Source organism: Sceloporus occidentalis, unplaced genomic scaffold (assembly GCF_023333645.1).
Source record: "Sceloporus occidentalis isolate IW3139 unplaced genomic scaffold, rSceOcc1.0.p SCAF_50, whole genome shotgun sequence".
Taxonomy (NCBI): Eukaryota; Metazoa; Chordata; class Lepidosauria; order Squamata; family Phrynosomatidae; genus Sceloporus; species Sceloporus occidentalis.
In genome coordinates, this window is record NW_028317030.1 from 3,134,223 (window position 1) to 3,275,282 (window position 141,060).

The window sequence follows — 141,060 nt, forward strand, 5'->3', positions numbered from 1 at the left end:
TAATTATAAATATATATTTTTTACAAATAGATCCCGCTTTATGTACGGTATACACTGCACTTTGTTTTTATAATGCACTTGAGTGTAACTTGTTATTAGTAAAGTGCATCCGTTTTCAAATAATGAACCACTTCTTTATCATTATTGGTAAAAAATAATCACATATATATATATATATATATATAAAATTAATAATAACATTAACTCACTACTGTTAGTACTGCAGTCTAGCAGATAATTCTATGTATCACTCTATTTTAATACTGTCCAGCAGAACTATTTAGTGCTTCCATAAGACAATTTCGACAACAGCCCTTGAAAAGACACTTTGAGATCCTCAGAACCAGCAACTAGGTAGTTAAACCAAGCATGCGATTAACCCTTTGGCTGCCAGGGAAGCCTGCACAACTTCTCTGTTCGCACATCATCAAAAAAAAGTTTTTGAAACTAAGAAAAGAAAAAAAAAACTTCAGGAAGCGCTGTTCAGATTAACCCTAAAAATATCAGTATTTTAACTATCTAAGTATGGCTGACAATCCGTCATTGAAATAAATAACTTGTAGCCTGTGTATTAAAATATGGCGGGATTCATCTGCTACGCGCTCGACTTATTTAAATGTCAGTTAAAAGCGCTTTAGCCCCCTAGCTGCTCCTTGGAATTCATAGGAGGTTATGAATTAAAAGACGTTCTACAGGAAAGTGTGAAAAACGGTGTTTTCAGACCACATTCCAAACTTTGCACCAGGATCAGTTTCTAAACATAACCTTCCGCAGAGCCAAGAACGCCAATGGTTGCCATCTACGTCCAAAAAATAGGAAAGGGAAAGACCACATAATGTATGACGTCACAAATTGAAATACTTAAAAGTCAAGGCATAGCATGAAAGAAGTCCTATCACCATGTTTAGCCTGTGACTAGGCCATTCAAATGATGGTATTTGATCCAATATCACCGTTTTACCCAAAGAGAACGTTCCACGTGGTGATTAACCCCGCTACAAGGACATTTTTGCCCTAATATTTCATTTCAATTGCACACGTTAGACCCACAGAATGCCCGAACGTGTGAGTTATAATGTATATTTACACACATATCTCGAGGGTCTTCTTCCACAGAAGCTGGGTGGGGGGGCTATGGAGAAACGTAAATTATAGAACCCCCGGAGGGAGCGAGACGGGCCAACGCATTCCACCGCCAAGTGAAGGCCTCTAAACTTACGACAGCCTCATCCAGCATATGCTGTGAAAAAAATAAACTCTCGAGCCCCTCCTCAAATAAACCCACTTCAAATTTGGTTTGCATTGTTCTGTTTTTTTGTTTTTTTCAACCATTTTTAATTCACGCTTTCCTGATAAACCAAATACATTTATAAATGTAAAAAAACCCCAATATATACAAATTAAAATTCTGTAGAATCCATGCCTTTTTTTGTAAACAACATGATTATTATGAACAACTGGATTATTCCAATGGCAACTCTGGCTTTTTACTCAGTACAATAGTATGAATTTGGCAAGTTAGTGCACACCTTAAATACCAAAATATTTTTCCGTTATCAAACTTCTCCGCGTGACTTAATCTGTTATTTTTTTTGTCCCCTATTCATTTGTATAAAGGGACTGTGAATTTTGGGAATGAGAAAAAAAAAAAAAGTTAATTAATTATCATAAGAATCGCAGGTAGCTTCCATGCCTGTTGGTACTCCAGGATTCTACTAAACCGTACATTTTTTAAACAAATACTTGACAAAAAAAAAACAATAAAAGAAATAAGCAGGAAAAAAACCAAAACATTATTCCGCTTGCATTATGTTAAAAACATACCACGTAAACCCAAAACAGAAAAAGAAAGAAAATGATCATAGAGATCTTCTTAGTGTTGTAGTGCTGCCATTTTCTTGCCACAGGGGCCACTGGTTCATGAATGGGCTTCACCTTAATGCTCCCTGGATATTTTGGAGAATTTGTATAGGTTTAGATGCTGTAGTGAAGGCACAAATATGCATTTTTTGAAGGATAAACAATCAAGGTAGGATGTTGTACCCTGTGCTGCTAATATCCGTACAGATTTATCCTTACGTATGGATATACAGCTTGTCTATAAATGTCCCTCCATGGTGGCCGCCTAAAACTGTCTCACCAAGTATTGTATAATCCCAAACTCGGCACTAGTCCTACATTAATAATGTTCTTGGTGTTATTTATTTATATATATATATATTCAGACACTATCAATTCTTTTTCTCTAAGTAGTTTGAGGGTACCCATCCTTTAAACGGTTTGACCCCATCGAGGATATGGCAGTACCACCAGCCATTTGGGTTTTTTTCCAAAACTTCCATGGAAACCCCTTCTTCAAACCCTGCAGTTTCGTCATCTCCTTCGTAGTCTGCAATGGAGACATAAATATCTTTCAGGTTATTGTGAATAAATTGGGATTTCTCGATGGGTTTAGGTCGGACGGTAGACACGGGTATTCCATTCTTTTGCGGAGATCTAACTTGCGTCTCCGATTCGGAAGAGCCGGCTTCTGTTTTATCGAGAGACTTTGCCTTGGTTCCGTTGGTCTGGGAACAGGTAGTATTAAAAGACAAGTTTCGACGCACTGTTCTCAGGTGGTCGGTAGCAGATAAAGATTCATTTCTTCGCAAGTGGCAAGAAATGCTGTTATCCTTTGGTGGTGCGGAGACAAACACGGATTGTGGTCTGACCGCTAATTGTTTCACCCCATTTCTCAACTTTACAACATTGCTTGCTGGACCTGGAGGTTTGGAGAATCCTCCCGGAGGCCTTGAAGGAACTGGAGGTGTTGCTCTCTTGCTTTGGTTAATAGTATTTAAAGCTTGCACTCTTCTTTCTATCTTCTCCAGGCTGTTTGACTTGTTTTCAGTTTTTTTACATTTAACTGAATCCGACTCAGTAGTGGAGGTCTCACATTGCTTATTGTCCACCTGCTCTAGAAAATGTGAGGGGGCCCAGCCCTCCAAGTTCTTGTATTTTATATACCACCAACCACTGTCTTGTTTTTCAATGAGTTCTACGGTGGCTCCTGCCGGAAAGCTTATTTCCGAATCCTGAACCTTTTGGTAACTGCTGGTGGCTTTATAAACGATCCTCTGCTCCTCGTTGCTTTCCTCATTTTTGTTATTGGTGCAAATGATAGTGCGGGAGGAACCTGGAAAATCCACGGAGCTTCTTCTCGGAGTGCTCTCAGCACCATCGGAAGCTGTCCTTGGTGGATGTTCTGAGTCTTCACTTTTAGAACCTTTAAGTCCACTTCTGAGCTGTCCTGTTGGTCTGAGCTGGCGCCTCAAGCTGCTAATGTCCATCTTATCCTGTTTTTGGGAGTCCGCTTTATTTAAGAAGGGCTTTGGTCTAACCGACGGCTTTGCTTTGGTTGAAGATATCACTCCCACTTTTTGCTCCAGATCATTCTTTGAACAAGCCTTCTGCAATGCACTCGAACCAACATCTGAAGCTGACCTTGGCTTTTTCTCCTCAACAGTTGAGAATGAGACGCTTTTACCTGTTTCCGGTTGAATATTTTTTTCTGATTTATATTTCAAGAGAGGTGGTTTTGATGTGGCTGCAGTAGGAGAATTTCTCTGTATTACCGAAGACCCTTTTTGTGAGCCTGAATCTCCACGGAATTCTTTGTTCGAAACAGAATCTTCCCCATAAGGGCGGAAACCTTCATTTTCATAAATGGTCTCTTCTTCATTTGTGACGTCTTCAGTAGATTCGCCAACCTTGAATTTCGCTCTTTGGAGAGTAGAAACAGGCGAAGGCTTGGAGGGTTGGAACATACTTTCTACGATGACATCATCAATGTGACTTTGGGACGAACACTCGTTTAGCTCTGCTTCTAATTCAAACCCAAAAGCAGGAACATCATATTCTGGCTCTTCGTATTTTTGCTTTATAGGGGAATCTCTGGATTCTTCCGAGCAGCTGGTTCCATGAGCAGCTCTTTCCTCTGCATCTTTTGGTTTGATGGGTGGTGCGGGAGGAGGAACTTTGGGTCTTGTTAAGGTACTTGACCTTCTACTTAAATTTGGTTTCTTTCTTTTGTCGATGTAAGAAGAAGGTGCCCATCCCTCCTTTTCACCTATTTGAACGTACCACCAACCACCTGAATTCTTATCAATCACCTGAAAATGAAATACCGTATATTCAATGCTCACAATTTTACACAAAAAAAAAATGGTTCTTATGCTACAAAAAAGGTATTATGGCATCGCTTCTTAGAAGGACAATATCCTCATGTATTTTAGTTTGCTTTTTTACTTAGTTAAATGTTAAGTTTGCGAATTCATATAATTCTATATTTCAAAGTGATCTAGAATCTTTCTTTTTTTGTTTAAATTGGACAACGCACACAAAAGAATCTGTAGACGGCGAGTACTATAATAATAATAAAATGGATTTTGTATACTGAGTGGTTTTAGCAGCTTAGATAATTTTAATAATATATGCATCGCTGAGTGGTGGTGCAATGGTGATCCTGGGACTTAAATATTTTAATGTATTTGTTTAAGCTCCTGCATTGGGAAGTAAAAAAACCTCTCTTTCAGTAAAACTTAGTATTTTTGTCTGAGAGAAACTCATGTTTGCTTACGTCTGCTTTTTGACCTCCTCGGAAACTGATTCCATCCGATATACAGGATTGGAACTCGGCAATCGTGTAATATTCAACTTCGACTGATGGCGGCTCCGGGGGTTTTGGTAACTGGAATCCCTGCAACACAATATACCAGTATATGTAATACTCCAAGACCGACGTGTACAAAGAACAAACTGTAATCGGGATATTCTGTAATTATCAAACTTTGTACTTTGGCTTATATTTCATAAACTGTCAAAAAAAAAAATGTCAAAGTTAACTAATATGGCATTTTCAGAAAACACGATAGATTTGCATAGAAGTTATTTTTTTCGGAGGGGTTTAAACGTTATGCCGAATTTACAATTCATTTGGCCATTATTTTAACCCCTTAAGGACAATGGGCGGTCCATAAACCCATTGAAAACAATGCACTTGAGCCTGTACATGTACGGGCTTTGTCATTAAGGGGTTAAAGGTGTCCCAACCTTCTTTTGTAGATTATTTGTTTTTATAACTCTCTTCTCGTGAACTTTTAAACTTCCTATGTGTGCGTTTTCGTGCTAAATGTCCGTAACAGCCGCATTAACTATAATGAGTAAGGATTCTGTAAATTATACATATGGATGCCAATCCAATTTTACTAATTACTGAATTGTTCACATGCCTAACTAATTAAAGGAAACACAAGGAGGGGGGGGGTCCCAAAAGACCAGAAAAAATATAAAAAAAACTACAAACCAGACTGGACTCTCTTCGAGGTGGAGGTTTCGTTCTTAAATTCGGAGAACCTGGATGAAAAGGGAGGGAAAAAAAAGTCTGTAGAAAAGGGTATTTATGTAGAATGAACACCAGAAATTACGAGGAAATGTCAGGTTTTAGGTTTAAATCTCCAATAATTAATAGCCTTAAAATGTATATATGATGTAAGCGATGACCATCTTGAGAGCGATCAGTGATGCAATACAACAGCCGAGATCTCTACTGTAACGTGTCATCTAATGCAAGGTGATGGCAGGAGAAACGTTTGTTTCAGAAATAAGTGTTTAGATAGTGGGACACGGGGTCCCACCGGGACGGTTTGCTTTCCAGCCACCTGGTAGGTAGAATAAAACAAAGGCTGGTTTTACTTGTAGCACCTGTGATATGATTTCGGCAGCACCTGCCGCAGGTTATTCTTAAGAGATAGAGTATAGTGTGACATTTCTCAGGTTTTCATCAGCATTTTTTGAATCAGAATGTTATGAAAAGCAGCCTTCCGGAGTTAACAAGAAACAGCTGAGTGAGACCCTATGGGGTTTAAGCAGCTCCTTAACTCAACTACAAAAGGAATAAGATATTAACTGCGCAAGCAACCAAAGGCCTACTGGGGGCTGATGTTTTTGTCGCTGCTGTCTTAATTTAACATTTGTAGAGTTATAAGTGGTAAGTTGGGGGTTATATAGAAAGACGGTGGTTTATGAAGCATCGGTTTCCATGGTAGCTGCACCTATTAAGCTCCAGAAATGCGCCTTATGCTGCAATTACCCCCCAATGAGTCAGTTTCTACTACTCCAATATAAAAAAAATATATATAAACTCATCAAAATCCACTTGGGCCGGTTACAATGTATCGCGTTGCAATTGTAGCTTCTACAATATCATGACCTGGTCTCCTACAAACACACTACAAGCTCGCGGTAACGTACTTATTTCAGATCTTTGGGGAGCGATCCTGGCCACGGCCGGAGATCCCGGGGTCACTTTGCAGGGTTGCTTCTCAGACGTCATCATGGAATTTCCATTGGAGTCATTGCAAAGTATGGGCAAGCTGATTTCCTTTTTGGTAATTTGGGGTTCCTCGCCCTCGTTTCCTCCTTGACCCTCTTTTTCGTTCGACTGCTTTTTGTTCAGCAAGTTACTGATCTCCATAATGTTTCCTATGATTTCCACGGGGCCGGCCAAATTCTTCTTTCTGCACGGGAGGTCATCTTTGGCTTTTTTCAGGTAGGATGCGGGAGCCCAGCCCTCGTTACCTTGATACCTGCAATAACAATGTTGCAACATCTCAGCAAATGCATCATGGGGTTCCAAAGATTATTATAGGCTGGAGCTACTTAAAATGGTATACTCATGTTATGAGAACTCCGATTTCCGAGATCTTTAGCATTGTAAGAATCCAAACACCCGCTGGAAATGCCTCCATTACAACGCTTCCAGATCCTAATAAGCCATAACTTCTTAGCGCGCCATTAACGTCCTTGACATTAATATCATCCGACCACTTTCTCCCCTCCACACAACCCAATTGTCTACCTCCTTGGAGATCTCGAAACCTTGACTTGTTTTAGAAACTTATTCCATGCATTTGTAAATTCCTTCATCGTGATAACCTCCACTACTTCTGCTGGGAGGCTGGTCCACTTATCCACCACCCTCTCAATGAATAAATACTTTCTTACATCTAACCCTTTGGCCCTCTTATTTTAGAACAGGACTCCTTATCCTAGAAGATCAACGTCCTTAAAATATTCTTATATGCCCTGTACTTTGTTAAACTTCTTTATATATTTAAATGTTTTCATCATATCCTTTCTCTCTCTCTCTTCTCTTTAGTTGCGATCCTTTAGTATTTTCTGATAACTTTTACCCCGTAGACCATGCACCGTTTTAGCGGCCCTTCTTTGGAAGTCCTCCAGAATATCCATATACTCACAGTACAGATGGGGTTCTGCCGTACTGGACGGAGTAATCAATAATTACATCTAATTTTAATTACATATAATGATGGCTACACCACACGCTGCATTATTTAAGATGCTTTGGTGTATATGACGCAAAATGAAATTGTACTTAAAGTGAAGCAAACTCCAAGAATCAGTGTAAGTGTATCTTTGCAGCAGCTTCCAACATCTGCTTTCCAGCTTGGCTGCTTTGGGTATAATTCCAGAGGAAAGTAATGAGAAAAAAAGACAAGAAATGATGATCAACACATGTACAGGAATGTTATGATAATGCACGTTTAAGGTGGAGCCTGTCATAATATTTAAGGTGGATTATGGGCTTATAATAAGATCGCTAACTCCTCTTAAGTAGTTGGAACACCTTTTTATACGAAAGTTTTGGAAAAAAAAGAGTCTACGGACTGACAAAGTAAAAAAAAGGAAAGAAAAGTGAGAAATGTATGCTTTGCAAATATAGATTTATGTGCAATTATTTAGGTAATATACACGATTGGTAATATCCACTATTTTTGTGATAATATCCACTGATCATGGGTAAAAAAATGAAACATTAGTGGGTATTCACTAAAGTGAGCGAGCGTGGGAGGAATATGATTTTAACTTACATATCGTGCACATAGCTAAATACATTATCTCACTGGTTTAATTATACATTAAGCAGGGCATTCTTGAAGGATAAGCACACTGGGGTTGGTTCTTCGGAATGCAGGGGGACATGGGTAATGTATGACCCAACGGAAACACACAGAGTGCTTTGTTACTGACAAACTGGAGCATACTGGTGAAGGCACGGCTGGGATGGAGTGGCCTCGGGCATCAGCACCTAAATCTGGAAATGTTTTGTCTGATGGTTAAATGCCTTAGAGTTCTGCAATAACAAGGGATGTCACTAGAGGGCACCAAGGGGGCTGAAGCCCTGCGTGTTAGGGTGGGCAGCCCCGCATGGGGGCTATGTGGGTCAAGCAGATTTCCGACCTGAGTCTCCCAAACTAACTCAACCTCATCCAGAGCACAGCGGGTGTTTTGTAACCCATTTTAATAATATTTTGTGGGTATTGGTGAGTTGTGGAGGCCCCCCCCCCCTCACTCATAACTTTGCTTGAAGGGCTAGAAATGATAGAACGATCATTAATATTTTTGAGCTTCTTGATCTGCTTGCCTTTTGGAGTCAAAAAGGAAAACAAAAAAACAAAAAAATAGCTTGATTTAGGATCAAAAGCAGAAAGAATACGTAGAAAGGCTCAACTTTGAAGGGTCTTTTTTCAACATACATTATTATGTAAAGGTCGTAGTCTGGCACACAGCAGCTTAATATGGATCAGCATCAGACACTGGCCTCCTTAATAAGATAGGGTAAATATTTAGTGGCCCCTGCCCCTCACTTATTGAGAAAGTTTAAGCTTAAAACCCATTCATTATTTTCCTAGAGAAAATGTATAAACAGGCAATTTCATGTATATTGGAATCGAACGCTACGCTGAGCTCGGTTTACTACATTTCTTTTTGTCTCATTTAAAAATGTTTTCACTTGGCCAGGATTTTTGCATCGTTCTAATTTAGATTTAAAAAACGTATGATGAAAAAAGTAATAAAATCCACAAAAAAGCTACAGACTGAATAATAAAATGATGTTTCTGAACAGGTTTCCAGTTTAGAATGCATTTAATATTATTAAACAGAGTAAATTATTATATTAACTCTTTGAATTGTAATGTTATGTGAGAGGCAAACTGGTTTTAGCACCGAGGGAAGCCAATTACCATTGGGGTAACGATTCAGTTTGGAGCATATAATGAAAACCAGACAAGAAACATTCACGGAGGCCTACGTTTGGACTGACCTTTACCTATAAAGGGGACCCCAAAAAATCCCAGAAGGGTGAAATAAACAAAAAAAGGTTTTGAGAACAACTCAACTGAGGATGGACAACCGCCTTAAAGTCTGCTCTACGGTGCGTTCCTGCTCAGGAGCGTCTCAGGTTTTCGGTGTTATTGCACCTTTCAGGTGATTCCGGACGTGGACCTCCTTGCTACTTGTACCTAGAGAGATGCCAATCACAGGGACAAGGTCCATGAAGGCCAATAAGTACATCTGGGGTCATTGGTTCCCTTTATCGGGGGAAATCTGCCTTGTTTTTTTGGTTCTGGACCGCACTTGTGATCACGATCAGACTGATATGTCAATGGAGATTTTGCCTCCGTAACCAGACAAGCGAGCTAAAACTTGAGACACTCCTGAGTGGGGACGCACTGTAGGGTAGGCTGATAAGCGGGTGTCCATTCCCGGTAGGGTTGTTCTCCAGGCCATTTGTAGTTGCCTTTAAAGTCCACCTTTGGCTTACTGACAAAGAGAACACGACACGTCAATAATTAAATTCAGTTTACAAAGCTGTAATGTATTAAATATAATCAATTATCACTACATGTCAGAGATATGGGATACCAAGAGGAAGACTTTCATAGAGATTTTTTTGCCGGCGCATAACTCATTTCAGAAAATAACCAAAGAGACTTTTATAAGTCCATTAAAACCCTAAAAACAGATGTTATACGCCATTCTGAAAGGCAATGATTGCACCGTAAGTGACATGTAATCAAACAATTCAAATTGTGTATCAATGAGAAATGTGGAAAGCATTACCGAGGAAAGCCAATGGGCTTGCATATGTATAGACCAAGTAAAACTACAGCTTAACTATCCGTATGACATCATAAATAATTAACTGTTGCCATCAAATTGAAAACTAGACTCTCTCTTGATTTATCCACTCGCTTGCACCTTGACAAAAACACTGTGGACCATACATCTTACACGTATGGCTGATGATGATGATCAGCACTCATAGAGTTAAATCTTCCTTGTTATGACTGGAACGACGTGTAGGAATATAGAACGAAGGAATAAGGGAGAACAGTTACAGAATTCTAATATTACAACCCGACTTGCAGTTCTTGCAATTGCGGCCACGATTTTCCCCATTTATCAGCAGGAAAATTCCGAGATGCGGCAAACGTGTTCCAAAATATCATTTAGCATCATGGGAATATCTGGAAATCAGCATACTGCGCACCCCTATTCCCATCGGAAGCTCTGAGCTCTTCATGTTAACACACAGATAAAAACTCATGGTAAAGAGCTGGATTTAGAATTTAAGACTAATGGATTACTTGGGAATAAGTCTTACCTGATATACCACCATCCTTCTAAATTCTTCTGGATGACCTCCACGGTGACATCTTTCTCGAACCCGATTTCATCTTTTCCTTGGCTGGTGTACGGTTGGATGGTGACATATTTCTCTTCTGGTTGTAACAGAATAAACTATTAATGCAAGTTCCCGCGTTCTGTTTAATGAGTTACTCAACAATCTATACTCGCCACAATATCGGCACATCGATCTAACAATGAAAGAACCACACATAGAGACAATGTATCGAATGACAACTAACAGGCTGTTAAAGTGACACTTTTTGGGTTTGGTATCCCAATCCTGGTGCAAATTGATTCAAGTAATGCGGTCACCATGGCGGTCATGCTTCACTTTTACCATTTCGTCCCAGCAATCACCCTAACCTCTCATGGTGTTTTCCATGGGGTAGCTACCAGCTGAGTTTTTATGACGCACCAGTAAACTGTCGGGCATTCGCCCCGGGGTCCCCGACAACCAAGCGGGGCCTGGTGCCTAGCGGAAGCAGTAATGAAACTCAGAATATTATTGCTTGTAGGGTTAGAAGAAGCTGCTTTATGTTACATGCAGAAAGACACCAAATGAAGCACACTAGCATAAGTTAGAAAAAGTTATTCAGCTAAAATCCAGTTACTTACAGAGATCTAAAGATTTATCACCAGAATTTGGCCGTTTTACAAATACCTGAATTCTAGATTCCTCTGGAATTTTATTTGGCTCGACGGTTACAGGCAGCTCATAACAAATACGGCATCAATCTTAAAAAGGCCACATCGCACCCGATAAATCTTGGCAAATTTCAAATGACTTTGGTGAACAGCGCTGATTATTCCGTCCATGTTTTAGCTCAATACAAAAATAGTACAAAAGATGGGGAAATTACTTGCAAACCATAAATGATTCATCTAAGCAACGAGGAATCCAAAAAAAAAGCCAAAATCATCCCAAAAGCTCAAGTGGTTCCTTTTGGTTGCATTTGGGGATCCACACGTTTTAAAGTTACATTCAGGATCGTCTTTGGATTGGCGGCTCCTAAATATCTTCTTTTATGAACTGAACGATTTCCCCTTTAAACAGAATTCTGAAGTTTGAACGCATTTGTTCAATATCGCAGGGTTCTCACTTAATATTCTAGGCTTATTTTCACAACCCTTAATGTTGCAAAAAGGAGGAAAAGCTCAATTACACGTTAGATCCATCTGTTGTTGGCGATAAAACCAATAACAAAGGACTAATAATTATAGACGCAATCAACCCGCAAAGGCCAAATGGCTCTGCAGAGGGTTTTTCATGGAAATGCTCTGCAGGTCATGTGGCGACGGCAAGGGTCTTATAGGCGAAAGAATTGCTCTTTTCCTAAGAATGCAATGTAAACGGTTGTATCTGTTTATTTAACCCTGTCCCTGCTGGAACTGGACCATATATAACCCTGACCACGGCCATGATGGGATGTACCGAATTAGTTGTATCTTTGGCCCGATAACGTGCACACGTAAAGTGCAAGCGTAACAAGTCTTACCCATTCTGTTCTATAACACTTTACATTTTGCTCTCTGGATATTAACATAAAGACCAAGCATATTAATGGATAACACATGCCTCGCTATAGGTGGATTGTCTTGTTATTTACATACGGATATTTGCTGAATGAAATGTTATGGCACACAAAAAGCAAATATACCAGGACTTTCTAGGCTGGAATCCACCCAGCTGGTTCCTATTGAAAAGCAGAAGAGAAGCAACAAGTCACAGTGTGACAAACACGGCGTTCTAAAGAAACATTCTATAAGGCATGTAGAACAACGGGGCGGTAGAATTAGAGGCAGCCCAATAGAACTGGACGGTACGGGGATTTTATTCCATAAATTAACCCTTTTCTATAGCATGACCTGCTTATGAGCTGGCTGAGGGTCATGAGAGTAACAGGTCCTCCAACCCGGAAAACAAATGAGGATGCCAATGTCAGCTTTGAACACATCTGGTGCTACAAATTCACGGTTGGCATTGGAAAGACTTGGCGTAAACCTGATAAACAGTGGTATTCAATTTCATTTTTTTTATGGGGTGGAATGTAGATATTTTAAAGCATTAATGAGTGAATGGGTGGAACTCTTATAAAACGTGATATAATAAAGCGCATCAAGTTCTTGGCCGGGGCGGGGGACATAGCAGAAAAGGCCCTCGAGGGCTACATCTGGCCTGCGCACCTCCAGCTGGATAGTCCTCTCAGTGTCAAGGATTGCATGGATGAAGTTTTATTGGAGCACAGACAGAAATCCAGAGGCATGTAGTATGCCCAAGACCGAATACATCACTCCTTCACAAGATGCTATCTGTCCGTCCACAATAGATAGTGATTGTATGGGATCTGTTAAGCCATGTAGACGTAGTCTAGGTTTGTGGAGAACATCGCCAATAAGTCCCATCAGCCAGTAGATCCCCAGAGTGCTGAATATTCTATTTTATGTGTTATTTCTGATTGTCTCCCTGAACATTTTTATGAGGAAATAGAACGGTGGGATTAATGAAGTTGGAGGCTACTAATTTTACATATGAGCTTTGGCCAGCATGAATCCAAGAGTATCCGCGGGTTCTAGCCCATTTAACCACTTCTCCAGTTAGGGATTTTGGGCTGACCCATCTGTTTTTGTTCTGATAAAACTCCCCAGTTTGGAAAAAGCCATGAAGCCATTTAATAAACGTGGGTCACAGAATGCATGGACGGACGTGAAGGACTGCACAGTCCTCGTAGGTTTACCACGCAATTACTGGTATGGAACAGCATGGAGGGCAAACTTCAAAAGGTTTGACTTGTGGGACGTACATTATGTCTGGCGAAGGATTGTAGGGATTTTAGTGCAGTAACAGCTGAAAGTAAATTTTTTGCCCACACCTGTCATAAAGTTAGCATTTAATGTGATTTATGGAAGAGAACCATTGTTCGTTCCTGGTATATCAACCACACCATGTCATTATTGGTATGGAACAGGATCAAGGACATATTTGGAAAGTTCAACATGTGGCAAGTTCAAAAATAGCATATTTTAATAAGAAATAGGCAAATATGCCTGAATCTGCATTAAAATTCATTAAAATGAATGGAAGCCAAGCAGGGGAACATAGAAACCCATATCTTTATATATAAACACAATGTGGTCTTCGTCATGAAGCAGCACTTATGAAATTGGCTTCCATTCACATACTGTTGTTGTTTGAATGCTATTTTTATTGTGAAATTGGAATACAGTGTTAAGAGACGCCTAAATTATTATAATCATGGAAACTAAAGCGGCTCATCATATTTTCAGTGGTCATTTTTAAACCACACAAATCAAAATGTGTGTTTTTTTCAACAAAAAATAAAGCTAAAGGCAAAAGCAGCATTGGTGTGTATGGCAAACACCACGGAGAGGCAACTACAAAAACACATTCGGACATAAATATACTGTCTGTACATGCACATAATACTCAAATAATGATACTTTTAGGGGGTCATTAACTTAGATCAGGGGTAGGCAACCTTCGGCACACCTGATGTTGTGGACTTCATCTCCCATAATGCTCTTACAGTCATAATGCTGGCAAAGCATCAAGGGAAATGTAGTTCACAACATCCGGAGTGCCGAAGGTTGCCTACCCCTGACTTAGATAATAGAAGACATGATATCATGTGACTACAATTGTGTGGGGAGAGCCGTGCTTGGGGAGAAATCAGGGGCATAGAAGGAGAGCGGTGTCAGGGAGAGATCAGAGGCACAGAAGGAGGGCAGCATTTGGGAGAGATTGAGGCATAGAAGGAGAGCTGCTTTGGAAAGAATTTGGAGGCATAGAAGGAGAGCGGTGTCGGTGAGAGATCAGGGGCATAGAAGGAGAGCAGCTTTGGAAAGAATTTGGAGGCATAGAAGGAGAGCGGTGTCGGTGGGAGATTGTGGTCAGATAATAAAAGCAATGTCAGGGAGCGATCGGGGCATAGAAGGAGAGCACTGTAGGGGAGACATTGGGGTATAAGAGAGAGATTGGGGGCACAGAAGGAGAGCAGTGTTGGATAGAATTCAGAGGTGAAGAATGAGAGCAATGTTGGGAAATCATTGGGGATGTAGGAGGATAGGAGCGTGGAGGGAGAGATCTGAGGAGTCAGGGAGAGATTGGGAAGAGGAAGGAGAGCAGCGTCATGGAGAGATAAGGAGTGTAAGAGGAAAGCCGTGTGAGGAGAGATGTATGATGTGGGAGAAGAGCCCTGTGCAGGAGGAAAATCGGGGGGTTGGGAGGGTATTGGTGTTGGGGACAGATTGAGGGTGACAGAGAAGTCATTTTAAGGGCCAGTTCCATATAAAATCCAGGAAATTCCTGCTTTTAGAGTCGGCTTTTTCTATAAGATGCCGCATTTTCTCAAATATGAACGTAGATCTCTTAATGCACTCAGTAAAGCCCTTTTTTTCCCCAGATCGTAGGCAGTTTTTTTAAAAGTTTCCCTTTATGTCAGCGTTCTCCCTCGGTCTCTTTACTTTCTCGCTCTGTCTATCTCTCTTATTTTTTGGAAAATATTTCTACACTCCAGAGGGAAATCGATATGCACAGCGGCGTTGGAAAGTTGTGGTTTTTGGAGGTCTTTTGCTCCTCTAGAATTAAAAATGAACCTGAACAGAGATTTGATATACGAGGATACACTGCGTTTATTCTACGGGCAGGTATTTGGGTGCACAGGGACAAATGGAAAAAGCTAGGGAAAAAAGTTTTTTTTTTTAGTTTTCAAACTTGTTATCACTTACGAGGAACCAAACAACAATTTGAGGAGCTTTTTGTGGATAAAAGATGTATTTTAGTCTAATTTAGAAATATATAGAACCCAAATAATGCTAGAGGCACCCTCTTTCTCTTTTAGGGATGGCAAAATGATCTTCTACGGACACAAGGGGACTCCATGCTTCTTTATTAATTACAAAAATCCCTCGTCGAGGGTATAGAAACTTTAAGATTTCACAGGAGTTTGGAAATTGTTCTATAATATATCATTATATATATATATATATATATATTTTTTATTATTATTATTATTATTTTTTTTTTTTAATTTTTTTTTATGGGCCAGTTAATTGGTATTCTGCCACTGCCTGGTTTATGTGTTCAATTAGAGGTGCTTTCTTTTTAAATCCAATTGTAAGCTCCATCGGCAAGGAACTTCTTTTCCGAACGTACACAGGCACCCCGATCATATCGTGTCTGGATGACTACAGTGCCTGTTATTATGGAGCTTCCCTTTTATTATACAATTTTATAAATAAAAACATACATACAAAAATTCATGTTCCTATGGTAAAAAATAGGACTTTTAATCTATTTTAAAGCATAGATGCCTGCAAAGATATACATAGCGATAGGGTCAACAATGACGTAATAGCCTGAAAGGCGCCACCAGCCATGCAAGAAAAAGCATGCAAGAAATGATGAATGTGGTACTGGAGGGATGGACAAAAAAAGCTATTTTTTGGTTCTACGTGTTCAGAAATCAGAATTTCTATAAAGATGTTTAATGCTCCTGAAAATGCATTGGATGACCTAGAAACCCATGTGTTTTTTACAACTAGTTGACCCATTATATGGTTAAACCCACTCAGGTTTTTCAGCAGTGGAAGTGTACACAACACAACGTGTGACGGCCAGTATAAGAACCGTATATTTTATTATTTTATCAGCACATCTCTATTCACCTCGGCTCTGTTGCCTGTTGACTATGCCACCCAGCGTCCATCGCCGGTCCAATCGCCGTAGATGCGCCTTGCGTCTCTTAGTTACTAGTACCGGGAAAAGGGATGGAAACGAAGAGACAAAACGGAAAGAAAAACACGACAGGAGGATGTGAATAAAATTAAAATATGTACATGTAAAGTGAAGAAAAAATGACAATGTTAAATATGTAAAATATTAGACACTTTGATGGTCGATGGGGTCAGGTTAATCTGTCGGTATGGTCATGGCAAGAAAAAAAAGGTACGAGAACGACACCGAGACTGTGATGTATAGATAAGACATAATATTTTCTATATAATCTTGACATTATGTTAATCCTTTACAACATTCATATTCCGAACATTAAAGAGCTGTTTCTTGTTGATCGGGCCATACTTTTGGTTGCTATGGTGATAAGACCACTTTGCAAACTTGACAGCAGAATACCCCCCCCAATAAGTTCCCTGTGTTTGAGTGTTATTATTATTATTATATTATTCTTTATTATATGATATTATTATTTAAAATATTTCTTATTATTTGTTAAATATCCTCTATTTCGGTACTAGTATTATATTATCTGATATACTGCGTGATTAATATATAAATAAAAGAAGAAGAAAATAAATGATAAATATGAATGAAATGGCTGAATTTTACAATGGAAAAAAAATGATCTTTTCTTGACAAGACACCAGGAAACGTTATATTTCTTCACAGAAATTACTCATTTTTTTTTAATGAGAAAAAAAGCCAACCTTTAGGATTTACGAGATTTACAAAACTTGGCCTGTTCTCTAATATCATATCACAACTCAATATCGAACACAATGTCGGAGTCCTTTCACCCAGCCTGGATTTGTCCCATGTTTGGGTAAATCGATTTACAAAAAAAGTCTTAAATCCAACTTTTCAGCTCCGCTTCTAAATAACAAATTGGTTTAGTTTCCATAAAACCATTTCCTAAGTGGGAATAACCTGCACACTCAATGTTGTGTTATTTGAGTCTGCTTTTTTTTGTGTGCTTTTTTTATTTTTTTTTAGAAACACAACAAAATTTAACATCAGAATAATCTATAATTAACTAAAATCCAAAGTTCTAAAGCAACACGTTCAGAGTACACCCCGCTATATCTGAAAATACTCCCTTAGCCGAGTATTTGTTTGCGGATGTTAATCCGGTCCCTCCCTGTAACATCAAAAGAAATGTAAAACGACACGCGTTTAACAATTTTCCAGTTATGAAAATTAAGCGGAATTAAAATGAAAATACAGAGTTTTGGGGCTTTTTTTTTTTGTGCGTTCATCTGGCTCTCGACGGGGCACACATGGAATCAATCTAAAGTACGTCAACATGAAGCATAAACCCTGCAGGTCCCGAGAAATCACTTTGTATCTAAATGTAAACACTGGTTATGTTTTAACGATTAATGCCTTCAAAATGGATTTTCTTGAATTTCTCGTCTTCGAACATCAAACGTTTTCAGATGTTGTGCAGATTTGCGAGGTAAGAAATCCACAGGAAGCTCCTTTCATTATGCAGGAATGTAGCGTGGGGACAAAAGGTGCATGAGGGAAATCTAACCGGCGTTTGTAGGGGTCCGCTGGAGAATTCCGCTTTGCCGCGGAGTTAAAGGGACAATCATACTTGGTTTTTTTTCTTTCCACCGGTGAAGAATAAAGGGATTTAGTAACGTGACATAATCTATGAATATATTCCCAGCTGTTTATGTGCGTATTAAGGTACGATTTATTGGGAAAACTCATACGTACATTCAAAGCTACTAAAAGAAGACGGAACCTTCTTAGAAAAGGACTCAAAAAGGGCTACAGTTGGGAGATACGTTTTAAGTTTCAGCTTAAGGTTAAGTGTAAACTAATGTCTGGTTAAAAATAATGTCACGCAGAAAGAGGTTGGCTTGGACCACACAAGGGATGCAGCCAAACAAATTGCATTATATGAATGGTGCCCCCTGAGGACGTACGTGGAACTGCAGGTATGGGAAATAAAACACTAATAGGCTGCATATATATAGACAGTGGAGAGTAATAATAAAAACTCTTTTATAGTAAACTTACCATCCCCTATTTTGGAAGTATTAATTTCGGAATCGTCTTTGGTTCCACTATGAGAATCTAGGTAGGTAGCCGGTACCCAGCCTTGCTCCTCTGCTGTGCTGACAAACCACCAACCTGAGAAGGAAACAAAACGAGGCAAAGCTTTAATATTTACCGCATTAAAATATCATTTACTGCATATTAAATATTTACACCATAAATGGTGCTTTTGACTTTATCATTCGTTTTGTTACTATGGTAACCCCATCCTGTGTACGCAAATAGCAATTATTCTTAAAACAAGATCTAATAGCATTATTTGCAGGCTCAAGTCTGCAATTTTGTTAACCAGCAAGGTATCAAGAAATATAACTTGAAGGGACAATGGTTTCAGTGCCCCAAAAATGCCTCTGTCAGCAATTCAAACCGTGTGATCAATCAGGTCCACGACACAAAGGGTTAACCAGAAAATGTAAAGACCAATGGGTTTTATGGCTACATTGGTTACATTGTATCACTATCTCTGTTTGTTTGTAAAGATGCTTGTAGTAGGGGAGCCAAAGCTAACAGATTGAAGACAGATCTCCTCCATTGGCTGCTCTTTCGCACCCTTTCACTACCAGCAAGAAGCCGGAGGGACGGGAATTAGCATAATGTTTAACATCAATTCAGAGAAGAAACAAAATGTAGACACGGACTGATGTTCCGCTTGTTGCGGACTAGGAATAATTCACGCTTCTTGTGAATGGACGCAGTTCTTGAGCAGCGAGGCTTATTAAAAAAAAATTAAAAAGTAGATTTTTATAATTAAGAAAGAAGAAATTTGAATATTCGATTCTAAAACTCAGAGCCACTTTTACATCGCTAAATACTGTACATCCAAATACTAGAGGTATCCTACTTTACCACCAAAAAACCCCAAACCACTTAATACAGGGATATGCTTCTTAGAGTTATTGGGTGAAGAGCTTGCAATCTACAGCCCAGAGGTTTGCCAACCTGCTGGAAAGTTAATGAGTTGTACAGTAGCCAATATTTTACCAGCATTAATCCTACAAAATGCCCCATTTCCAAACATACCCCTGCGTGGCCATATCAACACCTACCCCAAAGACCGGGGTATAAGGGGCACTAACCGTACGCCCACAGCTGGGAAAAATGGAGAAGCCATGGAGCTTTCTGCGCACCTAACAGCAAAGAATTCCCGTCTGCTTATTTATTTGGAAGCCGGTATAGAGCAACATGTGTTTTTAATAAGGAGCTGTCTCCTGGTGCGTTTGGTACTCGAAAAGATGATAAATTATGCTAATTCTTACTTGGTGAAATAATTTTTACATAGATGGTTAAAAAACCCTCAAACTAGAACTAACCCCACCACGGTCATAATCAAACCTTAATCAGTCATTGGTCTTGTCTTAGATTCAGGATGGGTTTATGTCTATCCCATGCGTGTTTAAATTCCTAATTACCCTCTACCACTTCTGCTGGGAGGCTGTTCCAGAGCAAGGCCGTTTCCCGTGTTTTTTCTCACTGTCAGAATTCCGATGACTTAAGTCGTTTAAAATGTAATATTTTCTGCTGGATGGCTAGGAAAAAAATTGGCCAAGTGATGAAATCATATTGATCTGGCTTGGCTCAGTTTGGAAGGATGCTGAACATCCAGTACTGTACAGAACCGAGCGCTCCTTCAGCACTCCGGGAACCGGCAGAGGGCTTGACGCAAGGGCTAAAACATTTTATTTTGGACGGGAATACATCCAGTGAGTCCGCATAGAGAAAGCGCTCGATATCAATTCCATGTATAAAACAATGGGTAAGGAATTAAGGACCTTGTATCCGTGCGCACACCTATGCCAACCATCAACTTAACAACAGGGCCGGGACACCTAAACGGGGAGGAATAATCATCCCGATCCTGAGAACAGGAAGGTAAGATGCCATTCTCTATCACATTAGATGGATTTAATGGATATAGGATGCTTAATTTCATCATAGGATGATTTACTGAAATCTGTTTTAAAGGTTTTGTTCCATTTAGGACATTTATTGCTCTAAAGGCTAATTTAATTTCTTCTTCATTTAGCCGGCTATTTCCTACATAGAAGAGTTTAAGGTTTTTTTCCGTTTCTGTGGTGTCCTGTTAGTATCTGCTTTTGGTGTCACATGACAATTTATGTGATCCCGACAAAAATAGCGAATGAGCCCAAATTTTGGGGTAACCATTGGTCCTCCACGGTCCAAGCACTGTATATATACAGTATATATATATTATATCCTGATAATTTAAGAATGGTTTAGATATTTTTCTGCACACAAAAAAATAATAAATAAACAACCGTCAATAGTCTGTTATTGCCATCACCTGTGCTAGCCCACCTCGGGGACATGTAAAGATTGGGCAGGAAACAGGTATTTTTGTCTATATTTCCTTTAATGTTAAATTGGTTACATTACGCCTGTGAATGGAAACCTTTGGACAGAAAGCGTGGAAAAAAACATTCACGGACCTCAAAAAATAAAAATCAGCCGCTACAATTAATAAAATGATAATATAATAAATCTGCTCCCAGTAGAACATAACTTCCTAATACGAATCGATATACCAGTCTTTCTCACTCTCATTAATTATTTATCTATGATAAAAACTCCTAAATAGTGGCCTAAACTCCTGTTGGCCATCACCAGGTCTATTTACCGCTATATTCATTTTTCTATATTTTGAGTGGCGGATAGTTGAGTTTAATTGTTTTTCCGAACGACACAAACCATTAGCTGCCGTAATAAATCAAGTACTCCTCTGTAGAACATCTGCTTCCTTTGATCTGCGGATGGAATTATCGAATTAATGCTTATTGTACTGCTGCTAACGCGAAGTATTACTTTGTTATAATGTCTGCACAAGAGTCACGGGACAATAATAAGAAACCAAACTATGTAACTATTGCATCTTGAAAGCAAGAGGCAGGCAGATGTTACAACATCATTTCTTGGCTTTCCTGATATTATTTCCTTTTAACTTATGTTTAGGTGAGCCAGACCATCACAACCAAATTGGAAACGTCAACTTCTGACGTCTTAAGGACATTCTAAGGACCCACAGTATGTGAGTAATAACCGTGGCCAGAGGCATTGTGCATATGTCACAATCATATGTTACCCGCACACGCTGTCCACTTTTAATCCTTTTGATTGTGTTGTGTGCAGCCACGACAATGAAGGACATGGAAGCCTTAAACGAACGTAAACATCATGTACTTTAAGCAAACCACCTCTTCATTCAGATGTTGTACTGTTCTTCTCTATGAGAAGATATTGTTTGTGAAACCTTTTAGTTGGCCACCTCTTTTATGGGACGAGATGCAGAGGTCTCCTTGGGACCTCTGAGATTCTGAAAGCTGATGCATATTATTCACATCTTGTTCTATGAAGATGTATCTGCTTGGGAAACAGAGTATCCCTGTGACATCCTACTCTAAACGAAGGCTTTGAGATCAAACCCTTGGGTTTCACAGCTGAATGAGGAGTGGATTAGAACTTGGGTGTAGATCCTCCACACATACAAAGTTCTACCTACTACTTCCAATGTTCTTATCACAACTAAATCCCTGCCAAAGTACTCAACCTCCTAGTTATGTTCATTTAATCATCAAGGGGAGAAGGAGGATAAGAACAAGCTCAAGACCATTCTATCAACATTCACGGAGACAGATAAGACTGCAAGATGTTTTTCCTCCACCATTTTTTATTTTAGAGACACATCCCTACGGGGACTCTGGGGCCTTTAGTTATCGCCCAGAGCAGAGATGTACTGCATCACCTCTGGATTCTGGTTTATCCTTCTCTAGACACAATGTGTTAGAGAGCACAGGGCCACAAAGCTCTTGGACTGTCTTCAGCTGCACACCCTGATAACAGTAACGAGATAAACGAGTGTCATTTATGTCATCGTGAACGTTGGTGACTTGATCCAGATATTAGTGATGAATATGGGCTGGCACTTGTAGGCTTAAAAGATGGGTAAAAACTTTTATCCAACTGTTGTCGGAAAGAAAACTTAGGTTTATCATAACGTTTACATAGTGATACGGGTGACATTTCAGGAAGTGGTAATCATGCGTTGTGATGTCAGCATGCGGATAATTTGCAAAAGTTCCCACCACAACCGGTTTCTGTGCCGCGTTCGCAGCCACTGACATTCTGAAGGCTGGTGTGGCCAAAAAGTATTCATGAACGCTCCAGCAAGTAGTAAAATTGCCACTTTCTGTTCAACACTAGCAGGCTTGGCCACGGAAAATGACATAGGTGCTAGAAAGAAGGGGGAAAGTCTAAAATATTGGTCTCAAGATCTTTCCATTCTACCAAGTATCTTTCACTCAATTAATGTTGCTGTTTAAATGTATAAAACCCGTGACATTCTTCATTTTTTTGTTTGTTTATGAAAATGAACTTTTTACAAAAATATCTCACTATGGAAAATGTATGACATTTTACTTTTGATCATATTTTTACTTTGATTTAATATGAAGTCTGCTGACCTCTTCAAATAACCAGAGGAACAGATTAAACAGCCATAAATTACATCTATTTAACTAATGAAGGGAACCGAGTGTTAACCCTTTTGAGTACCAAAGAGCTGGATAAAGCACTGTAACGCAATGTGGTAGCCTCTCCCGTTGCACTTCAACAGTTAATGGCTAAAGGCATCAAGTTTAAACAGAGAAGGACCAGAGTCACCTAAAGTTTAGGCACAACGGGGCAAATGTCCTCTGAGAAGAGCTGCCTGAAGGAAAATGTCAGCCGACAGGTTTGATAAAATGCAGGCAAGGGTCCAGCAGACGTTCATACAAAATGGAAAGTCTATACCCAAACGTTCTATAGCGGTGATGAAAAAAGGCTAAACAATTAAGCGTGATAGCTGCAGCCCTCCAGCTGTTGTAGTAATAAAACTGTTTCGGCCGGACTCGTGGCCGGCCAGATTTGGCCCAAAACACTATTTGCTGGTAGATTAAATGCTAAAATCTGAAATGGGCTTTGAGGTGGCATCTGCCCTCACACCTCCAGGAACAGAGCCCCTTATATCATAAACCATGCACTCCATGCCAATCCACTTGCCCTATATCTGTGACTTGACTACGTCCCTAAAGTATTCCGTCCTCCAGGGTAGGAGACCTGAGGAGAAAAAAAAAAAAAAAAAAGCTCTACGGCAGGGGTTCCCAAATTTGTTGAGGATTTAGGAGCCAGACAGCTATATTTAGGGTCCAGACATATATATTTAGCAGCCAGGAAAAACAAGTATGTTTGCAGACATCTATATGAAGGAAAAGTAGAAGTAGAAGTAATGTTTTTTTGGCAGGATACAGGAGGAACGCTTAACGGAGATCCCGTTGTACTTCAGTCAGTGTGTTGAAAAACCATCTCATTGCGTAATGTAGGGTTAACTTGACCCTTCTTGTAGAGAAAAACATTTTCTTAAAGCTGGTCCTTTATCTCAACACAACTCCCTGTTTCGTGAATAAACTTCTCTACCTGCCAGCGTTCAAGGAGGCATAAAAAATGTTAAGCCCAATATGTCAACATACAACACCCCACCCGAGCACATACTTCAGAAAAGTTTCCGATTGTTTTAAATCAAAACAAGCCTGTATTATTTTAGGGTTGGACTGAAACACTGCAGGTCCTGGATGGACAATCCAAGCGTTGATGACCACACAAGGCGTTCTAGAAGATCTTCTGGATACAAGATGGAAACATTGACTTCTAGAATACAGACCGCAATCTTTTAACAAGAAGAAACTCTCAGTGTAGCTCATAAACCATCTGACAATATTTACCAATTAATGATATCTCACAACTAATTTTACTAACCCAAAAACTATCCACCCTAAAAGCCCTCACAATACCCTGCTCTCCAGCCAGCAGAAGACCATAAAATATATTCCTTTTGAACGTTAGAATGAGATTTACGATTTCATAACATATGACTTCAGTTAGCATGGACCTCTTACTCGAAACTTGGAGAGGAAAGTTTCATCCCTGCCAGTGTCTAGTAACAGCTCAGCAAAAGCCAGCTTTTACAATCTTCCGATCATGGAAGTATTACTATTAGCAGAAAGGCTTTAGTCTGCCGTTCTTATTTTACATATGGTATTAACTACGGGCATTCTCCGCCATTGCAAGCCGTGCATTCTGTAGAAATAAGGGTCTGCCCATAAACCCACTTTATTCATTAACCCTTTGAGAGCAGAGGAATTAAAAATGTAGGCTTTGCTAACGCATTCCGCTGTGATGAGTATATGTGACGTCATCGTAATTTTATTCTGTGAGGCTGACCAGAGTATGAGTGACTGCATCTAATCAGGAAAAAATTATAACTATGTGCGATGGCATTTAGATGGTGCATTCATGCCCCCCCCCATGCGGTCCTGAAAAGGGTATGCTAGGTATGGGGCTTAAGCTCCCTGCAGAGAGTTTCACAGAGTCTCTTTGGACAGATACATTTACGTAAATAGAATAACTGGCCAAAAGAACGTTTTCGATAAGATCATTCTTTTAATAGAATTTTAAAAGCTACTTCTGCAGTTTCCAGGAAAACAAATAGCAGCCTAGACTGCATCAAGTGACGGTAAATCAAACATTTAATGGTTTGACGAACCATTTAAAACAAGAATCACTTTCTTTCTACAAGCACAGAGCTATGGAGTAAGCGGGGCTCATAAATAGGACTAAGATAGTCATCTGTGCAATAAATCCCCTCGATTCTACAAATGGAGGCCCATCGCCATATACTGGTCTTCAGAGCATGAAGCCATGTGTTGAAATGGCCAGGCAACAGTCCGCGGGGGGGGGCAATCCGTACCACCTATCTAGTATTTAAGACAGTGTGCGCTGTGCGGTCCTGTCCAAAGCTCAATGACAGTTTTAAGGAGCACAGAAATGACCTAATTGGGGTGTAAATGCTTTCTAAAATCTTTGCCGCTCTAGACTACACCCCGGTGGTAATTAGTGTAATCACGAGTAAAAGACACACAAGAAAGCTTCATCTAATAGCCTAAACTGTTTAAATGAAATCTACCCCCCATGCCCCACCTGCCTGCTCTACCCTGGGCCAAATAGCTGCCCCAACTACAAAAATCAAACAGCACTCTCCTTTGTATGGTCAGACCGGTTACAATGTATCCAGAAGGACTCGCTCACTATGACACATCTGACATCATCGGACACCCAGCCAAAATCAGATATGTATTGTTTTGTTTGCCTTTCTTGGGTTTTCCTAGAGGACTAAGAGAACTTGTGAGGTTGGTTTACATTTTTTTTTCTAGACAGAATATTACTTTAATATTTTTTTTTTTTTTACTTGAAAAAAAAAAAGTAAAATGTAATAACATTGTTTGGAATTCTAAAAGAAACAGTTAATGTTTATTAAATCTGGCAAACTCTATTCCCGGCTCTGGCAGCAGAATTCTGGCTAGTAAGCAGCTGGTTTGTGGAACGTCAATCTTTCTATAACTTTTTGGCATTTAGCGGAATATGGCTCCGTCAGGAACTCAGCCTACATGAGGTCATCATCTTAATGAGTATTGCAGCATCGGGGCTGTTTGGATTTCAGTTCAACGCTGACACCAAAATCTTAGACCTTAAAGGGGAAGTCCCGGCATGGAAAACATTTTCTTCTTCAGCATAAACCCAGTAATTTCGGTCGGTGTCAAACCTGGTTTCAGCTCATTTTGTTCCAATCAACTCCCTTTATCTGCACACCTGAAGTCCGTCATTGTTGTCAGTTGAGTGATATTTTGGGTGACTTTCCCTGCTGATGCTTTATGGGAATGCTAATGTAGTCTGTTCCTCAACAGACTTTCCTATGTCAGATAGTCAGGCTGGGAAATTGAGACTGAGACATTCTATTATTGATCACAGGGAGTCAGGGTATATGTCTAGCAAACTGATGTACAGGACATGTTTGTTTTTTTTGGAGTTAGAAAAAAAGACGGCCTACCTTGTATGATCCCGTTAAAGCAGAAAGGGCAATAAAGTGCATTTACCATGCATGGACTACAGGGGATCCCCGCAAAACTCATGGGCAAATGGTCAAGAAGGGTTCTCCTAGTGGCTATCCCTTGCTAAAATTAATATCATTATGGTGATGGTCTTAATGAGACCGATATCTCAATGGTGGCAGATATATTATACAAAAAAGGTCTGTGTTTACTTCTGAAATTATGCCGGTCAGATCTATGATGATTATTTAGAGACGATATGGCCAACTTCAGTCAATATGTTCCAATCCTGGTCTTTTATAAGTGTTCAGTATGTCTTAAGATTGCTCTTCTAGCCTGCTGACATTTTTAAGTGAAGTATGTACATCTAAGAGAGATACGGTTACCAAATGAACGTCTGCAACAGGAAAATTGTCCCCAAGGATGAAACGCAAGAAGGAAAATTGACTGGGTTCTGTATGAGGTAACGACGGTCAGTAAGTGTTTAGGAAAACGCTTGTCATCGAGAAAGGTCCATGCAGACAGGTCAAAAACCTGATCGTCCATATACAGACGTTTTGGCTGAAAATAAGTTAAGAAAAGGAATCCTGGGCTAGAATTCACATTTTTTATGGCCGTAATTGGACGCTCCTGTGCTGAGAACTCGATCGGCCACGAGACATTACAAAAATAAGCAGGTGACTTCCTGGTGATGAATTACACAAACCACGTGTACAATGTCAAGAAAGACAGCCATTAATGGGCCATTCCAGCGCCATGTTTCTTCAGTGGGAAGAGTTAAATGAAGCAATCTAAATCTAATTTCTAATTAAAGTCTAATGTTCTATATTGCGTAACTATAGATTGTCGTAAAAAGCATCGTTTGTGCAAAATGAAGTCCAATATGATGAAGAAAAATATATGTTGGGGACTAGACTCTCCTGTATAAGCAAAATAAGAACTAAATATCTAAATACAATTAACCAAATTTTTTACCTTCGATGTTACATTCAAGCATTTTACAATAAAACTTGTTCTAGGATTGTTTTGGGAAGCAGGAGAAGACCTTCAAGCCGTGTAGATCCAAATCTAGACTCAAATGGGCCTTTGGGCACACAGAGTGTCCCATGAGCCGGTGGCCAAACAGCCTTCCCATCCACCATGATGGCCACTCAGGCCAGCGTTGCAATGCTGTTTGTGGCCGTTCGCTGGCTTATATTAAGGTTTTGTGCGGGAAGCACGTATCCAGCAGACAGCTGATCAGGGCCCCACTGCGACTTTAAAATGACGCAAAATGAAAAAAATCCGGCATTTTATTTGCTGTAACATTTCTGAAAATAAGCCAAAAATCACTGGAACTGCTTATTTTCTGAGCAGCTTGGGGAAAGCTCTTGTCTCGGCGTGCTATTAATACTGTCCTCGTTTGACACAACACACAGCATAGTTTCAACTTAAGTCCACCCTGCAATTTTACAGTGATTTTTCTTTTTCATTTACCAACAACTGGCTTGTAGATCAACTTGTGCCACGTCACAACAAGCTGTTCTTGGACTATGCCCTCCATCAGTCTTATCCAGCAGCTTTGGCTTGCAGTCCTATTAGAACCTACCATTTTTGGAGTTAGTCGTGGTCCATCATGTATTGCCCGATTTAAATCCCCACTATCCTGAACTGGTACTCCAATACACTCTAATCACAGTGATTATTTTTCGATAACAGACTATGATTGAAATAGTATAAGTGAACTTATCACAGCTTGATGCCAACTGGTAAAGATCAGCAAGGGTCAATTGACATGGACCACCGATGAACTCAGAAGCAGAAGCAGGACTTAACAAGGACTTCATACAGAAATTTTTTAAGAAGAAGTTCGGCAACTCAAGGCTCGGCCAACGCTATGCTTTCTCCTCTTTATATACTCAAAGATAACCAATAATCAAGATCAATCAAGGATTAAGTAATACCGTATTTGCTCGATTATAAGACGAGGTTTTTTTCAGAGCAAATGCTCTGAAAAATACCCCTCGTTTTATAATCGGGGTCGTCTTATAATCAGACCTCAAATAGGTCTGGCTATAAGACGACTAAGATCCAGATCCCCCGCAGCTGCAGGGGACCCGGATCCTCCTGTCTCCCCCCCCCCGCCCCACTTACCGGTACTTCTGGGTCCCTGGTGTGTAGCTGGGGCAGCGTGTAGATGTCTACGTGATTCGCGTAGACAACTTCCGCTGCAGCAGGAAGGAGGTGTGGTTAGCAGCGGGGGGTTGTCTGCATCCATCGCGCAGACCTTCCCCGACTGTCAGAGATCAGAGTTCCCCGCACCGGTGTGGGGAACTCTGATCTCTGACAGTCAGGGAAGGTCTGCGAGATGGACGCAGACAACCCCCGCTGCTAGCCACGCCTCCTTCCGGCTGCAGCGTAAGTGCGTGGGATCTACACGCTGCCCCGGCTACATGACAGGGAAGTCAGAAGCACCGGTAAGTTTGGGGGGGGGGGCAGGGGAGTGTTAAATGGGGGGGCACAAGGCATTTCTGGAGGCAGAGTGCTCTGTGAAATACCTTTTAACCCCCTTAATGCCACTCTGCCTCCAGAAATGCCTTTTTAACCCTCTATACGCCACTCTGCCTCCTGAATGCCTTAAACCTCCCTAGATGCCACTCTTCCCCATAATATGCCTTTTAACCCTCTAAATGCCAGAGTGGCATATAGGGGTATAAGGCATTTCTGGAGGCAGAGTGGCACATAGGGGGTCAAGAGGCATATCATGGGGCACAGTGGCATATAGGGTTAAAAGGCATTTCATGGGGCACAGTGGCATTTAGAGGTTTAAAAGGCATATCATGGGACACAGTGGCATATAGGGGGTATAAGGCATTTCTGGGGCAGATGTGCATAACTGGGGGGCAAGTTGGAAAATAGAAGGAAATAAAACCAAAATATTTTTCTCAATCATAGCTTTTATTAAAAAAAATAGTTTCGATGAATTAACATTTACTGGTAAAACTTTTTTCCTACAGGGTCGTCTTATATTCAGGCTTTTTCTTTTTTTCCTAAATTAATATTCAGATTTGGGGGGTCGTCTTAGTCTTAGCATTGCAAAACCCACCATGTGTTACATGGCAATGGGGTTCCATGATCCAGTCTAAACCCTCAGCTATCATACACCACCATCAGTATAATGGAATCTCAAATATGATGGATCTTCTTTGAGAAGAACGCTTCCTTCCTCTGTTTAATCAAATCTATTCCAGTCTAAGGCCTTTCATTCCCCTTAATTAAGCGCTCATACACGTTCAAAAGGGGACTGGCAAGGAACACAGCAATAGCCACCAGGGTACCGGACTGTATACATTCTGTGCTCCTTCCACTGGCTTTCTATGTATTCCCTTTCTGTAAGTATGTTTTAGGCCACACTAGATAATACAACTCGAGAGTTCTCTGCCTCATTACTGGGCCACTTGGCCGGACTTGCCCTCACATAATGCCACCAGCCCTGTAGACATAGCTTTCTAAAACAATGAACACAGAAAATCAGTGTCCTACCAGCAAAAGCTACATCTTCTATCACACTTAAAGACAAACTAATTAGAGGTCCTACAGAAAATGGATGGCTTGACCCTTGCTGTACATGTGCAACCAATGCAAGGGTTTTATAGAAAAACATTCTTATGAATACTTTCCCAAACGATCTATATACGGCCTGCGAATAGCCATTATGGTAGCGACTGAGTTGAGTATTTGCCTGAATCCCCACTGTTTAGGGCATCATGGAAAAATTCAATATATTCATCAATTGTCAGTATTATTAAAGGCCGAGTGATACCTACACACCCCACGCACCAAATGTTTATTTCTTTCCACGCTTTAAGGAAATTCCCAGATATAATTTGCACATAAGGACATCTGGCCTGAAAGTCCAGCTGCAGGTGAAGGACTGAACGTCTCACATTCCCACTTGGTGGGGATTTTTCGACGTCTGGTGGTAAATTAAAATTAAAACTCCTTTGCGGGGTTATCATTCCAGGGAAACCGTTGCTGGTACAAACACTGCCAAACACGCTCCACGGATAAAGCTACAATTGTTTCCATGCACTTCCTTTCAAAGTGTATTTGCAATAACCGTGATAATTATGTTTTACAAGATGTAATAACGGGCGAGTGGGAATTAGCGAGTTCTGCTAAACCTTCCAGTGACTGTCTTCTTTGTCTTAACATCTCTGTAAGGCACTTAGCCGAAGTGTTTCCATTGCCAACGTCTTTTAAAACTGGCAGTCCTAGAATAACCGTTATGATGCTATAACGAGACGCGGCAGATGCCGCCAAACCTGTCCCTTCGGGGAGAATGGGAAATATAGGGTGGGGTGGTGGCTATTCTAGTTGTAGGTGAAGCAGAGAGTGTGATATCCATGGAACCAAATGTGGATAAAGGAACCAGTCTCTAGCTAAGGAAAGAAATGCGTCAGAGGCACAATTCTAATATTCTGCAGAAAATAACCGAGGGACCCTAGGGGAGGCGCTACGTAAAGCCCTTGAAAAGTCACTCTGCAAATAACACTTACAGCAGGATTCTTAATCTTGGAACATCCACCAAGAACATTGCGCCAGCTCGGAGTCCTACTGGAACATTGTTCCCAAATGTAACACTTTGAGTTCTCCAACGGTGAGGTCACATGGAGTATGGAGGAGCTTGTGGACCGTGGAAGATGGCCACTGGAGAATGTCCCAATCAGTAAAGCTGACTTTATTTATCCCCCCATGTTGTAATGCGATCAATGATTGTGGATGATGGGAGTTGGGCAATTACCAATCCCAACAGCTTCTTAGGGAAGAAGGGCGCTTTGGGACTTTAAGTCATTTAGTACATGGTGTGTGGAGAACCATTGAACTCACCAGATCTCCTTGACTCGTGTGCCCTAGAATGACATGTTAAAGGTACACTAATCATTCACTAAACAGAGTCCCAAATAGTACTTCTCTGACAGCTTATGGGCTGAAAATCCATTAATGAGAACATTTAATTTATTTATTTAGGGTTTTTTTAAGTTCTTTTCAGTAAAAGAGGAAACATGTTCTTAATTTATACCCCTCTTGTTTGGATTAGGCAAAAAAAATGCAGTTAGGCACATGACTATTGCAAAACGCTGGAACACGGACACGGATGGAGTATGTCAACAGCGTTCTCCAAATAAAAATAGAATGATTCAATTGACTTATTCCAACAGTCTATGGCTTGCGATATTTTTTTGTTTCCCAATCAGTGAATTTGTTTTGAAGACGTTTGGATCGTGACCCCCGAGCGATATGATCAGCACTGAGTGGTATTTGGGGGGGGGGGGGGGCGGAAACTTGAATATTGATTTATTGCCATGAATCCAATATCCCTCTCTAGAATCCGGCATCTAACGTTCCACACAATGGGGAGGAATAATAATGTAATGTGGATCCTGAGAACAGGCTTCCCCCATAACGTATACATAAAGTGGGTTTATTATGTATACAGAACCGTAAGATGGGGATTTTTGGAAAGGGACGGATTTCTTGACATTAGTTCTTGAATGCTTGGCTTCATTGTGCTCATTATTAATAAAAATGTCTGTAATTTCCCCAACATTTTAGATTTATGCCCTTAAAAACGGATCTATAGCCACAGGTCAGTTCTTTATTATTATTTTTTTTAAGTCGGACATTCTGAACTTCCATTTTTTTTCTCTCTAAATGTAGTCATGTCTAGAATGTCAATACCCTGCTGGTTAAATACCAAGAAGTGGTTTCAGAATTTTCTATGCGTCGTTCCCAGATAATAAATCTTTCGGAGACGCGGCTCAGCCCGATCCTCACAATCGTTATTTGTTTCATTATATAGATAAAAAGCCATTTTCTTTTCATAAGCTGCGCAAGAACAAATTCCACGATTCTGCCGGCTCTCCCGCTTGTTTAGACTGATATGTCAAATGTGTCTGCAACCCTACGGAGTACTGAAATAAATGGAGTTGGGGGCTTTAACTGGGCTTTTCCCCCTGCCAACCCTTATAACGGCTGTTTCGACCAATCAACAACCATGGAATAAGAACAATAACTTAACAAAAGGGCAGAAGCAACTCAATGGGGAGGAATAAGCATCCACATTATATGGACAGGAAGATAGTTGCTCCCAGTGGTATATCCATAAAGTAATGCCGTTGGCATAGTGCATATGATTGCAGTCCTGATTATGGGTACTGTTTGCGAATGTGGAAACCCACTGCCTAAAACCGGGTACTATGTATATGTAACATGCACATACTATGGGGAGGAACATGCTGTGTATCGTGAGTGGACCTGTGAGCAACATTACCTAGCTACAACAGCCTCCCAGCAGAGGTGGTAGAGGTTTACACCTTGAGGGAATATAAACATGCATGGGATAGGAATCTAAGAGGAGACCAACGACTGATCAAGGTTTTTTAACTCTTTGAAGACTAGATGGCCCTGATGGGTCTGAACTGACATCAAATTCTATGTTTAACTTGAAGATGTTAATTTAACCCTTCGGTTATTTTAGGGTAATCCCCACAGGGCACTACTTGCTGAATAAAGACTGGATTTGCTTGTACGTAAAATACACAACAAATAAGGGCATTTATCCTCATTTTCTTTTTCGATATTCATATTTTGCTTTCCGGGGGTAAATACTTTAAGCCATGGCTGGACAGCCTTGCTTAGCGCAACTAGTAATTTCCCAACGCGTTCCTCCCATTCTAGCGTTTTGAAAGCCAGACCGTTCCGACGTTTGATGACAATTTGAATTCAGGCCCCCCCCCACCCACTGCTTCTACCCCCTAACCGCAAAAATGAAAATCCCCCCCGTAACAGTGTATCCAGGACAGCCTGCCACATTCACAGGGAATTCTGGAACGAAGTCTATAAAAAAATCTGTAACGCTAGCAGACGGCGCGGCTTTTCCAAACAAAGCAGGGCAGGGATGTACGGTGCGTGCTCAGATGGCGTACAGTACGGCCGTGGGGCAGTAAATCACGCGTTACTACTTTAAACACACGGACTTTCTATATCTAGAAGGAGGAGCCGGGCTTCTTCTTGTTTGCTTAAGAAGTTCATAGAGGAATACACAATGCCTCGCAAACTCCGTAGAACATTTACAAAGAGTTCCAGGCGCAGCCGAAGCCCAGAACAGGCTTTGTTCCTATCGTATGACAGAGTCTGAATATGATTTGGAGTCCTATGGTCCTGTATCTCAGATAAACACCCCGCCGGCCCCCAAAAAAGTTCCTTTCTTTAAGCAAACCGATCCCATTCAATGTACGTCGACGAAACGCTTTGCTTGTACAGTAAAAGCTTCTTACGAGTCATTCTCTGTCTGCTGTCGCTAATTTGTATCGCAAATAGAATGTTTGAGTTTTGTTTTTCGTTTTGACAACAAGTGTTACTTCTTCCGTTAAACAATGATGTCATTGTAATAATCTATACATAATACATAGGAAACATTCTTATGGTGCAAGGCAATATTTTTTGGCTCGGAGCCTTTAATAACTGGGGGGGGGCTTTAACCTCCGCAGCCAAGTTTAGGACCAGATGTAGCTGATGTGCAGACTTGGGAGGGGAGCATAGAACACAACACCGTACCAAGGACCAAATTCATAGAAAGACAAAAGAAGAGCGCTTACCGCTTTCGTTCTTCTCGATGACGTCCACCAGTTCTCCGGTCTTTAAACTTATCTCGGAATTTTCCTGCTTCTCGTAGTTGGACACTACGACGTACTGTTCGAGTATCATGGGTTCGGAGTTACCATCAGCACCTGGAGCGGGAAAAAAGCAAGCTGTCAGCCAGCTTCCAGCCATCGCCCCTCGTGAACGACATGTGTCCATCCGATTCATGATAGGCCAACTTGTCGAAGAAATTTAGCCAATCAAAAGACAATCTTGGCTCGTAGCATAGTTGCCAATGGCTGGCCATATAGCTAAGCTCCTTTCTGGCCCTCGAAAAGGGAGCAACGTAGAACATTTGAAGGAAGAAGGGGGAAAAAAGGGGAAAAAAGGAAAAATGGAGGAAAAAGAATTTAACCAAACGGCCTCATTCCTTTGGCCGGTTGTCCCATGGCTTTGGAATCAGTACAGCTGAAATGGGGAGGAAAAAAGAATAAAAAAAAGCTTTTTTTTAGCCGAAACGAAGGTGTCAACTTGTCACTAAATCCTCGTGTAAACTAGCAGAGTAAGTAAACAGCCCCGCTCTGCAGAGCTAGTTCTCCTCGCTCATGGATCCAGCTGGAAGTCTAGCGGGGACTAGAAACGCCAATCATATTCCTCTGGACTGCCGTTCTTAACTGGAAACACATGACCGACGCTGAGTGAGGAAGGAGGGAGGTTATAGGAGGAGGGGAAGAGGAGTGGAGGAGAAAAAAAAAGGAGTGTTGGATACTGTTTACTTCTAGGCACAAGATGTAAAATCCGAGTGCCAGATTCTTTGTAAGAGGATTTTTTTTTTTTTAAAGACATATTCTGGAGCAGCTCTTTCTTGTAAACGTCAACTGCTCTATTAACCCCTCACAGTTCGGATATCAAAACACAGCAATATGGGAAATAACACCAGCCTATTGAAACTAACATTAATCTAGTTTTTTGGGGGTTTTTTGCATGTTTTGGATGAATGGACAAAATACAAAATGAAGCCTTTTAACTGTAGAATTTTGGTCAAATTAATGGAAATGCTCCCGTAATCAGATTTAATGTGAACGTTCTATAACGTTTTATAACTTTTGAATGGGATGATAGAATCTCTGCTTTGACGCAAAGAAAAAGGGAAAAGTCCTATTGACTTGGATGTTGACCAAAAAGATCCTGTTGACGTCTAACCGAGTGCCTATTATGAGAGCCGCACCACCACTCATGGTTGTCGATGGCCCATTAGCTTTCTTAAACTGGGGCAATTGCTCTTTTGTACTTAAGCTAATTGGCTTTTTGTGGGAATTTATGCAATGAGAAAACAGGGTGTTTTCCTTGGAAGTCTAAGAAACATTAAGGTAATGCTAGGGAGGGATAGCTTTAGACTACATTGTCCCTCTCTCTCTACTACTATAGCAGAACAACAGAGTAGGGGGCCGAAGGTTCTCCTTCTCCACTACACACCTATTAGGACATAGATTCAGAAATACTATAGAAGACGGCTTTCACAAAGGCCGAGGGGTTTTTTGTCAAGATGATCCATCTGGTTTATGTCCTCCTCTTTCTATCAAATGATCAGTGTTTGTGGCTAACAACCCCCCCGAGAAACCCATGCAAACAATATATTTATTATTCAATAAAGAAACGTTATTAAAACTGTAATCATCTATTCTAGCGTTAGCAAACAAAGAGGTGGTATTCTAGAGTAACATACACACACAGGACATTCACTCTATCTATCTATCTATCCATCCACCCATCCATCCATCCACATATTTACATACATATACATACAGCCAACCACTTGCCCCATAGGAGAATCCACCTTACATTACGAGCAAGTGCATAGGAGAAAATGAAATGTTGCAGGGTACATTAAAGGCATTCTAGATGCACAGAAACATTGCTGCAAGCGGAACCAAATAATAGAATGTATAACTCAAGAAGAGACAATGTATAACTCTGCCGGGCTTGTGCTTCATTTGTGACATTGGTACCACTAACTATTTTCCACTGCAGAAGCTCATCGCCTCATGGTGGCGTAATAAATAGGGGACAGTTTGAGAGAGAAAGAAAAAAGAAAACATTTTATCCATACATTTGGTTGCAATTCTGTTACCACTAGACTTGTGCATTCGTCTTCGGGCGAACATGAAAACGAACACGAAGAGTGCGTTTTCGTGTTCGTTCCGAAGACACGCCGAAGAGAAGACAGCGGCGGTAAAACGTAGGCGAAGTCGAATTCACACACCACGAAGATCTTCGTGATCGTCTTCGTCTACCATTCCCCCCCCCCCTTCTAACTTACCTTGTCTTTGCGGCATCGCGGCAGTTCCCGGAAGTGGAAATCCGCAGGTTCGCCATCACGGGTTACAGGGCAGTGCGAATGAGCTTATTGGTCGCCTACAGGGACCTCCTCTGGCATCAACCAATTGGCCAATAGGCTCACTCGCACAGCATTTGTAAGTTGTAAGTTAACCCCTGACAGCGAACCTATGGATTTCCACTCCCATTAACCCCTTCGATGCTGCGTTAGATAACGGGAGCGGAAATCCGTAGGTTAAAGGGCCGTGCAAGCGACCAATAGGCTCACTCGCACAGCCCCTTAACCCTTTAAAAAAAAAGTTAACCCCAATGCTGCAACTTACCCGGCAGATCCCACTGGTCTCCCTGTTCTATCAGTTAAATGTCCGTACGAGCGACTTTATTGTTACGGCACCAGGAGTTTAACAGTCTGTACGAGCGACCCTATTGGTCTCCAGCAGGGGGCTCATCTGCCATCAACCAATGGCAGACGAGCCCCCTGCTGACGACCAATAGAGTTGCTCATACGTACATTTAAACTCCTGGCGCCAGAGCTGCGTTAACCCCGTATTAACCCCTTAACCGGGAAAACGCAGAAAAACCGAACACGAAGAATGTCCACGAATATTCGCCCGAAGAGAAGACAGGAACAGGCGAATATTCGCGGAATACGAAGATTTTTTTCCCCCCGAAGACGAGCACGAAGACAAACACGAAGAAGAGCCCCCTGGTGTCCAAGTCTAGTTACCACTGTCACATCGAGTTTTGACTGATAGCACATAAATATGCACGTTTATCCTTAATTCAATTGTTTACAACAGAATTGGAAGGGGAAAGACTGTGAATGCCAGGGATGCACCAAACCCCAGAAATTGTTCTCTATATTGTCAAAACCTGATTGATATTATTAAATAAAAAAATTTAAACATGCACTGATTCTCTGTGCCAGAAATCCACAAAATCAGTAACATATACATTAGTTCGTGAGTGCAAAATTAGCCTCCTCATTTCATGTTAGTTAAAAATTAAGCTTAAAAACTAGAACACACAGCACAAACAAAAATGACACAGCAAACACTGAAATCAATGAAATCCGTGAAATATTACTGTTAATGAAGTACAACTCCAATTCGATTAGAAGCACACACAATAATGTACCTTTCGGTTCAGCCTTTGGGATCTCACATAAACTGGACATCCAAACTTCAGGATTTCCCCCCAAAAAACAGGCAGCATTAAAATAAATAAAAAAAAGAGCATGTACATTAGACAGTACATATTAATGTAACTACGCTATAGACTACTCCAAGAGCAAAAATATAAATATATAATTTATGCTCAGGTTTCCGAGGGCTGTACGGCCAGTGAATATTAAAGATAATGATTATTAATAATTAATAAAGTTTTGATTTCTCGATCCTATAGTGTGGGAATACAACCAGTATCTGATACATCCTAAACATCAGATTTCCGTGGATTTTATCGCTTCTTGGTCAGTATGACATCACTGGAACCAAGTGAACATTGTGAACGGATTCCTTGCGCCATTACAAGTTCCAGGCCCGTGTTATCTCACATGTTTACAAGGTCCAGATGCCTCTTATGCACCCCTGTCCTCATGATGATATCTCTGCGTGGACCAGATTCTACCGATAGAACTAGGCATGGTCCAAACATTGCTTCCACCAATAGTGTGGATAGGACTATCTGAGGATAGGATCGATATCTCCCTTTCGACCCTGATGTCCCCTCTTTCCTAAGAGCTCAGAATGTTTGCTGGGTATGAGGGTATCTACAGGGTTCTACAACCAAAAAAGGTTACAATAGTGTTTATAGAGACAGCAGAACAAAATAGTGTATAAAGTAAATTATTCTTCTTCATGAAAAGTTACATAAGCATACCTGGGATCTCTCCGGGTGAAGCACTGCTTCTCCGGTTCTCCGGGTCAACACCCGAATCCTCCGGGTCATCAGCAGGAACGCCCCGACGTCATTGGGCAGTCCTGGCCGCGTCCCGCAAGGGAAGGCTCCAGGTAGCCGGGGTGAAGAAGTTCCCAGGTATGTACATAAGTAGGTATCAATAGGATACAAATTCTTGATAGAGCCGTGACAATGGGGTCCATGTCCCCATTGTCCCAATTCCTCCCCATTGTCCATTTTAGAAAACATTTACAATATACACAATAATCACTGAATCAGGAAGAGGTCAGGTGAATAGTGAGAAATATATTCTAAAGACAAGAGTCAGATAATTATATCTCGTAAATGATTGAACTGTTCTGGGAGTTTTTACTTTTTAGGGGAAAGGTCCGCTTTGAATATTTCATACCCTCATTTAAATGCCCCAAAAGCCAGACGTTTGAAATTATATTGTGCCCTACTTGTTTGTATGCAGAAGGCACAAACCAAGGTAAAAAAAACAAAATAAAGAAAAACAAGCCGGCAAGTGTTCACGCAGCTCGATCACATCTGTTTTACATTTGACTTTCCTTTTCAAAACTTTACACACAAATTGTTCCCAGTGTTACAAGGAAAGAAAAAAAAAAACATTTATCATTGACACATGTGACGTATTGACTTCAGAGAAGCACGCATGCCCTCAGAAAAAAAAAATACAAAAAAAAAGGCATTTCATTAATATAATGCATATTCCATACCATCATCTGCTAAGAATTAGAAGTGAAGAACCCAGTTTAGTAAAAAACCAACGTGCTCGTTAACGTGGAATATACAAAATTAAAAGTACCGTATTTTTAATTGGATTGAAATGGATAAACCCCAACCGTATTTTTAAATACTTATATAAACAAGTATCTCAGAGGAGTAGAATGATATTGGACATTTTTCTCCCGGACACGTTTTATTTAGGGATTTCATTCGCTGGAAATGCTACAGTCCCTGAAGACTTTTTGGATGAGGATGGGGGTTGAAGCTTTGGCTCCAATGTCCCTTTGAAGACTCCAGTGGTTCCTTTCTTCGGAGTTGGACCAAGAAGATTTGTTTTTTTCAAGGGAGGGATAGAAGGGTCTACGTATCCCTTTTAGGGTGGGAGTGGTGGGTTTGCCCAAAATCTAGAAGCTAGCCGTGCCTGTGATCCGCCATACCCCCTCTGGCCCAGCTGTGACCCCATCCCAGCTCCAGAAGGAGAGGGAGACTGCTGGATCAGCATAATTGGGAAGTCTCCAAGTATGTTGATAAACAAATTCCCTAGTTCTCATTGAACTGATGTGTTAGACCCCCCCCTAATGCACTGAAATTGAGATTAAACAAGCTTTGCCATTCTCATATCTGCCTTTTGGGTACATTGCCCTCTTTCTTCCAAATTCCAGATGGCTTCCTGAAGTGCCGAAAAAAGAAACAAAAAAACTGTAAATTCTATTCAACTCAAGAGAGCCAGCACTTCGAGGAATCCCTGCTGTAGTTAAGTTTGTGAAGTTTATTTGAGATTACGGCTGTAACGGTTTCCACGCTCAACACATCATTAACGTGAGCTTCCAGGATGTTCATCGAAACACGGGAAGCTTCTGCCAGCATGCAGAGATAATGGTATTCCCAGACTGTCCTAAAGGCAGCCCTGCTAACCAGCTCATCCTAAACGCAACCCCCTCAGCCCAATACATTCCCCCCTGTCCTGTTATTGTGGATTTGATACAACAATCATAAGCGGTACCATTTTGTTTTAATAATCACTTTCATCCGTCATCATGCCATAAGGGGGCGAACTGTGTATTGCCCATCCCCCCAGGTATTTAGAATGCTCAGACATGTCTGATACTTAGGTAGACGAACCATTTGGTGGTCACACAGAGCACTTTCTTCTGGCACTGAAGGGGTTAATCACATAAATCCATCTTTATTTTCATTAAAGGGACAGTTTAATGTGTTTAAAGTTGCAAAAAGGGGACACAATGTAAATTTAAAAGGACCCGTCAGCTATCATATGCAATAAAGTGTATATGATGGTCAGATCTTAAATTGTTCATCATGTAGAAGACCATAAGTGTATAACTTAGAAACATTCCAAATATCTCATTCCCTCCCCAGTAACCCTTCCCCCAGACTAACTAAAAGAAGAAAAAAGTTTGAGGAAGTGCGATAAGGTTATAACAAAAGGATAAAATTAATTTTTTTAAACAAAAAAAATGGTTACTCCATTATAAATAATTGAGAAAGAGCATGTTTTTGCACAAACGGGCAAACTTGCCCAAGAGTGATTTCTGATCTGACACTGGCGTTAGTGTGTGTCTCTGTCATCCTTTCATACAAGGTATAAATGGTGTCTGGGAATTCAGTGCACTCCATAGCTGCTTTGAGTTATCTGAAGTGTCAAGTTACAAATGAATGTACCAATTATGCATACCACCCGATCTAATGGATATGACATCATCTGCTCCATGGTTTCATTTAGGTGAAAATGTATGAGAGAAAGCAATGACATCAATGTGATGTTAAAGGGACAGTTTAATGTCCTCGGCAGCCTCATTAAATAAGAATGCATATTAAAGTACTTTAAATAAACCACTTGACAGAGGTAGAAACTGCAGCTGCCCTCCTTCCGCTGTGGTCTGATTAATCTTGCCACTGATTGGCTGCTTGAAGAATTTCCACTAAAATCAGTGCGAGTGCTTGCTGTGCATGCGCACGTGGGTGAGAGAAAACTGGAGCTGACTGGCTTGTGAAAAAAGAAAGTACACCCTATTTGAATTCTATGGGTTTACATATCAGGGCATAATAACAATCATCTGTTCCTTAAAAGGTCTAGAAATTAGATAAATACAACCTCAGATGACATGACATATTACACCGTGTCAGGATTTATTCAACAAAAATAAAGCCAAATGGAGAAGCCATGTGGAGATGTGTTATAGCTGAGGCGGAGAAAAGGGCAAATACATATAGGGTATTCTGCCGAATGCCACATGCATTTGCAATTGGGATACCTTGAAAATATAAAATGGCCATGCAGCTATTAGACATGGGCCAAAAATGATTCAGACAAATTTTTCCTTTTGTTTCAGAAATTCAGAGATCTTTTTCCCTTCAGAAAATACATTTGTTGTTACCTTTATTCACTCTATCATACTTTCTCATGCTCTCACTCACGCGCTCCCACACTCTCTTACACTCATGATCTCTCACACTCATTCACCAACCATCGTTCCTCCAACTGGAGGAGAGGCTGTGCCCAGAAGCTTTGCCCTTTTGCAGAATTTTTTTGGGGAGTCCAGGTTTACAGAGAAGTGGACGAAAAAAGAAGTCAGAAGAACAACAAGAGTTAAGAGAAGAAGTAGAGTGTGAGAGAGAGTGAAAAAACAACAAAATTCAAATGAACATTCTGAGCCCTTATCTTACTTTTCAGTTGTTTTGCTGGGGACCCTCCTCGTTTTTGGACATTGAAACATATTGGTGAAATTAGCAAATATTGTTAAAATTTAAATTTATACGAATCTGAATGCACGAGTCTAGCAGCTATCACATTCCTTAAAGTGCATATAATGGCTGGAATGTCCCTTTAAGGAAAAATGGGCAGAGATGAATCACAACCGGATCTGGGTATACAGACCCTTAATGTTCACTCCATCTACTGACAATAAGGAGGGTTAAACCCAACTACTGTAATTATATTCATCTCTGGTCGGAAACTAAAAACCAATAGCAGGTATTGTATGGAATACAATATATATTGTATATTTTACACTCACTAGATGTGATCATTGGTGAAGCATGGCTACTATAAACAGCAAGCATTTCACACACACACATACACACACACATACACACACACACATACACACACATACCAAACTGTGTACGTACAGTAAATTGGTTGGGTTAACTGATTACATTTTGGATGCTAGACCACTTGGACCCTCAGCAAACAAAGGGCCCAAGGATAGCCCAACCATACGTTAACCCTTCCATTGCACAGAGGGAATCCCCATGCACAGTACTCTCCTCCTGGTAGGCGAGCGGTTTCAAATTCTTTAAAACGTTTGAAATTATAACCATATGTCTGCTGAAGGTAGTTGTCCCCCTGGCCTTGAAAAACCTAAAGTGTTTTGTTTTCTCGAAACTTTCTCCTCTTGTCCCCGGCTGCTCCGTGCCGTCTTTTAAGGCTGCTTTGCGTGAGTCATCTGTTAATGCAATCGGATCACTCGCATGCCCTTACATGGGCTATTGCTAACCTCTAGCTTCTCCAGCACAGGACTCATTGAGTTTTTATATATTTCCTTTGTTTTACATTAGAACATTGGGAAATAAATGTCTGATGGTGATAGAATGTTAGATTCCTTTGGAAATTAGTCAAGGTTTGTAATTCACCTTTTAATCATTGGTAACTATGGGAACCATATTCAGATTCATACAAATTTCAAATTTAAAAATTTTTTGTCAATTTGTACAAATCTCCAAAAATAACCCCCCTTGCCATTTTGCCCTAAGTTAACCTCCTATCAAAATTCTCTATACATTGGAGGCTATACTATAGTATAATAACATTTTCTGTAACTTGCAATTTACTTAAGTTATTTCAAAACAAACAGAAATCTCACAATAAAATATGAATTTGATCTAAAATGTAACACTAGCAAATTTCCGTAGAACAGGTCTCGGTCTGTGATTGAACGTTTTTACATGCGGATAACCGGAGCTCCGTAATTCCCATAAGATATGAGTATATTAATTTACGTATTAGTATCAAGGATCTGGGGGGATTTAAATATGGTTTCCCAGCATATGTTTTTTTTTCCCTCTGAATGAATAGGTATGTAATTAAATGCAAACATCTGCTACATTCTTTTAAACTGATATTTAACACCCAAAGAAGTGCTTTTCAAAAATATGATGTTCCATTAAAAACTAATTTCGGGAGTTAAGATCTTAATCTACGGCAATTGGCCAGAAGGAGCCTCGCTGTTAAAAACAAGAGCATTTTTGGCACACTATCTTAGAAAAAAAATTAAAATCGGCCACTGGCCATGAAAGCAGTCTGACAACCGGCCGGCACCAGGCATAGACAAAAACACTACAAATAAGAGAAAAAAATAACACACTTTCTGGAAAAAGTGATAAAGTGACATCAAATAAACATTATGAAGTTATTAAGTCCAAGTAATTAAAAAGTACAATTCTATCTATCATGTAAAAAAAAAAATTCTAGAAGGAGTTGGGGACGCATGGAAGACCCTTTCTGTGTAGTACCCAAAACAATTTGAAAAAGGATTTTGGAATCTAAAGTTGGGAATGAAGACTTTCCCAGAAGATGAGAGGACAAATTGTTTCTTATTCCGGCTCAAATCGAAGTCTGTATTTCCCTAATTAGTTGTATTAACGACTTCTGGTTAGGCATTGTACAGCACTGTGGAATAGGATGGCGCTATATAAATCGGTGAACAATAATAATAATTTCAGTAGAACATATTTGGATGGTTACTGTCATCTCAGCAAGGAACCTTGGTTGGATCGTCTTTAGCTTTAATATTAGCCCACCATATGGGTACCTGAGTGGGATGTATAGAGCTCCACCAGAAATGGCTTATAGCGTCACATCTAATTGATTTCATAGTTATGCACAGAACTAAACCAGCAACATGGTTAGACAACCAAACTGGCAATTCGGCCTGAATATATGATATGGTGCCAATGGAACGGACGACTGATCTCGCAGAAGCTGAAATTCAGTTGCATCTGAACTGGGGAACCGGTGAGCAAGCGATGACATCATTTTCCACAATGTGTGCACATGTAATCAATTGTTTGATGTTTAGAGGGCAAAGAGAAACTGTATCATGGGACTGGAAGTATAATAGCTATCACAAACCCTGAAACAAACCTCCCCTGACATTAGGACATTGTTGAGAATGACTTGTGGGATCTCACAAGCTAAAAATAACAGGATCAAAAGCTGGTTCTACGGATGTTAGAGGAAGACGGGTGAAAGTGTGGGGATGGGAAAAGGAGCCGCTTCAACACTCGACTCCCTTAACAACTGCCTTTTATTTTAACGTGCATTCCACAGAGCTCGACTCAACTTTGATATGAAGATAAGGACACACTTAAGACAGTCACTCCCATTTACAGTATAGGAAAGCATTTCTACAATGGCTTCGTCTATAGTATTTTTATGAATCAACAATGCACACTAACACCATCGTCACTCAAAATGTGACAGCTGGGATTAAGCTAGAATATGTTTCTATGGGCCATTGTAATTAGAACTTTCACTGTTACTTAACAACCAGTCGGCACCAGGTCTCTTGCATGACAAGTTAAATGACATGCTATAATATATATATATATATATATATATATATATATATATATATATATACACACACACAGTATATATATATATAGAGAGAGAGAGAGCTCTATTGAATAATGAAAAAGTTTATTTTTCATGTTTGATGACAGTCTTTGAATATTTTAATATAATAATGCACATAAAACGACTGCCATTTTTATTATTATCATTATTATTAATGATAATAATAATGCTCTCTTATTGACTGTATTCAGAAAGATCTAGCAAAACTGACTACAAGCCTTGTCTCAATAACATGATATCGTTGTTTGAGTGAACAGCGCCTGCAAGTCAGTTCCATATTTAAATGGTTTGTTTTGGTTGCATGTAAATGCCGCGTCTGTATTAGCATGTGATACAGAATGAAGGACAATACAATCCTTCACCATCAGCTACCGCATGAAATCATCATACCAGCCCAAATACAAAAACAACTCTTATCAATGAGCCGCTTTGTGCTTTCCTTCTCTGCAGAGTTACACAATAATGCTTAATATGACACACAAATTTTACATAAATGTCAGCGGATAAGGGAAAAATGGGACCCAAAGTCTCACTTGTAGTGGGGTCTGAAAATGTTCTCCTGCTGGCCCATACACAAACTCTCTGGGTTTGACTCGGAGTCTCCAGGTGAAGCCCGGCTTCCTCGGGGTCTCTGTGTCTGCTTCTTTTTTTCTCTCATTAAGCATAGCCCTGCCCACAAGTGCTAGCCCCACCCCTTTTTGATGCCACTTGCCCAACAGGGGGAGAGCTGCAATACCCTCCCATGCGTAACTATGCATATTCTTGTAGGTGGGTTACTCATACATATATTGTGCACAAAAGAAGAAATCCTAAATTTCATATTTTATTTTTTATCATAAAACTGCTCTTCTAATTCAATATTTTTTGTTAATTTATAAATCCCTTTATGGTTCTATTTATTTTTGTATTATTTATTTTAAAGAATTGTTGCAAAGGACTAAAATGATCTCCTGTGTTTTGGCCAAACGCTATGAAGTAGGAGACCGACAGACAGCAGCGGAGGAGAGCTACTCGGAGAGGAGGCGCACAATCGCTTTGGAAATTCATAATTCAATCTTTATTGCTGTAAAGAGTGGCTGGAAAATGGCTATGGAAAACATTACAGTGCAGGAGTCATTGAAGAATAAATTCATTTTCTGCCACTGTAATTAAAGTTTAAAGCAATCAACGGTTAGTGGAAAAATGTGGTTTTATTTTATCGACCTCTCGTCAAAAAAAAAAAAAAAAGAATTGCGCAAATGCACAAAAGGCTTTGGGTGCTGCCAAATAGTTTGGCATGCTAACGGTAAATCGGTGCGGGTACTATACTATACTATATATACAGTGACATAGGCCTGGGGCATCAGGTCCAGGGGACCAGCAGTCCCCGGGTACAAAAACATGGGGCAGATTTCCCTCTCAGGCGATTTAGCCCCCCAGTGTCCTTCTGCACAAGGGAGAGATCTCCATAGATTCCATTAAAAAAGGCACTCTGTGCCTTTAAGGCACACCGTGCGGGGATATGGTGCTCTGTTTCTTAAAGGCGCATAACCCCATTATTGTACCTAGAGGCTGACCGCAGTGATGAAATACATCACTGTATACATACATATGTGCACATATACATACAACGCCAGAGAGGAACCATTCGGCCCTTCTAGTCTATCTATTGTTTCCTGCTGTAAAGACTCTTAATCAGTACTTGGTCTATAGCCATATGCCTATCCATGTTTAAATTATTATTATAGTATTAACCTCTACCGCTTCTGCTCTCAGAAATGGGTGTAACAGTTAAAATGTAACTGGATTTGCATCTTTTTATGTGTAAGCAAAGAAACCACTTCTTTACTTACCCCCCTCAGGTCCTCGAAACCTAATTCAAGCCACATAAGCAAGCGGAACCTGTTATCATTTCTCATTTCAGAGCCCAAACATGGTACCGTTTGGAAACATTTGTCTTTTTGAAGGATTATCGCACCCATAAACAATCCAAACGCACATATCCATCTCCAATGATTGCACTTCACATAGACTGGGATGTAAAAACAGCTTTATGAACTACTGCTATTTATTATATATTATGTTATATAGCACCATCATATTCCGTGGCGTGGCAATGGATAGAGAGAACATTACAAGTAGTATATATCATAACTGACTTACAGAAACAACAGGTGAGGAGGGCCCGGCTCAATGGAGCTTACAATCTAGAGGTTCTGTAAAACTACATCCAGCTCCAGGCCACAACCATCGCTGACACGTTATCCTGCATGAACATTGGTGCTTAAGGACATAAGGTGAGCTGACCGAATCAGCAATTAACCCTGTGAAGCTTATTCAAGTGTATCACTAAACCTTCGAGTACCAAATAGCTATAGAAGCATAAGAATTAAGGAATGATCTTTCGGTGTTCCAATGGGGGATCTTACAGGGAAGGAACCAAAGGAAGCATTCTACACACAGGGTACAGAGAGTAACGGTATCTTAAATGCACTATTCTAACATGCCAAGAACATCAAAAGCCTGGGAGAGACCGATGTTTAAGAATTATGAATGGTGATAACAATTTTACATGTAGCAACCGCTAAAAAGCACGTTCTTCAGGTGCATTATAACATACGCGAGAGCAGCATTCTAATCCTTAGGCGTGTTAAAAGGGTTAACGCTCCGTTCTAATTCTCCCATTTTGTTCTAAACCCGTGCATTTCATCAGATGAACAATTTACCCATCAACGTATATATGCAAGAGCGTCACATTTTCTTAATGAGCTCCTAGAGCTATGAATCAGAAGAGCGGCGAGGTCCACCTGTGCCCCCCCACACTGAGTGCACTTAGCAGATGACCGATCAATAGCATTTTTACACGGGGGGATTCCTCATTAATCTCTAGCTTGTTATATATACATGTCACAGACGCTCCTACAATTTAAGCAAGGATGCTTTAAAAATCCCTTGGGGCACGGGGAGCCCCATTTCCCTTATTATATAAAAATAATGGCATCGATAATGATTAGATATTATTTACAGCAATAATATATTCCAGTATCATATCAACCACGCCGCATAGTTGCGCAAAACATTCTGATCACACACTGGCACGCAAAGAGTTAATATCTCATTATGCCCCGTCAATGCTGGGTCTGTGTTGCATCAAAAATGATCATTGTATTGAATGGACAGTGAGATACGGTCTGACTTATGTAGGATAGAATATAGGATCACTTGAGTGATGAATTGAGAGTCTGTACCAAGAAGGAGTGGTAAGAGAAGAGAGTTGCATCCGCAAGATATCTGCAGTCATTAAAGGGTTAACGGGGGGGGGGATTTAAGACAAACCGAGGACCTCCGGCACCCATTGGATGTATGGAGAATCTGTACCGGAGGGGTTCATGCAACAGGAGGACGCGACGCAACATGCAGAGGCAAGAAGGTAAACGCTGGGAGTTCTTACCTGATTTTCTCTTGGATGATCCATAATCCCTGAAAAAGAAACAGCAGCAGATAGACATTGTTAGTGAAAGGGTATGGAAGACCACCATAAAGCTAAAGCCCCTCCCCGTACAGTAAGCGGTCCAAACAGTTCGTCTTTCTGGGAGCTCGGGCTGAACGACGCTGAATCGACAGGACCAAATCAGCATCTCCAAGCAGCTGCTCCAGACGCTCTCTGGCCCAGAGCATCATGTGACCTGATGACAGACGGCTCCATCCCTTAACTATACGGAGGAGCATCCCCGGATTGTACAAAGACCCTTTACACGAGGGACCCGGGGAGCTTGCTGCATGAGTACCGATTTATTGCATTTACAGTAAAAACAGAATATAAAATACGGAAAAAAAATGAATTAACCAAATGTCGTTAAATTAAAAGACGATCTTTTATTTAAAACCAGGTAGGCTTTATTTACATCCCATTTTTATTACAACAAATACGTTACGTTTGTCTTGTGAATTAATGAACAAATGATAATAGTTGAACATCATTCTCGGGTAAGATTTGCTAATGGATAAAAAATTGGATTAAAACTAGGATTTCCACTGGATTTTTATTTACAAAGGGTTCTGCTCAATATATAAGATCCCACATTCTACAATTTGGAGCTTTATTAAAAAAAATTGCGATTGTCTTAGGTTTGGAACCTAAATATATTGGGAGCACTGATCTCTTCTTCTGCCTGCGTAGACCCATAGAGGAGCGTGATGAATTGAACTCTAGTACTCGGTCTAATTCTGCCACTCAAGGGTTAACCCACAGGCGTTACAGTAGAAATATAGAACTGATCTGCAGATCAGATCCATTCAGCAGGTTTTCCTGTCGTTGGTCTCAGATTCGGGAGCCATATGCCTATCCCATATGCCTATCCCATATGCCTATCCCATTGAAGCTTCTGCTGGGAGTCTGTTCCACTCATCTACCACCCTCTTAGTAAAGTAAGGCTTCCTTAGATTACCTCCACGCCTCTATCCCTCTACATTATGACCTCTTCTTCTAATTTGAAAGACTTTGTTTTGGAAACAGAGATCCAATAATGCCAATGGATGGGCTTGCAAGGTCAAAGTAGTTTTTGCCTCACAAATAGAACTGAAGACGACTGAAGAAAAAGCATAAAACGCGAGCGTTAAATATTACGAGGATATAACAATTAAACTGGCGGCTGAAAGGCTGAAGATGTAATCCTCTGAGCGACGGAGGAGTGAGCAACGAGTTGTAAAGAATGAGTAGGAGGTCATTGCTGGCATTTCATGCTGACTTTTACTGGAGTCTACAACCTGAGACACAGATAAATAACGGGGCAGTCCCACTGTGCAGATCTGGGGGGTATAGTAAGGACTGCCTCCCCCAGGGGTAACTAAGAATTCCGCTGAAGCATTATAGCCGAGGTTAAAAACACAAAATAACATGGCAAGAAAAAATAAACACAAAATAAATGGGAGTTTAAATAAAAATAAATTTAATTCATTGCTACGCCTGATACATTAAAATAAACCGCTTTGTTTTAAAGTCTGCCACTCAAGGGTTAAATTTTCTGCTCTCTATTCAATTTATGTATATAAATTCCAGTAAATAACCAAACTGTTCTGTTCGTTTAAAAAAAATAAATAAAAAAAAATCGAATGATAACCAAATGTTTGCAAACACAAACATAAAAAGCAGGCGTTGAATTTTTAAATTGGGCTAAAACAAATATAATAATAATGACTATGGATCCATACCATACTAACCCTAATGTATATAATTATACTGTATATGTTATTTAATATATTATATATTGTATATTAATATAAATATATTGTATTATTATATACAACCTACAGATCTTATTCCTGGGATTAAAAGAGAACACGATGAAAGAAAATATTATTTTTTAAAAACCGGGATTTTATTTTTCTGTCTTGTTGTTCTTATTAAATCTACATTAGCGTCGCATTAACTAGATACAATGTCCTGATCGACTCAAGGTATTTGTTAAACAAACACAACTAAAGATCGAAATGAAACTTTGTATCAGCTTAATCCACAATAGAATAACTGGGATTGGATGAAAAAAAAGGTTTTAAGTCAAGATTGACCCCTGACTACATCTACGAGGCGCCTTCTTGGTGACTAAATGTTATTTTTATTAAGAAAAAAATGAGGAAGGGGCCCCAGAAATATTCTGGAATTTGATGAGTCAAGAAAAAACATGTATCAATGTTTTATTTCCCTTGATCAAATATAGGAACTTTAAACAGAAGACGCGTCCCAATTCATATTTGCTCACAGCAGGACCCCCTGGCTGCATGCATACTTTGTACTCTTTAAACGGTCAGCATAATGATGTTCCATATGTGAAATAAATATCTGTGCTATATGTATGGGACGTATGATCGTGGGTACATGAGTTAAACTTGGACATTAAGCTGCGCATCTGTTTTGTCTTTGTTCTGTTTATATTGTCCTTTTTTGGCTTTGAACCATTTGATGAATTGCTCAGGGACGGTCTTAGTGCCAGGGGAGCCAGGCAGCTTTTTGGGGTGCCTGGACCTGGGGGAGCTGGAAGTCATCCCAGAATGTACCCCCATATGCCACACTGCATCTCCCATAATCCACATGATAGGATCTGCACATTAAAACATGGAGAAGCGCAGGGTGACCAACACAAAATTGTTACCTATTAAATAGTTCACAAGTATAACACACAATATGTAGGGATCCCTTAACTTTGCTGATTATTCCTTCCCGATCAGTGATTATGATGGATAACGTCTAGCTTGTAGTTTTATTATCCATATGCACTGAGATTCACCGTGATGTCAGAAGGCTTTAAATTCTGCTTATCCACCAAATTCCTGTTATTGCGTTTCAGTCTTTGAAGAGAGAGAGATGTGTAACTAAGTAGAAGTAGGGGGCCCCAGTCTTTAAATCAGAGGAGCTTCTCCCCTGGTGGGATAAAGACTCGGATGCATCGCGCAATGGCCGGCCGGTCTCGCTGACTTTAATCCTGTATCACTATACATTGCCTCACACTGTGGCCAGGGGCATCCCGCTGATACGGATGGACTTCACGAGCCAAGTTCTAAACCTTGTAAAAACAAATCCCGAAGTACAACGCGTTTTAGGAGAACATCGTACCTGGTTTTTTAGCTACAGAAATGGAATATTGCATGCAAACGGGCATGAATATTAACATCTGGATATTTAGCAATAATGTTAAACGTCACTGCCTTCCCAATAATACTTAACATCTGGGGTTAAGCATTATTGGGAAGGAACAACTTGTTTTTTCCGGTGACAAATAAGATTACCCTTACTTAGGACGCAAGTCTGCAGCGAGAGGGGGTCGTAAATGAACACTATCCCTCAATACATTGACTAGTCATATAAAGCAGAGTTCCTTTAACTTAATTTCTTCCAGTAAATATTCTATTTTTAAATGGAAGAGCGTAAATAAAGATATTGTGTGTTTATGATCAGTTTCAAGCCTGAGCTATCATGCTTTTTCTTTATCAGGTAAGGAAAAGTAAGACCAGGTAAGACCACAGAAGATACCAGGTCCCTCATCTTCTTCTTCTTCGCACTGCAATAAGGGATATGTAGCCCCTTCCTTCCCTTACTGGTAAAACCAAGGAAGGGATGGACCTTCTTGGTTCCCTTCCAAAAAATGGGGGGCACTGAAGTCTTTAAGGGGGCCAAATGTCAACCAATATCCCCCACCGAAAATAGTCTTCAGGGACCCGTTTCCACTGTGCAATCCGTAATAAAACTTTGGTTCTATGCATCTAAGAATTACTTGCTCATTAACTCTAGAGTAATAGAAGACAATTTGAGCCCCAGAAGAAATGTATATTTTCAACAGAATTTAGATTGGTTTATTTCCCTAATAATTGACCCTTAACAGATGGTCTATGCATTGGAAAAATTAAAAATGGTGCCTTGGTTGGCAACACAAGGATACGCTAATCATGCCAACCCTTTCCTATATATAAATGAACATTCCATCTAGAATATATAAGAGAGTCTTTAACACCAGGGTTTTATTATTACAGCTCAAGTACATCTAAGTTCTCCCAACAAAGGCAATTTATAAATAAAGAGTATATTGATGGAGGGATATTTGCAGGAATGCACTAAAGTAACACAAACTTGAGGACTTGAAGGCAGAGAGATATCTAAACGTCTTCTCGTTACAAGTTTTGTCCCAAAGTCATCAAAAGTCCAACATCCTTCTGTCTCTTTGGTAGAAAATTGCAACTTTGTAACTGGTAATTAAAAGAAAAAGGAACATTTCATAACTTTATAATATAGAGTATAAAACGGTGCCAGGCATATTAGTTTTCTGTGCCATTTGCTAAATTGATAACATTATTTATGGAGTTTCAAGAGACAGAGTCTGCTAAAATACTTTGCCAGAAGAATCATTAGAGATGAAACCAAATACTTGGCTAGAGAGTGCATGACACAGAGATTCATCCGAGATGTGCCAAGCATTATTAAATAAAAATACAAGCTAAATATAGTAAAATATAAACAAAATATCAGATGTAGAAACACGTCCAACACTGTCTCTGCATTTTTGGCCAGTCCCGTCTTCCCCGCTGAAACTGTCTCCTTCAACAGGGCTGAAAGTTTCCATTAGCCTCTGGCTAGCAACTTATCCAGCAGCTGAGAATGATGGGAGCTGACCGTAGCTTAGACAGCTCTTTGCTGATTGGATATAATGTTTAGGACTCATTTAGGACTATGGTGGGCCAGATTTTCAACAAAGAAGTCCCAAGAAGTTTTTGCTGTCCAAAAATGAATTTTCCACCCAGTTTTCAAAACCGCATTTGCTTGTGTATCTTGGAGTAAATAAAACGGTTGCAGGATAAATCCATTATGGACAGGCGGGCAAATGTCGATTAGGGATTAGGTCTTGTGGTTAACATTTAAAGGGACACTCAAACTATCGCATGTGTTTTAACCACATATATGGAAAATGCGTGGAGCCATTGTGACTATGATGTCCCTTCTTCTTGACATGTTCTTCTAGCCTCCAACCTTATCCTGCCAGAACCAGGGTGCTCGGAATAAAATATGACATATCGGGCAAAAGATATTTTAGTATCCGAATTAACAACCACGTTGGATAGTGTTGCACCATTTCACAATGTGAGGGAAGTGGCTTTTTTTTACACACCAAGAATACCCATTCACAATCCATGTCATCCAAGACCAACATTAAACTTTATGTTAGCAACCAGTCAATAGCAAAGGGTGCAAATACAAAACATCATGATCTTAATCAGACGTTGAGATGATTTAGCATGAAAATAATCTTTCATACCTTCTGAAAAAGTGTTTTACGAACACCTTTGAATGTTGACATTAGGAGAAGGCTCTCAACATTCTTGCATCGGAATTGGTGGTTTTGGGAAAAGAATGGCGTGTAACCCTTCCTCTTCTTTGAAGTTAAAAAACTTCAGCCGCCTCGGTTGCTGATAGGACACGAGAGGTCTTTCTCGACCATCTACATCATGATTCATGGAAATATGCCACCGATAATCATCGTTTTTTCCTGTTTTTTTATATCTCTGCTCTATGCAGGGGGAGGGGTGAATGTGACATTTTGTTGGGCATCTGGAGAATTTCAACACAAGCTTCAAATGTGAATATTTTGACCGGATGGCTTACAACAGAACTTTTGTGGATACCAAGTGGCCCTAAGGTCATGGACACAAAACCAGTAGTCATTCCATTTTTTTTCCAGAACAAGAGGAGGATATTGCCTCATGTTAATTACATATTAATGTTTATTGGTGACGCCTGTAACAGCAGACTCAAAGTGAGAGCTTGAAATAGAGATTATCTTCCTCCAGCTCAGCTAATGGAAAACTCAATTAAGCATTATAGACTTGTGCTATCATAGAGCTGTTGAACAGGACACTTTGCACAACCATTATTCTGCAATTATTCCAAAAACAGAATTAACGCGCCGGACGTAAACGTACACCCCTCTATTAGCGCGTACGACCCGGTGGGGGGCACTGCGTCTTCTACACGGTATCAGAGAGCGCGGACTGCTCTGTATCTAAAGCAATCAGGACAGAGGTGCTGCCATCTACTGGTCAAACTGAGCAAGCCTCCCACTGACTTCCTTATCTATAATATCCATTATATATAATAATGGGCTGCCTCTTATCAGAACATAACGCCAAGATTAACAAAAACATGTTTATTTTTTATTTATTATTTCAAAATGCAATCAAATGTGTGGCCTATAACAGGGAGTCCTGCGAGTCGGGCCTTCTTTACCTAGTCTGTTAGTTCTAGTTCTGTCAGACCATGTGAATGCATGGACTGTAAGAAACACTGAGTATAATAATAATAATAATAATGATAATGATAATAGTCTATGTTTGGGTCAGTAGAAACAATCCTTTTCATAACTCCCAGGCAGCAAATGACTGAGGATAATGGTATAATATTTTCTCGTGGAAGAAGGCAGGTATCTCAGCCCTAAATTAAATATTCGCTGTCCATTTCTATAACTGTTCTCTAATTTTATTATTATTATTTATTGTTTTATATAGCACCATCAAATTCCGTAGCGCTGTACAATGGGTATTAATCCCATTAATCCCAGTGGAAATCTATAGATATTGTCTGGGCTGCCACTTCTATCTCATACAAGACCTTTATGAGGGTCAGTCCATCGGACCCCCATCTCTCTTTTTCCTAAATATCAGTGCATCCCACAAAAAAATGGGTTTATAAATAAAATTGTGTACATTTCTTACTTGTTGTGTGTTGTTTACCCATTGTACACCGCTGTGGAATATGATGGCGCTATATAAACCAACTACTAATAAGTTACATAAAAAAGAATTTCCCAGCGCTACAGTAAGAGCATTTCGGGCAGAAAAGTAATAAATAAAAGAAGTGACCGTTCCTTTAAACGACATCCATAAATTGCATTTCAAAAGGAAAACTCCGAAAAGACTAAGTGTATATGAACGATTTCCCAAAGAGCTTTTAATGGATCCGCATCTCCTGCCTGCTCTGATTTCATCGGTAAAGATGTCCTGTGAGGTTAACGCCGATCTTCCTCTCATTCATTGAATCGCCATCTATCGCTGGATCCCTGACAGCTCAGGCATTAGCTTGAATAATATTATTAGGGGGGAATTCTAAGGATACAGATGTGCGGTTTTTCCACTTGCTGTGCGAAAACAGCATTAAAAGAACATTTACTGTTACCAAAAGTCAAAGCAGGAGGTGGGAAGTCAGTAATAAAAAAAAATGGTGTTATTTCTATCGGATTTACGTAGCGAATCAGATGTAAATTGGCCGTGAACTTTCTAAATAATGTTAGAGGTTGGATCTCAAAATTTATAACTTAAATACAGAAAATGACTTTTTCTTTTTTCCGGGGCCTTATTGTCTTATTGTTGTAAGTTTATATAAGTGCATTAGTTAAACATATGCTGCACTGTCACAGGGTATATATATATATATATATATATATAGATATATAGATATATAGATATATATAGGTCTGTGCACTATCCAGGTAATATTGTGCCTAGAGTTTGTAGCTGTGATGTCATAAAGCACTCTCTCCTATGCGGTCCTCAGCTATATAGACTAGAGGCAAGTTTAGCAAGTATGATGTCATATGTGGGCTACTGCTACATTTGAGTAATCAGTTTCTCATGGGGGCCACAGTACTCCGTGTATCATGTTACATGCTAAACTCTCTTTAGCTCAATTACCTCAGCAAAAACACATTCCATATACTGCCTCACAATACAGTTCTCGTAACAAAATAAAAAAAAAACACAGCCGGGAACTCCGAATTCTGGTAGCCAAGTTTGATTTCAGAGTTTTTCTTGCATCTTCTACCATTTCTTCAGAAACAGATTGCGTAATCGTCTATGTAATAGTCTAGGTCAGGATGTAGAATATAGAACCCAGACAGATTATTTTTTTTAAATGAACATTTATTTGGGGGCCACAGTGAAGAGATCTACCTGTAGAGATCAATTTTAAATAGCCCCCCCCAAAAAAAATATTTCGATGACAATGCTTTCTTGAAACTGACAGCCAATCAATACCAAGAATCGTTTAAAAGCCATCCTATGATAAATGCCTCTTCCACTCCTTTTAATTGAAAAGTTTTTCAGTAAGTGCAGAATATATCTTGATCTTTACAATTTCCTAGCTGTATTGTTACAGTAATATTTAGATCAACGTGTAAAGAAACTACTGTCAGGCAGTGTGCGGTAATTGACGTCTTTACCACTAGATGTCGCTGTAATACAGTCTATAAAGAACTATAAAGCCTTCCATCCATTCATCAATTTATTTAGGTTTAACCCTTCTGGTTATTGCTGGGTGGTGCAGTTACCCCATCCAACTATTATAGGGGCACTCTAGCCTTCACATGCAATAAAACTTAAATGCAGAACCATCCCCCCTATGCATATACCCCCTATGTATTTGCCCTTTCCCCCCAGCTATTTTCCATGCAAGAGATTATTAATAGCTTCTTTTAAAATAGATAGGAGTTAATACACATCTTTTATCATTTAACAGCCGCAGGCTATAAACAGTATATATACTTATTAGCAAGTCTGCTATGATTTTCTATGCTACAAAATATCAGACCTAGGCTACAATGTCACTATGAAAATGTCTCCTTGAACGCTGATGCTATTCAGAATAACCGATGAGTTGGACATGGGTCCTGTTGCAGGCACATTTGGAACATCTATATTGAGAGAAGTGAAAGGCATACACCCTGCACAATTTATTAAGAAACCTTATTTATTTCAAGTCCTATTTTAAATGTGTAAATGAGTTAACAGCAAGAAGGAGAAGCCTTTACAGAACATGATGTATAAATACTGAGACTTTGGAAACGCTTTAATTACATTCGTTTATATATAATTTCCCTTTGGTGCTGCTATTTTCACCTAGTTTAGATGTTCTCCAGGCTCCAGTTCTCTCAGGCTTTCAAGGAGCACACAACAGCCTCTCTTGAATTTTGTAATAGGAGCGACTGTCTAAATGCTGCATTTCTCTAGTTAAAAATTGCTTTTAGCAATTAAAGGGTTAAGCCCGTGGCTCTCTAATTTTGGGTCCTCCGGCTGATGTAGGACTTCACCTGCCATCTTCCAATTATAGTTGGGATTGTAGGACATTGTAATCTTTCCCAAGCAGGGCTCTATTCCCTCGTTATCGTTTGTGATCTACATATGTTAAGGGTTGTCGAGCCATAGCCCATAGGCATTAAAGAAGTACAATGAATGGGAACAAAAGTTTAAACCAATAAAGATTGTAAGCTTGCGAGCCGGACCCTCTTTACATAATGTATCAGTTCTTCTTAGTCTGTCAGTTCTAGATTTGTCAAGTAGGGACTGTAAGAAGCGATGCGGAAATATATGTTGGCGCTATATAAATAAAAGATAATAATAATAATAATAATAATAAAGAGCAAGCGGCAGCACCTCCTTTGTGAAATGTACATTGATCGATGACATAAAGGGGTAGGTCGATCTTTATACCCCTAGAGAATTTATATTTTCTATAGGCCTGCCAGAAACAACCACTGTCAAGGGTTTCTACAAGATTTCTAGAGAGGATGGGGTAAATGATGTGGGGCAATAGCTTGACAAACCATGACGACATGTGCTTTTTAGTCTCAGAAAAGTCCAATTATGCAATTCCTGTTTGGAAAAACCTTGCCACAGATACCTTTATCACAATTCAGCTCTTACGATTCATTATATATATATATATATATATATATATATATATATATATAATACAATATATATATATATATATACACAATTATATAAAATATATAAAAAAGATATAATATACAATAAATGATAACATTTTAACGTCTTTGTTGCCTATTAAGTGAATGTGTTTCTTTCAAAACAGGATTTTATTTATCTTTGATGCACCCTGTTAAAAGTTAACCAGCCACGGGGCATAATAACAACCTGTCTGTACTACTTCTAAAAATACAGGCGAGACTGAATATATCTGACGAAAACAAAAAGAAAAAAAAAGCTGACAGCAGTAAATTGTAGCAAGAGTCTCCGAAAAACCCCAGATGCGCTAAAAAGTTTAATAAACGCATGTCTGTAAAACGGGATTAACAGAAACGCAGACTTTTGCCGGTGCGAGTGACGGCATTGCTTCATCCCGTCTGTAATACCATTGGGTACGTTTTCTGTCTCGCGTGTTCGCGTGCCGGGGCTCGCTGATCGCTACCTGTTATTACATACGTGTCATGGAAACATTGTTGCGGTGGCTGGCCAGCTCAAATTATTTTACTATACCGGTAGATTGCTACAAATTTACTTATAACAATATTATTTGTAAAGAATACTAAGAACCCTTGAATGAATGAAAAGGAATAATGATAAAAGTTGTATATTTTCACTAAATATATTTAATTAGAGTCAATTAAATGTACGCTATCCTTTTTTATAAGTAAGCATGTTGTCGTTATTATTTTTATCATTATTATTATTATAATTATCATATACTTCTATATAAAATATAAGATCAATGGCTCTTGAGGTTGCAATGCTCTTCTTCAGGCCTGCAATAAATGGTTAGGGAACCTTTTACTCCAATGGAGGTTGCAAGGTTCGCATTCATTCTACGGTTGGATTCCCCATAAATCAGACTAGACAGGCACCTACAAATATCAAAACGTCACAACAAGAGGTCATGATCTAAAACGAGAGGGTCAGAGGCTCCGATGTAATGAAACAGAGTGTTACTTTACAGCGAGGGTGGTAGATAAATGGAACAGCCTCCCAGAGGACGTGGTAGAGGCTGGGAATGGGATAGGCATATGGCTCCTGAATCGAAGACGAGACCGACGACTGATTAAGGGATTAACTCTTCACATCAGTAAAAACGGGCAGACTAGATTGGCCGAATGGTTCTTATCTGCTGTTGAATTATATGGAGTCATTGTATACAGGCAAAAGCGGCAGGGCTTAACCCAAAATCCCACCCACTCCGGACCATGCGCCATCACTCCTTATGCCTATATCATCCAACTTTTTTTGTAGCTTTCAATTAGACCTTGGATGCCGTCAGTAATCTCTGTGCTTGGGGTCCCCCTTAAATGTACAAGAACCCTTCGCTCAAACTAACCTCAGTAGAACAGATTGTGTAGACGTTAGAACTCTAATGTTGCGTTTGGCAAGTTCTTTGCGGTTTAAGGGACGGTGATCTTTGTACGTGGGTGCAGTAAACCATCAGTAAAATAATTCCGTGCCGCTTCTACCGCTGCATAAACCCATCGGGGTAGTAAGTTACAGCGATCATATAAAGAAACGTGATCACAGAGCTTCCTGTAGGCATCTTGTACAGTTCATAGAAAATATATATACATTTTTACTTCACTTGCAGATCACAGCCGGTCAATTATAGCGAAGGATTTAATATTCGGAAAAACCAGTGACTCATGCTTATTACGCTTTCCTAGAGAGAAATACGGGGCCAAAAAGGCCTTTATTTATAAACCTTTAAAGATAAGAGGAAAAGGAGGTCGAGCCTAGGAAATGACATAAGAGAAACTCATTTCCTTGGCCGCAGACAAACATAAAGCTGATTTTAATTGAAATGCGCATTGGGCAGGATAAAAATCAGATGCTTCTACAAACCCTCCGGAATACGCAGACTTGGCAGATCGTGAAAGGAGCCTTGAGCTACAAACCTGACCAGGTGTCCTTATTTCCATGGGACAGTCCCTGTTTGAAACTTCCATCCCCATTAACTCGTTGTCCCCGCAACTGGCCCTTGAAACCCTAAATTCTATTTCAAAAACACCTTGGTTTTTTTCATTTTGAATTCCATTATTTGAAAAAAGGTATTTATTTGCCATAGTCAACGGCATTATAAAAAAACTCTCCACCAATCAACTTATTTTATAAAATCGGCGATACCGGTCGTGACAAAGAACAATTCGGCCCCGGAAGTGCTAAAAATTAGCAATGCTAATTAAACATAGAATTTTGAAATTAGGAATTTCTATGTATTTTGTAACCGGGAAATTTCTCTGGCGATCCCAGCTAATGGTCAACTAGGAGAAATATAATAATATATAATATAATTATATATGATATAATAATATATAATATAATTATATATGATATAATAATATATAATATATATATATTATTATATCATATATAATTATATTATATAATATAATGAATTAATAATTAAAGTCATATTTTAAGTGGCAAATCCTTGCCAGATGGTTCCATAGCAGAATGACTGTGATCACCTTGAAATTGGACATTAAAACTCCAGCTATATTTCTTCGGTGTTGATTTCAGATGTGACCTGTAAGTCATGTCGGGAGAAAAGATCTAAAGTACCGAGGCGGGCCGGGGTTAAACGCAAAGAGGAGAGTCAGACATGGTGTCAAAGCAAATTTATGGAGCGGAGACCCTGCATGGAAACAAAGGAAGACCTGCTTTTAACCCGCTTACTTAAATGTACCACCCTTCACTCATGGATGAGGTCAAAGCTTTGGCCTCCATCACTTAAAAGGGTAATTAGTCAAAGGATTAAAGTAAGCGGACACCAATGCATCTTAACTATTTGAGTGCCAGAGAGGAACGCATCAAAACACCACCATCCATAATATTATATAGCGCCATCATATTCCGTAGCACTGTACAACTTCAAGAAACACAGATAGTGCTTAAGGAGCAGTTTCCCCCCGCTGATCTAACAGGGCTACAGAGTCTGATTATTATTTATGGTTTTATATAGCGCCATCATATTCTGTAGCGCTGTATGTAAAAATATGTCTAAAATATTAAGCCATACTCTAGTATGTTGAGCAGATCAACCTCAGCTGGTCTGTCCTTGTATCATTTCCTTCTATCACATAAACACAATATTTAAAAAAAAATTGTGCTTCTATGGCAACAACCTATCAGTGCCTGTATTAATATTTCAAGTCACCAACATCAGGAATCTGCACACACTCCCCACAGGAACTCAGGTGCTTAGCTGTGCCAGGAAGGACTTGATAAAGACCTCATTGTGAGGTCGAAACGTTGTTGTCTTTCTCCTTCAATAAATCTGCCTGATGGAACCCTTGAGTGCCTGGAGCCTTTTTCTATTTTGTATTAATATTTCAGGCAAAAGAAATTCTGAATGGGGTAAGAATTATTGTTTGGAACGTTCCAAGCATTGAAGAGTATTAGGAATAATGTTTCTATTGGCGCTTTTCATTACAAATTGTAACATTCGGCAGTGTAGGTAAAAGATCATCATTCAGCGCTGTATATATATATTATTATATTATTATTATATATGCATGTATATATATATATATATATATTATATTATTATTATTATATATTTGTGTATATATATATATATTATTATATATATATATATGTATGTATGTATGTATATATATAACTATATTATATATGTATGTATGTATGTATGTATGTATGTATATATATATATATATATATATATATATATATATATATAAAGGGCATTCACCCGGCCTGATGTCAGTTTTTCAGGTGCAGCTCCACACCATTCCTGGAATGCGGGGAGCCAGAAGACATTCGTTCCAACCACGTGGAGACTGAAAGTGTAATAAAATCTTCTGAAAGCTGACATGGCACAATAAACATTTGGATCCATTCAATGCCAAAGATTCGTAACACTTGAGCTCAGGCCAGCGTGACCCACCAGGATTAGATATTTTGCTTGTTTGATGTGCAACGCTGGAGTGGAAAGTAAAGGTCTGCCACCTACTTTGATCCCCCCCACCGTTCGCTATTTCTTTCCACACACTTTGCAGCTGTTGGCAAGAGGAGGTCCACTTAGCACCCAGGAATAGAGAATGGCTCCCCGGAGGACTTTGGAAGATTATAGTCATGGTTACCATGTAACAACAATAAAAAGAAATATCTCTGTCCAGCTGCATGCTGGAGGTTGCAGGAGGTTTGGAAAGTGGGCGTTCGATTTAGAACTGGAAAACTTGGTAATGATGTCAAACATTCATTTCACCCTCAGACGCCAGTGTCCTTATTTTAACCCGATGACAGCAAAGTCTATGTTCAAGCAAAAGTATGATGAAAGTGAGTAAATGTTACTACTTATCTAGATCGGAGGAAACCCAATGTTAGTTATACAGCTGTTGTTGAGTTGCTGACTACATGGAGAACTCTAGAAGGGTCCATTCACTAAGCCTTGGGATACGCAACTCGTCTGCGGCACTAACCCCCAATGACCTCACTGAGAGATAGAATTGACTGCCGACCTTGGGGGGTCTTGTAACATCATTTTCACTGAGCTTTGACTTCCAAAGTGTTGCAGGATCCCCCAAAAAGTTCACCACACACAGATACCCCCAACACAATGACCACAAAAGTAATCTACAGAACAGAGAGAAGGCATAGATGCAATGGGGGGGGGGGGGGTTTAGCCGCCTTCTGCGATGTAGAACTTGATGGATTTGTGCCTTTTTCAACCTAAATTAGTCAATTACTATGCAAAACGGGTGGGATATAATGAGTGTACCAAATTAAAGTAGGTCTACCATATTTAAAAAGTGAACATGGCGTGCGTATTGATGGGTTGGATAACATTAAATACCACCCCCTCCCCCTTTGAATTGGAGATTGGATGGAATCAAGTTTAGATTTACAAAGACTCCAGATTCTTCTTTTTTTATGGCTTGAGATTTATCACATACTTCAGACAAATTCTTCATATATCCGTAAATCCCTTGGTGAGTAGCTTAGTCTCTAGTCCCATTTTCTGTATGTTATCTAGTAGAAAACGTACAGAGAAATACGAGAGCCAATATTTCAAAAACCACCAGAATATGTAATCTGTTGATATGTACGAGAGATGCTATGACCCCTTGCGTCATCTCACAGGCATCCATGTCGTCCCCACCGATGAAAACATCTCTTTGTGTAACAGATACAGAAGCCGTGGATAATTGGAATTGTTGTGATGTGGATTAAAGGTACAACAGCCAAAGATAGCTATCTCCGGGATTAACCTAACATATTTAGAAAAAAATCAGCAATCTGTTTTAAAGTATAAATACAAAATGATTAATGCATTAGGGAAGAAAATGTCCTTATAATAATATATACAGAATTAAATTCCGCTCTATGTCAAAACAATTGTATTTTTTTTTAAATATAGCCATATGTTTTAGCTATGCTGCCCTTCCCAATCTATAAGGCAACTACACTTAAACCGTTATCATACTGACTTGTGCTAAAGAATAGAATGTTTCGGCTTCAATCAATCCGAGAAGCCCTAATGTCAGGCAAGGGACTTCTCGTGAGATAATTAGTACTTTATTAGCAACGTTAATAATTCAGCTCGATGTGGTGTTGAAGAAGGAGTAAGGGTACGTATCACATGGACGCTAGCAATGGTGACTGCAACGTCTACAGATAAATAACACGTGACTTTCCCTTTAAGATGGAACGAGCTTGGGCTCTTATTAAAAATAATATAAATGGTTATATGAAATATTAAGGACCTTCTTATCTACATAACTTTAGGCTAATATTACTAATGAAGGGCTAAAGGGAAGGTGTTTGATAAACAAGAAATTCCCCTTGCATGCGTTGGCTGTCACCCAACTATAACATGACTACCAACAATGGGGATTTCCAAGGCAGCAGATACAGGTTAACGTAAAGGTAAGGCATTTTTATTCAACACGACATTATTACGCTATTCATGTAATGCTCAAAGATAACGTGTTCAGTGCGGAGTCTATTGGAGTATAAATCACTTACATTTGTATGATGGGATGTAGATTTCTAGGGTTAAAAAGGCATCTGGAGGCGGCAGTCTGTTTCATGTCTATGCAGAGCAGCTATGCCGGTTAATTGTGTTCTGTAGGGTCTGTGGATTTTACTAACACGGACAAAGAACATATGATGTGTCCAACATTCCCTCCCTGATTCTCTGTTGCATAAGGAACAGTGTGTAGGTTTAACCTCTTCACTCTCTGCACAATCTGCAGCAAATGCATTGACTTGCCAATAGCCACCTAGGGAAATCCATGACTTGTTATAAATCCCGAAATCACTGATGAGGTCTTTCTGTAATGGAATGTTCAGATTAAATCACTATTACTGTAACACAGTAACACTCGACTGTGCTAACTTGATCAGGAACTGGTCACAAAGCCAAACTGCTCTTGAGCCAACGCATCTACACCAAGCTGGCAGCCAAGACGACATTTTGCAAACAGATAAGTTGCTCCATTTCTGGAATCTCTCATATAACCCCAAATCTTTGTGAATAGACTATATAGTTTGGAGACGGGTATGTTTTTTGGGTTGGACAAAAGAGCCCATTAGCAGGTAGTGGTCATCTTATATCACAAGCCAACAGGATGCATCACCACACAACTCTATCCTATAAGTATCCATTCATATATTCATATATATACCCATATATTTAACCAGTATCACTCCTTCCAGGTCGCGTTTCCAGGTATTTACCCATGTTGTACATATTCTAGAATTCTAGAAGCTATTTATTTGAGCTTGAAATGCTCAGCAAAAACCCTCCTATTCCAAGAGGCATACAATCTATTCCCCTAATACCCACAACCTGCATTGTGAAAGAAGCCATCCATCTTACCAGGCCCGGACTGGGACAAAAAATAGGCCCGGGCATTTAAGCCTGAGCAGCCCATTTTTATTTATTTATTTTTTGTTAAAGCCCACCCTTCATGCACCATCTTTGCATTTACTCACTCATTCACACAAATCATTAACACATTCATTAATGCAGTCTCACAAATCATTCAAGCAATTCATCCACACATGAATTAATTAATTGTCATAGGCATTCACACAATTCATCCACACATTTATTCATTCATTATCATACGCATTCACAGTACCCCCTCTCCCCATCTTATGTGCCCCTTCTCACTATGTTCCCCCTTTTCACTATGTACCCCCTTCCCCACTTCTCAATATGTACCCCTCTCACTATCTATCCCCTCTGACCCTTCTCACTGCACCCCCCTCCCTCACCCTAGTTAGGATCTGCGGATCAAGCAGCAACTGCGACCGGGCCCGCGGCAGGACCGGATTGACTTAGGGGCTGATGGAGCTGCAGCTCCAGGCCCCTACCTTAAAATAGGCCCAATCAGGACCGGACTGACTGGGCCTATGCAGCATCTACGGCCGCATTAACACAGGGCCCCTTAAGCCCGCCGCAACTGTGACCGGGTCCGCCACTCTAAGGGGCCGGGAAGCCCCCACCAGGGCCGGCCTTAGGGGTCTGCGGCCGCACAGGGCTTAAATTAAAACATCAGGGTTTTTTTAACTTTATTTAACATCCTCCATGTTTAATAAAGTTAAAAAAAAACAACAAAAAACCCCCTGATGTTTTAATTTAAACCCTGTGCGGCCGCACACCTGTAAGGCCAGCCCTGGTGGGGGCTTCCCGGCCCCTTAGAGTGGCGGACCCTGTCGCAGTTGTGGTGGGCCTAAGGGGCAGTTTAATTTTCATTCTCACTTATTGTAATAGCGCTACAGAATCTGACAGCGCTATATAAATAGAATGTCATGTAATTTATCTATCCAGTTTGCTGCATGGAGTGTACTTATTGGATAGGCAAACTGGTTCTTATTTATATTTTTCAGTTTCATCCCATCACATCTCCCCAGCCAGATACACGCAGAATATCTTTCTGAACTATGTGGGTCTAGGGATAAACTGAGATAGTTTTCGGAGGCCCTTCACCCTACATAGTGAAAGAACATTAGATAAGGACCCGTTATCAGGCTTTGGGTAAGCCTTTCAAGGAAAAGGCGAAAGTAGCAGGTCAACATGCCATCAATGACACATATGACCTGGATGTGACACGCCTGAGACTTGACACATCTGTCTAAACATAGATTTTACCTATAGAAAGTAACACGAAGCATGCCTATGTACCGAGCGCCAGCATATAGAAAAATAGCATGAAAACATTAAACAGAAATACCAGCTGGGACTTTGGGGCAATTATTGCAGATCAGGCATCAGAAAAAATAGGTTACGATTAAATAAATACAAACATATAATTACATTTTAATTTAACTTGGATCGAAACGTTTGGCACTCTGCATCATTATTATTGATTTATATATATATATATATATATCTATATATATATATATATAATCAGTGACTTTCGCCAAAATAAACAATAAAAGGAAAAATAAGGCTGTCCCTGAATAGATGATCCGTACGAAATGTTCAACCCAATGACTGATCGGCGTTGTTTTTAGATGCTGCTATCTTAACCCCTTAAGGACAATGGGCGGTCCCTAAACCCATTAAAAACAATGCATTTTGCGCCCGTACATGTACGGGCTTTGTCATTAAGGGGTTAAACTCTCTTTATATCCTGTTTTCAAAGGGTTAATTATCAAAAATGATTTAGAAAATGGAATAATTTATCCCGTAGCGGCTTGTACATAAAATGCGATTGGTTCTGCAAATGAAAGACTTATTTGTTCTTCCACGCAAACCTTTTTATACGCGGCTTCACCTTTCATCCCCAATGAGTCGTGCGTATTATTCGGCACTTACATTGCAAGACTGGGTGGCGGGAGATCGTTGTAAATCCTGAACCTAAATACAAACGGATCTTTAAGTGAGCCGACAGGTGCTATTCGTAAATAAATTCACACGGGGAGCCGGGAGGGTAACTTTATTCCTTTGAAAACAGTTCTAAAGTATATAAGCGTAATAGGCATTCGTTAACAATCTCCTGGGAACTGCGACCTGTTTGACATTTTATTTTTATGATGTAGGACGTCTTTTTCCTTCTAAACGCAGGCTCTTTGTTCAGTTGGTGACGACAGCGCGTTCAACCCCTTGTGTGTCTCGTTTTATGTAAAGATCTCAGCACTTTTCATCAGTTGTGTTACAATCAATGCCAAGGGTGAAATAGTTCTTTGCGTACTCAGTAAAGGGTCTTGGTGATATAATTAACTTTGATGTCACTTTGAAGTAAGGTCACTCAACAAATAAAAAAAAAAAGGGAGAACGGCAAACGTCAAGGAACTGGTGTTGATAGGGGATACAGAAGTCCCTTCAACATCAGATCTTTTACCCTCACCAAGGTTTATGCTTGAAGGATAACGTTTCTGAAATTGCCATGTGAAAAGTCCAATGACTATTCCTTGAAACCACACATTCTACATAAAGGGGTTTATTTGTTATTTGTTATGAAGGTTAAACCCCAATGAGCTTCTGCTGCAGGAAGAGTTTGGCTGACCCTGTAAAATGTATAGTTAAATCAATGAGATTTTGTCAAAGTCTCCTTACGCTTTGAATTTTGCATTATACAGGGCCAGCTCGGCTCTTCATGCTGGAGAAACTTGCCTGTGTTGGTCCTTCACAATGGACAGGGAAGTAAGAGAGTTTAAACCACAGCCCTCCTGATACTCCCTTCAGTGAATAAACCCCCCAAAGACCTTGTGTCAATGATGACAATGGTTCTTTCACAATGAAAATCAAGGTCCAGCATCTCATGGTAGACTTGTCCACACGTTGCACTTGGCATGTCACCTCCAGAACACCATGAGAGATCCAGTCTGACTAAGTCCCTTCACCAGATCTAAGAAATACAGACATACCAAACTCTACAGTCCAACCCTTAAATTTGTATACCAGATCCCACAACCAAACTTCATACATTTGGTGTTTCCACTGGCTGACGGCATCAGTGAATGACTGAGGTGTCTGGCAATGTTCTAAACTCGAGGTGGTGGGCATTTCCGAAGCCCGACGCACACCTATCCGCCTGTCTACTCTTATTCTCAGCGATACATTGTTACTGTCCGGTATCTATACAAGAACTCTGCCTCAAACACCATTGCTAACATGAGCGATATCATTAAAGGGAATCCTTACACTATGGCTGTTAAAAACATAATTTTAATATACAAAGCTCAAAAGCTAACTACACATTTTTTTCATAATGTATTTTATGCACAATGATTTCATTTATTAGATATGAGATAAGTATATTCAGGAGGCATCCCCAAGAAGAGTGATCTCCGCCAAACATCTGATGGCTGTTCCTTTCCAAGAACACATATCCTTAAGTTAACTTCTCTCCGGGTAACACCCAGCTGTGTTCTTGAACCCGGCATTCGGTAACACACTGTGCCATTGCATAGCGGGGATCCCAGAAGCAAGGCATCCCCTCGCCGGGCTCCAGAGGATCTGTCATTAGAATTGCAAAAAGAAACCCCCCCTGTTGTGAGACCAGTTAACCTGCAGCTTTCCAGCAATAGAGACCGCGGCTTCCTCTATGGGCTGCTGGATATCGTGTCGGTCATTATAGTCAAACAGAGAGATACATGTTAACCAGCTCCTTCCCCAAAGCAGCTTCATTAATAAAAATATTAAAAAAAAGCGAAAAAGAGCTCGAACTTATTACGAAGTTAAATAAAGAAATAAATAATATAAATAAATAAAATATAGAATGAATAAAGAAATAAAAAAATAGGTTTTTAAACATGAAACCTAAGGGGGTTTAATACTCTCTCAGGGGTGTATTAAGTGCAGTGTCTATCTCAATAACACAAGCTAAATGTCAAGACAGATTACGATTAACTCCGAGCATGTGTGTGACATCAAAGCAGGTGGTGGACTTGACCATCGACTTGTTGGACCTGATCTTAGGGTGGCCACCAATGCAGGTAGTCCTAGCAAGCACAGCTGGTAGGGGGGCCACAATGAGGTTGTTCCCTATGTTTGGGAAAGCCCATGCCATAGGGGGCGCTATTGCTATGGTTTGCCTAGGGAACATAGGCTGGAGGAAACTAGGAAAATCTATCTGCCACCATAAGAGTTAAGTTTCAAAATCAGTAAATTCTTAGAAATGGAGTTAAAATAATTCTTGTTGACATGATAAGAATAAACGATACATATCACAAGGCTCCCATCATGACTTTGCCCGGGGCCCTGTTAGCTTAGTGCTGCTCAGTCTTCGTATGATTTCATGGCAAAAGAAGGTTTTTCACAACGGATAATCAGCTTTCAATTTTGTTACAAACGTTCATAGGTGAATATACAGAGGATATTATTTACTGTAAAAAAAAATACACCAAAGATGTAGCACAGAGGACCATTCTTCCCTGCGAAATTATAATACAAAAACATTTACGGCAGACTGTTTACTTACCCTGCCCAATACCCTAAAGGAACCTATTTTAAAAGTATCGTATTTTATAATTTAGAGACATCACAAAGCATCGTTCTTCGGCTATACGCTCTGCCAGCTCCCCACCTCCGAATTCAAATGCCACATCTGGAACATGCAAAAGGGATGCATGAAAGCCTCCATTTATCTGCCGTACTTTGCAGAACACCCACTTCTTCTGACCTCTGGAACACGGAGTCTCTCAAACTCGGCATTGGGCTGACCCAGCCATTCCGCTAACCTACTCTGCATCTGATATTCCAAGCTGAAGAATAGGTCCTGTTTTATAAAGAAGGAACAACATTCCGACACTGATACATTAACCGTTTCAAAGTTCGAACAAAATAAAAGTTTTGTTGAGAAAACTAGAACTTTCTTCTAGTGGAATCATTTGAAATTATTGTACATAAAACCATTTGGGTCTACAGTCTCACTTCAGAACTATGGGCCTCATACAGTTATCAAATGTTCTCCTACGAGCCCGAATCCTACCTGAAGAGCTCAAAGCTTCTATTGTTATCGCATGACTTATTTATTTGTGCCTGCACTCCACCTGAACATATATGTCTGGACGGTCAACTGCCCTGGTCATTAAAACAAAATCACAACTTGTTCGAGAAACAGAGATCTCTGCCATCAGAGGCATCCACGCCACTCGTGGACGATGCTAAGCCTTAACTCTACCACAAGCAACGGAGATCAGCTCGACAGAAGACAAGCCTGCTCAACACCTATAGCAAAGAGAAGGCATCAAAATCTGTATATTTCAACCAAATATAACGTTTATTGGTCCATGTGTGAGGAGAAGACAATACATTGTCTCATGCTTAATCCATTCTCTAAGTAACATTTCTTTAATCTCAACGAGTAGACCACAGGCTGAGAGTTACCGACCCAATTAAACACCCCTGTTTTTAGAACGTTGACAAATCTTACAATAACTAAACTATTTAAAAGAATGACGATCGCGTTACTGCAATATTTTGCCTGATAATAAAGCATTCAAGAGTAAATTGGAGAAAATAATCCATGAGATCCAAACTCTCTGGTCCAAGTAACTCTAGATGCAAGCGATGACTTTTTAATCTTTGCCTTCACTTGAAAGCACTTTTTTATGGCTATCTGTGAAATTCCCATTAAGACCAAAGCTTCGATAGATTGATAATTCACAAACAAGTGGAGACTCAGCCACCACTGAACACAATCTAAAGCAGAAGACGACTCTCTGGCAATATCAGCAAAAGACGGGTGGTGGGAAGAAACGGAGAAGCTCAACGTTCTGCTTTAAGTTACTCATATATCTGCATGTCAAGCAGTTTGTTATCTATGAAGTGATTCATCTTTTTATCTCTGGACGCTGTCCAGATGGACCTCTCTCTCTGTCCATAGTTACTTTGACAAATGTGTTGGTCATTGAAAGCCTGGAATTCTTTTGCTGAGTGTCATCAAATTATTCTCTGTGGTCTTTTTGTTTATTCCCGTCAAAAAAATGTATATATATATAATAATAATAATGGCACGTGAAAAAAATACTAAATAAGCACATTCTATGATGATACGTCTTACCGGGTCTTTAAATGCACCCTAGTTATCAGCAGTTTGCATATATTTCAGGTATATGTGGAATAGTTTTAGACGGCTGGTTGTACCGGTACTATTTATTTAAACCGATGTACACATACGGTATTGTTTCAGAACAATGGCTGTCCATTGACAATCCTTCAAGAAGGAAAAAAACATACTTAGCATTTCCAGTCTTGTGTTTGATAAACTTTGGACCCTTCCTGTCTTCATTTAGACGTCCAGGAAGCAAGTGTTTGATTTCTACCAGATACGCGGGAGGACATGAGACAAAACTCCCAAGAAAACCCGTTATTTTAATCTGTCTTGTATTTAGAAAAAAAAGATAAATCTCACAAAAAAAAAAAAACTCCCATTAACCCTTCGGTACTAGGGACTTGGACAAAATTTCCAACCACATTGACAAACTATGGTAGGGGAAAAAAGCTTGGGTTATTTTTCCAAAACGACGAAATAGATGCAAATACGCGGGGGATTCTCTTAAATCTTGTGCATTGTTATATACTGCCAGCATTGGAACATCTGAACATACGCGATCACTATATCAACTTTTTAAAATGATTATTTGTTGATTTATATATCACCGTCATATACCGCAGGGCTGTAAAATGACTTCACTGTCACATGAAACGCCCGCGTGAGCCAACAAAACCACAGACTCAACAGATTAGCTCTATCTGATCATTAGAGAAACGGTTTAAATACGTCAAGTGTAAATCTAACCAAAAAAAACTCTTTTTGGTTAGAGTTTTGGCCAAGCTAGAATATTGAACGATGTCTGGCTCCATTTTAGACGCTTAGTACAATATCTGATGTTCTTAATTGGGTCTGCCACGTAGGAGACTTTTGTCTAATCTAATCTTCCATCGGAAGCTTCGTGCCCGTTGGAAAAGATTTCTAAAGATCCTTTCTGGGGTTCTAATTTTGGAATCGTCATAGCAACCAGTAGAAAAAATCCTGCCACTCCTCAGTATTAACACCATAATAAGTGAAATTTGGCCCATTGGTGCCTTTGAGGGCGCAGTTCCACCTACTCTGCTGAATTTAATTTTAATCACATCAGTAAGATTAGTCCCTCACTGCTAAATCTTCAACCCTTCCCAGAAATCCTCATTTGTAGTCATTTAAAATTATCCTTTCGTAATTTTTTAGCAGAATGCTTCTCATGCCATACATAATCAGACGATGGCAGGTCGTTGCTACAAAACAGACTTCAATGCACGTGTACATTAAATATATAGAAAGACGTAAAAACACGGCACATACTCTTTTGGAGGATCCAGATCCTCGGGACGCGCCTCGAAGAACCTAAGAACGTCTTCACACTGTGATATATGAGCTGGCAACTTCACCAGTGCCTGGAAAAGAAAGAAAACCAACTTGTAACGGCACCACGGACCCAGGAACCTCAAACACCAACACACAGAAGCTTAAAGAGGCAAAGCAGGGTCTGCTTTACAGGAGGCAACTGCTTGTATTTTGCCCTAAAGAGGAGGGTGCTATTATATGAAATATATCCCTCGACAAACACTCAGTCCCACTTAACCGAACTCATACGGACCACGCTTCCTACACTCATGCAAACACAAACATACTGACCACCCTCATATTGAACACTCGTTCCAAACTGGCTGAATCTCAGCCAAACTAACACAAAGTCAAACACACTGACCACTATTAGCCATGCAGACCGCACTCTGCCGCACACACACACTCATACTGACCACTTAGCCACCGAAGCCAAGCTCGGTCATATTCACGTACACACACACACACATACACACACACACACAATCTCAACCCAACTGATGCATAAAGTACCCTCAGCAAACAGGACACACATACACACATCACTCTCAGCCACACGCATGTTCCCCACGATAATCGTACTTATTTCAGGAGCCCTGCTAAGGGAGCGCTCCATCTGACACATCTTGCTATATGTTACCTGACCCTACTGATCGCCTGCCTCCAGGATACTGATGGATGAGACCTCAGATCACTCTCATCAATACCTGGGGCTTTCTAATGCAACTTACGCTGCTGATGCTCATAACCTATTATGTGAGGACGTCTGGGGAAGAGTAAGACATGGGAGAAGTCTCATTTTCAAACTTTGATGACTAAGGAAGTGGATTTAATGTGAAAAAGGCTGAAAAACTGCTGGAACATGACATGTGGAACATGACATAGCTATACTCCACGTATTAAGGGAAGTTAATACGAGGACACACAACAAAGAACTTTAAGGCAACCTGATAACACAGCTCCACTCCCGCAAGTGAATACTTAGATGGAACATTGGATTACTGGCCAGCAGCCACAGATATCTGTAATGATTTAGCATTCCATTCGTTTACTTGCTTACTTTGGATATATTATCCCTTAGGCTATTTTAGAATAAAAGTGGACCTGTCACGCCACAAAACGTATTTTAATGAGAATTGACACATTGCACTAATTATCTGAACCATTGATAGAAGAGATTTTAATCATAGCTTTTTTTATGAATCCCTCCAGGCACGGGATACATTTGATCGTAATTAGTTCCAATACAAATCGTATGCATGAATTCAATTAACCTGCCCGATAAACGTATTTTTAATCTCATGGTCTGCAAATCGCTACAGTAACAGTAACCAGCCAACGGGACTCTTACCTCGAACGTTCCCTAACGTCAAACTGTCACCAATCCAATCTTTTTTGCACCAGTACTCACCCTGCAGTATTCATCGATCGGCTTCAATCTCTTGACAGCAACATCACGAATGTGGCTCCTCCGAAACAAAATCTTCCCTTAAAAAGGAGAAAAAAAATGAAAATATATAATTATAAATTAACGAAATAACGTAGGAAATGTCAGAAAATCATTCCAGTACAACTACAATTTTGCAATAACAAGTTACTGCAGATAGGCACCTGAACCCTAACATATATAGTTGACTTTGAAGAAGCTCAGGAGGTGATGTCACAGAGATCATTTTGGTTGGATGGTCGTATCGCAGAACAGTTTTGGTCTACAGTGAATTCTCGATAACGTCCTGAATGTAGGAACACCTACGGTGAAGAGGCTGGGTAAATCCCTGATTGGTGTGCGCTATGGTCAGTATGGGAGGTCTGTGCTCCCAAATGGCAGTCAATATTAAACTTTGGAAGACCCTTGAGATGTACCACGCTTCCCTTATTACCTAGAAAGACAAAAACATGCAGCCCGGGCAGTGGTGTCGTATGGCCAAGGCCCACTAGGCTTCGGCTTAGCAAGTCCAGGGGGACCCTAGGCAGCTATATTATGGGGAAAATATTGGCAACTCTCATCCATCACATGGGCCTTGGGAAAGGATCTCATATTCTGACACTCAGTGGAGGAAGAAGACCCCAATGCCATGGTGGGTTGGAGGGACTGGGGGCACTACCTGCCCCAACCCACATAAATAGACATACATTTATAAAGACACATATGTTGCTTGTGGGTGGTATCAAGTGCATAACAAGGAGTTAGAAGATAATGGCTGCAGGGTTTCTCTTCCTTGTCATCAGATTTTGCTGTTGTAGTTTAAATTCCCTGATTAATGGGTAAATGTTTTCTTTTCACAAGAAATCTAATTTCATTTTTTGAATAGCTGCAGGAAATAATTTGGGTATCTGTGCTGCAGATCACTTCTTTTCTGACCATGGAAACATTAAATAAAGTTAAATACCCCAGTAAGCACCAATCTGGATGCTTTCAGACACAGTACACGGTACATGGAAGATTACTACAGAAAGAAACTTGTTGCTATGTAATGCTGTAGAAAACACCCCAAGCTAAAGAGACCGCACATATTTCTTAGGAGACGTCACTTCCTGTTACAATGGAACTCATTGTTTCGATAATAAATTGCCTTCGATCTGCTAGTCAGTGTATACCATAGGCTTTAAAGCAGGGGCGTCCAACCTGCGGCCCTCCAGCTGCTGCAGGACTACATCTCCCATAATGCTCTTTCAGCTAAGGGGCTGGCTGAGGAGGATGGGAGATTATTATTTCGTATTTGTATTTATTGTTTTATATAGCACGATCAAATTCCGGCCTGCAGCAGCTGGGGGGCCGCAGGTTGGGACACTCCAGCCATCATATGCACTTAAATCCCGAGAAGTCCCTTTAAATTTCCAGGATGTCCTCCATGCTAAGGGTTAGGGGCATTCTGCAGAATCCCCCCCTACATACATTTGCCCCTTACCCCACCTCACGCTATTGTCATATCTCCTTGCATGTGATATAATCAATGAGAGGAATATGGAGATGAAGGGGAGCTGAAGCTTCTCTTTAAGGTATTTTTTATTTATTTTTTATTTTTTAAAGAATGCATACTCTTAACGCAGTGCTTTAGTGGGGGTCTCAGAGACTGCAATCTGTCCCTCTAACCTCCTTTTTTGACACTCTTTAGGCAAAAGTCATGTTCTGTTCAGTCGTTAAAAAACATCCAATTGCATACATATTACAAGAAAGGTAAAGAACACATAAAAAACAAACTTTGTATACTAAGATTTGACATTTTTAGCCCAGAAAATTAAGCATTTAAATCCTAATTATCCTTAGGGGATTCCAGGCCTTTACAAGGCAATGAGAAAAATCTCTGAATACACAATGGACGCTTGTTTTGTTTCAGAAATACCAAGTAATAAAAGCTGTATTCAATAACTACAAGGACTCTTTCTTTAAAACCTGTCTGGCTATCATGCCACTGACCCCTATAAATCAAAATGAACTAGATATAGATATACATTATTGATGTCATCATAAAACCCGTCTATAGACTGGGGCACTTTTTGAGTGGAATAAATAAATTAACGGGACTTGCATTCCTGGATAGCCATACAATGATATCTTAGTATTACACGTTCTGGCATAGCCAAGCAGTTGGATAATTATGAACTCTGACTTCTCTTACGCCACAAGACTTTCTGTTAAAATGGCTTCTCTATGAAAAATAATAATGATTTCCAAATTTTCATGAAAATCCCTATTAACGATTAAAATATATATAATATTAATAATTAGGGTTTGGGCAGAAGCAAAAAGTGTAGTTATATCTTCAAAACCTATAGAATTTTAAGTTTTGCCCTATTTTGAGGAGGAGTGATTAGGTACATTGACGACATACTGAAATGCCTGGGAAAGTTTCCGGTTTGAACCAGTGTTTACTGGTGAAGCGCTGCTTCCCCTGGTTTCCGGTTACTTTCGCCTCTCTCCAGGCAAGTGAGTCGTGTTTGGCCACAACTACTCCCCCACCAACTTCTCTTCCTACCCACATCACTTAAGACTGTCTGGGAATAGCCCCACCCCTATGTGTGGCTAGCTCCACCCCATGTACAGCTAGCTCCGCCTCCTCACAAACTCTTCTAAAAGTGGAAACGTGCCAAGTATACATAAGCTCCTACCTATGTATATTCCATAATAATATTTCTCACTAATTTATAGCTCATAACGCCTAAACAAGGAAATAAGTGGTAGTTTTTCTCCCACTTTAGATTACATAGAGCCAATCCAAATGACAGCTTGGACGGCCCTGTATACAGCATATTTAAATTCACATCACTGACTGAACTATACATCATGCAGGGCCAGCTCTGCCATACTTTCAGAGAACTTTGCCCATGGATGGCTTTTTTAACACATAAATTCTAGGGCTTGGGGGCTTCCGGCTCCGCAAGTCAAATTCATGCCCATTCAGAGTCCGAGGTGCCAGTAGGTGAACCTCAACTTACACCACCTCAGTTAGAATTACTGGTTTTTCATCTGTTCACGTGGTTAGTGGTCAACCCTCTACAATAACCAGATTTGTTCAACCAGTTATTGGAAATTTCTATGTCAGACAAAATGGCGATCGCTAAAATCCACCCAATGGGTTTCATTGAAGAACAACATTATTACTATTCTAAAAATTATTAGTAACCTCACATAGAGGCAGTCGGCTTTGGAATTTATATATTTCATCGGCTTGGGAAAATATTGTTTTTATTTTTGCCTGGTGGGTGGTAAACAGAAGCATAAAGCTGTCATTTTCTGCTGGATGACCGGCGCTGTAAACTGACCAGAAAAATAATGATGAAGTCCAGGTTCAGCAGATCTGGTGTTAGTCTTATTCATGACCATGGGAAAGAGAACCACATTGGACCACAGTATCCAAACAGCCCAGCAGAGAAAACACTGACGTTCTTTGTGTTCTTCTAAACATGAAGCTCCATCCAACTGGCAAATATAAGAAGTGTCCCGTTTACCGGTCTCCAAAAAAGAAGCGACTCAGTGTTCTTCTGTTAGCTATTCAATGAGACTCCGAGGGGGTACCGGCCAACGCTCAGCATCCTGTGGGGAAGGATTGGTTTCTCCGAAATCCATTCACCACAAGTCACATCGATTACACAAACACGAAACAAAACCATTTTTGATAAAAAATTATTTAATATTTTTGGGCTCTGCCAAGAACGGCTCGGCCCACGGACCTGTCCTGCGAATTCATTCAACTTAAAGAAAAAGAACTTTACAGCGAAAAGAAATCTTTGTAAAACATAATTACTGGTTCACTACACAGAGTTTTTGTCCTTTTCGAAGCTCTAGAATGTTATACGAAAACATTCTAAAAAAGGGGTAGAATGTTCTAACACTGGGGATTCATCTCATGTTATTCTGAAGACAACTGAGACTTGCGGAGCCAGAAGAAAGTCTTGTTAAACTACAATATAATCGCTTCTGCAGCGCACTTATGTATCCTATAGGAATAGCCTAAATAACTAATGTGCATGTATACATCGTAAAAAAAGGGGTACAACCCACTGACTCAAAAGTACAATGAAAGCTTAAACTCAAAACTTAAAAATAGGAAATAATGTCTTCTGCCTTCTTTCTTCAGCGCTTCTCCCCAGTATCAGCTCTGTTAACCAGCACTTTCGCAAAAAAAGGGCAGATCCTCCAATATATATATATATAATTACATATATTATATTATATATATTGATTTATAGTATTACATTCCCCTCATATTAAAAAAAAAAACAACAATAAATTAGAAATCTCCACCAATGTCTGCATTAGTTGAAAAAAATACAAATATTTAAATAGAACTAAAATGAGAAAGAGACTAGGTGTGTTCTGGGAAATTTTGGGGATTAAAAGAGAAATTCTAAATAATTATGCTACATAAAGCTACATTTAGTTACAAAAGTGTTCTATTCAAGTACAGCAGACAACAGAACAACTTTAATATAAAGTTTTCTTGTACTCATTTTCTTAAATGTTACAAATAAATTACAATAGTTTTTTGGTCCCTTTTTTTAACTGCAAAAGTAGATAGAACTGTGAAACTGGATAAGAGTTATTTCCATTGTTTGCATAAAATCAGCTTAAGGACGTTGTTGAAAAATGTGTGAGCCAAAACCAGCACAGGAGGAAGGGCAGATAAATAAATGTGTAAGTAGAGTTGGCACGAAGCGCCATGTCCAGCTGCCCCCTCCTAACTTTTTGTGGCATTGTCTTCGCACCATCTATTGGATATAAAAACAACTCGCAAGTGCGTGTGAGCAAGTGTTTCGTTTTCTTAGGCACGATATTGCATCCTTATCACACAGAGAAAGCGATCGTTGGAAAAATGTCTCTTCCGTTTTAGATTAATTCCAGCTCTTCTGCAGCCATCATTCCACGTATCTAAATGCTACTGAGTGTTAGTAGTAAGTAGGTCCAAAAATAACTCCACTCATGCATTTGTATTGGTCATAATAACAGGTATGAGACCAGGCAAGTGTTTTGACCGTGGCTCTACCCATTTCAGACCACACTACTAAGCAATGCCTACAAAGACTAAGTGGTTTTGGCAAAATTGGCCCTAAAATATACGTATCAACATATGCCATATGACCAAAAGTAGGTGCCCTCTTGACCATCACACCTATATAATCTTGTTGAACATCCCATTCAGAAATGGGCATTAATATTGACCCCCCCTCCTTTGAGGCTATAAAAGCCTCCACTCCTCTGGGAAGGCCTTACGCAAAATTTTGGCGTGTTTCTATGCGAGAAGGCCTGGCTCGCTATCAGCGTTCCAACTCATCCCATGTTCTTTCATGTCCTTTAATGCTGTACCATTAACATTACTCTTTACTGGAATTATAGGCATCACGCCCTGAAAAACAGCCAGGCACTGACGGTGGTACAGCATGACTCCGTAGAAGCAGAGCTGAGAGAAAGAAGACAGAACAGGGAAGTGGTCGGGGAGAAGGTAGAGAGACTCATTCCGGGACGCTATATTGTCCTTGAATGAAGGTGCCTGGGACATTGTGCCCCCAGTAGATCTGCACTCCAAGCAGCCTATAGGTAGCGCCAGCCCAGGCTTGGTGTATCCATTTGGTAACAAAGAACGCATGCTCCCAATGCCCGCACACACACATGACAACACTGCATGTGCATGCCGAGGAAACCCAGTGCCGTCGACCATCAGGACTCACCTGCAAGCCGCTAAGCGGTAGAATAAGCAGCGCTTCTTACTGAAAAGCTGCTCAGATTTTTTAGAAAAAATACTGTATTGTCTTATTTTGGTGCATTCACCAATGTTCTATAAGAATTTAAAAAAATCTCATGTTGGATCTTGGAAGCAAAACATCTGCCGAGCTGAAAGAGGACCTGATGGTTGAGCGGTGATTCTCTTGAGATGTGTAAGGCGCTTATTAAGAACAACCAAAAAAATAACAAAACAGCTTCCCACAAGCTGCGCTTCCCAATCTGTGGGAAACTGAATTTCCACTCGTAAATAAACAGCGAGATAAAAAAACTTCATGGTTTAACCCAATAAATGCCAAAGGAGTAAACAGTGGTAATCAGAGGTCGACTGTGACCAAAAAAACTGCAGTTGATATAATTTTTATGGATTTGGTTCTGCTAAGGTTTTACACAGAAGTCACATTTTGAGTGCATGTCCTGCAATCCTCTGTAATTATCCTCCAAAAAAGTACAGATTAAGGAAATATTTTTGTGCTGTATCTTTGGCAGAGTATAGTATAGTAGAAACACTAGTTTTTCTCCATGTTTCCAAACCAAACACAGAGTGATAACACAGACACACAGATCAGTGTGCATCATATTTTAGGCTTGCCTGCGTCAACCGAAGATGTTTCCAACCACTACGTTCAAGGCAGAATGGACCGTTTCCAATAATAATGAGCATCTCCTTCTTTGAGGTCTGTCAAAGGCATGGCGTTCACTCAACCAGGTAGAGGGAACATCAAGGAACTTTGTTTTCTGTGATGAAACGGACATTCAGTACGAATGAAGACTTTACTTTCTGTAGGGTCTACCTCGTGCGTAAGAGGTGGGGATGTGTCCACGCCAGCACAAGATCTTAAACGCCATGCCTAATTACAGGGTCCAGACTTATTGCAAACGCTCCTGTTCCTCTGCTAATCCTCCTCTCGTAAAATGCATCCGGAGTGGTAAAGGAGCTTATACACTCTTACTCTATTCATTTGCTGCACCTTAAACCAATAGAACTTTGAAAAGGATCCAGTTTGATTCTAAAACCACTTTCAGCAGAGAGAGAGAGGTAATGGGTTCGGATAATGTTTTTTTACTAAGAAACTGGCTGACCAAATGACATAAAATATATCCTTATAATCACCTCTGATGCCCAACATAAGCCCAAGGTGACTGATGAAAGTGAACCAGGTCATGGTGGGATGGTGTGGTAAGTGTTGGGTATGATTCTCCTCGAAGGTTGTAGAGGAACACTGTCTGTAGTTCCACACCTGATGAGATGAGTAAGCCCATAAGAAATATTAAGACTTATAATGCCGGCTAGTAGAAAACTACCTTTTTTCTGGGTCTAACTGAATGACTGACATGTTTCCAGAACAAATCCCAAAGCACCAGACATTAGAGAAGGCATCTCATTAAGACCCGATTTACCATAATCCCTGACCACAAGGACTAAAGTATCAACACGGCAGACGGTGGGTATAAATGCAGGCACAGTGAGACATAGACTAAATGACCCGCTGTGCTCTCAACGCCTGCTAAATAAAACAAATCAAGTTTTCAGCATTAAAAGGCGAAAACACACATTCTGCCAAGATTTCTGTCCAAACGCTGTAATCAATTCCTAAAACAGTTACGGCACTGTAATGAAAAATTGGTGTGTTGGTGGGGTTAATGAAGAAGTTAACCATGGTAGATTGGTCCTTGGTTGGATCTGTAGGGTTTTTTTGGGAGATGAGGCAGCCCAGGGAGGACAGATAGTATGGAGGAGCATCGGCACCTTCGTATTTTCACCACTTTTAGCCACAGTCCAAAAAAATAAGACCTCGCTATCTCAGATCCCGCCTGTTGCGCAATCTCAATAATCGTTATTACTATAATATTTATGGACAATCTCCTTGGATATAAGGGAGTTAAAGCAGCTACTATGTATACACAGATCAGAGTTTATCTCGATATGACAAGCTTGAGATGAATATTACTATTTACTGTAAGGTAGCTTAAAACTACAGTTTTTTTTTTCCTTGGGAATAAATACTCCTTTTAGAATTATGGACTGAAACCTTCAAGGTCGTAAATCATCAGATTAATCACAAGATAAACGCCAAGACGTTGGAAATTTCCAATCCTATGTCCAGTGTTCTAAATACTTTGATTTCAACACTTATGAAAGCAGCGATCCCCATCCGACATGATGCAAGGATCTGGCAAATCAAGTACTGCGATGGGAACAATATTAGGAAAGCCCTTACGTTTTGAAACATTTAGTTTATTTTGACATATTTTACAGATTTAAGTCAATCTGTTTGTTCGCTCTGCAGCTTTGGCTGCTTGAAGCTGCCACTATCAGACGTGTGAGTGGGGGGTCTCACCAGACCCCCTGGAAATCTCACGCAAGCCAGCTCTGGGGCTACAGCGAGTATCTGCGCATGTGCAACCTGAGCAGGAGATGCGGACGACGGAATGATTCTCGTGTACGGCAAATGTATACTAAGGATTCTAATGAATCTTCTATGCATTTGCAAGCCCAAAACTACAGGGTGCATAGTTGAAGGTCCTCTGTGTTTTATTTACTCACTACATCAGAGAAATTGACCTCTGAGTTACCGAAAGCTTATCTTCCTGTAAATTGGCCCAATTAAAGGCATCACCATTGACCGAAGACTCCATGTAAAGCTATATTAATTTTCCTTATTGTAAATGATGCACGCAGGTGATTATCATTCATTTAAATCTGGGTGGTGTCTATGGGCAGGGTATTGTTCATATCCTTCGCACACCTAGTGTACCCTCTGAATCACTTCCTCCATCAGGCAACACGGGTACTGTTTCTCTTCCTTTACAATGTTACCGGCTGACGTACAGATTAAGCACGGAGTGAAGCGACCATCCAGGGTTAAGGATATAAAAATCCCTCCAAATTAGCTTTTTCAGAGACACTGATTAGAGCCCCAAACAACCCAAATCTAGCTGCTGTTGTGCTGCAACTCTCATGATGATTATAGAGCAGGGGTGTCTAACCTGCGGCCCTCCAGCTGCTCTAGGACTACATCTCCCATACTCCTCATCCAGCCTCTTAGCTGAAAGAGCATTCTGGGAGATGTAGTCCTGCAGCAGCTGGAGGGCCGCAGGTTGGACACCCCTGTTATAGAGCATACCTAAATGCATATAGCTGGCTAAGCATTATAGGACTTCCATGGGGAAGCAGACAGAGCCACGATTGGCTAGCCCTGCTCCAATCACTAACTAGCACAACAGCACATACATATTTCCATGTTACGGAAGCCCAGACCTAGCCGAAACTAGTACTGACCTGGACCTCTGGACGACCTCACGGTTAATATTGTTAACAGATGTAGGTTTACGTTAGAAGTTTTAATTAAGGCTTCTTAAGTATGTCAGTGTAAGAAGCACATCTATCTAGTTGCCTCGCTGTCTAAAACCGCCTTCTGTCAGTAAGAATGTTATTGTTCTTCGTTGTGTGTCTTAATGGTCCAAGTGAAGAAGACCAGAGAAGTTTATCGTATACCTTGTTCCTGGAAAGAATACTGCAGCACTTAGTACTCTAGAATTCCATGGTCGCAATAGGAAAAAAGTCTCCTTCCCAGTATACCATGGATTGAAGACATCCTCCACAAAGTCTGGGTTATCTACGCTCCGCTCTTATTAGAACCCATGCGTAAAGCTGTAAAGCTGTAGTCATTGATACGTGCCTCCTGTTCCTTTTTAATGCGCTCCATGTGTTCCAGAGGTGTGAATCTTCCAGGAGATGCCTAATTTCTGACTGCACCAAGAGCCTATAAAACCAGGGCTGATTACCCTTTACACCACGTAACAGGGTTCCCACAGTGCCATCTTTTAGGGGGTTGTAGCGCAGGGCAAAAAAGAAGGGACTTAACAGTTGCCCCTTCCATTCCTGCTTATGTCCTGGCATTTTATCAAGTTCTAGGTGCTATGGATATTGACTATCAATTTATTTATATCCCTTTCCTAAAAACCTCCCTTACATTTTTTTCAAACATAGGAGGCACTATGGATTTTGGGGGCTAGAAGTCCCTAGAATGTAAACCCATCCAGCGCAAATCATGGCCAAAAATGGACTCAATGAAGCCAAAGCCAGGACTTGTAAACCTACATCTGATTTTCAAAAACTTGGGACATTCTAATTTTTGATTTTTTTTCATATCTTTAAATAAACTATTTGGGAATTTGGGTTATATCGATGGATTAGCATATACCCCATGTGGGAAATTTACCCGGTATTTCATTATTATCCTATCAAATGTATTTTATCAAATAAGACTTCTAGCTATCAATCACCAGCCTTGATGAATGGAAAATTCACAAAATACTTTCTCGGCCACCTTCACTGGGGAAATAAGTAATCCATGTGTATATATGTAAGATTATGTAAGATTTACATATTTTGCCAAAATTCAACTGCTTATGTATTCAACTGCTTTATTCTTCATACTCTGAGCAATAACGGACTGTAAGATCCAAAAGGAAGTCTACAGTGCAAGCAGAAATACTTTCCCCCAGCTGCTGGGAAACACTCTATTTCTTTGATTACTTTGATATTAATCTTAGTTTTAATCCATAAAACATCTAACCAGATGTCCTTTCACTGGTATCTGTCCCTTCTTACCCAAACTACATTTTCCTAGTTTCCTTTTTTTCTTGCCAGTTTCACAAAACTCAAAGTTACAGAGTTACAGAGCAATAAATAATCTCCTTATCTGTAACATGTTCAGGCCATTAATCAGCGGACACATGGGAATCGACATAGCCGCACAAGTCCCAACCTGCTTGTCTCCAAGAAAAACATGGATGATCTCATTCTATTCGCCCCGTATTGCGTTACAGTCCCGCTAGAGTTTCACACCTAACAAGACCCCTCTAGCTCTGTGTATATAGAGGGTGTAGCGATTTAGTGTAACATTAAATTAAAATAGTATCATATCCAGCTTTCTTGGAATTAAATGTAATATATTTCTGAAGGCGTGGGAAGTAAGTAATTCTGAATTCTGCATTTGGCTATGATTTCAGTAGATTGCTAGCTTTACGATATTTTAAGTATTTTTTTCTTTGACTTGAGTCACTTGTCAGTATATATATATATATATATATATATACACATATATATATATATATATACATATATATATATATGGTAGAAAAAGAATGTTGCAAATGTAAATGAAAAAAAAGTGTTAATAATAATACTATGAACAGGATGATATAAAATGATTGTGCTATATGTTAAACAAAAAGATGGCGTAATTATAGCTTCTGAGTACAATAAGATCATGTGCATACTTAACAGGAACATCATTGGTTGCCATGGTGATTTAGAGATTTATTGCAATTTTATGATACTCTGGAGGCAGTGATTTCATACACATTATAAATGTACACATAGTGCTATAAAAACGCAGGCGTGGGTGCTTTGATGCTGGCAATGTCATATCTCCCAAGTGTCCTGGTTTTCACTAGTTGGGGTCCAGTTGGGGATTTCCAAGAGACAGACATTTAAATCCAAAGTCAGGATACTTGTGGGGACCCAGCATTATGTGTTACGCTTCTGTCACAACTGGACACCAGTACGTTGTATTTCAGAGACTGGCTGGTGGCCATAAGGGTTGGACTGCAGTCCAACAGAATTGAATATGTGGGAATTGCCCCATTGTGACCACATATTGCCTATAAATGGGTATAAATGAGAAAGGCATATAGAATGGCGACACTTTTTTTAAACATGGTCCCAGTTAAAGGGACCATATGGTCACACTTCTGTAAACAGGTCCAAGGCCTTGAATGCTGCAGCTTCCGGCTCTTTTTTCTCCTAATCGTTAACTATTTGTGAAGTTTATGTAGCTCTGCAGGGGGTCTGTTTCATGTGTGTCACTTGCTGCCTGCTGTTTTATGTGTAACCAACTACAATGTTGCGTATTTCCCACGGGAGAAAGCGTCCAAGAACAAGAAGGACAACAAAATATAGCATGAAAAATTCTGACACAAGCAAATTTAGCAAACTGTATCCAAAGTGTATAATACTTGTGTCATACATACATCTATAACTATTACTTACCTAAAACACAATGAACACTACAGAATCCCGTGTCTAGACATAATGATTACGTGTGTTATGTTGTATCTCTTACCTGGAAGGAATGGAATTATTCTCTGCTTTGGGTCTTTCTGTCCAGCTTCAATGGGGAACTTGTCCAAAACTTGCATCTAAAACAGAATAAATAATAACCGTCAAAACACACTGACAGAGCCAAAAAAACACAAGTATATGCGATATACAAACACTATAAATTATCTAAGAGCATAACGTCAATGTATCACCCCATTCGGGTCAAACTGAGAGGTAAGGTGGAGTTCGGAGGCTTTATTAGGGCCACCATCGACCGGATTCCCTCCTTCAGACTTGGGGAAGTAGGATGGGGGGGGAAGGTCTGGGAGCTGCGAGTGTAGGAATGGAGGGCAGAGGAGTCGTTCTCATCTTTAAGACGGTCAATGATGGAAAAGCATACAACCTGCCATGCAAGTGTTCTCAAAGCACAGTCCCCTTCCAGCTGGGTCCAGGAATAAACCAGGTCCTAAATAAACCAAACTGGCGCAATAGCGTATTTTTTTATTATTATTCTTATTATTGAAGCTCCGAGGTCAGTGGCTCCAACGTGAAGAAGAAAGAAAGCATGACAAGTAAGGCCACGGTGGACACCAGGGCCCCTTCTTCTTTTCTTCTGGGCCACACTCCCCAAAGGAATATACGGCCCCTTCCTTCCCTTTATTTAAGAACCTGACCAACATTCTACATTCTATGTTCCTAATATTTTGCCATTCAAATGTATCCATGCAGAATTTTGTTTTCAAGGATCTATTTACCTTTTTGTACTTACAAAAAAAAGGTTACTTTTCACTAATATGAATGGGTGTAATTCAGGGAGGTTCCTTGACACCTTAAAGACATATTTATGGCGACGATTGGTTTCCTTGTTAAAGTCCTTTTTAAGAAAAGCCTTCACTGTACTTTGACTGCGATCTCTCCTGTGCTGAATGCTGAATACCTTGGACCACCCAGCTAATTCGCTTTCACTTCAGAAGCAGATGTTATGTCAATTGAAAAAGTGTTTTTTTACAGAGACCTCCATGATGTTTCTAAGAACTTTCAACTGTATTTTTGTATCCTTGGGGTGGACATTGGGTAGAAAAAACTTCCTTTCATAGTATGACGCAGTTCCTTAAAAACAAACACAACAGATCGAGGAGCCAAGTCGGAGTCAAAACAGATGGAGATGGATATATGTAACTGTATATAATTGTAATCGTTTCTGAGAGAAAAGCAAATTTTGTCCATAAAAATAACATGAATGCATAGGAAATCCAGCACAGACGGTGTTAATGTTGTAAATGACTATTGCAGCTGGAATGGGATCTCTTCAGAGGTGTACAGAGGCCTTTATCACTCCCATCACTCCTGTGTTCCAATGGCCCTTTATCACTCCCATCACTCCTGTGTTCCAATGGCCCTTTATCACTCCCATCACTCCTGTGTTCCAATGGCCCTTTATCACTCCCATCACTCCTGTGTTCCAATGGCCCTTTATCACTCCCATCACTCCTGTGTTCCAATGGCCCTTTATCACTCTCATCACTCCTGTGTTCCAATGGCCCTTTATCACTCCCATCACTCCTGTGTTCCAATGGCCCTTTATCACTCCCATCACTCCTGTGTTCCAATGGCCCTTGATCACTCCCATCACGCCTGTGTTCCAATGGCCCTTTATCACTCCCATCACGCCTGTGTTCCAATGGCCCTTTATCACTCTCATCACTCCTGTGTTCCAATGGCCCTTTATCACTCCCATCACTCCTGTGTTCCAATGGCCCTTTATCACTCTCATCACTCCTGTGTTCCAATGGCCCTTTATCACCCCATTACTCCTGTGTTCCAATGGCCCTTTATCACTCCCATCACTCCTGTGTTCCAATGGCCCTTTATCACTCCCATCACTCCTGTGCTCGCTGATCCAAGTTTAAGTTTAAAAGACTAATTGTTAGAAAACCCTTTTGCACTTCTGAAAACAGCTAAGTGATCATATTTAGATGAATTAAAAATTAACCAGTAATAAACTGGACAAATAGGTTGAATCACGTCATGGCAAAATAATTCTCGAGACCATCCAAAGCTCGTATTACTGCCACAGAAATGCCGGATCTCCTTTATTAAATAAACTGAGAAACAAACCATGTCCCAAACATAAAACATTACTTTAAAAAAATAAATATCTACAAACACAACTAAAAAAAACAAAGTTTTATTACTTTACGAATCCCAGTGGTTCCTGCCTCCAATGCTCAGGGTGTAGCCTATTTACCATACGGTACCGTAAACCACAGGTCATCATCCCATCCCTTGCTTTAACATCTGTGTGCAGAATATATATATATATTAACTCCCACGCAGAAAGGAACCATGTTTAAAAACAGACACTGTCTGGCTGTTGTATACATAGACTCTCCTTTAATAAAACTAATCAAGAATAATTTGTACAAATAACCCAGAATATGCAGTACCTAATAATTTATTTTAGTTTAGATGGACTAGAATCCTGTTTATTAATAGTTTGCACTGTTACATTTCAACTTTACTTTGATCAGAATAGAAATAAATAATGAACCGTGTGAGTTGAGGGAGCGTCTCTATAACACGAAAGAGGTTACATTAAGAGGTTTTCACTAAAGTCTGCCAAAGCAGGAATTGTTAGAAACGTAAAGAAAGTCCGGACAACTTTCAACCCAACATTATTTACGTAAAAGTGATAAAACACCCATTCTATTGTCAACAACTAGAGTGAAGAAATGCTAAACAAGACCCTGGAGTTCAGGGAACTATAAACTCAATCATATCTAGAGCTTAATCCAGAAACCTATGTTACTCGGTGACGATTCGACTGCATACTGTAGTCCTCCGATGTTTTAAGTCATCCTAAGAACAAGCATCGGCCCAAAGTCACACAGTTAGCCGGTGATAGACATTCTCAAACACATGTGATTTCAAACTTTAATTCTAGGATATCTTGTTTGCGTTACCCGTGGCTTCCATGATGTCACGTGTTGGTTAAAATGTAGAATTCGACGGCATATCTAGTCTGCCCATTTTCCCCGACCTTAATAACCCTTTAATCAGGCTGAATTGGGTAAGTAGACCCAACGTTCTATTAATGAATAAGCCAGATAACCAAAATGAGAGTGGGTAAGAAAAGCCCACGAGGAATACCGAATGAGCGTGGAATATTATGGAGAGAAGAATGTGCAGAAGACTTTGGTTTCTATTTGGACGAGCCAGATACATTGTAATGAATCTGAGTCCACTAGGGTTTTCCATATCGTCTTTACCCGCTGTATCAAAAAGAACACTTTTCGTTACGGCAAAACCAGGTCTTGAAGGAATGAGCAAAAAATAAGGAAATGGCCTGCAAGAAGTAGACTGGAAACCAGGGGTAACCCCAACAGACAAAATGAGGGGACACCAGTTTAAAACCAATTCAAAAACTCCCGATTGAATCAATCCTGAGATAAAACGGCTAAAGTTTAAGTATAGTAGCATAACACATATGCATCTATTTCCAATAAGATTTTGGTTTAATTCCAAGAAAATTCACCATCTTCAATTTGTAAGAATTACTAGTTGACAAACGGATGGCGTTACGTTGGAAAATGACTGGAAAACCAATTCTAAAGTAGTAGGAAAGGTCCTTGCCGTTCAGTTGCTGCCAAGGAGCCAACAAAAGCTTTTCAACTTTCCAAAAAGTGAATAAAAGTCCAATAAAATCTCATCTCATGTGATGCTGACCTTGATCGATGAAGCAGAACCGATCTGCCATAAGCTTCAGTTACACTGTTTTAAATATTTAGTCTGGCAACATCTTCGCCACTTAAAGGGTAGAACAAAAATGTAGACTTACCGGCTGAATTGGACTGGAAACTTTATTGGAACATTTATCAGATGGCAGCTATCATTAAGGCTAGACTTCAGTTAAAAAAATCTAATCTTTAATCAGTGGACCATAAAAAAAACATCTGTAAATTGTACTTTATCCATCTTTACAATAACCATTTACAGAAGCCACCATACGGACGATACAGATGGAAATATTCCATAAGATGGGGTAGACTTTCAGTGGTTGACGCTCGGCAAACGCTGTTGACCATCTCCTTGAGCCTCGTGTTTTGGGTGATCTATAGCAGAACTTGCGTTGATAAAAGGAATTCCATATTTCCTCAGTTCAACATTTAATTAGTTAATCGGTGCCAACAATTGTTACGGAACTGCTCATGTTTAAGCTGAGATTTGGAAATGGCCTGGCTTGCTTTTGGCTTTCCGAGGCCAGGAGTTCAACACTTCCAATATAATCAACATCACTTGCTAAATTAATAACAAATGTTTACATCCCAATAGTTCACAGCCCTATGTTTTTACACAAATATTTTCAAGATTTTAAAGAAAAAGTCATAAAAATAGTCACTAGAGTAATATATTAGCATTTTACTGTATTTTCCGCTTTCTTTTTTTTAGATGATGGGACCACTTTACAAGCAAGCAATTTGTTACATGGTACCCAATTAAAATGCATAACAAATGTGATTTAAACAAGCTCCAGATACAAAGAAGCCATTGACTTGCACATTTTCTTTTAACTTACCTTAAAAGTCTTTGAACTGCTGGCCTGCAATTCTGTTTTTCATTAAAATACACATGAATTACGTTTCAATGATAAGATAGTTCAGCTAAACCTCAAGAAAAGAGGAAAAATTCATCAATAATGAAGTTTTTGTTTTTTTTAATTAAAATTGTGAAGAAATGTGAAGGAAACCAAGATAAGAGGAGATATGCACTGGCTATACGAAATGTAAATACAATGTACTTCAAATAATATATGAAGGTCTACTGTGTGGGCAGGTTGGGACAATTATTCCACCCCAAGTGCACATGTTCATCATTATGTCCAAAAGCTAATTAGTAACTTATTTTCAGATGCAGTATACTGCCTATGATGAGATCATAGAAAGATGTCTTTAAGAAGTCGGTAGATAAAAACTCAAATAACCCTCAGCCAAAGACAGACAATGAATTGTTCTTTAGACTCTTGTAGAGAAGGGTTAGTGGGAATCATCCCTCCCAACAAGACGTATTTACGACCTCTTTAAAAGGCCGTAAGCTCACAAGAGCAGGGCCTTTGCCTCCATCTGTAATAGTACGCCTACATTGTATCTCATCGGTTTTAAAGTTATCGGCCGGCGTCCGTTATATAAAATAAAAAATGTAACATAGTGCCCAATCACATATAATTTTAAGGAATTTACCCTTGGTTGACTGAGTGTGCTAGGAGCTGTAGTAAGTCATACTGCCGTACCCAACTGCCAGAAAATCACAACCAAAAGCTCAACAAACCAACTAAGTGCTGCGCCATATGCAATTTAGCGTAATTGTCATTGATATCCTGGGATTTCGAAACAATAGCTCGTTATATCCGTTTAATACATTTATAATGAAACGGAGATTGCGCAAGACCTTTGCAACAAAGGGCAGAGAGTCCGACGCTAGTTCTGCAGACTGTATTGATTTAATGCAACATGATCAAGCCAAACCCAAAGGAACCATAACTTCAGATGATGTGATCCGGCACCCTCCAGAAAAGAAACCTCATCTGTTACAGTATAAGGACAGACGCGGCCGGCCGTGTAATAGTTATACTGCCGTATCCTCGTGGGAATGCAGGACCGCGGGCAGACGGAGGAACATTGTAAGAAGAACGCATTTCGGCTGTAGGTCATCGTTCCAGGGTGAAGGCGCGTCCCTGACATATGTTGCCGGTAGCTAACATAGCGTTACTCGTGATAGCGTAGATGCATAGCCTGGATTTCAGCACGCGGGCAGCGCATGCCATAACATAAGCCTTGCAGAAGAGCAGAAGCCATCCATGTGTTGTGTAGGACAGTGAGGTCCAACAACCATCCACATCAAAGGTCACATTCTACTTAGACAAAACATTAGCGGCCCTCACTAGTTGGTTAAGAAGTAAACTCGTCGTTGTATTCTTTCCTCAAGTTCAATCGCATGAAAACAACAAGGGTTTCAAATGCGTTTTCAGTTTCTATGGCAATAACCTATCAACGATGGCTTTTGTGTCACGTGACAATTAAGTGTCCCTGGCAAAAAAAAAAAAAATGATGAGTCAGGGAGGTTTGGGGCATTTAGGAATTATGTTTCCAGTTCTGTATTTAGTTACAAAAAAGTTAAGAAGCGCCTTTAAAGGCACACCAGCAACGTACTAAATATCTGGAGTTTGTTTCTATGAAGCAAACACGATGTACCTTTGCAGGGCCAATATTTATTATGTTAAAGTTCCCCTACAGAATTTCCATTTTTATGTCAAATACTGGTTTTATTGATAATACATTATTTTATTATGCTGCCAATATACAGTATTATGAACAGTCATAAAACGACACACTATAAGCCAAATGCTGAGAAAATATAATGTATAATAAGCACAAAAAAGGTGTAGAATCAGCAATACCATTCTATTGGTTTCCACGGTTACTGCACTACAAAATATTTTATTTCCACTATAGCATATGCACTGTAACCTGTATACATGTATACCACACATACAGTATATAATTGTGTTTCTATATAATTTACTGCTAACCTTGGCCAAGTTCATATAAACAGACCTGACTCAGGACAATTATTTTCTATGACACTGTCTACATCAGGATAATATAAACCTTGGATTTCGCATGATAAGTCGCGACGGGGTGGGGAAAAAGAAGCTGTAATTGTTAGCATGTTTCCCACTTCTAATGTTTTGGGAAGTTGATGATGTAGGCGGCTCCGAGCCCTATCCTCGGGAAACCCCACTTAGGTCACGTATGGATGTATTACTTTCATATGCCGACTAACTGCATCCAGGTGGGTTCAATATATATATATATCACTGGTCCCTCTTCTATAAGGGGGAGGAATATGGGGAATCGTCAAGAGAAATTAAAAAAAATAAATAAAAAAAAAAGACATTTCTGGTTACCAAAAAGCCGTTACACGGCTTGTGCCAAACGCTTGTTTAATGGTCATTCTACACGTATGAGACACATATATATATATATATATATATATATATATATATATAATTTATATATCTATATATCTAGATATACATATTATAATATATATATTATATATAATTAAAAAAGCAACAGCTGTAACAGATATCTTTATTTTGGCTTCAGTTTCAGCTTTCATCTTCCCTCTCTTATTCCCATTAGGGAAATAAACCAAAATTTTGTCCAACTTATTTTGCTGGTTTAACCCTTTGGGGTATTCAGTTATCTACAACCATAACAGTATTTATGATGTGGCCACGGAGCGGAATTAGCACCAAATAAAATTAGTATAAGGGAGTTGCTGTTGGATTTAGCCAGTGTGACATCACTGTGCTGCTCCACATGCAAATTAATGTTCCCATTTGCATATGTGGCCTCATTTGCGTTACATGCACATTTATAATGTAAAGAGGTTGCTTAAAAAATCTTTTGATTTAAATTTTTTTATCACCTTCTGTAATTTGAAAAACTCACCGAATGATTTTTTTTGTTGCAAACATTTCTTTACTGTTTTTATTTTGCCTTTGATATAAACTGGCAATATTTGCATATTAAAAAATGTAAGCTTTAGAAAAATGACCATGTAAGAATGAAAAATAATCCATTGATTTCACGTCATTGAATTTTTTTTTTAACCCATGAAGGAGCGAAGGGGTTAAAAAACAGACTGTGATTTGACATGTATGGTGATCTGATCATGGCTCTGAATGTTTTTTGTAGACGTGTTTAAGTGGCATACAACAGATTTCATATGTAGGAGAAAGCCTTTGAAGTCTTAGCTGTCAGGGAGGGCTTTCTGCGGTGCCAGAAAAAAGTAAATATTAGTAATAGGAAGGACATGCCGTTGCCTTTCGGATGCTGGATTCCCTTATAAAGTATTACGGGTGCGATTCCCAAACAAAATTACCCAAACGACAGCACGAGAGCGGGTAATTATTGCTACACGTGACCTGGGTTAGCAAGAAGTAAGCAACGATAATTGCATTTTAAAACACATAAATACCACAAAAAGTCTATTATACCGTTTAATTTACATTATTTTACAATGAATACACTGTGAGATGAATCGCTGCTCAACCGATCTCACTGTCGCCGTACAATAACTTTAATTACATATTAAACTGGCAAATAATAACAATAATAATGATAATAGTAAAGATAATAAAGATATTAAACTTGATTTTACGCATTTTGTGTTATTATTTAATACTCCATTTTTCACGGCGGTGCCACGAGCTGTAAGCGGCACAGATAATATTAAACCAGCCAGACACAGCTGTCTCTGTATATCATACAAGTAGGAGAATGCATGTCAGACCCCGCGTCTTAATGAGATATCGCAAGGAAATAATATAATTCCCCAGCTTGACTTTAAAGAGGAAGCGACACAGAAAAAGTTTTAAACACAAACACACCAAATGGAAGCTTTTTCAGATAGTCGAGTAGGGCTCCATCTATACATGTAAATCTCATTATGCTTTGGGCATTTAGGGCACGTTATAAGGTGGTTTACATAGATTTAAAAAAGCTGTTAATGGAGCGACCAATCAGGAAGGAGACGGGGAGACAAGCAGGAAGTTGTATGCGGGGGGGTACATCATCGTTGCAATAGACAAGGCAGGAAACGTAAGGGCAAATCTTTCAGAAGACGTATGTTGGAGCATAATATGGTGTATTTTTTTCCAGTGTATTCTGGCCAAGGCTTGCTAGTCATAGGGCGGCAGATTTGGTGATCGGGCTTCCTGATGCTCCTCTATTTAATAGTTCCGTATCAGAGATCTTCCTTCTAATTGGCTCATTTACACTATGGAGGGGTGCGCCTGGTGTTAGTATACTTATATGGCGTCACGTGACCTCAACAGGTGGAGAGCTACAATATCACATTATATACCGAATATATCAAATGCAATAAAAATAAGATAACAAGGTGCATGTTTTTTTTACATTAAATACACATACAGTAGTAATTAAAGTGGACTTGTCACTTTATCTATATTAAAAAATCTTTAAAAATGTCTTAATTTCATTACAGAGGCCAAGCCAGCTCTATACATTAAACAAAAACCCCTTTAGTGTTCCAAAAGAATAAAGCCTAACTTCTTTTTTTTTTCTCCTGCTAAAATTGCTGACATCCCATAAGTAAGGAGGAAACGATGTCTATTTTTGCAGCACAATGAATGGGCTTTAATATCTTGATCAACGGAAATTTAACATTTCAGCCTCTGTAGGAACCCAACAAAGGCAATTACTGTCATTTTTAATGTTTCCTTAAAAGAAAACTCAGGATACAACATGTTTTAACAATTATACACATGACATTCAAGAGAAATCAGTCACAAGTGGAATTCTCAAGTTATCATTAAGATTTTAAGCATATCACTGCTTGGACACTCCAGCGATTCTTATCAAAACCTTTAGCGCCAAATGATAAAAATGAACAATTACTAGGGAGATTCTGTCCGTTACCATAGTAGTTGTAAAACTTTTACTTCTGTATGTCAGAAAAGCTCTTTATACATGACCACCATTCCGTTCACTGAACAATCAACTCTTGTACCTTAGAAGCGATAATCATGAAACTAGTTGAGCTTGGGCGTCAAAGATGAAAAGCCTTGGCCGTCCAATTCCATGGTGAGAAGGCTCTACATAATAATCGGCTGTTTCGCTCTAACAGATCAATTTCTGCAGCTGACCTCATCATCCAGGATATGTACAATTAAAATTGTTAGTCGGTGAATGGAATGATTCACCAAAAAGAAGTAAGCCTTTGAAAAATGAAGGCATTCCTGGTGGGGTTGTGACAAAACAGACCCCAGCCTCCAGATAACATCAAGACACCATGTGCCTATAACCTGCAAATCTATAAAGTCCATTAGCAGCTCCACCTTCACCTCATTCACAAACCCGTGGCTGGTGCGCTTTCCTTGATTCATGGAGGTTCATTTCAAAAGCCTTCTGAGTTACTTCTTTGTTGAGGTCAACTACCCAAAAGATAGAGCAACACTTATGTTTTCAACCATATCAGACTGCTAAAGAGGGGGCGCTCAACCACGTTAGACATTGAAGCTCCATTACTTTCATTTATGGCACAGCCAATCATTTTGGAATGTTTTTTGCACACACAAATACAAATGTAACAGCAAGTATAAGAGGACGAAATAGTTAAAACAGTATTATATATATTGAATTGTAAAGAAGAGATGACGGGGTTGGTATCACAAGGGCTGATCATAAAGGCTCACTTTGCCACCTGATGTCCCAAGCAGTTTGGTCCAATGCGTGGTAAGAAGCACACAGAGATCTGTAGCTTGGTTTCAGGGAAAGACATTGCCTTCAAACGCAGCCCTTGTATAATCTCCTTAAAAAGAAAGAGGTTGACCTATCCTTAAAAAAACAACTACTCAAGATGACCTAGAAACATCCACCGCAAATGACTATTCTAATGACTAAGCCATCTATGTTGAAGTGAGGAGAAATCTATCCACAGGTTCCTACGCAGGATTCCAAACAAGAGCATGGCGAAATAACAACCCAACAAAAATGATAGCTTGTAGGACATGAATCACACATGGGAAACATGATCAAGCAGGTTAGACAGGTAAAGGCACATAATTTTAACTATTATAACCACAGCATGGAAGCCGAGTGCTGGCCCAACTACTCTTCCAGGTGGGGGAAGACAGTACCCCTTTGTGCTTATGTATAACATCATGGAGATGGCTGTAGGTCAAGCATCCAGAAACCATTTCAAAGAAACAAATCAGATGAAGTGCTCTTGTTGCTTTGATACAACTGCCTAACACATTTATCTTTCTGGAGTTTCTCAGAAGGAACATTTTTCCTTCACTTTTCACACATAGCCCCCTATATTTTATTTTGTACTCTCTAGAGATCTGTCTACGGAACAAACCTATGGCATTTAAACTATTGACACACATATACACACATATACACACAGCTGGCCACCTACAACAAGTCACATGAGTCTAGGTATGAGTTCTAATGGAAGATACATTTCCATACGATGATAAGTCAATAACAGACATATGTAAGCAAAGGTAATTCAAAATAAGAAAGCAAACAAAGTAGACAAAAACAATCAGAACTGATTTGCTTCGGCTTGACCAGTAATGTCACCTGTAAGTGTCTACAACGGGAGGTGGCAGAGGAGCGTTCACTAACCTTCAGCTTCCTCATACTCAACTTTCTTCCTCGAATATTCCATCTACTCATTCCACAAGTCCTTTTTTCTACAGTTTCTCTTAAACTATAGCAGATGAAAGATCTGGTTCTGAGGATTAAATGGCTTCTGTATGTTCCTTAGAGGGCATCCGATGACCGAACGCACGCACAGAACATCAAGGACAACTTCACAAATGACAATTAGGAACACCCTGGGCAATTAACGTGTTTTAGAAATGTGTACTGGATAAAAAAAAAACAAAGGAGCACGCCTTGTTTGGGTGTTAACACTGTTTAGAAATAGCTAATTGAGACAGCAGGTATACGCTGCACTCAAAATTTAAAAAGACAGGCTCACTTTCTACAAAACTTTTAATGATTTCTTCTCTCTGCTGCGGTTAAAGGGTCATCTTTCCCAAGCCAAACATTTTGTAATGTACTGTACTTGCTCAAAATAACATTGCCCCAGATGATCAATGTTACATGTAAAGTCATTCAATTATTAAATCCGGTGTCGAATATAACTGATGGATACTTTAATACGAGACAAATAACAAATGCATGAAGACATCTGTTCAATCTACTCTTGGCGCATGTTCAAGGGTGGTAAGAGCCTAGCTGGGGCTGATGCAAACCCTGAGCTCGACTAAACCAAACAACATGCCAACCGGGCTGGACTCCCCCGACCAAAAGAAGTCCATGCATGTGCCCATATGGATAAATGGGAAGCGTTTTGGCAACCTGGACCCATGCCGGTTAAAGGTTGCCGGTTGCTCTAAAGACGTAGTGGGTCTAGTCTTACTATCCACATTGACTCAGCCAGTTCATGTACTATTAATTTAGAGCTAATATTCTAAGTGTTACCTATTGTCTCCAAAACTAAATAGCTTCAAGAAAATCAACAAATAGGTCTTCAGGATAAGTGTCGAGTAACATCAGATCCAGCTTTTTCTCTGATGCGTTTGAAGTATAGATAGGTTTTAGGAAATTCTAATTTTAAAAAGCAGGTCCCGCTCGCTCCCCGTGTTTGTGTAATAAACACAGAGCGAGCCGCTCACGGAGCTCTTAAGCGTCGCTATTAATAATCTTACAGACAGGAGGGAAGGGCCAGGCTTGTTTGAGTTTGTCGAATGCCAATTAATAAATTGCAGTGCGGTGCAAATAGCATTAGTGGGTGGGACGCCGTCAGAGACAAATTAACGAGCGCAAAGCACGTGTTATTGTTTTTGTTTTTAACTTAGGTCAACCGATAAAAGGTATTATTTCACGAGTGAGCCATGCCTATGGTTTAGCCAATGCCCCTATGTATGAATTACAATAATCAATCCACTGGAACCCTCCATCAATATTATTTGTTAAATCTGCACCTGCGTTTAGTATTTTTGCACAATAACATTTTTCCTGGTTGTTTAATTTTTTTTTTATGATTCGTTTTGTGGATTCTTTGATTTATTTGGCAAACTATAACAGGAGATAACTTTCGTAAGCCAAGTTTTCTAACTTTTACACTACCCTTTAATTACTTGAGTAAGGAAAAAGTACACAGAGAAGGATCCTTCGTTATGACCCTAGCATGGCCCAGTTCCATGAAGTTAGACTCCAGGCATTATATGCACTTTAATTTTGTCTGTGGTCCCCCTTGCAAATGTATGGAGGGATTCTGCAGAAAGCCCATAAACCGCTCTTTCCCCATCCCCAAGTTGTCAGCTGGCCGGCCGCACAGAGCCCTGACCTCATCCCCATCAAACACTTTTGGGGTAAAATGGAACTGAGATTGCGAGTTGGTCGTCTCGTCCAACATCAGCGCCTGACCTCACAAACGCTCCAATTCCCACAGAAACTCCCCAAAATCTCGTGGAAATCCTTCCCAGAAGAGTGGAAGCCGTTATAGCTGCAAAGGGGGAACCAATTACATATTAATGCCTATGTATTTAGAATGTGATGTCATCAAAGTCCCTGTTGGTGTAACGGTCAGGTGTCCCAATACTTTTGTCCATATAATATTTCTCTTTCTATATATATATATATATATATATATATATATATATATATATATATATATATACAAAATGCATTTTTTCAATGGGTTTAGGGACCGCTCATTGTCCTTAAGGGGTTAAATAAAGTATTATACTGACATGTAGTGGACCCTGTCATCCACTTTAAGTTCAATTATGTTAAAAGCTGCACTAATGGCGGGTCGACCTTAATGTATCCTATTTTCAAACTCAACACGACCCACCCCACATTCAAATAAAACCAAAAAAAGCTCAAAGCCCCAGAAACAAAACCACTTGCAATATTTCCCGGGAGAAACAGTTTGAGTGAACCTGTGCCCGGAACATACAGAAATATGTTTTAAATTGCGGTTAAACGTCTGACACAAATTACACATCCCTTTGTTTTAAGCTTCTTTTCTGTGCCTGTAACACGACGCTCTCTCTGTAATTACAAACCCTAATGTGGCTGCTGCCCTTCCTCGGGAAAGCAGACTGAAGGTTTCAGTTTTCCAAAGCTGTCAGACTACTTATCCCTAAAACATGTGCTTTACCTCCGCAGCGCAATTGGCACAATTTAGTATTTATATAAAAAAAACCACATTTGGTAAAATTGGTTCTGTTTTAATGGTATAAATAGAATAAGAACACACCATGATGAGGCTAGATTGTAAGCTCCTTGGGACAGGGATCTCCTTTCCTAATGTATTCATACCAATTATACCGTCCAAAATGTCTGAACACTACTGTACTTATTTATCATACCTGGGAGGTTTCAGGCTGCGATTATATGACACCACTTATTCTATCTCCCCTTTATGATAACTGTAAACTGTAAAGTGCTGTGTACATCTGTCGGTGCCAAATAAATGAAAATATACCTACATACACTACTGTTCAAATATTTGAGGTTTCATGGAAAACAAGGACATTTTTAGCTGTAACATAATTGCAGAAGGGTTTTCAAACACTTCATTAGCCTTTTAAACTTAAACTTGGATCAGCGAACACAACGTGCCATTGGAACACAGGAGTGATGAGAGTGATAAAGGGCCGTTGGAACACAGAAGTGATGGGAGTGATAAAGGGCCGTTGGAACACAGGAGTGATGGGAGTGATAAAGGGCCATTGGAACACAGGAGTGATGGGAGTGATAAAGGGCCGTTGGAACACAGGAGTGATGGGAGTGATAAAGGGCCATTGAAACACAGGAGTGATGGGAGTGATAAAGGCCTCTGCACGCCTATGAAGAGATTCCATTAGAAATTAGTCATTTCCAGCTACAATAGTCATTTATAACATTAACCCCGTCTGCGCTTTGTTTCTGATCCATTTCAGGTTATTTTAACGGACTAAATTTGACCCCAAACTTTTGAACTGTAGGGTACATACTATAGCATACTAAGCGTTAACTATTTTGGCTCAGCTGGTCTGAGAATAGTCCTGAGAATAGTTATGATAATTCTCATCTTAAGGCTTTCACTGAGTTAAAGAGCCAAGTCAAGTCTTGCTAGGGTCAACACCAACTTAGACTCCTGTGATTTAGACTGAAAGACACCAAGCGTTTCACTAAGTGACTTTACTTGAGGGATACTACAGGTTTCCAGCCAGTTCTGCTTTTGATTTTAGTCTCCATTAAAATCAACAAAGACTGAAATCACAGCAACCTGAATGAGTTAGGACTTGCTTGACCCGGTTGAGTGGTCCGCTGTTGGCACCCCAAACCCCATCCTGATTTTCAGTGTCACGTTGTGTTTACTTCAGCTCACAATAAAAAGGCAAATTGTGATAATCGAGTATTATTCTAATCACACATTAAACCATTTTTGTTCTGTATAGTCATTTCCCCAAAACGATTTTCAACGGAACGACCTGACGGACAAAGCACAGGTTCTTTTCATTTTCTTTTTCGATGTTTTTAGATAAAGATGCAAAATGGAGATAAAATGAAGTATTCTGAAAAGTAGCTTCTTTCTCTTAAAACATAAACATATAGGTTAAAGTTTCATATGACCTTGGTTGGAATAATCACTAAGAGGCGAAAAGTTAGGGAGTAAAATGAAAACTCAAGGGTAATGTTCTAGTTTTATCTCTAAGTATGCGTGTTAGAGATAACATGGTGTACTCAAGATGGAAAAATGACCCTCGGCTTCTCCATCACACCCACGTTTGTTAAAGTTTTATCATGAGATCCACTGAGTATTCAGTCCAGACACCTGCACAAAATACTTGGAAGTGAACTCATCGTTTGTAAACAGGGAGGGGAAGGGGTAGGAACGCATCGTTAACTCGCTTTTACTATACATCATGCGCATACCATGTGCACTCTCCAGACTGTATTGGCGCTGTAATTAGGATTGGAATTAAGGTGGGAAAGGGCAGAGAAACCTCATGATCCATAAATCTTCATTTAAACAAATGGACCGCGGCCAATAAAGCATCGCACTTAAGGATCAAGAGTCGATAATAAGGATTCTTCTAATGGCATGGAATCTTGATTTCTTCAGATTCCTCCTTCTTTATCTTTATGAATCTGATGACCGGTCGAAGGACTAAGCTGCGGGTTCTCCGTTACTCAATGGGCTGTTTTGGGGAGATCAGGGCCAAAACCACTACAGAAGCTTTTACCGATCTGACACAGCCTCTGTAGTACCGTTCCCTGCTGTGCATCCAAGATATGGCTTCATGCCCCTCAGCAAAGAGGATGTATGGCACTGGGAAGAGGACCTCTTGGAGGTAAAGGTCTTTCCGATGACGATTGTTAGTTGCCAACATTCCATACGAGTTTCCAGGCACCCTATTCCACTGGACAGACCCATCATGTCCTGCTCATTGACTTAACCCATTACAAGTTTCTACCGCCAGAGAATCTTAGACCTGTGACAAATGAATTCCTTGTCCTGGAGCTCTCCCTCTCCTTTTTACCCCATAATCCACAGCATGACAATAGGGTAGCAACCTCTTAATGGGGAGGAACAATCATGTAAAACTTCAGAACGGGAAGTTGAGACGGCTTCTCCCCTTGTGCATACAGGTTGGGTTTCTAACACGGACATATTGCTTATTTTAATCTGTAAGGCCAGGGTCGCAATGAACAAACATATTACCACTCGCTATCCTGAGTGTGACGGTCATCCTTCTACCTTTAACAAGAAGTTATACTAATTGCCTCTGAAAGCCCGAGTCAAAGCAATGGACGGGGTCTGCGTAATATTATATTTTTCTTTACTTCATCCGTTCTACTGATGCATGTCAAAAAAAAAAAGTTGCTGGATACATTTTTTCCACTACTGTACGACGTGCATGTCTGAACCGAATTCCCTGAAGCCGAGACATCTGGAATCTGCTGCTATATTTCCGTCACCGCTTCCTGTGAAGCGTAAGCCCATCTTACTGTATTGTGCAGAAGATATGATGTCATCATACTGTCTGGTGACATAACTCCAAAAGGCAAATTAAAGGTGCTATAACAACTGTGTGCATTACATTAACATTAAAATAAAATGACATACATAGGACTTAAAACAGAATATATATATATATATATATATATATAATATATTATATATATAATGTCATGCATTTTGGGGGGCAATGGACGCCATTTCTGTGTGTGTTTACAATAATATTTCTATGCTGCCTAACAATAATTGTACTTTATAGCTAATTGGAAGGATATAATTCCCATTGAAATCAATGGGAGCGCTTTCTGCGCATGTGAATGGGGGTCTTATTATACCGAAATTCATGTGCAAGCCAGTGCTGGACCCAGCTGGCGGTGAGTATAGCGCGCATGAGCTTTGGGTCAGGGAAAGAGCCAATTAGAGGAGAACCTGCAGAATCTCTCCCTAAAATGACAATTCAAAGGGGACAGGCAGATCTCATGCGCGTTAGAGGACATAGTATGGCCGAGAGATCTGCGCAGGTTTATTAGGTTATCATGCTAGACAGGGTAATTACCCTAATGTCTTGTGGAAGCGAGGCGGCGTCGTTAAAAAAATATATTAATTTGGGTAGAGGAATTCTTACAGATTGCATCTATTGGTAATAGTTACAAACCTCATAATAACTGGTAAAAAATGTTGTTTCTTTTTTATTATATTCTATTGCATTCTGAATTGCAAAGGACAAAAATAAAATGCACTGCTTACTTTCTGGTGAACAGAGGGTTAAGGGCTTCTAAAAAAATAAAATAATGCAGCAACGCAAATAAATATCCTGCTTTATGGAAAATCTTTCGGGAATATATCATGTATTCTTAACGAGTGGAAGCCGCTTACAGTTCAGCCTCAGGTTGGAAAGTGGAGCTAAAAATAACCCCCCCTATAAATAGCCTTCAGTGGAAAAAATACAGCAATTAAAGGGTCGTAAAAAAAGTGAAAATCGGACAAAAACAGAAATGGTCATTTTGATACTTGGTCATAATTAGGGAGAGCTATTGTTGGGTATTTTTTTTTTTTAACTTTAAGATAAAAAGGAATCAGGCTATTGTTTGGGGGTGCGATGCACAGAGCTGGGGGAAGAACATGTAGTCTCCAACCATTGATGATGACATTTTAGGTTTTGGGGGGTTTTTTATGCATTTTCCAAAGCTAACTCTATTTTCCATTCAATTATGACTTTTCCGCTTCCTGGCTTCACTCTTCTCTTTCACAATCTATGTTGAAAACAACTTAACCCCTTAATGACAAAGCCCGTACATGTACGGGCTCAAAATGCATTGTTTTCAATGGGTTTAGGGACCGCCCATTGTCCTTAAGGGTTAAAGTTTTTCGCCATCCTCTTAAACCCCCTGTTTTGTTCTTCCAGCTTTGTGAGAACGTTACCCAACTTTCGACATTCACTCTTCTCTATTTGCTCCCCTCTATCATGAAACATGCCTTCAAGATCTTAATCCATAGGAGAATAGAGTAAAAGCTCGTTCAAAGCTCACTCTGTATACTGACTTTTAGAACCATATACATCTGAATTGTCCATCGAGAGTAATTTGAAGGTTCTTAGGTAAAAACGGGGTTAAACCAGAAAGCCTAATTTACTTTTACTTAATACCGTTTGGGGGAAAACATTAGAGCAGTGGGTGCTCTCCTCTGGCATTTAAAGAACATTTACGTATCAATAGGGTCTTTCAAGTCCCCCTTCTTCAAGATTGAGACAACATTTCCTGTCCAACACACTAACCCCATTGATAAGTTCGGTCTGATGAGAACTTTTTTTTTTAAAAAATTTACCAGGAAAAGCCAGGAGACCCAAAGAACGTGCAGAAGAAAATGGATCGAGGGATTTAAGACACGTTAACAAAAGCTCTAACAATCCCAGGCTCGGGCAGATAGATAGAAAGCCAGATTCAAGCCGATAACTCTAAAGGAAACAGTTATCGGAATTTCCGTCTGTATGTTAAATCATTACTGGGGCCTTAACCCCTTTAGTGCAAAGCGCCTAGAGATAGCTGAGTATATTTATGTAAAATGTTTTTTTATCGGGTACTAATTAGTAGACTTGGGCACCAGGGGGCTCTTCGTGTTCGCCTTCGTGCTCGTTTTCGGGGGGGGGGGGAATCTTCGTATTCCGCGAATATTCGCCTGTTCCTGTCTTCTCTTCGGGCAAATATTCGTGGACATTCTTCATGTTCGGTTTTTCTTCGTTTTCCCGGTTAAGGGGTTAATACGGGATTAACGCAGCTCTGGCGCCAGGAGTTTAAATGTACGTATGAGCAACTCTATTGGTCGTCAGCAGGGGGCTCGTCTGCCATTGGTTGATGGCAGATGAGCCCCATGCTGGAGACCTATAGGGTCGCTCGTACAGACTGTTAAACTCCTGGTGCCGTAATTTACGCGGCAGATCCCACTGGTCTCCCTCCCTGTTCAATTAGTTAAATGTCCGTACGAGCGACCAATAAAGACGCTTCTACGGACATTTAACTGATAGAACAGGGAGACCAGTGGGATCTGCCGGGTAAGTTGCAGCATTGGGGTTAACTTTTAGTAGGGGTTTTTTTTATCCAAATCTCCGTTTATTGAGGCATGTATACATACAAACATATGGCGTACAGATAAAGAGTCAACACGGGAGGCAGCTCCCATAACAGCAATCGAGATAAGAGACATAAGTCCAGCCATAGCATTGCATATAAGAACGGCATACCAGAGTCCGGCAGACTCCTAAGGGAACATCCTGCTAGGCATAACCGGAGCAACACGAAAATGCAGATAGATGTAATACATGTCGACAGGCACCCCAGGTCAGTAACAGTACAGAGAGCTTTGGAAACAAAAACAAAAACCAAAAATACAAAACAACAAGAACAGAGTACTCCAGAAAGGCATGCGCAACCAATCGTCGGGACACTGATCATGGAAATGCAGGTGAGTAGAATCCCAGATGGGGCCACAGTGAGATCTAACACAAGTTAATCGGTCGTCGCCTGATCTTGGGGAGTACAGACCTCCGAAAGTGCGTGGGAGGCCGTGAACCTGACCCAAGGGAGCCATTTAATATCATTATTGTATTCCTTGCCCTGAGAGGAGGCCACCAAATCTTCCATTTGCATTATAAAATTCACCCTAGCCACCCATGCGGCAATCGGAGGAGGTCCCCTCTGCTTCCAGAACCGAGGGATAATTGACTTCGCCGCCTGCACCAAATGAATCGTCAGAGAGCGCCTATACGAACCAGACGAAGCTCGGGTATGATGAAATAATAAGGCTGCTGGGGACGCTACGAAGTTTGGGTCGGTAAGTTCCCTTATAACCCCAACCACTGCACGCCAGAACGGACGAACATCAGCGCACTCCCACCACAGATGGATAAAGGAACCGACACCAAGGCCACACCTCCAACAGAGAGGCGACACCTGTGGAAGGAAGATGTGGAGTTCAGCGGGCACCCTATACCACCGGGAAAGGAGTTTATAAGAACACTCTTGAAGTCTAGTGGAGATGAAGCCCTTATGAACCAGACCAATCATCACATCCCATTCGGGGTCCGTAAAAGTTAGCTGGAGATCCCTCTCCCACAGGGGTTAACTTTTTTTTAAAGGGTTAAGGGGCCGTGCGAGTGAGCCTATTGGTCGCTTGCACGGCCCTTTAACCTACGGATTTCCACTCCCGTTATCTAACGCAGCATTAGGGGTTAACGGGAGCGGAAATCCATAGGTTCACTGTAAGGGGTTAACTTACAAAGACCGTGCGAGTGAGCCTATTGGCCAATTGGTTGATGCCAGAGGAGGTCCCTGTAGGCGACCAATAGGCTCATTCGCACTGCCCTGTAACCCGTGACGGCGAACCTGCGGATTTCCACTTCCGGGAACTGCCGCGATGCCGCAAAGACAAGGTAAGTTAGAAGAGGGGGGGGAGAATGGTAGACGAAGACGATCACAAAGATCTTCGTGGTGTGTGTCTTCATCTTCGCCTATGTTTTACCGCCGCTGTCTTCTCTTCAGCGTGTCTTCGGAACGAACACGAAAACGCACTCTTCGGGTTTGTTTTCATGTTCGCCCGAAGACGAATGCACAAGTCTACTAATTAGCAATATATACACATACACACACACACACTACCATTCCAATGTTTGGGGTCACATAGGAATTTCCTTGTTTTTGAGAGAAAACCAAATTTTGTCCATTAAAATATCATGAAATCAGTGCAGACGGGGTTAATGTTGTAAATGACTATTGTAGCTGGAAACGGCTGATTTTTTATGAAATATCTTCATAAACATACAGAGGCCTTTTATCACTCCCATCACTCCTGTGTTGCAATGGTCCTTTATCATTCCCATCACTCCTGTGTTCCAATGGTTCTTTATCACTCCCATCACTCCTGTGTTCCAATGGCCCTTTATCACTCCCATCACTCCTGTGTTCCAATGGCCCTTTATCACTCCCATCACTCCTGTGTTCCAATGGCCCTTTATCACTCCCATCACTCCTGTGTTCCAATGGCTCTTTATCACTCCCATCACTCCTGTGTTCCAATGGCTCTTTATCACTCCCATCACTCCTGTGTTCCAATGGCCCTTTATCACTCCCATCACTCCTGTGTTGCAATGGCCCTTTATCACTCCCAACACTCCTGTGTTCCAATGGCCCTTTATCACTCCCATCACTCCTGTGTTCCAATGGCACGTTGTGTTCACTGATCCAAGTTTAAAAGGCTTGTAACAAAAAACCCTTTTGCGATTATGTTACAGCCAGAAATGTCCTTATTTTCCATTAAAACAGCTTTGTGACCCCAAACGTTTGAACAGTAGTGTGTATATATATATATACACACACAATATATATTGTCCTGTATGTTCTAGATGTGTTAATTTTGCTCTAGTTTCTCTAACATTCGTGAGATCAACAAGGACCTAGTTATTTATACAACTTAATCTACCATATTTGCTCGATTATAAGACGACCCTGATTATAAGACGACCCCCCAAAATCTGAATATTAACTTAGGAAAAAAAGAAAAAGCCTGAATATAAGACGACCCTAAAGGAAAAAAGTTTTACCAGTAAATGTTAATTCATGTAAACTATTTTTTTAAATAAAAGCTATGATTGAGAAAAATATTTTTTTTGTTTTTATTTCCTTGTATTTTCCAACCTGTCCCCCAGTTACGCACATCTGCCCCCAGGCTTGCCACACCAATATGGCACTGTGGCCCATGATATGCCTTTTAACCCTCTATATGCCACTGTGCCCCATGGTATGCCTTTTGACCCCCTATGTGCCACTCTGCCTCCAGAAATGCCTTATACCCCTATATCCCATTCTGGCATTTAGGGGGTTAAAATGCATATTATGAGGCAGAGTGGCATATAGGGAGGTATAAGGCATTCCAGGAGGCAGTGGCATTAAGGGAGTTAAAAGGCATTGTATAGAGCACTCTATAAGGCATTTCAGGAGGCAGAGTGCTCTATTAAATGCCCCCTTAACGCCACTCTGCTTCCTGAAATGCCTTATAACTCCCTATATGCCACTCTGCCCCATAATATGCCTTTTAACCCCCTAAGTGCCAGAGTGGCATATAGGGGTATAAGGCATTCCAGAAATGCCCTATGTCCCCCATTTAACACACACACGCACACACACTTACCGGTGCTTCCAAATTCCTGCTGTATTGCCGGGGCAGCGGGTTGACGTCTCCTTCCGCTGCAGCCGGAAGGAGGTGGAGTTGGCAGCGGGGGGTTGTCTGCGTCCGTCGTGGATACCTTTCCCGGCTGTCAGAGATCAGAGTTCCGGCACCTGTGCGGGGAACTCTGATTTCTGACAGTCGGGGAAGGTATCCGCGACGGACGCAGACAACCCCCACTGCTAGCCACACCTCCTTCCGGCTGCAGCGGACGTTGTCTACGCGGATCGCGTAGACGTCAACCCGCTGCCCCGGCAATACAGCAGGAAGCACCGGTAAGTAAGTGTGGGGGGGGGGGAGACAGGAGGATCCAGGTCCCCTGCAGCGGTGCGGGGGATCTGGATCTTAGTCTCATAATCAGACTCTATTTGAGGTCTGATTAGAAGACGACCCCGATTAGAAGACGAGGGGTATTTTTCAGAGCATTTGCTCTGAAAAAAACCTCGTCTTATAATCGAGCAAATACGGTATATACAGTCTTTTTTTGTCATAATATACACATTATTACAATCTGTTCATTGGGTTTTAGAACACTGTGATAAACATTCTAAACTCCTAGAAAAGAGGAACATCAAGGGAGGAAATAGGGACACATAATTACTCACCTGATGCACAAATAACCCTCGAATACAACATAACTTTATTTTTCCTATTAATTTTACTGGCTACACTCTGTACATAATGTAAGATAAAGGTGCATTATTTCTGAATATTTATAAATAATATGGTGTTTTACATAATAATCAAAATTCAAGCAAAAATGTCAAGAAATAAGATTCTGTTAACTAATACCATATTGTAAGAACTGAGTAATTACCTGAAGGTCAAAAAATTTGCTGTATCTTCTATAGATGGTTTGCGTGGTGGAGTCTGACCAGGTTACGTTGATGATATATACCTATAAAGATAATGAGATATAGAAGTACGTTAATATTCTGGTTATGATGTCATGAACAGAACCATTTTTAGCCCCTCCCACCTTCTTCCTACAGCAACCATACATTTGATGTGTAGCTTTCGCTAGTGGTGGCTCTAAACATTCACAATGGCGGCTCAGCCTCCATACTGAACTTTATGATATGACATCATATCCCACTTTTCCGCATAAAGAACAGCAGCTGGCAGAGGTAGGTAGTGGAGGATAAGGCCTAGGAGAGCACCCAACCAAGACACATCAACGGGCCCTTTAGACCATTGGGGGCCCTAAGCACTTGCTTAATCTCCTCTTATATAAGTGCCATACTCGCACACGCAACTCTAGCTTTCACCCGTGTACCAAATATCCTTAAAACGTTATACAAAAAAAGTTATGAACCAAGCAGGAGACTAGTATGAAACTAGTATTAAAAAAAAAACCAAAAAAAAAACCCTTCAAAAATATAGATTTGTTGGCCATCATCAGAAGCTCCTTTAGTCCTAAAACGATTCAAACATCTCAACAGAGATAACATGTCTGGACAAGATGTTCAAGCAGCTGGTACTGACAGAAGGAACAGCCCTGAATACGAAACAGCTGCTCTAACATATGACACTACATAGAATGCTTCAAGGTATCATATGTACGTCTACAGAACGTGCTGTCTGCCTCCCTACGCCGTAACCATTTAATTGCCAGGGGTGAGCAGTCCATTGCTAATCTTTTCACATTGAAGGCACCTGGTGTTATTATGTCAATCTCCTGCCAGTGTGTAGATACGATTATCTGTGTCCTACTGTGTTCTACCACTACCTCTGGCCTACAACCAAGCTTACCAGAGTGTGTCCAGCATCTAAGTCTGATCTCAGAGTCAGGGCCGGACCAGGGAAGAAAAGCGTCCATGGCTCTTTAAGGCCACTGGCCACGTACTACGCTCCAGCAGCATGTGGCCACCGGTCTCCAGCACCAGATCTATCATGGCAGCAAAGGTAAGGCCCCAAAGAATTTCTGTACAACTTGGGTAAATGTGTGTGTTAGACTAGTTGTTGAACACACTTGGGTACGATTATAAGCTTTCCTGGCCATCTGGCAAACTGGGAAAATGCCCATTGGGCCAGTACTAAGTTGTACAAAGTACCTATCTTTAACCTGCATGTAAACAACAACATGCAAAAAAAAATGGACTTTTCACATATACATCGGGGAGTCGTTTGCCTAACAAGATATACAGACAACAAGAAACCTGTAACGGGACTTTCTTTCACGATAACGTCTTTGATCGTAGTCTTAAATGTTAAGTATGCTTAACAAACAAACAAAAAATCGATTGTGGAGTAAATCCTATATGAGATTCCTAATTAAGACTTCTGCTCACGATTCTCCAGTATAGTCGGCTGTTGGGGGGGCTGTAATAGAAAGTTGCCATCCATGAGAGTTTGCCAACCATGCTCTATGGTAACATCACAACAAAAGGGTACGAAGGAGTTTTTAGATTTAACAACCAATATCAAACTACAGTTTTCGAAACTGCCAAGATCATAAAATACAGTTTAAGAAGAAAAAAAGGCTTGGCAGAGAGCAGCTTTCCAGGCGTAGAAACGCATCGCCAGTTGGGATTAAAGAGAATAACGCTTGGACCATTAGCGTTGGATAAGGTCACTGGAAGAAACCATTATCCCTGAAGAATGTAAACTTCGTGGAATTTATAGGTGTTATGAATAAAAAGACGGGTCTTCCAAAAAAATATTTCCAGATGAGTTGTCTTTGGCTAATACACACTAATAAACCTCCTAGTGCGAGTTCCTTCGACAGTTAAATGGATATTATTTATGGTACGTATGATATGTATAGACGCCCAATTACAGCTCCATGGAGTTTTCAAGCAGGTGCACAAAAAAATAGAGTCGTTAAATATGGTTTCAGCGACTTTAGAGAATACTTTACATTGTATAGATCCAAAATTAATTGAAATGAGGAATTATAACTTTTTTCTAAGGCCGCTGGATACAGTTATCAGGGAGGGATTGGAATGGAAGGCTTAGGGTCGGGACCTTGTTTAATCAGTAATATAATGGAGTAGAAAGGTCAGTAAGGTGTAGTAACTAAAACCCCTATACTTAATTTAGATTAACCAAATATTTCCATGACCCAAATATATATTTCTCTATAAATGGGTAATCTACACTTTTAGCTATAACGTGAAATATTTAACTATTTCAATTTTTTATTTTTTATTTTTTTTAACACAAACAGATTTTTCTAGCTTGAAAATGGGCATTTGGTCGTATACCTGCCCAACCATCCACAATATAATATACCCTTCCTGCCCTCCTATGTTAACCAGTTAATCAAAGTGGTGCTCATGGCTGGAATAAAACCTTCCAATAATCGGAGCTCCGCGATACGTGTCTGGGGAAGACAACATCCAACTCAACTAAACTGGACGTAGCCTCCTCGTTATACGTATTCCGCATTGCCCTCTGTTTATTTGTTGAGCTAATTCGCAGCTGTTGTACGGAAGTCTCCCGTCTAACATGAAACTACAGTGTTAGATTTCCAGTAACCCTTCAAATGCCGCAAAGGCTTTTAACGCAAAAAGGAATCCCAAACTACTAGAGGCACCATCTATTTCAAGCAAGACATCGAGGGAACCCATGATAACGATTGCATTTTAATTATGTATTAGAAGCTTAGTTCTGTGCTTAAAGGGTTAAAAACCACATACAATAATTTCTTTTATATGCCCAAATTACAAGAGACCTCCCTCGTTCCAGCAGGACCGTTCTCACTTTTTTTGGTTCTGTAAGTCCAAAAATGTGATTGACTACTTGTTATGCTCGGTTTACCCGCTCTACAGCGCCGTGGGATATAGCGGTGCTATTCAAATCAACAAATAATAATAAAAAAAAGCATGTAAAAGGTTGGCATGTCAAAGTGAAAAGGTTAGGGATATCGGGGGGTAAAGAGTTAACAGAAAACCAGTCTGCCAGTGATATCTGAATCCTCGAGTTATAAAAAGATATCTGACCCCACATGGCAGGTTTGCGCTTCGCTCTAATCACAAGGACTCTGTTTTTGGAAAGCTTAAGACAGACTTCATAGCTTGGCTAATAATTAACCCATGAAAATGTCACCCGACAGGTACCTGGATTTCATTGTTCAAAAGCTTGACAACACAGAACATTTCCACTCGGTTACACATAATTGATCTCCGACAAGAGGAAAGCACTCGGGCAAGCAAGCCGCTCATCACACAGCGTTATTTACACATAACTGGGATAAATAGGAACAGGAGAAGACTTTCCCACCATTCCCACCAAGTACATGAAAGTGGAACCCCACCAAATTTTGTAATAACTAGTAAGAAAGTATTAAAACAGTTCTTCTTTTTGCATAATATAATGTTTTCAGACAGAGCGAGAACTCAATACAAATGGCTAATAGCAGCTGTTATCTGATCCCCGATCTACTAGACAAACACCCCGACTCCTTATCGTACAGCCAGAGGGAAACAGTAGAATGGCTCAGTCTTAACAACCCAGCTGAATACTCTGACTAATAAAAGTCTATGGAGGAACGGACTCATGATTCAATCAAATTGGCTGTTTTTTGTTGGAAGCTGCCCTTTGCAATGCTGAGATACCGTAAACTCTTTTTTAATAAGCCGTAAAACACATTTTGTCTGTGAGAAACAATCCATTTTTTCCCATCAATACTGGCCCTACAAACGCAAACGATTTTGTTCGTCGTGGATTTGTAAAATATCTCTATTTTTCGGAAAGAAAAATGTTTCTCTGGCCACGTTTCTTGTTACCTTGTATCGGGTGATCAGAACACATCAGATAATCTCGAGGTGGAACTTTTCCATCCAGCAGCCCTGGCGTTTTAACACCCTCACTGTACTGATCTAAATGTTTAAAGAGTTTCCAATTACACAACCAATTTTGTTGCACCTTTTTTTAATGTTAAGGCACGGTTAACTTTAAAATTAAAGTTTTATATGTTTCTGCTTTTTACAAAGCGTAATCTGAGGGCTCAACCTCTGGGAGAACCCAACATGGAGAACCCAACAACTGCTTTGGACACATCTACATATTGGATGGCGGTGGAAGCAACTTGGAATGGAAGATGTATGCAAAGCTCCTAAAATAAGCTTCTTTAAAGGTGCTGAGAGACACGCTAGGCATGGCTTTTTTCTTCGCACCCAAGCTGTAGAGTGTCCGTGGCTGCAGAATGTCCCCCCCACGCGCCCTCGAAAAAAGTGATAAGTATGGGAAAGGGTCAGGCTTCACCTAAGGTGTTGAATGCTAAATATTCAACATGTGCACATAGTTTGATCAAATCCTTTTCGCCTTGCTGAACATCACAAATGATAACATCTGCCGTACATGAGAACAGGATTGGAGAGGCCATCGCTTGAAGAAATATGACTCAGATCAGCAGAAAGTGTAACATAGCTGAGAATTCTGGACTTCCATCGTACACGTGTGTAAATAAACACAATGTCCCGGCTTCCTCCGTGTAGCAAGCAGAAGGAAGGAAATGGAGCTCAGAATCTCAGCTTCTCAAGCTCTTACGTTATGACCCAACATTGTAAATGGCTCCTTTCCGGCACAGCCCGCCGTTTCATCTTTCGGAAGACTTTGTGAAGCAGCTCCGGTTTCTAAAATGTGATCCCAGTTTAAGATTTCTTACTCCCAAGATTTGAGAATGTATATATGTATACAGGGTCGGACTGGCGATCACAAGGCGGACCTGGCACTTTAAGGCCGTAGGGGCGGCCGACGGACGTTTTTATGCTGACGTATATGGCTACTGCGTCTACTTGTAGCCGAAGTCCTCAGGACAGACATCACATAGAATGATTCATATTGACTGCGGTGTAAGATGCGATTAGGTAAAAGCTTGAGATCTGAGGTCATCAATCCAAGCTAGAACTCCACCGAGCCCCCGAGAGCTCCACTATATCCCTTCAGTCATTAAGAAAGGCTGGTGACTCTATAAATCTCCTTAATAATAACGTTACCATAGGAACCTTATATATATAAAGATACATTGTAATGTTATTTTATGGGTCTAATTTAGTTTTGAGTAATAAATGTGGAAAGTATTCTTCGGTGATCTGTTTAACACGCACCCTCCATTTAGTTACATGTGGCTACAGAAAGCACTATTGCTGGCATGATGCGTGAGTGAGTTTGCCGGTAATTAGGTTTTCTTTATCCTGAGAGAGTTCCAAGTCAATGCTCAGAGCGTAATTGGGGGATTTAAAAAAAAGTTACTTTCCTGGAGAAAGATCCTTTACTTTTCTATTAACATTTTCGGGACCTAGTCACCCATTTCATAAGTTATTGCGCCTGTGGGCACTGAAGTGATGAACAGAACCAACAGGAAACCTTCTTTCTGGCTTGGCATGATGGGATTTGCTGACTTCCAGAAGTTTACCTTGTGTATGCCTTCTGAACGAAAAGGGATCCGCCTCAAGGCTTTATAAAGTGGCCCTTGTGGTGGCCCTTCTGGTCCATCACTCTCATGGCTGGAGCAGAGACCTTCGGAGCTCTTAGATCCGTCAGATGAAATACTTCTTTTTTTTTTTTCTTTGATAAATATACAGGAATTACAGGTTACAGAGCTGGTTATCTTAGAGCATGCGCGTCGTAAAAATAAATATTGGGGCAAATGGCATGGAATTAAGCTGTTACCCATTCCTTGAGCCATTCCGGAGTCTTCCAACAGCGCGGTGTTAATAGACTGCCTTGCTACAGCTGAGCGTTACGACGTCATTACACAGAAGGAGTCAGCTCAGGATATTTCACGCTGTATTTCTGCCAAGTTATTAGAAAACCTGGAACAGAGGAATAGGAAGGAACTGCTGTGAGTTTCCCAAACGGTTCCACATTACCACTTCTTCTGGCTCCTACACGTAGGGTTTATTGGCTCTTTGTCTAGCATTATACCCGCGGGCTTTCACACACACTATAGAAACGCCATATTTGTGGCACTGGCACAACAATTGCAAAGGCTTTCAAACCTATAAAAAGAGAGAGCGAGAGAGAGAGAAAGCGAGAAAGCGAGAGGGAGAGATACATTGTCTGTCTGATTTTTTTGATCTTAGAGGTTTAGATATACAGCAGGGCAGCAGGATAGAGTGAGACAAAATCGGGACTGTCCAACACAAATTGGGACAGTTAGGAGGCATGTATTTCCTATATATTGTGTGTTTTCAAAAGGCCTCTTGTTCTATGACTTAAACCTAAGCCTAAACCCTACAAAACCTAAGCCCTACAAAATATTGAGGGAGTTTGACCTCAAATGGCGTTCGGAGGAATGGGAAGAAATTACCAATAATCAGATTTGGCCTAATTTCACACCGATTTAATGATGTCATTAAATCCAGCTAATGATACCTTTAGTCAAGTCTGATGGTGGGTGTCCCGTTGAGCAATCCTGACATTCCAAGCGCTATAATGTGACCCTCTACTTTCAATAGTCAATAGAGCTTATCTTTTATGGCCCTCAGGGCTCCTCTGTGCGGCTTCTGAACAATAAAAGCTGTGAGCCTCGAGGTCGTCACCTAGAGATAGCGCAGAGATAATTTATGGAAGAAACATTGTGTTTCCATGAGATTAACAGAGAACCAGAAGTCATTATTCATTTCCCATCCTTACCCGTGGAGCAGGTAAACATGGCGACAGAACGACTGTCATATTCACAAACGCACCAAACAAGTGCAATATATAAGAATTCCGAAAATAATTCCAGAAGAAATCTGGACAAAATTGGAAATTTAAAAAAAAAAAAACCCTCAAGGGAGCATTTTTCTGCATTGGACATCATTTAGTCCATTGGACATCATTTAGTCATTCTCTGTCCATTAGCCAGCTAAAAATACTTATTTTTCCTTCCTTAGCTAAAATCTCACATATAATACTGTTTTTCTTCTGTTCTACAACAAGTGTGTGTTATATACAACTACAATATATATAATAACACGAAAAATAGTAAACATTTAGACCTGATATTAGTACATGTATTATATATGACCTAATATTAAATGTTTTATTTTTTTATATTTTTTTTTTTAGAGAAAGGTGTATTAATTAAACACAAGATATGACATTTTTCTCCTGCATTTCTCTCTTTTTTCACATACATACCCCATTACCCATTAGAACAATAAAAAAATACATTTATTTTAACCGTCGACTGAATATGGTAGTTGATACAAACAAAGTGAGCAGTAAACAAAATGTAGTGGTACAACAAGCACGTAAAAAGGGCTGATTTAGTTTTTTTTTATTTTAAAGGTTTATGTCGAGTTTCAGCAAATACAACAAAGAAAAAAAAAAACAAGCTTGGGTTACAAACGGACGGCATGTTAAGTCTGAAAAATGATTACGCAATGAAAAGAAGAGGCTAAAGAAGAAAAAAGGAGATAAAATTCTGGTGGACTGCTACTCCTATCATTCTTCGGCAATCATGTGATTTATGGACTTACTCTGCTAAACAGACGTATATCGGGAGATACAAAAAGCACTGAAAAATAAATGGTTTTATTTTTTAAAAAATAAGCCACAAAAATGTTATCTATCAAATGCATTCACTGATTCCTGTTGACAGCAGAGAGCAAAGTTACTGTTACTTTGTAGCAATCAGTTTTATTTACCGAGGGATAAAGCAATCAATGCGGGAAGCGACATGACGTATTTAGCGAGTCCCTCGGTAATATCTGGAAGGAATCCAGTATTTGGTCCGTAATCAGGAGAAAAAAAAAAGCCTGGTTACCCTCAGCTTGGCAAGGAGAAGGCTACCCAACGTATGCCTCAACCTAATTATACTTTTAACCCCCCCCCCCACAAGTATATACACAATTTATTTTTATCTGCGGATTTTCACTTTGCAATTTGGCAAATGCATTTGATCCGGTTACCTACTGTAAACAAACCCAAACGCTGCCCGTTGACTTCCCTTCCCCCACCCCACACGCATCGCGCATCCTCATGGGATTCCCAGCTGATCCTTACACTAGAATTCCCAGGCTCGCGCAAACAGGAAGTACATGAATGAATAGAGCGTGTCTCCACACCAGATTATTCATTACACAATACATGGTAGATTTAAATATATATATCCATACATCTTAAAAAAAGGGACTAACGGGACCGCTGGATTTGTCCTCCATGCTTTAAAATGCTAGTGTCGGGTCGTCAGATAGAACCGGGGTTGTCAGTCCGGCACATTGGCCCCCTACTTTCCAAAAAATTTTCCTACTCTTAGCAAACACAGTGAGGGAATTTAAACTTGAATGGGAAACCCATACCTGGGAACTTTCAGGGTTTGCACCAACCTCAGGGGGATGGGGGAGATCCTCAGGGTCACACAGTCTCTCTCGTGTTGCAATCATATATAAGGCCCCCCAAAAAATTTTTTTGCTACCAGTATGGTTGATATCCCTGCTTGAATGCAGGTGACTCAAGTAAGATTATCTTTAAATAATAACAAGGTTTCTATGAGGATGGCTATTACAGCCAATTGGCGAGTCTCCACATAGACTCTTCACCATGGACTATTAAAGGGTTAATATTTCAGGAATCTCAGTACAAAAATATAATATGATTATTTTTTTTGGTTCACAGAAAATTAAATCAGGGCTTATTTTTTCTGGTCATGTAGTAAGGTTTACAACACAAAATTAATAAAACCACTATATGAGTATTAGGAGTATGACGGGGCAATAAGGTTGGGACAGACTTTATAATATGAGAAGTCTTTCGACAGATGCCAAGGCGTGGAACTAAGCAATTGCCAAATAAAAAAGAAAAACTTTAAAACTCAAACACAAATAAACTCAAAAAGCTCACCTGAAAGAAGTTAATTAAGGCAAAAAAAAAAAAAATCTGGCTTAAAAAGGCGTTTATTGACTCTTAAATGTCAGAAAGGCCAAAACCAACAAAAAAAGAAATATCCACGATACTTCAGGGCATGTTCTGTTCCTCAGGTGCGAAGGGCACTCAGCCCAAAACGTCATATTTGTCTTTCTGTTATTTTTGGCTTTTTTACTTAACTTTTAAAATTCTATAAACGCCTTTTTTTTTTTTACAGAATTTTGCCACAACATACATTTTTAGTGCTTCATGTTTTCCTTGTAACATTTCGATACTACGCTCGTACCCAATGCAGTTTATTTATGGGAAATCTGAGAAATCTTGACTTTTGACTTTTATCAAGCTATATAGACAAAAACAACATCAAAGTATCTTGCTCTTTCTATTTTTGAAGTGGATCTGTCACTTTAACCAGTTCAGTACCCTAAATTAAGCTACACAATGGTGTTTACAGAATAAAATAAGTAATATACATACTATAGTTCAAAAGTTTGGGGTCACGTATCTGTTTTACTGGAAAACAAGAACATTTATATCTGAAACATAACTGCTAAATTGTTTTCCAACTATCAATCTGCATAAATACTTGGTGCTATATATAAATAAAAGATAATTAATAATTAGCTTTTTAAACTTAAACTTGGATCAGCAAACGCAACATGCTGGGAGTAATAAAGGGCCATTGGAACGCAGAAGTGATGGGAGTGATAAAGGGCCATTGGAACACAGGAGTGATGGGAGTGATAAAGGGCCATTGGAACACAGGAGTGATGGGAGTGATAAAGGGCCATTGGAACACAGGAGTGATGGGAGTGATAAAGGGCCTCTGTACGCCTATGAAGATATTCCATTAAAATCAGCGTGGGGTGCTGTTGGCCACAGGTCAACTGGGCATTTGCCCGGCGTGCCAGATGTCCATTCTGGACCTGCTTTTCATAGTATTGACAATTAAATTTAGTTAAGTTAAAACAGTTGCTTATGAGAGTAAGGTAAATGAGGATATACATAGCGATAAGGTAAAAGGAAGTCACATTTGTTGCTTTCAAACAAACCATAGAGAGGTCACCGAGCTTTTCAGGAAGTATCACTCAGATAGAAGTCTTAACAACAATGATGCTGTCATTCCTGTATCATTCACTCACTGAGCTAAGCACATTTCAGATGGCAAGCTTGGGATCCATCGTTAAAAAAATGTTCCAGTAGATCAAAAAGCTGTTATTGAATTGGTTACCAAGTCAGAGTCATTTCAGTCCAGCATGGAGTATATCAGCCTCTACGAAAAGGTGGCCATTCTGCAGAAGCCAAGACTGCAATGCATTTCATGGAATATAGGAGATTATGAATCATGAACTAATTCATGCACCTACACATGAAATGATTAGCAAATGTCTGAATTAATCCAAAACAATTGCTCAAAATATTGGCAAAACACCTCAAGTCTAACTATGCATAAATCACGTTCTTTTAAAGTTATCATTATTAGCGAAACCTTTGCTGATTAATTACCATTTATTTTATTTGGCACGATCGATACATAGTATCAAATTGGTATTACCAGTGCTGCGATACTTTATCACTTTATGTATAGCTGGGTTTAAGGTGCTCAGCCTTTTCATTGATTTGTATTTATGGAATGCGTAATAATTTGACCCTTTTTTTTTAAGTGAAATTTATTTTTGAGTAAAATGAAAATGAAATATTTAAATAAACTAAAAAAGTATCCACATCTCCAAAGGAAAAAAGTGTTTTGTTTTTTTACTTTTATCCTCTTGTTACGTATGTCTCACTCTCAGGTCTAAATCCCTTGTGTTTTCGCCATTGTAGTATGTGTGATGAGATTAGTCTGGTGTTGATGTTATCTGTGTAATCCCATGCCATTGTGTTATATGTTAATGATGTTAATCCTTTCCTGCTTCCTGTGTGTGTCAATCCCCCCTTGTTTGATAAAGTGACTATATAACCTATGCCTAGTCCCAATAAAGTGTGTTCTCTTGTATATCCATCTTGTTTTGTGACTGGTGGTACGGTTCTTTTCCTAGGAGGAGAACCTTCGCTCTGAAGCAGCTACCAATCTCGCCCTTACGAAAAATTACTGCAGTTTTTTCTGAATTAATACTGCTGTTTTTTGGACATGAAAAAACTGCAATAGGCTAGGTTTCCACTTGGGTTTTTGTCCTGCGTTTTTTTTCTTGATGAAAAACGCCAAGAAAACTGCCACTGCATTTTCCTGCGTTTTGGCGTTTTTTTCTGGAGTTTTTTCTGGAGTTTTAGCCTTTCTGTGGAAATTGCTTTTTTGACTTTAGGCAGTTTTTCCAGCCTTTACAAGTTAGAGGTTTCACCCAGCTAAAAGGGATTAGGATAAATGGCAAGCATCTGCCCCCTGATGTCATTTACTTGGTAGAGTTCTACTTAAACGCCCCGGCGGACCCTTTTGTCTCTTTTCTGTGGTTTGTAAGGCCTGCTTTATTCCGAATGTCTGCTCCTCTAGGAAGATTGGCCCCAAATGATGGTGCAAATTGTTTGCTGTTGCTTTTGGCACGCAGGATCCAGTTGATGCGTCGCGTATGTTTGTTTGTAATTGCATGTTTGTTCCAAATGGTGTAGAATTCAATATGAACTTTGTTTTGTGTGACACTGTTTGTTTCCAGCCTATTTCTCGTAGGACACACAGATACTGGGTCCATCCTCTGCATTGTAACTGTGGAAAAAACGCCATAAAAAACGCCAAGGCAATAAACCCACATGGCTTTTTCATGGCGTTTTTTCTCTCCCATAGACTTCTATTGGAGAAAAACGCCAAGATTTCCTTGCAAAAAACGCCAGAGTGTGAACATGCTGCGATTTTGAAAAACTGCCACAGAGCCCAAAAAAGCAGAAAAACGCCAAAGAGGACTGAAAAAACGCCAAACAAAAAAACGCCAAGTGGATATGGCATTCTGCGATTTCCTATTGAAGAACAGCTAACATCTGGCTGCTGCGTTTTTTCACAAAAAAAACGCCAGGTGGCGCTATTGGCGTTTTTATGGGCGTTTTTAGCTAAAAAAAACCAAGTGGAAACCTAGCCTAAAGGAAGGTGGCAATGATGGCCAGGGAGGTCCCAGTAGACCCCCAGGTTCCCATTACACATGCAAAGAGGGTTAGTATTTTAGATATCCCTCAATTTTGTGCTTATGATGGACCTGAAACCACTGGCTCTCTAGTGCATCTTTACAGAGCCAACCCTGTGCCATACTTGCCGGTATTCATCTCTCATCACCCCTAGATGGATATGTTTAATTTTTTGCCCCTGAACTGCCCCAATTACGCAGATATCCCTTGTATGCCTGCCACTGTGTCCAATGAATAAATAAATGCATGTTATTTGTTACTTTATTAATAAATACCCCAAAAAACGTATTTTTTCACATATCTGTGTGTAGAGGAGACCCGAGATACAAAACGTAATCAAAGCTTTTGTTAAAATAAAATGCTTTTTGCTTCTGTTTCAGCGTCCTCAAAAATTCCCTTTATCGGCCGCCGTTTCTAAAGGCAACACGAGCCGCGGTGCACAGATCTCAAGGTAACTCCGAAACGATTCTTACCCACCGCCCTCTAATCAGCCGAAATCAGGGAAAGTATGTGGGTTTCTACACACAGTGGCCGTGGAATCACACAATTTGTGTGTGTGGTCTGGTTGATGCGCACAGAAAGCATGTCAGGTCACCAGAAAATTAGCGGCTTGAAGGAAATTCCCAGGTAAGCGTATTTGTCAAGCAAACATCGGCTTTCTTCAGAGTAGGGTTTTTTTCTTAGAAATATTTTGTCCTGCGATGAACCAGCGTTTGGCTCTGTTTCCTATGATATCGTGTTACTTTGTGAAGTGTATTAGCCAACTACGAATGTATAATAAATTATAAACCGGCGACCCTTGTCGGTCCGCTTCAAGCTGAATTACAAGATACGGCCATCGCCTATTATTTGGTAATTTGGTAATTAGCTAGAACTCACTTCAAAGATTTAGCCATGAAAATAAATATTCAGTTGCATGTTTTTTTCACGATCTTATAATTACAATGCGGAGTACAATTTTTTATTTTTTTTTGTTAATTCCATTGTGAGATTTCATATGCTATTTATTCCTAGTTTTAAAAGTAGATCTTTTTCAGGCTTGGGGTCAATAAATGGAAACTATTACCAAAAATAAATTTGAAATGTAAAAAAAAAAATTAAAAGTTTTGATTATTTTGATACAAAGTTTGATTTGTGTTGAGTTCTGATTGGCCCATTTCATCGGTTGCCATGGTTATACAACAACTTTCGCACTAGGTAATCCCATTTTGCTTTTGGGCATTGTGGAAATGTATCTAAACTGTCTTCTCTTTTCTATATTCTGCACCAATAAAAGTTGAAATAACTTAAATACGTCTAAATACTATTAGAAACATATCCAATGCATGTTTAAATTCCAAAACTGTATTAACCTCTACCGCCTCTTCTGGGAGGCTGTTCCACATATCTCCCACCCTTTCAGTAAGGAAAGATGGACTTTTTCACACGCTTAGATGTATATATTTGTATGAAGCATGTGTCTGGGGGAGAAGTCTTATTTCAGATCATCCTGATCCTAATTCTTACACCAACGTGCCACATAATCAATTATGGTTTTCCCTTTCACGTTAGAATTAGTATAAAACTCCACGATTTGTGCTGTATGGGAGTTCTGCCAACTTTGTGCCACGTCACATGGTGCCTAATTAGATATTTGAGCTTATAGCTTTACATGGGCTGTTTGTAACTAAAATGGTACAGTCCAGGAAGTTAGTTACAACTTCCTGTTCAGCTGATCGTAGGATTCTGATGCATCCAATGGGATGACAGGAAATGTGCATGAAAGGGCCTGGATAAGCAGTTGGTGACTGTCAGAGCTGAAAAAATAGAATTTCATATAAACATAATAAATAACATGTTTGATGGTTTTATCACAGATGGTACAGTCTGAGAACCACTAGTTCCACGCCATCGTGTTTACAACTCAACGCAACTGTGACAACACACAACGCTGGGAAACTCTCTTTACATAAAGCGGGGCTGGAAGTTGGCTCCTCAGCTGAACATGGACTGTTTATTTTTGCATATTGACTACAAATAACAGGAAACGATCCAAAATCCAGAAAAAAAGGAAAAAGAATAGAAAAGACAACAGCTGTTTCCTTACAAAGGTCAATTTAAATTGCCCAGATACCCCTTCCTGTCCTCAACAGGGAGGGATAGGAAACCTCTATCAATACAGCTCCTGTGAGATAGCAGTCCTATCACACTCAGCCAGTTATCCCCGCTGTTGTTTGCAGTAGCTATTGTTCAAATCATTCTTCCTTATGGTGCCTCAAGGGGTCATATCGCAACTTCTAGAAACTTGAGGCTCCATGAATTAATTAGGTCCATGTCTTATTGTACTTTTGCACCCCAGAATATACAGAAAAGGCACATATAATGCAACCAAATACATCAATGATGTGTTCTTAAAGGGACAGTAACACCAAAATGTTTTAGCCTATTGAAGTTGGCCAACTTCATGAACTTCTAATTCCTGAAATGTTATTTTCTTTACAAATCCCACATATTTATATTTTTTTTTAATTTTCCTTCCTGCTAAAAAAATACATTTTTTATTTTTTTTCTGCAAACAACTCAGGAACATATAATTGGGATTTTTTGCAGCTTCCCCCATCTGGCTAATTGACCTCTGCGTAGCACATCTAAAAAAAGCTATGCCAACAAAAGAAGACCATAATAGCACTTTTTTAGCAGAGGAAAAGAAGAAACGGATCATGAATTAAACAAAAGTAAAAATCCAACATGCAAACATTCTCATCGCTACTACGCGGCTATATTTATAGTACTGTCCCTTTAAAATATTACAGCAATAATCATTTTTGCCATAACTCTCATCACTAAGATCGCCATAAAAAACAACGTTTAAAATTAATTTCTTTTAATATTTGTTTTATTACTAAATTGTACCAAATTTATGCAGTTTTAGCTGCGGTCATCCGCTAAACTATACGAACGTTAGCATTTCGGCACGCGGGGGCCTTAGTGGAAAACTCCTTTGGCAACATCCTGATTGTAAATGTTTTCTGAGTGTGGCTTGAAGGGTAAAGCATATGACGTAGCTGCTAATTCTGACACCTTCTCCTCTTCTAATGAATATTTAATGTTCTTTGGCACTCCGGTGGTTTGTTAGGAATTCTTACCAAGTGGGTGAGTCAACACGGTGGCTTTTAAAAACACAGCTCGTTCTGCAAAACGCATGTTTAATAGGTAAATATACATTAAAACGGGAGAGATTGGCAGCAGATAAGTTAAAACTGGGGAAAATTCCATGTGTTTACAAAAGGTTGTTGACCTCACCCTTGTCCTACATTACATGTATTATTCTAGAGAGAATTAATTGCTAGCTCTTTTTTTTTTAGGAATATATGTTTTATGGATTTTTAATGGAATCTGATTTAGTGGCCTGGGATTTGAACCCTTTTAGCAATAAAGTCCATTATTAGCTTATGTGTCCTCATGATAATTCCTTAAGTGTCTCATATAACGTGCTTGAGAAGCAATCTACTATATTCATTGAATTTTGTAAAAAAAAAAAAAAAAAAATTATATATATTTTTATTTTTATTATTTATTTATTTATTTTACCAAAGGCTTATTATTTAATAAAGTAAAAATCTATAAGCCCATTTAATCAACAAAAAATAATGGCTTCCGCACACATTTTTAAGACCCTTAGGATATGAAGGAACGGTTGGATTACTAGATCCGGTAAAAGCTTTTTTTGCCCCACAACCGCAAAAAGCTTTTAAATTTGCATGGTGATTTCACAGGCAAAGAGGTATACTGCACAATATAAAGGGGCACTGCCAAGTGTATATAACCATACGCGGCTCTGACCTTGAGTCTTTGCCCCAATCTCAGGGTGAAGGGGCAGATTCTCAGGTCACACAGCCCGGAGCAGACGTCTTGCTTTTCTACACTGCTGGAATCATATACACCCAATTGGTGCTTTTGCACCAATGGTTGATATCTCTGCTTGAATGCAGGTGACTCATTTTCCTAGAAGAACACTATTAAGAGTCATGCAGTTAACGCATTTAGGGGGTGACTACATAGAATCTTCACGATGAGCTATTAAAGGGTTAATATTTCAGGGTCAGCACGTTTAGAAAGTTCCCAGGTATGTCTATAACCCTTCGATAATCCAGAAGAAATAGTTATCCAGGAGCCCTCAAAGATTAGTGTCTGGAAGGCTTTAGGGATTTCCTTTAGGATTTACAGATTCAGAACAAATGTTTTAGGAGAAGGCGTTTTGTACTTATGTATGGAGTATCGGGTCTCTTTTTTTACCAAATGGGAATGATTGCACCAATTATACTTTTTTTGTAAACCTTGAATACAGAGCCGGCCTTAGGCGTTGTGGCGCCCTGTGCGGACTACTCCTCTGGCGCCCCCCCTCACTACCCCCCCTCTCTGCCCCTTCAAACTACCCGCCCTCTCTGCCCCTTCAAACTACCCCCCCATGCCCCTTCAAACTACCGCCCCTCAAACTACCCCTTCAAACTACCCCTCCCCTCTGCCCCTTCAAACTACCCCCCCTGCCCATTCAAACTACATCCCCCCTGTCCCTTCAAACTACACCCCCCCTCTGCCCCTTCAAACTACACCCCCCCTCTGCCCCTTCAAACTACACCCCCCCCTCTGCCCCTTCAAACTACACCCCCCCCCTCTGCCCCTTCAAACTACACCCCCCCCCCACTTACCTTGTTGCCTGAGTCCTGCGGTGAGAGCGGGAGGCATCCGTCTTCTCGCTCTGCCGCGGTGCCGGCATTTCATGTTGAGAGCCGGAATAGTCCGGCGCTCAACATGAGATGCCGGCACAGCGATGGAGTCACGGAGAGTAAGGGGCGCCGAGCGGTTGTCCGAGAACTTCACGAGCAACCGCTCGGCGCCCCTGACCGGGACTTAGATTTAAGTATCGGGTTTTTTTTTTAAACTTTATTTAACATAAATGATGTTAAATAAAGTTTAAAAAAAAAACACAAAAAAAAAAAAACGATGCTTTAATCTAAGTCCCGGTCAGGCGCCCCTGCAACCATGGCGCCCTGTGCGGTCGCACAGGTCGCACACCCCTAAGGCCGGCCCTGCTTGAATACTTTATGTTGTAATCAGCGATTTGTGTTCTTTTGAGCAGTTCCATTTGACTTCATCACAATCAAGAAAACCCATAGGACTTAATGGAGGTGTAGTAAGAGTTAAAGGGCCAGTATAAAAACGGAGCCTAGAACAGTTCCCCGTTCTAGATTCCTTAATGCTTCGAGGTTATAAACAGCCAATGACCAGAGGGAACCAAACCCTAGAAAACAAAATTGGAAATGAAGTTATTCCTGTATTAACTGTACCTTAACTAAGGTCCAAGAGGCAATGCTGTACAATATGAAGGTGCTAGGGCATGATTTAAAGTTACAATTACAAGGATACAGCCTGAAGGGAGATATGAGAACGTTCTCCTTTACAGAAAGGGTAGTAGATACCTGGAATAGACGGCCAGTGGTACTACAAGCAAAAGCCTAAAATCAAATCAAGGAAGCTTTAACCGCTATCTATACTATGTAAATGAAATGCATTTATAAGCACACGTGTGCTACTAATGTTTCAGATGGTACGGGTAACATGAAGTATTGATTGGCACTTTCTGATGGGTACCATAGATGGATCTTGGTGAATAAACTTCAGAATATCATAGAAAAGCCTCGAACAGATTCATGTCTGCGCAATGTAAAGATCTCACAACATTCTTGGAGGATGATTAAGCCCCAGGAACACTATCCAGTCAGTAGAAAGCAGACATGAAGATTTTCAGTGTAGTCAGACTAAGGAGAAGCCTGAAGTGACCTGTACACTAAAGCATCTTCTCTCCCCGCAGCCATCTTCATCTCCATTAAACTACTCCGATTAGCAGCATGACCATCTTCTGAATGAGATATTTAGCTTTGCAATACAGTCAGGGCCATATTTACCTTCGATGCGGCCCTAGGCAGCCGCCGCTACTGCTGAGCATCGGGGTATGATGTCATAAATGAACTATGGAGGCACAGTGATCCATAATGTTAATGGGCTGGCTACCCAAAAGTGAGACTGACTCTCTGTTATGCAGGCGAAAACATGACGTTTTCACAGTAACTCATACAATTGAAACATAGAATGAGGCGGCAGATCGGACCCATTTGACCCGACTAATCAGTAAAAAGCTCAACCTTATTCCTGTCCGATGCGGGTTTAAATCCCCTCGCTGTATTAACCTCTACCACTTCTATCGTTCAACTTTTTTGCCCAGCTCTACCTTCTGGCACAAAAAAGTTAAACAACTCTACTGCCATGTAGCTCCGAGCTGCACTAAACTTAAGCTTCATAAGTGGCATCTCGTAAGAAGGGCGTGCCTGCTCCTGACTCACTATATATGAAAAGAATCGACTATTGAGCCATGAAACAGGCATTGGCACCACGGAAAACAAAGAAAAGCCTTTGATAAGATAAGGGTACAACATTCGGGGGCAAATTAGGCAAATTACGTAATAAAGCCCATCCGCCGGAAAAAAAAAAAATGATTAAGGAAGAAAAATAACACAAGAAAGTTTAATGACAACAAAGTACTGTTTTCAGGGCAGCTGAGAAATGTTATAATAAATCACTGTCTGGAGCGACCTAGTTTTGGTGTAGACTGCCTGTGTTTCAGCCGACACAAAGGGTAGGTTATAATGACATCAGCAATTTAACCCTTTGCATCACAGAGGTTAGTAGAGCTGCTTAAACTCCATCAACCGCAAGGTTCTTTAAGCAGAATTGTGCTTTGCTCAGCGCCTACAGCGAAAAGGGTCAACCGATTTGCATCATCGTCTGCCTCATACATATATGAGACGCATGTAAAGGCAAGCACTGGAATGCCCTCCACGTTCCGTGTTTGCAAATCTCTGTTGCACGGGACACGTGTAAGGACAGGTATTAGTGCGTTGGCCAGTTTCCTTGTGTGGATTACTCACACTGATCACGGGGGCAAGCAGGTAACAGATCTGCCTACATTCAGGTAGAAAAATAACAATATAGGGAAGGGAGACATAATCCAGCAAGTGCCTCCTTATTAAAAAGGAAGCCTCTGACAAACAGATGGACTGCATTTCCTATCACTCTCAGTCAGCCAATATTGTGGATGCTGCAGTGGCCTGGGTGTTAGAAGTTAGAAGTTGCCTGTTCTTATCCATAATGATACACAATAACATGCTAACCCTACTCCGGCAGCTTGATCCGCCTTACCTTCCACAAGGCTTATTTTGCTTTTTCTACTTATCAGGGGCAAACAACCAGGTTTGGTTGGCTAAACGTCATGGGAGTTCCAGGATGTCTATGTATCATTAACTGATTATGTTCCAAATGTGGTATAGCACTGTTTACACAATTGCCACTATGCAAACAAAAACATACTATATATATATATATATATATATATATATATATATATATATATATATATATATACACACACAGTAATCATGATGGTTATTTGACCCGGTACATTGCCAAGTAGTCTAAAAGTAGTTCCAACAGCACCTGTTAGGACACTTATTAGAAGCTATGGCTTCGTTTCGATGGCTTAGTGACACAGTAACTTCTAAAGTGCCTCACGCAGACACAGATAACGCCGTTTATGATTTGACCACAGAAAAGTTTAGATTGTGTATTTAGTCTGCGGTCGCATTAAATAAAGCATGCAATTTTGCTCTTTCACTGATGGAGTGGCGACTTGTTGAGCTATAAAGGGTTAATTGTTACCCCTTCCACCCCATGCAAAGTCATGAGAGGAAGAACACAGATCTTTGGAAATCATCGATGGGAACAGCAATCCACAGAGTGGAAGACACACAAAGAGTCAATGTGAACAGGGTCTCCGTCGGTGGACTTTGTAGCTACAGCCAACAGTGTGCCTGGTGCTGGACATGCCTGTTTGCCTTTCTGTATCAGATCAGGGCTGGCTTTTGCCGAATGGGAAACGGGACTATCGCTAGACGCTTACGGCAGCCAGGATGTGACCGGAATCCTTATACCGTTCCATATGTAATGAAAAAAGCCATTCATAGCAGGACAATGGTTTGGCTCTGGCCGGGCTTTCGGCCGCGCTCTTGGCACGGGTCTGAAAGATGTTTATGGCCGCAGCCTGCATTGTGTGATATCAACTGGATAAAGCGCAGCTAAGAGGGCTTGGGGCCCCTGTGTTTAGAGAGCAGCTGGAAAGACTACAAACAGGATTATCCTACAGTTACCAAGGGAGCTCCAAATCTACCATGCGCACAATACTGTAAAATGTGACAGCCTGCAGACACGCAGCAACCGCCTGGGAATTCCTGAGCGCCAGCAGCTTCAGGCGTGATCATAACTCAGGGATACATATACACTGCATGCATGTAAACCGACGCACATAACTGTATGCAATAGAAAATCAAACGCATATCTATATTAATATATATATATATATATATATATATATGACACCACATATACACGCACAGGTTGCTGCAATAGAATACATGTATGTGTATACATACACACCTACACACGCAAAGACACTCCATATACTGACAGGTTTGTTGCAATAAAATGTATGTTTATATATGAGTGTGTGTATATATATATATATATATATATAATTTGCAAAGACACACAGATTTGTAGCTTTACATTATAAACATTCTAAGCACACACAGACCTCCTCAATGTATACATCCAGGCTGCTGTACATACCTGCTTAACCTCAGTGTACTGCAGCAAAATTATATATATATATATATATATATACATATATACAACGTATTTACTGTATATAACATGCAGCATGTGTATTGTCTGTTTATATTCACGATTTGCACTGTGTAACAATGGACTGATGACGTGTTTGCATTTGATACATTGTGTTACATTGTGTTACATTGTGATCCTCTTGTGCAGGGCTCGAGGCATGCAGGGTCACCCTACTCACATAGTGCTTGGACGGAGTCCTCCTCTTCTCCACATCCTGCACGCACACATCCACCACAGAATAGGACCGCATGGTTAGTGGGGTGGGTGTGGGGGTTCCACGGAAGGTTTAAAGCTCTTCTAGCAATAGGTCATCATTGGAGTTGGGGGTCTCCTAGCTGTGAATGTGGCTCCTTGCTGGACACCCCAGTGTCACCTCCAGTAAGCAGCCAGTACAGGAAGCCTCCAGCCCGATGCGATCACTCCAGGGCAGTGGGAGTAGTGGTTAGTGTGCCATGTGCTTGGGTTGATGGAGTATGCCCCCTGCTGCCACTGGATGGCCAGTGCGGATCGTGCGAGCTCCTGATCCTGCCTGCTGCTCTCACTGCACTCAGCCACAGCAGCTGCCTCTTATATAGAGGGTGGGGAGAGGGGCAAAGGAGGGACTGTGCCCTCTGCTGTCCCTGTGTGCCCCTGGATGGCTAGTGAGCGGCGTGTCTGAGCTCCTGATCCTGCCTGCTGCTCTCACTGCGCTCAGCCACAGCAGCTGCCTCTTATATAGAGGGTGGGGAGGGGGGACAGAGGAGGGACTGTGCACACTGCTGGCTTGAGCGCAGTCCTACTGTATCTGCCCAGAGACCCCCAGGGTACATTGAGCAGTTTTGGGTTTTTTTTTAAATAAAACCCTGGGATTTATATGATTGCAAAAAGTTAGAGGCAAAGGAGCAGGAAGCCTGCTGTGGATTTAGTGGGTGATAAAAATTTTTTTTATCCAGAAATCAGTTTGTTTTGTGTTGTTTTTAAACAACACAGACTATTCTTTTCACAACAATGATGGTGTTTTAATACAATTATTGTGGGTTTGTGTAATACCGAATAACGGGAAATAGCGTTAATGACATTTAAGGCACAAAAAAGCTGTTTTTGAAATATTATATCTGACTTAAAGAGACGTTCCAGCCATCATATGTACTTTAAATGTATGGGGAATCCCTTTCTATACATTTGCCCCTTTCCCTGCCTTCAGCTATTTTTCATCCAGGATATGTGAAGCCCCTCTCCTGCCATGCGATATACTTACCTGGCGAACACTCTGGGTGGGGGTCCAATGAGATCTCTGCATGCATGCGTGCGCGGAAAGCGCTTTCATTGCTGCCACTGATTGGCTGCTTTAAGCTGAAATGTGGGACACATAGTATCCCTTTAAGGGCATAATTCTGGGAAAAATAGAAACCAGGAACCAAATTTTCAATCAAGGTGCTGACTTCTAGGGACCCTTACTGCTCGGTCCAAGAATCCTTACCGGGCAAGGAAACTTAGCTGCCTGCTTTTGGATTCCCTTCCTTGCCCTTGAAGACTCGTATAATAATAAGTCCAGAATGCCCTGATTAAGCTCGGATTGTTGGCAAACACTGTACTATTAAAAGAAAAAAACATGGAATTAAACGAGCAATAGCATGTCTCCAAAGAATTTGTTGGCAGCTCATCCAATCAAAGTGGTTTGGCATGGAAAATAGGTTGCAAACAGGTATATATTAAACATATAGTCAGTGCTAGAAATTATAATACATGTAATACACATTGTAACGGGGTGCGGGGCACAGGACGACTTGACTTTTGTGTGGCCCCCATGGGTGTTTGTCAGGTGGCCGGTCTGAGCCAGATAGTAACACTCACACACATGCTAACATCATACACTTACACACACGTTAACACACACTTACACATATAAATACACACTATAATATATACACACACTCTCCTTCTTTCCCTCTCATGGCTCTCCCTCTCTAAGTCCCCCCCCCCCCCCCACAGCTTTCCCTCCATCTCAGCTCTCCCTCTCTCGGTTCTCTCTTCCCCACTCTCAGAGCTTCTCCCCACTCTCCATTACCTTGAGTGAAGTCCTTGCTGGGTCATGTTACTTAACACCGCTGGGAGTCCCAGGTTACTGAGACGTCTGGCCGCAGGACAGGTGGGAAGATCCTATTTTGCCCTATGCAAAGGATGGCCCTGAATACACGGACACTTTGTATGTACAGTATACATCCAAAACACGTAACATTCGGAGTTTTCCCACTTCTGGCACAGATGCTTAATGGACCGTTTAAAAGGGAAATCCCTGGTCTTTAAATACCTTAAGAGATTTTCCCTTGTTGCTGACCCATAGGCCTGGACTGGCCATCTGGCACACCAGGCAAATGCCACAGCGGCAGATCGGGTGCCGCAGCGTGCGTCCACTGGCTGGATATTCCCAGAATACGCGAGCTTGAGCAGAAAAATATGTAACATGCGGCTATGCATATCCTGATGCGGCTGCACTTATCTCATTAGGGGGCTGCTGGCCTTAAAGAGCCGGGACTGCCTCATCATCTCCGGTCCTACTGACCTACACAGGTAAAGTGCTGCCCCATCTAACAGACTGCGGGGGGAGCACTTGTGCTGGTGGGCAATATGTGAAAACTAGATGTGTCCTGAAAAACATGGCCAATGCGGTCTTAGTACCTGTTCATACGTGTTCATATATGTACAGACACACTCTGTATTTGATGGGGTAATAAACGTATGTATAATAAAAGAAAGTCATGACAAGGAGAACATTGCCGGTGACTGTACCGTCAGCCGTTGGCTCTGTTGACCGGACACAATGAAGACTCGCATCAGGAAGTGATCAATCATTTCAATCTCAAACTTAAAAAACTTACAATCAAGTCCTGATAAACCTCAAAACCAAAAATGGAGCGGCTGTCACTGCAACAAACTCCAGGCTGTTACAGTATTTACAGCTCAATAAACACTCAACTAACAGATTATGCATTAAAAAGTGATTCTAGAGCAATCTCTGATCGCCATAGCAACCATTGCAATGTTTCATTCAGTAGGAAGGTTCCATTGGTTGCCATGGAGACAAGTCCATTGTTCAAACTTTGCACTGAAACAAGTTTTTATAAGCTACACTCGCATTACATCCCAGTATAAAAAGTGAACTTTCTTCAACTATCCTGATTAAAATGCTTGTTAGTTGTACAGGTAATCGCACGATGCTGGTGTAAAAAATAAAAAATTTCTTTGGACCATGAGTTTTTAATTTTCGGAGCTGTGCGGAACAATACGTTTACGTTTTCCAAAGTTTTGGGGTCACTTAGAAATGTCCTTGTTTTTGAAAGAAAGGCTATTTTTGTCCATTAAATTATATGAAATGGATGAGAAATCCAGCGCAGACGGGGTTAATGTTGTAAATGACTATTGTAGCTGGAAACGGCTATTTTTTTATGGAATATCTTCATAGGCGTGCAGAGGCCTTTATCACTCCCATCACTCCTGTGTTCCAATGGCCCTTTATCACTCCCATCACTCCTGCATTCCAATGACCCTTTATCACTCCCATCACTCCTGCGTTCCAATGGCCCTTTTTTCACTCCCATCACTCCTGCGTTCCAATGGCCCTTTATCACTCCCATCACTCCTGTGTTCCAATGGCCCTTTATCACTCCCATCACTCCTGTGTTCCAATGGCACGTTGTGTTCGCTGATCCAAGTTTAAGGTTAAAAGGCTAATTGATGGTTACAGCCTGAAATGTCATTAATTTCCATGGAAAGTGACCCCAAACTTTTGAACGGTAGTGTATGTTTTTATCCACAATACTTTTTTTTACTGCTATCAGAACATGTTTACATACGTGCTGAAGAAATACAATCAGAACAGGTTACCTCCTGGCTACATACTATAGAAAGAATGAGATCTCCACCCAGGTTTATTGTTCTGTTTGGAGTCATTTGGCCAAAGTTCTCGATCTGCCTCTCAAGTGCAAACAGCTCGAGAGTTTTTATACAAGCGATTCATGCGGGACGTTCCTAGGTGCGACTACAGATTGCTAACAAAATGTGGATTTTTAACTAAGACTAACAGAACTTTTTAAAGGTGTTCTAACCTCAAACGAAGGTAACGGTGATCAACTGGCACATGGTTTATCATGAAATAGGCATCAAAGCTGTCGTTATTAGACAAACATTGGGGGTTATTGGGGGTGGCTCAGAAGGGCCCCTGGGCTTTACGCCCAGTAATGCTAATAAAGTCTGTTCCTCCATAGAATTTCATTAATCAGAGAGTCTGACCCAGTGATTAAGACTGAGCCATTCTATTGTTTCTCACAGGCAGTGTAATAAGGAGTCAGGGTGTTTGTCTAGTACATTGGGGCATAGATAACAGAACCAGAACAGATCTAAAATGCAACCTAATATGCAGCTGCTCCAAAACATTATATTTTGCAAAACTTTTTTTTTTTTTAAGGTACCCAATATTTTTAAAAACCTATTTTTAATCTGATATTAGGAATAAAAAATGATTGGAGTTCTCCTTTTAAAACAGAGGACATGAGTCGAATAAACCAGACATTACAGAAACGCAGCTGCTTAGTGCATAGCGATCATAAAGGTGGAGATAGTATCTGCAATTATGGAAACCTATTTTAAAAGGGTTATTTGTAGGGTAAGGGGAGTGTTAGCAGCTTCACTAATGCAAGTAAAGTGCCTGACCTCGATGACCTGTAATTAAATCTCATTAGCGGAGCTCAGACTGCAGATAGTAAATGTGAGAGCTTCTGCGGGATGACACAAGGTAACCAAATAATGTCCAATTATTCCATTTACAGCTTTAAAGGTATAGGTCAAACTGTGGCACGGGCTCGGCCAAGCATGTCCATGTGGTTGTAGCTTTCAAGTGTTAAATGGCATAGATAAAAGGTGTTCATTATGTAGGAAATAAATTCCTCCCCCCTCTGATTTTAATTAGCTTTTTTGATGCTGCTGTCCTAATGTCTGCTCGAGCCGCAGTCACTCCCCATGCGGGGTATAGATCAAGTGCCTTCTTTTTGGAAGGCAAAAACAAGTTGTTTCTCTATAGGTATACTTTACATCTTGGGTGTCTTCACCCTTGGGTGCTGAATGTATTATTTAATCCCGACAGGGCAAATTGAAGGAATCCCTGCTCGCCTCCCAGCATGTCATACAAACATGGGGTTCAGAGAGAGAAGAGTGATAGGGTTTAAACCCACCCTTCCTCTTATAATATAGGGTTTATCAGGACTTTCCTGGTGACTCGAGACAATTCAATGTAATAACTTTGTTTACATTATAAAGACCCACCTCCAGTGGGAATGGCTGAACGGGCTCTAAATGATTCACATCTTTTTAGAAGAGTTGGTTTAGAACTATGCATTATGCAGGGCAAACTGCATGAGAAACGCGCCAAGATTGGCCCTTCATAATGAATAGCGACCAGAAAACCCCTACTAGTGAATAAGTCTCCTTAGCACTTTCCCGGGAGCAGGGCGTGGGGGGGCAATGTCCTTGGAGACCCAACATTCACATGGGGATCGGGGAATCTACATGTACAATTTGTATTTCATACAATACCTGATTTAATGCATTTATGTATATTTATACAAAAAAATCTGCAGTTTCTCTATTTAGAACAAAATGCTAAAAATATTGTAAACTTGCGAGCAGGGTCCTCTTTGCCTAATGTCAACTCTACTCCGACCCTTTGAATGGACGGACTGTAAGAAGTGCTGCGTATATTATTGGCACTAGAAACATAAAAGATATTATCATTAAGGATAATAATAATAATAATAACAATAATAATAATGAAAAGAGCAACAAAAAAGAAAGTAATGGGATCCATCTTTTGATACAAATCAGTGTTCCGGGTTCTGAAATGTGAAACAGTCCCAGAAGCAGTTTAATTTATCGCGATGTATCAGATTTCCTACTAGGAACCACGGAATTCTGATGGTAAGCAGATATCTGGAAAGCTGAGGTGTTCGCCGAAATGTGAAATCAAAAGATGGGACCCGGCGTAATCCTATCCAGACGGGCTCGTTAAACGTGTGATTTCACACAAAAGAAATCCAAACACAAGTCCATTAGTCCGATCGCCGCGCTTCGCAGATGGATGAGCTCTTTGGTTCTTCGGCGTTCTCTTTTTGCCGAGCCAAGCTTGGGATTTCAGACTCTGTAGCCCTTCAGTTTAGTGTTATCTCGGTTACAGGGACTTTTTACCCAGCAGGCGGACATTTTAGTTAACCCTTTCTCTTCCAAAGAAGGCACGATCTACTAACCCTGACGTAGATTCCCATTCCAGCTCCTCCTAAATACAATGATTACCGGCACCCTTTACGCTGGGAAAAATTAGGAAAGATAAAAGATGTTTTAGAGGGGCATAGGCTGTAGCATATCAGTATTTACCCATTGTACAGTGCCGTGGAATATGATGGTGCTATACAGTACATACACCAATAAAGAATAAAAATAACACCCATACATCCTCGGGATTGTTAGCTTGCGGGCAGGGCCCTCTTACTTTAATGTATCGGTTCGTCTTAGTCATTTCTAGTTTTGTCGTATGTTTTGAATGTACCGTATATACTATAAGTAGGGCTGCATATGTTGTTGGCGCTGTATAAATAAAAGATAAATAAAAATAATTTGGCAGGGTATAAGCAGGGTCAGCAACTTTTAATAAGCCCTCAATTTTGACTCATACTCAACGCTATAAGAAATATAATCTCTGCCGTCACTGGATTCTTGGATTCTGAACGCCGTCACTGGTTCTTCTTCTCTTCTCTATCAGATGTATACATTTAAGAAGGTTTTAGATGCTGGTTTAATAATAGTTCACAAAGTCTGCACGATGAGCATGGAACAAACGGTGGGCCAGATGGTTATAATTTCCAAGACCATGATATTGCAATCAGCACAAGTCACTCACAGCCGGCTGTTCCTAGAATCCGCATCCACTCAATCTCTGCTGAACATCCTTCATCCCATTCATATGGATGACATGTTCCGGAATGTTCCAAATTATTTTTAATCGGTGTTCTGTTCCATTTGAATTGTGCGTTTTAATCCCACCGATGGGAGGTCGTATATCACACCCCAACTCTCTTCTGATGTATAGCATGCTGTCCTGAACCTTTCCATTTGTTAAACAATGATAATGCTTCGCGAGGAGTGTGTTGGTGGTTTCATCTTGGAATTATGACTGATAGACCACATGACCAGGTATGGTGTAATTTTGGAAGGCTTGATCGCTCTAACCCAAAAAAACACCCAGATATTGCACCCAGGCACGTTATTTCCACCATTGTTTCTCACATTCTTTTACCTATTTCCCAACGGAAATCATGTTCTGGCACCTTGTGGAGGAGAGAGAAGTGGAGCAAACAAGGAGATGCTTCTTGTTACACGAATATCCATTGGGTATAGACACTGTTCTGTTATCACACTCAGGTCTACATATTAAATTTCTCTATTTTTAACACATATATAGAGAAAAAAATCCACTATCCATCCATCAATCATCAATGATTGTGTTACAATTCCTAATTAATTAATTTTTATTATATCTTGACTTGAAGGTTCCAACAGTCCTTTGTAGACCAGGCAAATAACCAGGTTCTTTTCTAGACAGTTTCTGGCTACAGATTTTCCTTTTTTTCCCCTATAACAAACGGAATACATTTCATTCCAAAAGTGTAACACCGCTGATGTTCCTAGCTTTTCGTGTTTGGGAGGAGGACAGTGAGTTGTCCATTTTCTGGGGGAAGCCATTGTAGAACGCCCTTCATCCTTCACAGAGCTTCATATTTCCTATCAGAATATTCTGCCGGTATCTCTAGCATGTGATGGAATTAAGTAAGGAGGACACCAAACTTTACTATTTTAGACAGGATTCTTACTGTTCAAATGTAGCAGCTGTGATAACTAAGTCTGGATCTCCTACAGGACAGCCTAGCCATATGTCTGGACAGACACCACGTTATCGGCCCTATACTAACAGGCATGTGTGTTTGTCTGTGTGTCTGTGTGTGTGTGTCTGTGTGTGTGAGTGTACAGAGCGATGGTGGGGCAGAAAGAAGTCTACAGATCCTCAAGTACCCACCACCCTACTTAAATACCCAGAGATGTTCTGTGCAAGACCGGGGCCCTGCAGTGATTAGATCTCATATTCAGGTTTTCATTGAATTACCAGGATAACGCACCTTGAAGTTACTAAAAAGGGCCAGGAAAAATGAGAACAGAGTAAAATTAGGATAATAAATGAAAATTGAAAAAATAATGTTTACTAAGCTGTCAAAGTGAGACTGAAGCTTTAATCGGTATTCCAGGCAGACTGATTACCGATATGACAGGACACACAATCCTCAGCCGGCTTCTAGTGCTGGCCGTGCCAGGTGCCCCCTTACACCAATATCTGTGTAAGTTACATTCAAGTAGCTTTGATCTTTGACAGCTCATTGGGACCCCCCAGTTATATCCCTTTGATCTCCACGTTTAAACATGTTCCCGTACAGCTACTTATTATTCCAATAATTGGTCCTACAGAATACAAGCTTTCAAAGGCTGCCCACTAATCTACATGAAGAATAGGAAAAATGGTTCCATAGACACCCCTCGTGCTGTTTTATATATTTTTTATCGCCACTTCCATGTAAACCTCTGGTTCCTTAGCACTTGAGGCACATCTGTATTTCTGGATAATTCTTGCTACTTTGTTCCAATATACATGATTTTAAGGTAAATCCAGAAAAGCTATCAGCAAGATGTATGTATTACTAGGTCAACCATATCATCCATTTTTCCAGGACATGTACATTTTTACATGTTGCTGACCAGCGCATGTAAAGTGCTGCCCCCTGCTGTATGCGGGAGGTATAAACTCACAGAAGGGAATCACTCAGCAATACAGCACACTCCCTGTAGGGGGCAGCACTTATATAGAAGTTTGCCAAGTTTGGAAAGTAGTGATCTTCCTTGTGACCGCACCGTTCTATTGTGATAAGAATACTCAAACTTTACACTAGCATCACGCCTTGTGCACAGCAATAGTGAACGTTAGGAATAAAATGTCATGCTTCTGCGCATTGCTCCACGTTTAACCTAATGTACGCCAGATGGCTCTATCTACATATCTGTTAATATATTTAAGTTAGCAAAAGAACCTTTGCTGTGTTATTGTTATTATTTCTTGATTTATTGATTATTGATAGACTATTATCACATCCTACAGGGCGTAACAAGCAGTGGGTCACATAGTGTGGACTTCCAGGAAAAAAAAGTGACGATTGTCTTGCTCAAAAGAGCTTACAATCCATTATTATTAGAAAAAATTATAATAAAGGAAAACATTGATTAAAAAAATCAATGAACCTGTAAATTTGGTTTATGGGTGTCTATAACCTGCATACAGCCTAACATAAGACCGAATCCAATCACTACACAGATTCTAAGTGCTTCCCAAGGAAGAAGAAGACGGCTTTTATGTCTTCCTGCAAATTGCATTTTTTCCCAATAAGTGGTCTTTAGGGACATGAAAAAGAACTTGTGCTGACCATTATTGGAATGATGTAATAGTATTGTTTTGGGTCTTTATTATCTAATTGGCCCCTTTAGTCAGTCTGCCCATTTTCTTGCTGTAAAGCCTCAAACTTTAATCTACCACTTCTGCTGGGAGGCAGTTCCACTTCATCATCGAAAAAAAAACATCCTTACATTACATAAAAGGTCGCAAAGATACCGCAATAGACACACCGACACTCGGATGATCCTCGTTTGTTTATGTCGTTACGTTTGACACTTTTAAAGTTAATTAATTTAAATTCCATGGGTTTGGGTTATCAAAGCATCAAAATAAACGCTTTATTTTACATCAGCTGTTAGAATAACAGGATTAGGGGAGATAACATCGCACCATCTGCTGGAACTGCGCTGCGGACATAATATTTCTTTTATAAATGGAAACACAGCAGGCATAGTGAATAAGGACAGAACACGAGACTGGTTTAAAAGGCTTTTTATTTACGAAGCCAACAATATGATGCGTTACGGTGTTACCAGGCGTAGGAAACTACTGTGCTGGTTCCAGGAAAATAGGAAAAATAATAAATTATTACGATTAAAAATGAAATCCTGTCTTAACGTGGACCCCTGCTGTAGAATGACGCTCCATAGCACGAATGTGCCTCAAACTCTATTGTAAGGTGCAGCAGGATATGATGACCTACAGACACTACCGTTTTAAAGTTTGGGGTCACTTAGAAGCGTCAGTTTTTTTTAAAAAAAACATTTTGTCCATTAAAATAACATGAAATGGGTCAGAACTCCAGGGCAGACAGGGTTAATGTTGTAAATGATTATTGTAGCTGGAAACAGCTGATTTTTAAAGGAATATCTTCATAGGCGTACAGAGGCCCCTTTATCACTCCCATCACTCCTGTGTTCCAATGGCCCTTTATCACTCCCATCACTCCTGTGTTCCAATGGCCCTTTATCACTCCCATCACTCCTGTGTTTCAATGGCCCTTTATCACTCTCATCACTCCTGTGTTCCAATGGCACGTTGTGTTCGCTGATCCAAGTTTAAGTTTAAAAGGCTAATTGATCGTTAGAGAAACACTAAATGTGTCTTAAACATGTTCAATATTATTGTCAATTTTAACATTATTAATAATTTTGTATTCACTACCCCAATTTCCTCCATAAATAACATGTTGTTAAAATAATAAGAGGTGAAGACCCGTATTTTGCCCCTAACTTACGTCCATGACATCATTTTCCTGTAGCTTATTGTAAAAAGTTACTCCGTAAGCACCCGGTTTCATGTTTCTGCTACCATGACACGTGAAAGTGTTACTGAACGCGGGTATATACTGTATGGGAATTACGTCCATGCTGGAACTTTCTCACGCTCTCTGAAACAGCAGCCTTTCAAGCGCCAACCAAGAGCGATAATATTACTGCTCTATGGGGAACCCTTTCAATAAAGCGCAAACTTTTTTCAGAATATGGCCTTTTTTTTTTAAATAGAATGTTTCGCTTTACCAAAAAATTTAAATTGTACATTGCTTTTTCCTAGTGAGGTATTTCTAATTTAAACCATTCCGGTTTCCAGATCCTATAGGTTCTCCAGATCCTATATATATATACCGTATGTTGTTTTCAATGTACTTAAAAAAAAAAAAGTTAATTTATCAAACAAACATATATAACTATAAAAAAGAGTAAATGGGCAAAGAAAACACAAATTAATAACCAGGAAAAAGGTGAAAATCTGGAAAATAGAAACAGTGGAAAATAAAGTGTAAAGGAAAAAAAAGACATGAAAATAGGAAAAATAAAAAAGGGAAATGCACAGGGGGGAAAAGAAAGATTAACGGGAAAAAGGTATGAAAAGAGAAAAAAGAGTCAAAGAGGGAAACCAGGGATGGAAAAACGAGATGAAAGATAAATGATGAAAGGAGAGAGGGAAAGAAAGATGTCTGCTTTGGGTTGATTTCTGTTTTTTTTGTGTCGTTTCTGGCCCTCGGTTGAATATACTGAGGTTCTAGTATAA

The 141,060-nt window shown here is 40.2% G+C and overlaps 1 protein-coding gene across 4 annotated transcripts; it reads right to left on the minus strand.

The window, feature by feature from the left end:
* Nucleotides 1-2,231: 2,231 nt before the first annotated feature.
* Nucleotides 2,232-108,720, minus strand: LOC149288656 (SH3 and PX domain-containing protein 2A-like). 4 transcript variants are annotated; one of them, XM_089491487.1, is made up of 14 exons: nucleotides 108,646-108,720; nucleotides 85,513-85,588; nucleotides 73,571-73,647; nucleotides 72,118-72,209; nucleotides 47,988-48,016; nucleotides 37,390-37,434; nucleotides 33,933-34,064; nucleotides 18,320-18,433; nucleotides 16,222-16,305; nucleotides 10,511-10,628; nucleotides 6,292-6,626; nucleotides 5,345-5,394; nucleotides 4,619-4,738; nucleotides 2,232-4,151 (listed from the first exon to the last, which is right to left on the minus strand). In XM_089491487.1, the coding sequence occupies exons 2-14, from the start codon at nucleotides 85,586-85,588 to the stop codon at nucleotides 2,232-2,234; spliced, it is 3,192 nt and encodes a 1,063-aa protein (XP_089347613.1). In that variant the 5' UTR covers nucleotides 108,646-108,720. The 4 variants fall into 4 exon arrangements, with proteins under 4 accessions (XP_089347613.1, XP_089347614.1, XP_089347610.1 ...); XM_089491488.1 differs by lacking the exon at nucleotides 16,222-16,305; XM_089491484.1 differs by lacking the exons at nucleotides 37,390-37,434; nucleotides 72,118-72,209; nucleotides 73,571-73,647; nucleotides 85,513-85,588; nucleotides 108,646-108,720 and having other exon boundaries at nucleotides 47,988-48,045.
* Between the last annotated feature and the right edge of the window lie 32,340 nt (nucleotides 108,721-141,060).

Excerpts from the sequence above, each read along its gene's own strand:
- LOC149288656 (XM_089491487.1), bottom strand. The coding sequence starts at position 85,588 with ATGCAAGTTTTGGACAAGTTCCCCATTGAAGCTGGACAGAAAGACCCA. Across the intron at positions 18,434-33,932 it reads CATCGAGAAGAACGAAAGCG|GTTGGTGGTTTGTCAGCACA; the intron begins GTAAGCGCTCTT and ends TTTCCTTCTCAG. Across the intron at positions 10,629-16,221 it reads CAACAGGCAACAGAGCCGAG|AAGAGAAATATGTCACCATC; the intron begins GTGAATAGAGAT and ends TGTTACAACCAG.